Source organism: Lytechinus variegatus, chromosome 11, assembly GCF_018143015.1.
Source record: "Lytechinus variegatus isolate NC3 chromosome 11, Lvar_3.0, whole genome shotgun sequence".
NCBI lineage: Eukaryota > Metazoa > Echinodermata > Echinoidea > Temnopleuroida > Toxopneustidae > Lytechinus > Lytechinus variegatus.
Window position 1 is genome coordinate 5,713,597 of NC_054750.1, and position 114,010 is coordinate 5,827,606.

Sequence of the window (114,010 nt, forward strand, 5' to 3'; positions counted from 1 at the left end):
GTTTCCAATAAACTGGTTTAATAAAGTAGATGAGAACAGGGTCATTGTCACAACAAAATGCAGATACTGTTGATTACACTCTTAGATACAGTGTAACTCCCATTCCTTGTATCAAACACATTTATTCTCATCTAACTTTGTCAAAGTTCTGTTAACTCTGAACATTCTACAGGTCCCAATCCACAAATCCAACAGAGTTGTTTTTCTCTGACATAAACATAATGAAAAATATTGGTGAATTAGAAAGTTATAATTTTTTTTTTGGACGTCACATGCGAGAAGCTTCGCATGTGCTGTGAATTTCAGTGAAATGACATTTTCTAAAAAAAATGAAAATGGATTTTATTGTACCTTTTGTATATCAACAGAAAAATTATTTCACACCTGCTCCTGAAAGAAGAAAAATTTTAGTCATCAATATCATGAACCATTATAAATTTGAAATTTATGCATTTCATATTACATATGGGGCAGCTGCTCATATATAATGTCACAAATCTAAAACTTGAAATTCTAATAACTTTCTTAATCTTTAATGGATTTTCCTCAAACCTTCATCATTTATTTTTTAATGATTTTTTCATGCCATTTTTACAATAAACTTTTCGTCAGGTTGAACTTTCCCTTTAAATTAATTTATTTACCTAGGTCCAGATCTCTGATTCCCATGTAACTCTCAAGACAGTCATCTACTTTCCCCACTGCCAGCTGCTCATATTCACCAGGCTATAAGAAAAACAGAAAATTGAATTATTTTTCATCAAGTGACAATTCGTTTTATCAAAGTGTTTAATAGTTCTGTTAGAATTATTCTGTTTTCATTTACATGTAGACAAAAATTTAATTGAACGTGCTACAAAAGCCATACTTGAGTTGTTGTTGTTGCTAATATTCAATTCTAAAACAATTACAGGCAATTTCAATACCATTGTATATCATTTGATTATCTGTGTTTATGTTTGAACAATTTTTGAACCATAATTAGTAAACTGTTGTTTGACCTCATGGTTACGACAATTTGATTTTTATCAATAATCCATCCATCTACATGTATTTATCTATGTCTGTCTGTCTCTATCTATCTATCTATCTATCCGCCTGTCTGTCTACATCTATCTATTGAAAGGTAATAGATAATGGAAGGACTTTACATTGCCAAACAAGGAACCAAAATAGTTCAGTTGGTACATGTACATGTAGGTCATTGGTCACACAAGCCAGGGTCATTGGTTCAAATCCAAGATGGGGCAAAACAGTTTTCTCATATTTATTTCTAGCAATTTTGACATACCTCCCCCCCCCTCGCCCACATTGCCAGAAGAATTAAGAATTGTGAATATAGAAAAATGAAAACACAATTTACCAATTTTTCAACAGTAGCGGGTCCTTTGCTATGTAATCTCAATGTGGCTTTTCCTGTACCTATGTTGTTGTTGGTTGCCATTGACGACACTTTACTACCACGTGGTCCAATTTCATCTGAAAAGAAATTAACAAAATACAGATAATGTATACAATGAATCTTGCCGATCTCATGATGAGCAACATTTTACAATTTCTTAGAAATACAATTCCTACTGTACTATTTCTTAACAGTCTATTCAAGAAAATGCATGATTGGAACTTTTTTTACTAGCCTTTTGTTTTTCAAATTGGCAACAGTGTGCTCGTTTTACTGCTGAATATGTCTTATTAAACTGATGTACATAGTACATTTGCATTTCGTACCTTAAACAATCGAAAAAAGACATATCTTTAAATATGGCATTGGCATCTACATTGCCAACTTAACAATTTCTTACTGGATACAGTAATACATTGCAAAGGAAATTTCATTCTTTCTGTTCAGGTACTTCGTAAGATTTTAGCACTCTTCCTCAAAATACATGTATATTTTGCTACATGTACAAAAAAAATGTTTTCACTCTGTCTTGGATGGATATTATACACAACAACTTTTACAACCAGTCAGGGAAGAGAACTGACGAGTAGTGGCAAATTGATCTTTCCTGTACTACCATGCCCACAGAAATGGGCTGTCAGAATACATTAGGGTGATCATCTAAGTGAAACACCAAGATAAAGATTGCACTGACACATTGTATTCTTAGAGGGTGATACAGCAGCGTTGCTCAAGAGTTTTAAATAAGGACCCCACCAGAAAATGAGCATACATGTATTTAAAGTGTGCAAGTTCTGCATGTATAGGTATTCAGTTGGGAATTCAGGTGATAAAATAACAAATTCACTAGAGTCTGTTTTTCTGGGCTCGCCGGACACTGTAGTGTTATCTACATTCAATACTCAGAATGAGGGAGTGCAATTTGCAGACATGCCAACCTTCTACAAAAAAAAAGTATTCTTAGAAGGAAAAAAAGTACCGGTATATTTTGACAATTTAGTGTTTTTTAAAAATTTGTCTCAATGGAACAATCGCCGGCCTCTTGTAGTGAGATCGGAGAAAAAAAACATATGAAATAACTCTCCTTGAAAACTTAATAATTCACTATTTTATACATGTGCTCGTAGGCAAGAATTTACTTTTTCTTTTTCCTTTGTTTTTTTCAAGTTACTGAAAAGTAACAAATCATACAAAAAAAAGTATTGCCATATTCATAGTGAAAAGGAGGAACAAATACTCTAAAAAGGGAACGGATGGCGTGTCTAATTTTGTGGTGGGGTTCGCTAACTTTTGAGCACAACTGTACATGCACAGGTATGGTGAATAGAAGTTTAAACCGAAATGTAGTTGTGGTAATCTAATCCTCCAATCCAATCAAAAGATCATTTGATAAAGCAATCTAAAATCAAGGTGCATTGTAGTCTTACCAAAAAACAACAATTTTGATTTTACTAAAAACATCCCATCTTTAAAATCCAGAGGTTTCAACTTTAATTGCTAATCTGCATACTCACTAAATGCTTTATGTGGTCTGATAAGTTTCATTGTGAATTCCTCTCCTATTGGCAAGTCCTTTAGCGCCCTTGCAACTTCGTAATGCCGGCAACCAATCATTTCAGTAGAGTTTATTTTCACTATGTGATCCCCAACCTCGACGTAACCGTTCTTCTCCATCGTGGACCCCTCTTTGATTCTCTTTACAAAGGCATATCCAGCACCGTTATCTGTGATTGTCAGGCCAAGAGCCGCTTCTATTTTATTGACCGCGATTTCAAACTTCTGCCCTTTGATGTGTGCGTATATTGAATCGGAGAGACCAATCTGTCCACCTAACAATTTTTCCATGTCAATCTTGAATGTGTTGAGTGTACAAAAGAGGATCTGCATAAGGAGAAGGGATAATAATCAAGATGAAAGAAATGGTGATATTGTGATACCAGTGGAACAATTCAATTAAATTACATACTACAAACATAAGATACAACACAACTGCTCTGAGTGTATGATGAGGAACCAAAGCTATGCATTTTATATACATGTATTTTGGTCAAATTTTTAAAGTTCAACTTGTAAACAACCAGAAGTTCACTGTCCCAGAAGAAAAATTACAAAATCAACAATAGTCACTGGAACAGGAATACATGTACACCATGCTGTCAATTCCGGCTACTGATTATTTGCTACCATGTCCTGGGCTCCGTAACACAAAGGTTTCCGATGAATAACAAATATGAAAGAACACTTCTCATTGGTTCCTGGTCAGTATTTCGCGACAAATGCGCGTGTAACATTGATCTTGATTGGTCAGTTCATTTAGCGATTGATCGCTAATCTTTGTGTTACGGAGCCCAGGAGTTCATACTGTACATGTCCTGGGGGTGGGTGGCACTTCAATTGATGAGTGGATACCAGGCCCAAACAATATTAGAGTGTGATTTGAGCAAGGTGTGGGAGGTGGGGCAGTACTAAACCCAATGTAAGTAAAAGTAAAGTCAACATCCGTGACATAGTCTAACAATTAGAATATCGCTGGACTTGTTTAGGGGGGTCAATTCAGGGAATATTTGCCAAGGGTACCGTTTGTTTCCAATACTTGTTAAGGGTTGGTTTTCACATGCCAGATACTTGTTAAGGGGTGCATTTTCAGTATGGAAATACTTGTTTAGGGTGCTTTTCGAAACCCCATGGTCGCGCCTGGTATCCACTCGTCAATGGAAGTGCCCCCCCCCCATGATAATATGAGTAATTTTAATACAATACCATACACATGTATGTAATACTCGTATATTCTAATTATTCTAATTCATCAACCCCAAGCAATGTTCCACCCGTTACCCTTGCCCTTATGATTAGGCCTACATATTTTGTTTTCTGTTGTTCTTTCTTTTTCTGTTGCCAAATATTGTTTAATAGATAATCCATGTTCCCTGATGAGTGGCATGCCACTTCCAGCAGATAAAACATTGTAAATATTTGTTTTTCTGGTTAATTTTCACCAAGGTTGAATTGCTTTCAATCTACATGTACCCTTATTTACATATAGTTAAGTTATGTAGACATACAATTTTGTCAATTTTCTAACTTCTAACTTGCACAATCATAGTTGGTATGGTAATTCAGTCTTTGGCTGCAAGGAACAGTTAACAAAAGACAGTTTATGACAACAGACCTTTTATTGCAATGCCTCATGGGATAAAGTTGACATTTGTTGCACATGCTTGTACAGACAGTTAAACAAAAAGAACAAAACAAGGTGCAAGTGCACCATCACACCTGATGATATTTTTTTAGGAAACTACTTTCATTTCAGTATTTATTTCCAATCTCATCGATTCTCAAACTGAACTTCAGCCACACTTTACTTTTGTTGATATGGACTGAAGTTATCTACCCAAAACAATTTTAAAAGTGTATTTCAGGACATAATCGAAATGATGGCAAAGGCAAATACTGCCTGAGAGTTTTAATAAAGTCCAGGGCGATGCCAAAATACAACCATTCCCAATGTGGCTAAAATTCAAGTTAAGGATTATTAGATATTTAAAAATGAATTTGGAAAAAAATTGAGGTGAAATTAATATTACTACATGTATGTAGTTTGCTAACATGCATTTTGGTGCAAAAATGCAATAGCGCTCCAAACAACGCCTACATTTATGCGGCATCTGACAGTAAAAGGGGGCCCACACAGCCAGGAGAAAAGGAAATTATTCTGTTTTGGGAAAAAAAGGAAAGGAAATTAACAAGTCAATAGTAAAAACTGACTACATGTAGTTTGCCGATTCAAAATAACAGGAGGCTACTAGAGAGTAAATATAGAGGGCGGCAGATGTCTGCTGCCTCTCTATATTGTGTCTCGTAGCTTAGCTACTTAGAAAGAGAACAAGATGGCCATGTACAGTGTAAACATCAGCAAGATTTTTCCCCGTCTTCTCATAATATTTTTCTTGTTTTTACTGAATATTTCTTTGAAAATAAAAATTGACATCGTATAATTGTCAGAAATTCAGTTTTAGCCCATTTACATGTGTATGATTTAGCACGAGGTCTAATACAGGGAAAGTAGAAATATTGGGGACGAAAATTGCAATGTTGACCGTGGTTTACACACATAAATGGGGCACAATCCCTGGCTTCGTGGTAAGTAAGCACATGTTACTTAGTGAATGATTTTTACTCTCTAGGAAGCCTGGCAATGACCACATGCATGAACACCTAAAAAAATAACTTAAGATTAGACACAAATTTATATTCCACAAAAAAAGTAGAAAGTTCCTTAGTATTAATATTGTTATAAGTGTGCCAAAAACCTACAGGCTGTAATAAAAATTTGAAAGCTAGGCCTAAATATATTTTCTTGTTATTCCACAATATTTTCTTGGAAAAAACTTCACCAGTCACTTCCACATTTTTATATTGAACAAAAAAATTATGCTCCATATTCTTAAAATATTAGGCCCTACCAACATACAATTTTCATAAAAATCTATTGTAAGTTAGCACGATAAGGTAGCATTTTCAGACATGAGTGAGACTGAGACTCTGAGAGTGAGAGCTCTTTTCCTTTCAATGGGAGTTGGTATGTTTGCTTTGATTATTTGTGTTTTCTCTTTCATGTCATTGTAAATATAAATGTGAAGACGTTCAAATAAAAATTCTAGGATTTCAAAATTGATATCCCTACTTTCATAAAAATTTTTTTTACCTCTGATGCTGGCATGGAAAATCCCTCTCCTATTTTTTCATAGAGTTCTTTTACATTAGTGAATCCTTCTACTTTGGCAGGTGGGCTCCCGTGAGCTAGAAATGCACTGAAAACAAGTCGTTGAGGTTTAGGAGGAGGGGCATGAGGAGCCGGATTCGTGGTTGGCTGTCTCGAAGGTGATGACTGCTGACCAGCAGCAGCATCGGCGGGTAGCGTCGGGAGAGCTCTGGACGATGGGTCGTCAGCGTACGGTGAATACGTCGGTGTATCATCACCGGCTCCATTATAATTTTGTGGGTTTGAAACAGGGTCCGCAAAACCACCGTTCTTTTTCTTGTCCCCCTTCTTCTTACTGAAAAACGGCATCTTGTATATTCCACATAAACTAGGTATATAAATTCCAAGATAAAACGTCCTCTCGTAAACTTTACTCGCTGTCAAATCCGATTTATTTTCCGGAAATTGGTGTCTGTCAGAGTCAGGAATATTGCCGATAAGGCCGAATAAATGAAGACGTGCAAATTGCACTGCGCAAGCGCCAAAGTTCTTATGGAGTTCATTTCAAACGCCCACTCCGATTGATCAACAGGTGAAATACCATTTGTATTAGTCAACCATTCTACAAGTCTAGATCTACGCCGTCCCTTTCTCCTTAAAAAGAAAATCACTTTTCTTCTCATAAGTATTATGGGGGCCGGGTTTTCGATAGATCTCTTCTAAATTAATATACTTTCATAAACGATTTTTATTTTTGTCATTTCAATCAAAAATCAAAAGATCTATCATAAGTTTGACAATTTTATTTTGCTATATCATTTTATTGTATTAACATTTATTAAGTTAGACAAAAATAATGTTCTGGGAATTTATTCATCAATTACTTACATAAGTCCAGCAACCCAGTCTTACCCAGAACAGAGGTTAGATATTGCCAATGGATGGTACAGAGACAGAGAAGTTATTGGAGTACAGCATATGCCGACTTAAACCCAAGACACACAAGAGGCTTATCTATTTTGGGGAATGTTTACACTAACCCAATATCCTTTTTTCTCAAAACTTTTCTTTCAAAAAATCCTGTCTCATTCTTACAAATATTAAATAATCACTTGACACTCCTGAAGACGGACAGTCAACCTGCCCGAAACGTCGAGTCTCCCTACTGCTTCTGCTCATCATCTCTACTCGCCGACTCAAGCCAGCATCTCCTCATCCATCCTACTACTCAAGCTGTTTTCAACTCATCAATCTCTGGTTTATAGTCCTTTTCAGGACTACATTCAAGAAAGATTACTCTACTCTCAAATTTTAACTTTCTCGCCTATCCATTTAGTTTTTCTTCTTCCATCCACTGTTTCTATAATAATATAATGGTGTACCGTAAACCACATCAGCGAATTAAAAGAATGTTAAAATGGCCGTTTTCTACTCGCACCCTCCGGCTGCCATAGAGCAATGTGACTGGGTATTAATCTCCTCCATCATCGTCACTTCTCCTTCTCTTCATCCTGTCACCCTCCATCTATTATTTTAATTTCATGCTAAAATTGTCATCGCTAATCGTTGAAATGTTATCAAATTGCCATTAAAATAAAATACATTATTCCAGCTCCCACAAACTTTCAGTTACAATTTTCTCAATGATTTTATTGGTCTCAAGCTGTCAGAAATTGATTCTAGATGTTGGTGAATCACCCCCTGGTGGTTATCACAAAAAAATTGATAAAAGTAGTAAAAGCACACAAGGAATTGCCAAAATTATTATTTTAATACACATAAATAAATATTGCATATCGTGCAACAATTATGTACTTATTTTTCATATTTTCAACAGACAAGTTGAAAATACAAACAAAATCCAAAAATAAGAAGGAAATAATAGAAAACAATAATGAACATATATCATCTTAACAATATAATTTCAAAGATGCACACAACATTATAATTTTCAGTAATCAATAATACAAATTACAGAGAAAGAAGGGAAATAAACTTTACCAATAAAAAACAATATATTTCTGATGAAACCTCACAATATTTGGTATAAAATCACAGTCATTACATCTTCCATATCATCAGTGCATATGATTTTTCTCAGTTGTATGATAGAATTGAATCATGATTTAACTTTCTGAGAAAATACTTTGGTGTTGAAATAATTTAAGACTTGGTACCTTGAATTTTGAACAAGATCACTTCATTAATTTTCACTGTTAGATGATAGAGATATTGTTAATTTATGAAGTGCACATCTTTTGACCAATGTAGGCCTTAACTGCAATCTACTATGTATCACATAATTACCCTATATCGAAGCTGCCATATTAGCACTTAAGCATTTAACCCTAAATCTCCCGGGTATTTTGATTCTTGTAATTCCGGGGGGGGGGGGGGAGGCATTATGGCGATCTCACAACAAAAATTTGCATGATGGAAGAGAATGACGTAATCTACGCAGTTGCATTCGTAAATTTCACTGAATTCATTTTTTAAATTTTATATGAGTTAATTATGCTAATTTATTCATGAAATCATACTTTTTGCTCCGATTCACTAAATATAGCTCCTAGAGTGCTAGTTTTTGGTGAAAATATTCTTTATAGCATTCATAACAATTGTGAATGAAAAATATTCTGGTACCATGACCGATTTCTTATGTATTTTATTGTTTTTTTAATTTCTTATGTATTTCTTTGTTTTTTCACTTTTTGTTTTTTATTGTTTTTTGATGGAAATTGCTCCAGACTTAATTCTGATCATAAACAAGGCAAAATTAATTAATTTAAATTAGTAAAAATAGAAATGATACATTTATGAATTTTGGCTAAATACACAATTTTCAGGCTTATGTCGAAAGGGTGGGTGCTGTCGCGTTAGGGTGCGTCAACGCGAACGCGAAGATTCGTCCAAAGCCCCCCGGTTTGGCCGAAAGGGTGCGTTGGGAGCGCCACGTCGCGTCGCGTTCACTGGAACGCGCCCTTTCGTCCAAAGCCCCCCCGGTTTGGACGAAAGGGTGTGTTTAATAATAATGAATAATTAAATACAAATATTTATAAGAAAGCTGAATATAAGGTATTTTGTCAAACATTGCCAATTTGCACGTAAAATAGTGGATTTTCAATCATTTAAAGCATTGACAATTTGAGGAAAAGAAAGAAAAGTTCAACTAAGAATAATAAAGATAATAATAATAATAATAATAATAATGATAATAAAATCAGATACCCACCCTTGCAATAAGCCACTTGGCATGAAAATTATTATTATTATCATTATTATAAGTATTATTATTATTATTGTTATTATTTTTATTATTATAAGTATTATTATTATTATAATACAAACAACATGCACATATTATTATTATTATTATTATACACACAACACGCACACATGCACAACAGATACATCTCACAAAATATACTGAGGCAGGGTCTCAAGTGTAAAATATAGTAAGGTAGGGTCTGAAGAGTTAAACGTTGTGAATGCTGACCCGACATCAATTTTGGCCTTGCCTTTCCAGGACACATCTGCCGTAAGTTTTATAATTTGGGGAACACCAAATATCTCCAGGTATACGAATGTTTTCCTTTGTAATAAATACACACCTGCTAAATATAAAATTGAAGGTAAGTTACTTTTATTTATTTGAAAGAACCTTGAAATCAGTCATAATTTTTACATGTATCAATATTATACCATAAAACATTTCCACCGAAAAAATCCTCATGCAGCATGCCGTCATTGTTTTTTTTTACCTTAAAAAGAATGTTTGTGCCATATGATGATTTATGTTCCTATGCAAATTTCACATATCACTCGTCTTTTTTGTTTGTTCAGCTTTCTTATAAATATTTGTATTTATTTATTCATTATTATTAAACACACCCTTTCGTCCAAACCGGGGGGGCTTTGGACGAAAGGGCGCGTTCCAGTGAACGCGACGCGACGTGGCGCTCCCAACGCACCCTTTCGGCCAAACCGGGGGGCTTTGGACGAATCTTCGCGTTCGCGTTGACGCACCCTAACGCGACAGCACCCACCCTTTCGAAATAAGCCCAATTTGCATTGGATTTGTACATGAAATCACGTTTTTGAGCAATTTTGAGTCTGACATGCACTTACATAATGTTGCGTAATGTCGTAACCGCGTACCCAGGCGTCACAAATTTGGTCTCAAAATTTGCGCAAGACTTGAAACTATAATGTCAGCGAGCGGCAAGGTCAAAAAATTTTGCGCAGCGGATATATCGTGAAAATTGTTGAGGGGGCCATTATGGCCCCCCCCCCTCCCCCAGGAGAATGAGGGTTAAGGAATAAATCACAATGGGTATCAATTCACTTCACCTGGGTTGAGTGCAGCACATGGATGAATTTCTTGGTGAAGAAAATTAAGGCTTAGAATAGGATTCTAATTAACAAACCTCTGAATAGGGCCGTATGCACTAGCCAAGTTTTCAAATTAGCGTGTTATTTTTGATTTGGCAAATTATCCCGATCTCGAGATCATTTGTAATGGAGATGCAATTATCGCGCTAGTTCGCAGGATTAATCTCAAGATTGCAACTTGGGATTATTTGCAAAATAGCACGCTATTTCGCAGGTGCAGACGCACTCGGGATTATTTATTCACAGCGTCAGATCATAATATATTGATGCCTCGCTTGAGAAGGAATTGTTCTTCTTGCGATGGTGGAGACGAAGTTTCTTGAATCTCGAGATTAATCGCAAAGAGGGCTGATCGGGCTAAAATCTCAAGATTGAGCAAACTCTGGCTGGTTCAGCACCACCTAAAGAAAGACAAGATATGCAACCACTACACTATGATCAGTAATGCATCAGGCAAATGGGAGACTAATCAATTGGTTACAGTTTTATGGCAGCCATGTTTTTGTTTTACTCTCACATTGAGATGAAAAGCTTTGTCTTCCAAGCAGTGACCTGCTTCCTATTTGGACCTGCAAAATCTCACGAATTGCGAGATTTCCTTTCTCAAAGAATTTAACCACTTCATCCTTAAGTAAAATTGAATATCTTTGAACCACAGGAAAGAGTAAATTTTACTTTGTTATATTGGTAAGTCATTTTTAATGAAATATTTTGATAAATACAGTAAGTGAATCTTGCAAATTGTGCAAAACTTTTGATTTTGAGCCCAAATACTATTTATATCATCATAAAGCTCATCTGTGTTCTTTCTTACAATGTCACTCTTGATACATGTATGTGGCACCTTGGAAATGGGTAAAGATCCAGCTTTCCCCACCAAGATAAAAGACAAGATTTCAGAAATTTCTGAGTAGCATGAAATTCAGAGTTCCGATTGGCTGAATGTTTCAAAACAACAGACACGGGTAATTTGAAGAGATTACCACAAATGGGAGTGTGACCTTGGAAAGGCCCAAGCATGAAGCCTGATGGACTTTGGGTGGGTGTGTGGTCTCTTTGACCAATCAGAGTGCAGTATCCTTGTTTTCAAGCTGCTAAATGTACCTGGCATATGAAAAGATGGATCTTGACCCATGTAAAACACCTCTCCCTATAAAACCTATATCATATCAAAACTCAGACTTCAGATTTATCATAAATCATTTGGGGTTAAACAGAAATAAAGTGTAATAACAAAAACTTTTGTTGGATGAAAATAATTATTTTGTAGCATGTTTTATACCAAAAGTTTCACCTATATAACAAATTATTTTTTAAAATTTAGACACATTGCCTATAAGAATGATTCTTCTTTATTTGATCAATCGTTGGTGCAGCAATAACCGAATTAAAATATTTTTTTTGTCCACACCCAGCTCTTGTAAGTATGCAAAACCTTTCTAGTAGTAAATATCACTTGAATAGAATAAAGCTACTCTTTGAGGGCCCAGCTACTGACCAAGAAGCATAAACAAATCACACTTGTTCTTTTTTCTTACATATCCAGTTTCACATGTATGAAAATATAATCTTTTACAAAGTATCTAATCTCTAAGTTGCATATCAATGTGAGATAATTCTTAAATAAAAGATGAAAAGAGGAGATAGAACAGATTTCATTTATTTTTTGTATCTGGTTGCTGTTTCATAAAGCGTACTATAAGTGGAAAATACCAGGTATCTATTACAAAGATGTTCTTGATCAATCAAATGACAGGATACCAATAGCTTTAAACCTGCCATCGATTACAAAATTTATGAATCAGGGCCTAATAGACATTATTGCAGGAGTTTTGATTAACCACTGAGACTACAAATATATTACCCCCCTCCCCCCCCAAAAAAAATGCAAAAAACACAGCATTCAAACTAATCACTTTGGGCCCTTATTCCAAACCCTTCAAATTTAAATTTTTGGACTTTCCACATTAACATGCATTTAATAGCACATATTTAATTTTTGGATTTGTTAGACTATCAACAATATCCAGAAAAGAGCACCAATACCAACCACACCATACTGTCATGTGAGTGTAATTCTTTGTTGCACAATCTGATCATTACTTGGTACTCCTCTCATTCAACAAAATTTGACATATCACTTATTCTTGGTTGTCCAGACTCCATTCATGACCTGGGACCCGTCTTACAAAGAGTTGCAATTGATCCGATCAATCGCAACTATGGAAAGACAGCAAAGTTAACATATAAAATGCATGTTTGTTCAAAAAAAATTCTAGATATGAATGTATATCCATGAATTCATTGATTTTTTGACAATTTGGTGTTATCCTTTGTTTACAAAGGACATTTTGCAAATTTCCTGTAGACAAAACTATGGCACTGGTGGATTTCCTTAGAGTTAGGATTGATTGGATAAACCCGTCTTTGTAAGACGGGTTCTCCTTCATTCTTCACTCTCAAAATAGCTCCTTTCAATCTAACGTTTCTTGTGCGAGACCTGAACACTGAACAATTTTCAGACTGCTCTGATTTGTTCACACGATTTGTGAAATCACTACACTACAGCACCTCGTTCACTTTGTTCTCTAAACCCTTAAACTGCTATAACGCTACATAAAAGTGTGTGTACATCTGGCCCCATCTTACACAGAGTTACAATTGATCCGATCAATGGTAACTCTATGGAATTGGAAATCCATCAGTGTCATAATTTTTTGTACAAAATATTTGCACAATGTCCTCTGTATGCAAAGAGCACAGTGAATTTTCCAGAAAACAATGAATGCTTGAATATACATCACAGCTAAAAAATATTTTGAACAAGCATGCATAATATATGTTGACTTTGCTGGCCATCCAAAGTTGTGATTGATTGGATCAATCACAACTCTTTGTAAGATGGGCCCAAGGACTGTTCTAATTTGTTTATGCGACTTGTGACAGAAGATACGGTAGAAGACACGTTCTTGGATTGATTTGGTGTCCCTTGTAATCTGGTCCTAATAAAAAAGCATCTATATAAGGTTTCATAAATCATAATAAGGAGTTCTCAGACTTTGGTGCAACTTTTGTTTGAAGATTGAAGACACTTTCTTGGCTGATCTGGTGTTCTTCATTAAATTGATCCTCAGAAATATACTCCATAACATTTCCATAAACACAAATAAGCCCTCAGACTTTTCTCATCTGTTCACATGATTTGTGAGATAGGACAAAGTACACATTCTTGATGGCATAGACTCTATTCAGGACTTGGTCCTATATGCCAAGTGCCACAGTGGTCCACTCCGTTCATCTACTTTACAATATTTTACACTGCTATAATGCTGCATAAAATGTTCTGTGTTTGTGTGACTTGTGGTGGAAAATGAAAGACACATTCTTGGTTGATCTGGTGATCTTCATAATCTGATCCTTATAAATATAGTCCATATGTTTCTTTAATCAAAACAAAGAGTTCTGTTCTCGGGCTGTTCTAATCTGTTTGTATGTCTTCTGATGGAAGACATATTCTTGGTTGAACAAGCATTCTTCGTTATCTGGTCCTCATAAATATTCTCCATACAATGTACACATAGTGAGTCCTCAGACTGTTCTAATCTGTTCATGTGATTTGTGGGTGAAGACAAAGGAGACATTCTTGGTGGCCCATACCCCTTTCAGTACTTGGTCCTCTACGCCACGTTTATCCGCACAGTGGTTCCACTGTGATAGGTCACTATTGCAATCAGAGTCATCGGGTGGAGACCGAACTTGGATGTTGTTCACACAACGATTGCACTTAAATCTGTGATTCAATGAGATAAATAAATCACTTCAAATAGCCAGATCAACAATACAGTGTATATCATTACTTACAGCAAGATACTACATTACAGGTGAGTCTCTCTTCAAACCACAGAAATCTCTTATGGGCAAAATTTGACATGAACCGCCACACATTACATTGAATCCCAACCTCACCTTCCCCATCCCTTAAAGACATTTATCACCTCTTCCGTTTTCTCACGAATGCCAGAGTTCTTACTTGTCATGGGTGTCACTTATTGTGCCCTCATCAAGCTTTAATAAAGAGGTTCTTGAGTTCATCAATAGAGAAATGGAATGGAATTACCTTGGTTATATCATGTAAAATAATAAATCCCAGCCCCCTTCCCCAATCCCCTCAAGTCAAAAGTCATTCCTCTTCCGCTTCTTTAAGAATGTCAGAGTTCTTACTTGTCATGGGTGTCACTCAGTGTACCCTCATTGAGTTTGAAGAGATCCTTGAGTTCATCAACAGAGAAATGCCTCTCGACATCTTCCTCATTGTCCACTACGCAACTAGAGAGGGCCTTCTTGTGAGCCTGACGCTGGAAGATCTTCTCTTCAATTGTTCCCGTCTGAAAGTTGGAAACATTCAAGAGCAGTGATTCGACAGACTTAGGAGTAAAAGTTTCAGCAACAATTTATTTGATTCATTTTCTTTTGCATTCATACCATTCGAATGAGAATTTTTTTCCCATTACACAAAAAACATGATATATGGTTTTGATTGCCTGAGAAACACTGGCCTCTGACTCTTACTATAGTGACTGCCAGAGAAAGTGAATTTGTTAGTGCTGACAACTTTCATGAAACGGTCCCCAGTGGCCAGTTGCATAAAAAGTTATTGCTATGATAACTTTGCCATCCATCGGTAACTACCATGGAAACTATGCTCAACAACCAATCAGAATCAAGGATTCCATTGTAGTTTCCATTGGATGGCAAAGTTATCATAATATTAGCTTTTAGGCAACAGGACCCAGGTCTATGTTCTATGTTTTCATCATGATTTTATCAATCCACTGACCGCTAGAAGTCTGTAGATGTAGCACTGTTTCTTCTGCCCATCACGCCACACCCTGGCCATCGCTTGGTCATCATTGGCCGGATTCCAGTCTGGATCAAACATGACCAGACGATTGGCTCCTATCAGGTTGAGACCACACCCACCGGCCTTGCTACTCAACATGAAGATAAACTCAGGGCTCTATGGTAAGAGAGAGAGAAAAAGAGAGTGAGAAATAGACAGACAGACAGACAGAAAGGGGATGTAAAAAGAGAAAGGAATGATGGAGAAATAAAAGGGAAATGAGAGAAAGAGAGAGGAGATAGGAAAGTAGTTGAAAATGCAGTGATTGTACTGGCCATATCCATAGTACAGCCTACTACGAATCAAATTATGACAAAAGAAAAATACAAAATACCTCACTCCATGGTCATGAATTTATTGGTAATAAGAGTGTGATAGGACCTGAAATGACCATTCACCAAGTAACATATAGACTCCATTTCTAATCATTAATTCTTTTTATATTTCAGAGTGACATATGAAATAAATACAATAATGACAGGCCTTAATCATCTCAATAATTATCTATCTTTATCATTGCAAGGAATCAATCTCAATTAAAAATCTCTCATTTGATTACGAAAACAAAATCACTTGAGTGCTTATTGAAAGATATGGAGAAATTCATCATTTCACCCTCCATGGTTTTCACCAATCCCACCTCCTTTTGGACTGTGGAAGGAATTACCAATAGAATAACTCATAAATTACCAAGTAAATAGATAGTATTTCTTTCTTACATTTGGATTGTTAAAGTTGTCCACAACTTTCGCTCTCTTTTTGATGGACATGGACCCATCTAGTCTGACAAACAGATATCTGAAATAAATGCAATAAAACATGAAAATAACATGACAGTTAGAATCATGATACCATATTCTTTTAAAACTGCAATACATTTGATTAATATGTGATAAATTCATTTTGATGATCTTTGATGAGTTTATACATATGAATCAGATTTAACCCTAGTCCAAGCAGCATATACAACTTTGGATTTCATCAATTAACATTGATAAATTTCATGTTGTGTTTGATGGGAAAAGAATTAATGCCACCAATTTCCATTAAAAACAATACCCCCAAAAAATTGAAAAGAAAGATAAATACAAAAAACAAGTGGAATGCCTCTGGCCGTCTCACCTGCATCACGCGGTTCAATATAGCAGCAGTGCTCACTTTGAATACTACTCTAACTCGCACAAGATGTTCAGTGATACATGGTTACTCTTATTTCCCTTTTTTATGAACTAGACCAATAAACTTACAGAGATATGATGGTTATTCAACAAAAAACCCCAACATGGCCAAAGTTCATTGACCTTACATGACCTTTGACCTTGATCATGTGACCTGAAACTCGAACAGGATGTTCAGTGATACTTGATTACTCTTATGTACAAGTTTCATGAATCAGATCCATAAACTTTCAAAGTTATGATGGTAATTCAACAGATACACCCAATTCGGCCAAAGTTCATTGACCTTTGACCTTGGTCATGTGACCTGAAACGCGCACAGGATGTTCAGTGATACTTGATTACTCTAATGTCCAAGTTTAGTGAACTAGACCAATAAACTTTCAAAGTTATGATGGTAATTCAACAGATACCCCCGATTCGGCCAAAGTTCATTGACCCTAAATGACCTTTGACCTTAATCATGAGACCTGAAACTTGCACAAAATTTTCAGTGATGCTTGATCACTTTTATGTCCAAGTTTCATGAATCAGATCCATAAACTTTCAAAGTTATGATGGGAATTCAACAGATATCCCCAATTCAGCCAAAGTTCATTGACCCTAAATGACCTTTGACCTTGGTCATGTGACGTGAAACTCATGCAGGATGTTCAGTGATACTTGATTAACCTTATGTCCAAGTTTCATGAACTAGGTCCATATATTTTCTAAGTTATGATGACATTTCAAAAACTTAACCTCAGGTTAAGATTTCGATGTTGATTCCTCCAACATGGTCTAAGTTCATTGACCCTAAATGACCTTTGACCTTGGTCATGTGACATGAAACTCTAATAGGATGTTCAGTAATACTTGATTAACCTTATGGCCAAGTTTTATTAGCTAGGTCCATATACTTTCTAAGTTATGACGTCATTTCAAAAACTTAACCTCAGGTTAAGATTTGATGTTGACGCCGCCGCCGTCGGAAAAGCGGCGCCTATAGTCTCACTTTGCTTCGCAGGTGAGACAAAAAACCAAGCAATACATTTGGAAACATTTTGATACCACAGATTCTTTTTTATATGCATTTGACAAGAATCGCACAAAAGAGTTTCTAAACAACAAAAGCTCAAATATGCAAAGAATTGCAATCCAATTCCAATTTCATGCATAAATTGGCATTACTACTATACATATAAAATAAACAGATTTAGTCAAATTTAGCTATGCGCCCCCTCCCTTGTATTTCAACCCTTTTAACCTACAGAGCTGCTCAAAGATATCCAATGTTCGATAGTAGTTGGACACCAGGACAACCTTGTCTGATAAGGTAGTCTTGGTGATGTCAAGGATGTAATTCAACTTACCCTCTTAACCTACAGAGTTGCTCAAAGACATCTAATGTTTGAGTGTAGTTGGACACCAGGACAACCTTGTCTGATGAGGTAGTCTTGGTTATGGCAAGAATGTAGTCCAGAACCTGCATCTTTCCTGGAAATTTTAATCAAGAAATCATGTTTAGAAGAAAAGATCAGCTACTTTCCAAAACTTTTGTTTAAAGGACTTCTTTTATAAGGAAGCCATTTCTATTAGAGCTCAACTAACTCCAAACACCTACTCAATGACAATTAATTAATCACAGTATATTGTAAATCAAGTGGAACAGAAGGCTTATTGCCACAGCTAAAAGACAAATGCATTTGCTCCTTGTATCCCAGTGGTTAATTTTCTGTAATTACATACAAGTATATACAATGCTGAATGTATTTCTTTCTCTCAATCATTATGTATAATTTTCATTTACCAAATGAATAATAAAATTCTTTGAGATCATGGTGAAGAAATCAATCTTACCTGAAAGCTCTGGTCGGAGTTGTTTGTTGTTATAGCCAGGTGGGAAATACTGAAGCATATCATGGAAGCCATCTTTAGATGAAACACACTTGTCATATACCAAAGCAGGATCTGAAGAAAAATAAAAATAAAAGATTCCATATTAAGATTTTATTCAATTGATTTACGTTGTGACCCAGAGCATTAGTCTCTGGACTTTGAACAGAGGGTCGTGGGTTAAAATCCAAGCCATGATGTAACTTCATTCAGCAAGATATTGATCCACACTGTGTTGTACTCGACCGAGGTGAGGTAAACTGATAAATTGGTAGCTCGGGCTAAAGCCGGGGTAATAACAGTTGTGATTTGTATGCTCCGGCAAAAAGCGCCTTAATGAGTCCAGCTAGTAGTATTATATCATTATTAATTCCATTTGAATTTATATGATTTAATTGATTTGATTCAAATCAATCAATCAAATCTGAATTTGATTTATTGCAGTTCAAATAATTTCAATTCAACTCAATAAACATGATTTTAAGTCAATTCATATAATTTAAATTCAATTCAATTAAATATGAATATAAACTATTAGATTACATAATTCAATGAATCAATTCCATATATCCTCAAAAGTTTGAATACCATTTTGTGGGTGGGGGCATAGAGATATATTTTGAGAAAAAAGTAATGAACAGAGGCAAAAACACTGAGTTTTAATATTGCATTGGTAAACCCTTAAAAATCACATTAATTCAGTTTCAATTGCTCCTGATACGTAACATATTGGAGCAGTAATCAAATAATTATTTTCATTCAATAAATTTGCACAGTACCATTCTGACAAAAAAGAATTAACATAACATGTGTTGAGGTCAGATGTTGTTTGAAGGTTTGCATGGTGGCATGTACAATTGCTGATGTGGTTTACGGTACACCATGTGGAGTGTTATAGAAGCAGTGGATAGAAGAAGAGAGGAAGTGGATAGGCGAGAAAGTGGAGATTTGAGAATAGAGTATTCTTTCTTGAGAATAGTCCTGAAAAGGACTGTAAACCAGAAGGAATGTTGAGTGAGAACAGCTTGAGTAGTAGAGCTGATGAGGAGATGCTGGCTTGCGTCGGCGAGTAGAGATGATGAGTAGTAGAGAGACTCGACGTTTCGGACAGGTTGACTGTCTTCAGGACCGTCTTCAGGAGTCTCAAGAAAGAATACTCTATTCTCAAATCTCCACTTTCTCGCCTATCCACTTCCTCTCTTCTTCTATCCACTGCTTCTATAACACTCCACATGGTGTACCGTAAACCACATCAGCAATGTGTTGAGGTGTCCTTGATCATTTACAAAATAACCAGAATCAAAAGGGAATACGAAGTACAATCTTCAAAAAGCAAAACTGACAAGCATAAAAACAGGGTACAGTAAAGTAAAATACAGGGTAAAGTAGGCATGGGTCGGAACGGACGGAATACGTGAATCCGTCCGATGTGCGCGGGTTCCGGTTTTGTTTTTCTGTTCCGAAAAAAAAAATGTAATACATAACAAATAGCTGAACATTTTCTTTTTCTGAATATCTTATTAATCTTAACACAATTATCAATTATTCAGTCTTACAAATCATAACTCAGGTTTCTTAGTTACAATTTCAGGTGACCACCGAGAAAAAAATATGAGAAGACGGGAAAAAACTTGCTGATGTTCACGTGGCCATCTTATTCTCTTTGTTAGTAGCTAAGCTCCAAGATGCATACAGAGGGCGGCAGGCTCTATATGTGTCTAGGAGCTTAGCTAAAGGCAAATAGAACAAGATGGCCACGTAAATATCAGCAAGTTTTTTCCTGACTTCTCATCACATTTTTCTGATTTTTTAAAATGAATGTTTGTTTAAAATTGAAATCAATATTGCATAATCTGTGAGTTAATTGTACTTCCCTGCTCATAAATTCATTTATTGGGATACCAGATTCGAACCGGCACAACATCAGCGGATTCCGCGACAAAAAATTCTGACATGAATCTGACAGGAGGCGCGATAGCTCAGTCGCTAGAGCGGGGGATTCGGATTCCGGTGACCCGGGTTCGACTCTCACTTGGTGTGTCAGTGCCCTTTTAGTAAGGCATTAATCCTCATTAACAGGTCCTTCGGAGAGGACCTTAAGCCGTCGGTCCTCTGGTTGCTTGCTTACAAGCATTAATGCTTTCTTAGCAATCAGGTAAAAAATCATCACCACCAGTTAAAAAAATCAGGCCTAGGGTAAATTAAAGTAAAATCATTTATCAATAATTAGACTAAGCTGTAAAGTGAACTTTCGAACTTTAATCATGGTACATTACATTCCTCCTTGTTTACAGATTTGAGCCAAGGCATAACTCCCTGGTAGATTTCATCCTGTTATGTACATTTCTTCATACCACTGGAGTAAATATCACTCAAGATAGCTATTGCCATAAATTCTCATGATGTGAAATTCACACTGTTGGCATTTCCTGTGTAATATACAACCAGATAGTTAACTTAAAGCTGAAAGTTGAATGGCAATTACTTGCCAACATGAAAGACTGAAGATCATTTTCACTTATTTATTTATTTATTCATATATTTTATTTTTATTTTCATTTTTATTATTATTGTTTTTTTATTCATTCATTTTTTTTATTTCCAGGACAAAACCATCTTGCCTTCTTTGCATATTTATAGGATCTCACAAGGCACTGTACAGTGTGGGTGCTGAAGTAAGATTTATCTTGGGGTGCTGCGTATGTTCACCATAGACAGCACCCCCTTGGACATCTAGTACGTATGATAAATAAAAATGTAACCAAAATTACCTTGAATTTTTTGTTTGTGGTTGCCAAATTTAAACCAGTACCCCCTCATAAAAGATTATTTTCAGGGCCCTGGGTTCCCATTGTCTATTAAGTAATCAAGCTTTAATAAAACTTGATCAAGCCAAGTTGGGGAACTTTGACCATGGAGGTGTTTTCATAAGGCTGTTTGTGAAATTATACATGATTTTATTAATAACTAGAAAATATCCTTGGGCACATCATAAGATCACCAATCATTTTAATTTCCATTATCGCACAGTCACATTTCAACTATGATGGCCACACAGCGAGTCGAAAAAAGTCAGTTATATTTGTACCAGCTTCGTATAAATGGTTCATATACAAATTTGTAAAACAGCTGTTTTTGACTCACCGTGCAGACTCTATGATGAAATGCGACTGTTTTAGCTACAGCTGAAATATCTTTGAAGATCAAGCATTTGAGTGCAATTTTACTTTCATCTCAATTTTATCAAGGCTATAATGTGATTTTTCCATTTTTAAAGACCAAATTACTATTTTGGATTTTTACAGAGAACCTTTATTCGAACCGTGATTTATTGTTGGTGTTTTGAGGTAGCTGGAAACATGCATTCAATTGCAAAAATACTAGAATCCTCCTTGACGCATGGAATACATGCAGTTCAATGCAATATGCCAATAATACAGTGGTATAGTGAGCCAAACATTTTTTGGGCGGGGGTCATAAATGATGCATCGGACATAATTTATAAAAAAATGCGAGCAAAGCCAGTGAGCAAAAATTGTGACATTATATCACAAAATCAAATTTGGTGATAGATTTTGACATGATATTCATAAAATGATATATTTCACCCTTCTCTCTTTTTTTTCTTCATTTTGAAAACTTTTTTTTTGGAGGGGCAAGTTCCCCAAGGCCCCCCCCCCATCTGAATGCCACTGCAATTATGGCAGTTAATATTATGTAATTATTTATAACCTCATTATCAATTCTAAAAGTTATTTATTTAACTTACGATTGCAGAGTTTCTTGAGGTGTGTGATGGCTGAGAGCGTAGAGACAGATGACTTGCCTTGTGATTTCATCTTACATTCTTTCATCTTGATTTTCACATACTGTTGGTAGATACTGGACTGAATTGAGGTCAGTCTACAACACACCACTTGCTCCACTGTCAAAAAAAAAATCATAATCATTTTTTTTTCAAACAGATGAGGAATTAGATTGCTTATTGCAAAAAGAGAAAAAAAGCAATAAACAAAAGGTCCCTTCAGAGTAGTTTACTGCAAGCCAAGCTGAAAAAAAAATTAGAAGTCTTGGCTTATTTGTAGCGCAGTTTATTATAAAACCTTATATTCGTTTAATGACTTTTATAATCAACAGTGTTCAACATCATCAAGCAATGGTATTGTGTAGTGTTTGATACATTGAATAAATGTGTTTACCTTTCACAGGAAGATATTTAGTTAGCAGAGAAGCTGAAAGAAAAGAAAATGAAAAATCATGATTATTAAAAACAAAATATAACACATCCTATGTTAATCAGTAGCTCAGGGATTTGCAATAGATAACTTGTTTATCAAGCAGCAGCATAGTTTTGATCGGGTGATAGTTGTATATATTACACAATAATTAACTAAAACTATAATGACTGGTCATTCCCATTTTGATTGAGAGCAGAACTTTGAAGTTTTGAATGAATACAAACAGTTTACAAAGAGTGAATGGCTTAGATAATAAGCACAGCTATAACAATGGTACTAACTACTACATTATTTGTCAGAATTCAAATGCCATTTTTGTTCACACATATTAGGAGACCTTAAAAGCTAATATGAGTGTTTATAAACAAGCAGCTCACAATCTAAATGTAACTTACAAACTGCTTCATAAAATGGGTCTATTGGTTATTCATAATAAAAAGGATACAGTTCTGTCCAAAAGAAAATACACACTTCTCCACACACAAAAAAAAATTCTTCAAAGAATTTTGAATACGAATCGTACACCTACCTGTTCTTCTAATAATGCACTTGTTCACTAAAATGGCAAGCTATAAAGATTGGAGATAAGCAGAAAGAAATGAAATCAAAAGGAATTGTAAAAAATCTTTTAATAGTTTAATAGGGATTTCACAAAAAAAACAATTACATGAAACAGACAAAAAGCAAAGTTTAAATAAAAGGAACCTCATCTCTATCTAATCACAAAGGTCACACAAACACAGGCAAAAATTAAACAAAAATTATGCATGTGTGGTAAAATTTTGGAACTAGCAAGACGAAAAATTAAATTTGGTCATAAAACTTTTACCAAATCTGACATAGATATAAAAAGCCCTTCCAAACCTGTACAATCTTGATTACTGTATACCTGTTACAAAATACATACTTAAACAGTACAGTCACATTGATGGTACACAACTATTCAAATGATGGTGCGACAAGAACTTACATCTTAAACAAAAGTAGTGTTCAGTTGAGAGCAGGAACATGTCTGCCAAAATACTACATCCGAAGTGATAGTTTTAAGTTTCACATGGTGTAATAGTGGAAGATCAAGGATTTTGAAAAGGTTGGGGTGCAAATAGCAAATCTGAACATACAGCAGATGTGTAATAATTAGCTTAATTGGATGAGCCTGCGCCTATAAATGTTTTAAACAAAAATATGGCGCAGTACAAATGCTGTGGATCATCATCATCAGGGGACACAGAAGACAATTTTCTTAGATTTAATATGTATGTCATTATTCATTGGGGAATTCTCAAATTATACTATGGGGGGGGGGGTTATCACTTGCATCCCCGTCTGGATCTGACACTGTCGCGCAAAGGATCCATTTTAAAAAGAGGAAGCTGAGACGTGGACAGGATATAGTTTCGAAAAAAGTTCTTGTCATTAAAGTCAAAGGGTGATATTCCTCAAAAGATTACAAATGAACTCCTGGAACCAAGCTCTGGTAAACTTCCATTACACAAAATTCTTTTCTGCACACTTTAATGGAACAACCTTCCAGAATGTAGAGTTATCTCACCTGTTGCAGTTTCTCCTGTCCCCTCTGTTTCTCCCTATCTGTGCAACAGGAATCCCTCCCTCGCAAGATGGGGGTCTCAAAGTTCTTCTTAAACTCCTGGGCAGTACCTATCATGAAGAATCAGGATAATAATAATAGCTGGATTTATAAAGCACTTTTTGCCAGATGATACAAAGCGCTGCTATTATTACCCCAGCTTTAGCTGTGCTACCATATAAGCACTGAACCATTCAAAGAATTTCTTCCTACCGGATGCTCATTCATTCACCTGGGTTGAGTGCAGCACAATGTGGGTAAATTTCTTGAAGGAAAACACGCTATGGCTAGGTATCGAACCCACGTCCCGCAGATTGAAAGATGAGTCACAACCACTAGACCATGACGCTCCTACATTATCATTATTGATTAGGAATCTGCTTCTAACTACAGGAAGTATGATTTTATAACGATTGCAACTTGCGTTTCCTGAAACAAACCCTTAGTGAAGAAAACTAAAGAATTCTAATAATAATAATTATAATATATCTCATTTATGAGGCATTGAGAATCTAGTTGCTTAGTTACTGCGGTGTTAGCTCCAGCTGCTAAAGGCACTTGGTCCATTCAAGGAACTAATCCTATCAGGTAAGAGTTACCTCACCTAGTTTAAATGCAGCACAGTGTGGATCAATTTCTTGCCGAAGGAAATTACGCCATGGCGTGTATTTTAACCCTCGACCTTCTCATTCAAAGTCCAGAGACTTATCAACTGGGCCACAATGCTCTATTATTCTAGAATAATTCCAGAACATTATCACAAAAGCTCACCTAGAATACCCTGATTGACATAGTGAACAAGGCTGAAGTACTCTAGAAGATCGTTCTGGATAGGTGTCCCTGACAGCAGGACCCGTCTCTTTCCTGGAAGGCCATTCAGTGCTTGGTAGGTCTGGTTCTCACAGTTCTTCAGACGATGACCCTGGTTGGTCAATCAGACAACACAGAAATAATAATAGTCAGTTCTTGTATAGCGCATAACACATTATGAATAACATCTCTAAGCGCTTCCAAAGGACTTGAATATAATTACCCCGGCTGTAGCTCAAGCGGCTTTCAAGCGCTAGGCATTTCAAGGAATAAATTCCTGCCAGGTACCCATTCACCTCACCTGGGTTGAGTGCAGCACAATGTGGATTAATTTCTTGCTGAAGGAAACTAGGCCATGGCTGGGATTTGAACCCACGACCCTCTGTTTCAAAGTCCGGAGACTAATCCACTGGGCCACAACGCTCAACACGGTAGAGGACAAGCATTTGAGAAAATGAGGTATATTATTAAACAAGTATTTCTGAAGCAATTTTAAGTGCAAATTTCAATTTGATGTGCAATACTTGGTCCCTTCTATTTGCTTTGATCCCACCTATATTCTATTCTATGTCACTTTGAAGCAGGCCATTCAAATGAAAGTAATTCTAAAAACATTTCCAAAGGGAATAAACAACTGACTTCAAAGATTTATACTTTTTTGTCAGTGATACTGTTGACAGTTATTTACATGTAAAATTTCGATAAAAAAGAGATATGGGTACATCAAACCAAGAGGGGGGGGGGGGTGAAAAATAATTATATTCATATTGAACCAGATAACAATCTATAGTGACTCTTTCACAACTGATTTCTTTTTTTATATTATTTGATTACTTGCCCATTGGGGTAAGTATTTCATTCACAATGACGTACTCAGAATTGTCTTACAACTGGACAAATTATATGTCAAACCTGCCTCATAAGAGATGTGGATGATACATTAAAACTCATACATAAGATAATCAAAATAACAATTTTTAGAGGAAATTTCATGTCCACTGAACAGACATACAATTAAAAATCTTCATTTTGTATGAAGATGAAGAAGTACATCTAAAACGAAACCACCCACCTCATCACATATGATCAGTCCAACCTCGCCCTTATGAAGGACCTCAGCATGCAATCTGAATGTCTCATAGGAGATTATCAGGATGGGTGTCGGGTTCCGTCGACCCTGCTGCTGCATGAAGGCATCTTCAAGAAAAAAAGGGGGGCATTTTCAGGTTTATAATTAAATTTATCTACAAGCAGCTAACCTACTTTTCAGATCTACTATTAATTTGGTTTACAGTACACTTAGGGGGTGTTGCAAGAAAATATTTGCAATCAATTGCAAATATTCTGGTGCAATTTACAATTAATTGATCCATTTTATCTGTAGCAGATCAGATTATGCTCCTTGTTGCAAGAAGCAGTTCAGAAATAATCACAACTTTGCAATTGATTGTATTACAATCAGTCTTAAAGACATATGAATGATTTGGGGACAAAAATACATTTGGAATTGCTCGCAAGTTTCATGCAATACCCCCATACGTCTAATACTTACTTAGTCTTATTCTCATGTAGTATAATGCCCAGTTAAAGAGTAAGGCCCGAATTCACAAAGGTGGTTTTGAAAACCATCGGTTGAACTTTACGCAGATTTCATGTATAATTTATGCTTTATTTGTACCATGTATACCAGTAATAAAAAATGACCAATACTGATGCGCGCTTTTGTCACAGTGCGCCAAATTAATGCCCATTGCCATGGTTGAGTACACTATTCTATTATAAATGAGTCCTCTGTTTTAAACAGTAGACTCATTAGTTCAAAACAGTGGACTCATGAATAAAATAGTGTGGTAAACCACGGCAACAGGCGTTAATTTGGCGCACTGTGACAAAGGCGCGCATCAGTAATGGGATTTTTTTAGATATGCTGTAAATTAAGCGTGAATTGCAAAGGAAATCTGCATAAACCATGGGTTCGACTGATGGTATTCAAAACTCCCTTTGTGAAATTTGGGCCTTGGTCTAAGTGGTGTAAGACCAAGTGAATATTAGAACAACTGTGATTATAAAAAATGGTCAGCAGACGAAATTGTAGTAGATGGAGTAGATAAGATCGTGTGGGAAAAGTAATGTAAATGGCGGCATGGCTGGGGTTCAAACCCACAACCCTGTTTGTTTTTTAAAAGCGAGAGTCAGAACCGCCACACCGCAATGTTCCAAATACGACCAGCCATCCCCAAACCAACAATAAGTTGCCCAAAATCACTTCTGAGATTTCTCTTTAGTATGAAAAACTAAATTGTAAGCTTTAAAATAATTTGTTACAATTGTGCAACATCAACCCACTCAAGTACTTAATTGAATGCAGAGAAACAAAGCAATGTGCACAGTATCGAATTTCAATGAAACTACCAAGTAGTCCGCAAAATATGTGTCAGACAACTCTCGTATCTTGTTTCCTAATCAACTTTTAACTTAAAATTTTGACAGTATGAAGAAGAAATACTCTTTCAGATAAGCTAATTTTTTTAATTTGGCTTTTTAAAGTCCAACTTACTATTTTGGGCTATTTATAGAGAACCTTTCCTGGCGACTTAATGTTGGTTTTGGGGTGGCTGGTCACAAATGACATAGCATTATCTAGTGAATTACACCTTGCCTCAATCAAAGCCTTGGTGAAATATAATCCACTTGATAAATTTGAAATCCCTTATTATAGTGTATTCAATGCCAGAGAATGAACTCTAATGTGTGCTGGTAAAATGTATAACTTACCTAAATTCTTATCAATCTCATCCTTAGTACCAGAGTCAACAGCTAGAGCATTCACCTTACCACCAAGCCATTTACGAATCTCATTGTACCAATTCTAAATAGGGAAGAAAATATAGAATCAAATAAGTTATTTATCTTACTACTACAAGTAAATTTGTTACTTGAATGCCTGAGGAGGGGGCAGGGGCAAGATTTGATGACCTTTAAATTTTTGCTCGTCGGAATTTTTTTTTTTAGTTGCTTCTATACATGGCAGTGACATTTTACCCATTTTTTGTAGTTGTCAGAAAATTGTTGTCACTCCTGACAAGGTTAAATTCAAAGTGCGACACTGAAATCATGTATTTTCTAATAAACATATAAAAAAAAAATTTATTTTATTACAAGGCTAGCTTGTTAAACAAAATTAATAGATGATCCTTCAATACTACAAAGAATTAAGTGTAAAGACCATGAAATGACCTTTAAAAAAAATGGGCGATAAGGACTCAAAACAAACTTGAATAAATATTCAAGTATTTATTGAATAAATAAAGAATTCAACAAATTGCAACTTTAATTTGAAAAAAAAGCTTACTGAACTTACCTTAACCAGACTAGAAGGTGCTACAACTATTGCCTTGCTTATTTCAGGTTTACCTGAAATGAAAAATAACAGATGTGGAATATTACAAAGTGAAGATAAACTGAAGAAAACTCTCATTAGAATATTATGTATTATCTTTCCTCAAGCAATTCAGTGATCATCCTTTGCCTAATTCATATCATATGGGACCATAGAAATCTATTTGACTTAAGAAATTTTTCAGTAGGAATCCTACTCAGCGTCTTTTCCGTTCTAATACTCCCGTATTTGCATAGACAGAACAGTGGAGAGTCGGGATAGTGACTTTAAAATTCTGCATTTAACAAAATGAAGATCAATGTGACTTTTTTTAATTACATTTTTAAAGTTTACAGGCACTCTTTCTTGATTTGAAACATTTTTAATACATTATGAAACAAGTAAACAAAATATGTTGCAATAATATGAATGAGGTCTTACAATCTGGGCTCTGTCGTAATAATGTCCACATCAGCGTCACACACTGTAGTGTTTTGCCCAATCCCTACAAAGAAGATGAAATGTCTGTTTTGTTACAAATGTTGTATAAATTATAATTGCAAACCATAGTGAATTCTTACATCAACATTTTACAAGCCTTTTCGATTTCAGAGGGGGGATTTAACCTGAAATCAATATGCAATAGGTTGCAATAATGTAATGTTCGAATAAACAACTAAAAGCAATGGATACCCAAATGTGATATAAGAAACTTTCACTCCGTGGAATTTTTTAATATATGCAGTCACTAAAGCAAAATTTATACAGGAAATCTGCATAAACCATGTGTTCAATCAATGGTTCTCAAAATCAAAGTTGTTAATTCGGGCCATTATGAATCTAAGATCAAATACAGATTTGGTTAAACTGACCCACATTATTGCTTTTTTATTTCATTAATTCTAAATTAACCAGATGTCCCTCCTGATAATGTCATTCACCAATCTTGCGCACGCAAATTACGTCAAGGAGATTTATTCTTCATGTCACAGGTGCTTCAATCACTCTCCTTCGCTATACACAATGTAAATATGTTGTATCCAGAAAATACAAATGCAGATGGGATGATCAAGAGTTGCAAGCGATTCATGAATCTTTTGCTGTAGTCACTCCTCATGTAGTTAAGGCTGGAAATAAAATAGTCAAGGAGCGGAGAAACAACGGGGAAGAGAACTATTCTGAAAAATCATGAAATCTAATGAAAGTTAAGAGGGACATGATATACCTCTCTTGCGGTAACAAACAATGTCAGGTAAGAGGTCTACAATGTTGCAAGATCAATAACGACCATATGGTGGCTGTAAGAAACCAAGTCTGACACTAAAAGGGAATGGCTGGCCTGCCACCTCGTCACCACAGAAAATCGTAATTCCCAATATAGTAGGAAGAAGCGCACCATTACATACTTTATCTCCTCTCCGACCTGTGTTGGGCAGCAAGTATGTGTATGCAAACAACTATTTTTGCATACTCTTGCTATCTCTGAAAGACAAGTGGTGACAGTCTTGGAGAAATCAGCTAATCAGTATGGGATCCTAGAGAAAGAAAATGGGAGGAGCTAGAAAAATGAACCCTCAGCAAAGACAGAACATCTCAAACGCTTTCCTCGGGTTCCATCTCACTATTGCTGTGCATCATCTTCAGCCATTTAATCGGCTCCAGAAAAAAAAAAACAGATGCACAAAATATTTGTGAATGAGTTCGGAAGGTGTGCCTCACTTTCCACTTACAAAACGATAATGAAGATGCTAAAGTACAAGATCCATAGACCCAAGAAGGACATGTGTGGACTCTGTGAGAATTTCTCCACAAAATTACAAGGTGATGCCAAAGGTGAGTTGCACGATACATATTCCACACACAAAAGGGAAGAGTAAAGAGCTGGGGCAAAGGCAACCTGGAGCAAAGCACCGTTCAGCTGTGTTTGACCTCTAACAGGTACTATACCTGCCTTAAAGTACAATCGTGCAGAAATTTTTTACAAGAGGCGCCTTGCCTGTTACAATTTGATGGTGCATGACCTAGGGTCAAAGGCAGGTGTTTGTTATTTCTCTAATGAGACAGTAACAAAGAGAGGGGCAAGCAAGATTGCATCCTTTCTCCTGGATTTCCTGAGGGATGTTGATGCACAAAAGGTGTGTTGATCTGTTTAGTGATGGCTGCTTCGGGCAGAACAAGAACTCAATGCTTCCAGCCATGGGAATTGCTTTCCTCAAAGATGCTAAAAATGTCAAAGCTGTCACATTTCGATACTTTGAGACAAACCATGGCCAAGGCGAATGCGACAGCATGCATTCGGTAATTGAACTGAAGGTGTCTCGTTGTACAGAGATCTTGCACCCTGCCCCTCTTGGCAGCATTATCAAGGAGGCAAGAAATGTGTCTCATACTGGAGAGTACACCGTGAAGTGCGCCGAGACATCTGACAGACTTGATTGGAATGTATTTTCCCAATCCTTAGGGATGCTGCGGACTAGGTCATCGGATGAAGTGGTGAGCATTGACTGGCCCTCATTCAAACAGATCCAAGTGTAATCTTACTCTCCCGACAAGGTCTTTTATAAGACATCACTATGTCAAGAGGAATTCTACAAGCCGACAATAGGCCAATGCCATTGCGAGCAGTGAAGTTCCAGCTGTCACTTCCAGGACAGCTCTATGCCTCTGCACCTAAACTATCCCGTGGCAAATATGAAGACCTTGTGAGCTTGTGTGAGGGAAAAACACCAGTCATACTCCAACCAGAACTTGTTAAGTATTACCAAACCCTTCCACATTAATAGGCTATTGAATATCAAATATTTGGTGGTAAATGAGAAGAGTTTCAAGAATTTATCACATTCCCAGCATAAGAGGTCTAATTTCAGGGTTTTTTTATATACTTGTTCCCAAATAGTCATTGGTTATTTTTTGCTGACCAATTATATGAAAAAAACTCATTATCATCTGCAAATATCGTAAAAGCTTTTCTAAATTTCAAGGCAACAAAATAATACATTATTTCAATTACATTTTAATGAAGGCTGATATATGCTGCTTGCAATGTAGATTTTTTTTTATGCATAATTTGACCATGACTTCTTTTCTTTATCTACAGCCTTAAAATCAAGAAATCTTAATTAGAAAAGGTGAGCCTTTTTCAGTTATGCTCAAACTTTTATTTTCTTTTAATACTAATTGAAAGGTGTGAAGGCCATGTGGTCTAGTGGTTAAAGCATTGGATTCATGACTGAAAAATTGTGAGTTTGAATCCCAGCTCTGCCATTATGTCCACTTCAACCAAAAAGGACAGAGAGTAATTTCCGTTGTCTGACAAGTTCAGCTGCTATGACTGATTAATTTGTTACATAAGCAAGCAATATAATTGGATAATGTTTTGACACCAATTCAGGTTTTTGAAGGCCATGTGGTATAGTGGTTAGAGCATTGGATTCATGATTGAAATATTGTGAGCTTGAATCCCAGCTCTGCCATTGTGCCCACTTCAACCAAAAAGGCCAGAGAATTTTTCTGTTGTCTTTAATGGTCAGCCAATATGACTGATTAACTTAAGACTTAATATGTTGCTATCTAATTGGTTTTATACCAGTTTGGTTTTGATGTGACAGAAGGTGACTTTGCCAAATTCCTACAGCAATTACTTCAACAAAACATGTAGTTCAGCTTTTGCCTGTCTCGACTTTTCTTTTTTAAAAATCATTTGTGGCTTTGGTCCCTCTTTGTGCACTTAGTCTGTACATAAGAAAGGAGTCTTTGCCATTTTAGCTATTTTCTGCCACTTTCAACCTTTTCCATTTATGGTCATCCACACCCTTGATCAATGGGATTCATTGTATTTAAGAACTGGGAGCACCATTATATTCTAAGTATCTTTGTTATGCACATTCATCTCTAGTGTTTATAATATTTAGGGTGAACGCTATTGTATTGATGTTATGCACCATCACTCCTAATGCTTATAGTAAGTGTGAACACTGATGTATTGATGTTATGCACTTTCACCCATAATAATTGTAATATTTTAGTTTGAGCACTATTGCTGTCATGTATTCCAGTAATGTAACCCTTATTCTTGTAAACTCTGAATGTGAACACAATTGTATTGGTGTTATACACTTTCACCCTAATGCTTGTAATCTTTGAGTTTGAGCACTTTTGCGGCCATGTTTCACTCTCATGTAACCCTTATTCTTGTAAACTTTGACCCACCGACATGTATAAACAATAATTCGTCATGTCAGTGCAAGAAGGCCCTTACCTATGGAAGCAGGAGACCGTCAAAAACACGGATATACGTCGTGTCGTAATTCAATTTACTACACCACGTAAATAATTACGTAGTGTAGCAATTCGAATTACTACACGACGTAAATAATTACGTAGTGTAGTAATTCGAATTACTACACGACGTAATTCCGAATTACTGCCCAACGATTTAATGTCATGACGTTAAATGAATTAGTGTCGCTACATCAAATAATTAAGGTCGTGTAGTAATTCGAATTACTACACTACCTAAATAATTACGTAGTGTAGTAATTCCAATTACTACACTACCTAAATAATTACGTCGTGTAGTAAATAATTACTACACGACGTAATTCCGAATTACTGCTCAACGATTTAACGTCATGACGTTAAATGAATTAGTGTAGTGACGTTAAATCAACCAATGAGACCGTTCGTTATATGAGCGCAATACGAAGAGCTGAGACTACAGAGTATTGTACAGGAACGTACTGGCAGGAAGTTAGTTGGATGTTCGACATTTGATATTCAAACTGTGAAGTTGGTTTGATATTCAGGTTCGATATTCAAACGGCTGTGAAGCTGGACCAACATTCGATATTCAAATATATTCAGGGGTTTTGAAAGCTAAGGGGTTTTACAGGTGCAGCACGTCTCGGGCAACCATAACAACACTGGCGTGCCCAAGTACGAGGACATTTAGGGGACAAACGTCAGTGAATAAAAGGGCAAGAAATTTTTTTTTTTAATTTTTTTTTCGAGGGGCCCCCAGGGATACCCCGACGGCCTAGACGGGGTAACACGTATCTTTACTTGTAGAAATCGACTCGGGCAACCATATAAACACTAGTTTGACCCGGTGCATGCACATTTAGGGGGCTCAAATTAACAAAATTAAAGGAATAAAGGACTATTTATCGCATTTTGTTTATTTTTTTTTCAAGGGGCCCCCAGGAATATCCCGACGGTCTATCCGGGGTAACCACCTACCCTAACTTGTAGAACTTGACTCGGTTACCCGGCGCATGCACATTAACGGGGGGCTAAAAAAACGGAATATTTCAAGCATGGGGAACCACGTTCCTGACTAATCTCTTGGTGCCGCCAGTGGATAGAGTAAAAAAAACAAGGAAAGAGAGAATACATAATAGGAGAGAGAGAAGCGAAAGGGGGAGATTGGAAAGAAAAGGAGGGGGAACGGGAGAGAAAGAGAAGGGAGAACGGAGGGGTCATATCATTGTATGAACAGGATGTTTTATGATTGTGCCCCGAGCATTAGGCCCGGGGGGGCCACTTCCATTCACGAGTGGATACCATGCGCGACCATGGGGTCTGGAAAAGCACCCAAACCCTACCCTGAACAAGTATTGGAAACAAAACGATACTCTTGGCAAATATTCCCTGAAATGAACCCCTAAACAAGTACAGGAATGTTTTATTGTTACGGGTCCTTCGGTCGTCGGCTTTACCTTATTTGGTTTAGTACGACCCCACCTTCTACACCTCGCGCAAATCGGACTCTAAACACGAAGTGTTGGGGCAAAAAGGACATCCTTTATAAAACATTTTAATTTTGTTTTATCATCCCCGCAATTTCGACCCTAAACACGTAATTTTCCTAGTGAAATAGATACCCTTTTTTCATTATTTTTGTGTTTTTGACACCCTTATCACGTTACGTACGTAACGTGCCCTATCGTGAAAAAGACATCCTTTTTACGTGTTTTTTTGGTCGCGCATGGTATCCACTCGTCAACGTGAGTGGCCCCCCCCGGGGCATTAGGGCGAAGCTCAATGCGTGATAAGAACAAAAAGAGGGGGCACACAATGGCGCATGCAGCAAAAATTTGCTTCGTAATAAGTCTCGAGCCAGCGAGAAAAAAAAACACCTTTAACTTTGAGATTGATTTTGACATGGTATGCATAAAATAACGTATCTTTCATCTTTCTTTCCTTTCTTTCCTTTTATCAATTCCTATTGTTCTCGGTTGTAGAACATTTTTTTTTGAGGGGGGCAGTACTATGCGGATCGGGTCCGTGGCAATATTGGTCCAGCTTCACAGGCGTTTGAATATCGAACCTGAATATCAAACCAACTTCACAGTTTGAATATCAAATGTCGAACATCCAACTAACTTCCTGCCGGTACGTTCCTGTACAATACTCTGTAGTCTCAGCTCTTCGCATTGCGCTCATATATAACGAACGGTCTCATTGGTTGATTTAACGTCACTACACTAATTCATTTAACGTCATGACGTTAAATCGTTGAGCAGTAATTCGGAATTACGTCGTGTAGTAATTATTTACTACACGACGTAATTATTTAGGTAGTGTAGTAATTGGAATTACTACACTACGTAATTATTTAGGTAGTGTAGTAATTCGAATTACTACACGACCTTAATTATTTGATGTAGCGACACTAATTCATTTAACGTCATGACATTAAATCGTTGGGCAGTAATTCGGAATTACGTCGTGTAGTAATTCGAATTACTACACTACGTAATTATTTACGTCGTGTAGTAATTCGAATTGCTACACTACGTAATTATATACGTCGTGTAGTAAATTGAATTACTACACGACGTAAATCCGTGTTTTTGACGGTCTCCTGCTTCCATACTTACCACCACACTTTCGCGCATCCCATGCAAACAAAAACGCCCTCAGCGTCATATAATGGCATTGCATAAGGGCGTTCCGCACCAATGGGGTACGTGAAAATGTTTTTCTAAGGGTGTTCTTGCAACAACTAAACAAATTAATGTTTCCTTACCATCTCATCAGCCATGATGCATCCAAAACTGCCCTCTATTCTCCGTCCAGTTACACAGTCCCATAGGAACTTAACACCCTTTAAATTGTTGGAAAGAAATTGAAAGAAGTATGGAGTAAGGAATGAATGTTTGAAATGCAAACATAATAACAATCGATCATCAAATCATTGCAGCTGGGCCCTGCTACAAAGAAAATACAATCGGTCTTGTGTGACTGGAAGACTATGGAAAATCATGCACAAAGAGTTACAATTAATTGTAAATATTGATCACATTTCTTTATGACACAGGGCCCTGGACTTGTTTGAGCGAAAATATTGCAGGAGGAATCTCTTGTAATTAATTTCAAGTACATGGAAATCCCATGCAATTGTGACTGGTGGAGCATGCATTACAAATGCTGTATTCAAGTTCATTTTTATTTTGCAATTTATTTTGCTTAGAACTCTTGTAACATCACTATGAATATATTATGAAGCACAATAATAAAGCACAACTTTTCAATAGCTAATGAAACACAATCATAAGATCATTAAAGGGGAAGTTCACCCTGAAGAAAACTTTGTAGTGTAAATAGCAGAAAAAATAGTAAAAAATATTGGTGAAGGTTTGAGGAAAATCCGTCAAAGAGTAAGAAAGTTATTGGAGTTCAAAGTTTTGGATTTGTGACGTCATAAACGAGCAGCTGCCCCATGTGTTATGTAATATAAAATGTATGAATTTCAAATTTTGTATGGTTCCTGATGCCTTAATTTTGTTTTCTTTTCATGATCGGGTATGAAATGACTTGTCTATTGATATACAAAAGTTACAGTGAAAACCATTTTCAATTTTCTGAGAAAATGACATTTCATTGATTTTTTTACCATTCGCTATGTAGGAATGCTGCTCGCATATGACGTCACAAATCAAATAATTGAAATTCTAATAACTTTTTAATTATTGGATGAATTTTTCTCAAACCTTCGGCAATATTTTTTTTATTTTTTCTGCTATTTTTACAATAAACTTTTTGTCAGGGTGAACTTCCCCTTTAATAGACCTATAATAATAATCAAGTATGTATGGGCTGTGCAAAAAAAAATCCAATATATTCTTTTCAAACAAGTTTCTACCCCTTCTTCAAATGGCCCTTACATTGTTCAGGACAAGCCTTGCCTGTGACATGCAGGTAACAATTTTCGTTACCCGCAGGTTACGTACAGGTTACACGCATTGGCACTGACACCTCCAGCAGGCAAGACTCATGCAAAACTTGTGAAAGTCCTCACCCGCAAGGCTTGCACAGAACAATGTGACCAGGGCTTGTTTCTTAGAGCTGTTCATAAGGTACGGATGACTTTACGCACGACTGGTGACCAATTCTTGTGCTAAATGATATCCCTGTGTAACTGATTTAGTGCCTAAGAACAGGTTCTGGTTGTGTAAAGTCATAAAGTTACGAATAGCTTTATCTAACACCACCCTGGCCTTAACTGCTATATGCCATTATTGAACTGATGTTTGCATTAAAATAGATATTAAATCAAATCAAATTAATTGAGCAATATATACTTTGATAAAAGGAAGCAGGTGGCAAAATAACGAACACAATTTTGAATGTATTTACATTTTACACTTTAATTACTACTTCCAGGACAAATTTCACTCAAAATCACTGAACCTGCTATGAGATATCCGTGTTTACTTATAATCTTAATGATTTGGTGTTAATGTACATGATAAACACATTTTGCTATTTCACAGGAAATCACAATTTTTTTATACTTGCTTCCTTTTGTCAAAGTAGAGCATACTACACATCATACCTCTCTCTGATGGGGACGCAACACCTTACTTAGTGTGGGATCCACAACAACTGAAAAGAAAAACAGATGGATATATTGTTTCTCTCAAGGAAACCTTCCCATTTTGACAAAAAAAATCATTGAAAAGGGTCAAGATGATGTCAGCCCCCAACATCTCCCCTTGGTTATAAAATCTTTTTAAGAATTAAAGAATTTCAGATATAATTAAAATGAAAAGTTAAGTTGTGGCCGCAGTGAAAATATGATTATCACGACCAAGTTCACATTTACTGAACATGAATATTATAGTATACAGGTCAACCAATCTCTAGAGATTAATACAAAGTGTGATATCATAAGGGTCCAACTAGCGGGCAATAATTGTGAGATGTGTACATTAAGACTTCGCTTGGAGGACATATATCAAGTTTACAATTACACTATAAATATTACTAGCAAAATAATTAAGAACAGGCAGCAAAATTATTGAACAAGTTTTCAGATATGGTATGGCTGCCTTTGATATGAACAATTATCATTCTTACCATGAACAGGTTGTTTCTCTTTATCAACAGACAGCTTTTCATGAGCACTCAGTTCCGGTGGAGAATAGAGGACTAGGGCTCCCTCTTCTGTTGGGTCATGGAGAGGTTGGCGAACACCTTGTCTGCGAATGCCAAGCCCCCTTGAACCAAAGGAACTTTCTAAAGAATACAAAATGTGCAAAAAAACTTATGACAATTCATAACAGCATGTAATATCACGATCATTGTGCACTTCAATAGTCTTCATTACTGCAAAACTGCAAAGTGCAATACTCAAGAATCAGTCAAAATCATGAATCTTACAAGATGTAAAGAACATTGCTAAAATTCACAAGATTTTTTTTTTCATACTATCTCCTGTTTGCATGAATTGATTTTATTTCTGTTGAAAACACTTCCAAGATATAATAAAATGTCCACTTGTTCAGGTGTTTGGTTTATTTGATATATTTTTATTTTGTCAATTTTTTCCCATACAAATATGAATCTAAATTAAAGTTTACCTACTATATTCCTTGAGTAAAGAATGTATCGATGTCCTTAAGAATGAAATTCTAGAGTTGTTTCATGGAAGATGATGACCCCTATTCCACAGATCCACATTTATGTTAGTAATCAGTAAAAATGTTTAGAAGTCTACCCTACACAATTCAGAGCAAAGATAAGTGGAAATATTTCTCATTTACTGGTGGCTTGCAACCAAATGAAAATATGTTAAGGAATGTGGATCGTAGAGGGAATTTCATGGATATAATGGTCCATATTCTGAAGTCGGGTTTAACTTAAACTCAGGTTTAAAGTTTTGGTTTAAGTATGGGAAGCCAAAAGTATCACAAATTTTATTAAGTTGTATGTTTCTTATGTTTACTGTGCTCTTTCCCGATTCATCGATGGTGAAGACAATCATCTATTTATACTCCTTACACAATTATGAATGATTTGAGAGCCGAATGAGCTGAAAGTATGATATCTCTACTGTTAGTGATTATGTAACAATTGGCTGTCCATACTTAAACCACAACTTTAAACCTGAGTTTAAGTTAAACCCGACTTCAGAATACGGGCCAATGTCTTTAAAGTGAATTTCCAGCAATTTGGGTCAGATGATTTCGTTAGTGCTTGGAGATCCAGGTATCCATGGAAAAGTTTCATGCCTGATATCACTAAGCTTTTATTCCCAATAGAGAATCATTCTTGTTAGTCTTCTGTTTAAAAGAGCATGCTTACCTTTGTAGTTTAATATTGGTACTTTGAACGGCTTTGACAAAATCTTCTTGATCAAGGCTTCCTGTAAATATTAAATGAGTGAACTCTCATTAAATTGCATACTATGTCCTAACTACTAGTGAACGAAAAACGGCTCCTACGAACAATTTGCAAAGCTTCCAAACTTCAAGCGCATATTTTGTGCATGTTTGCTGCTAAAATTGCAAATGATGGATATTGTAATTTTGTTTGACATTCCTGTCCTTCACAAACATTCATGATCCCTGCAAATTAGGGATTATGGATGACTACAATTCAAAGTTTTATCAACCATGTCTTCAAAAGTTCTTCTTTTTTCTTTTAAAGCTCTTTTTCATATTGTACATTTGTTATTGAATGTATCATTTTCATTCTATTTTCTACTTCATATTTCATGCATATGTTGTGATATCAATTTTGTGTAGTTTCTTTATTGTGCTGCAGGGCCCCTTTGAAAAAGAGTTTGCTAACTGAAAGGGCTACCCTGTTGGAATAAAACGTGAATAAAATAAATAAAAGTTGTCATATTTCCCGGCCAAAGTTATATTTCCCAGTCAACTAGCCGTCTACACAAAAGCTCAAAAATCATATTGGACAGTGTCCGGATGATATAAAAAAAGTGTGACATGAAACACATAAACCCTGTCGCCCTCTTGTATGGCAACTTACACCTCCATGGTGATTTTCAAATTCATCAAAAGTATAATATGGACACATCAATGGTCTGAAATCTAGTGAATGAAAGAAAACAAAAGAGGATACTTCTACCTACATGATCACTCATCCTGCTCGATCTGTCACCACCATCCTGTACCGACGATGTCTTTACTGAGAGAGGTTGCCGAAACCTGCACATGCCAGGAGGAAGTTCCTTCAGGTGGCTCGTACGTTGCGGCCCTCCCGACTCGCTATGACGTGCCTTCTTGCTTCTAGAAATCTGAAAAAGCAGAGAGGATATTTGCAAGCAATCAGGAGCATTGTAGTGTTATGTGAATAATACAAATTTGTTTTAAATTACATCAATTAAGAAACAAAGCTCAGGCTGTATAACACTACTCCTGATATCCACTGAGATGTGGAGGAGCCGTGGTGGAGTGGTTCTGACTCTCACCTTGTAAACAGAGGGTCGTGTGTTCGAATCCCACCACGGTCTGGCATCCTTATGGCAAGGCATTAATCCACACTTTGCCACTCTCGACCAAGGTGCTATTGGGTACCCGGTAGGTTGTGAAAGTCATTGTAGCTTGTCCAGTATACTGTGTACGCTTCAACGGCGACTGACTGGAATACTCTGCAGGGAGTGGTGGATGTGCACACATTATGTGCGGGAATGACTGATTGAATCCGGTAAACAGGCTTATAATATATCTGTAAAGCGCTTAGACGCATCGTTCCGATGTATTAAGCGCTATGTAAAAGCGGATTATTATTATTTTAAAAAAAATGCTCTGGTGCCCCATGAAAAGCTACGGTATTTTATAAAGACTGTATGCTGTGAACCACTTTTTGTGTGTCTCAGTAAAATACATGTAACTATTTTATCATTTTGCAATGAGATATAATACCTTGCAAATTCAATTGTTGTTTATTTCAGAGCTGCCAAGTCTTATTTTACAATTTCAGTATTCTTCCACCTAAAAAATCAGTATTTTTCGTTAATAACTTGATGGTTTACGATCTTGCCGTCAATTTGGTAGCTATTATTTGAATTGGTTTTGTATAAAATTTGAATATTTTGTGAACGAATTTTAGCCTGATAAATATTAGTGAAATGTTTGGACACCCTATCATACATGTTTAGAAATAATCAATATTGAAGGGTTATGAATTATATTAGTTTCAGAAAGCTTTCAAAGCGTGAGTAGGCTCACAGACAAGAATGTGCAGAACAATTTAATTTTTTGGAGTCTGGAGACAATATATTTTTACCATCCTCACTCAATTCCTTTATTCTCATCAACATCATTTCATCACTATCATTATGAGTTTACAGTACATTGTCATTAACACCTAGGACCTGTGTTTGCTAGCCTATGTGTGAAATGTATTAGCATTCATGTCATGACTTCTTGAATTTAAATATCAGTCTTCAAAATTTGTGATCACAGCCTGATAACATGGTAATAGTGTCAAATGTGCTAAAATTTCCACTTGAAATGTTTATCATAACTGCAAATATGATAGGCATAGATATGCAATCAAATGTGCCCTAAATCTAACCCGAATCAAAAACAATATTCCGTTATTTAAAATGGTGAACCAACCAAAGGCTTCATTTCTTATTTACCTGAAGTGATCTGACATCCCTTGTTGATTCACCATCCTCTGCATCTTTTCTCTTAGCACCGGTCCCCAATGCAATCTGACTAGGAGCAAGTCGTCTCAACTGAAAAAAAAAGATAATTATTATCAGTTAATATGCAGTCAGCATGTGGTCTTATTAACCGGTGTGTTGGCTCAGTTGGTAGAGCATCCGTAACGTTGGGGAAGAACAATAGGAAACAAGATGGCGGCATAAACATCGGGCAAGGCTCTTCCGTCTTTTCATAATATTTTTCTTACTTTTTTTTATGAATTCTTGTTTAAAAGAAAAAATGCCTAGTGTAGAAGTGTCGGAAATGAAGTTGTATCCCATGTACATGATTTAGGGCTAGATCTTTTAGAAAGAAAGTATGGCAGCAAGTCCAAATTTCGCACGTGTCCATACTTCGCGGACGGTCATTATCTCACAAACTAGCCAATATCCTTAAAATCTGACATCATCAACGTGAAAAGCGACCTAAAATTACCCTTTGGTGAAAGTTTCTTTAGGAATTCAGTATTCATGAAAATATTGGCAAAAGATCGGCAAATTTGTCACCGCTAGCACTCCTTTTGAAGAAATTTGATATTCTCAACAAGCATCACGATATCACCATTTTGCAAGCAGAAATCATCAAAAATGTGAGTTAAATGTGGTACTAACCAATTCGATAGCATTTTGCCATCAATCTGATATAAATATGTCAGTTTTAAAGCTTGAGTTTTTGTTTAAATCTCCACAAAAGCTTTGGTGCATGAAGTTAGGTCAAGCTTTTTCTGAACGGTTTTCCAGCACAGCCCACAATGGCCGATCGGAATAGAATTTTTAGATCGCGATACCAGCGAAACCCCTTGACCTAGATCTCTTTACATTTTCGTCCATGATTTTATAGTTTACGATCTTGCCGTCAATGTAGTTACTATTTCTTGAATTGGTTTTGTATAAATTATATTTTTTTTTTAAATAAAGCCTGATGAATATTTTTGAAAAGTGCGCGAAGTTTGGAACCCCATCATAGAAATCTTGGGGACGAAAGTTTCAGGTTTTTTGGTGGTAGGCCCTGGCTACACGCAAATGAATAGGATTAGGAAGGAAGACCTGGCTTCGTTGAGAGTAACCTTACGCTAGTAAATGATTTTTACTCTCTAGAAGCCTCCTGGCTAGTGGTAGGTGGGTAAAGATTAGACAGCTGTCTGTTTCGAGGAGTTTTTTAACATTTTTTTTTTTATTTCTCATCGTACACAGACGGCTCGCTATCGTGCAGCCACCATAATGCAAAATCCCCCCGTCGCGTCGGGGCTCTTCAATTTTTGTCTTTAATGAATAAAAAATTGACAATTATTGCGACCAAAATGCAAATTAATATTCCCTCTTGGCATTAATTGCAAAAAAACGGAGAAAAATCAAGTTAAAAGGAACAAAAACAGTGACTTACATGTACCTCGGCTGTCACGCAAATTCACTTCCCCGTTTACAGTAGAGGCGCTGGTCAGAAAATTGGGATCGTCCCAGTTTACAGGGACTGTCTCAGTTTATAAGGATTTCTTCACACAAGAAATCTAGGAATGTTCATTCACCTGTCAAGTGCCGACACCAATCAAGTGTGCTAGTCAATGTAAACATATCAGGTTTCATAACAAGATTATTGGAAGACGGTAAGTCATGAAAAATAGACGGTGAACTGGGGGGAATTGAGGTCACTGAATCTATTTTTAGCACTCTCAATTTCCGTAATTGCTGTCTTTGTCCCGTAGGGGGAAGTGAAAAAAAAACGTCCCCATAAACAAGGACAGTCTCAATTTATCAAGACATGATTTGTCTTGGTTTATGAGGATATCCTTGTTTTCTGGGACAATCCCAATTTTTGGACCAGCGCCTCTACTGGTTTAATCTAGTAGGCTACATAAATGTAAGGCCATTGAGTCCCCTGTATGATGGGGGGACCTAAAGCTACGCACTTTGTTTACAAGCGATGTAAAATATGCCAATTTTTATATTTGAACAAATCATCTTTTAGTTTAACTAATTTGTGGCAAATATTCTAAAGATCCTTAACCAAAAAGAAAATATCACAAAACTCACTAATACGAAGTCGTGTTTTCCGAACACCTCTTGAATTCGCCGCCCGATGTAGAAGGGGTCCTAAACTAAGCTACGCACTCGATTTATCATGCAAAAAAATTGTATTTCCTGTGCCTCGATTTTTTAAATTTGCTCAAATTATGATAGGATAATATAAAATTAAATCGAATGTAACTCCAAAATTCCAAACAATTGTGGGTTTTCTCTGCATTAAGAGATCTACTACAGCCCATGTAGAAAAAAATTGAAAAGGAATCGTTCGTCACACTGCAGTCACAGTTCCACACACAGAGTGCGCATTTGCCATTAAAAACTGCATGTGCGATGAGTGGTGCGTAGCTTTAAATTTAGTTTACAAGCGATGTAAAATATGCCAATTTTTATATTTGAACAAATCATCTTTTAGTTTTACTAATTTGTGGCAAATATTCTAAAGATCCTTAACCAAAAAGAAAATATCACAAAACTCACTAATACGAAGTCGTGTTTTCCGAACACCTCTTGAATTCGCCGCCCGATGTAGAAGGGGTCCTAAATTAAGCTACGCACTCGATTTATCATGCAAAAAAATTGTATTTCCTGTGCCTCAATTTTAAAATTTGCTCAAATTATGATAGGATAATATAAATTAAATCGAATGTAACTCCAAAATTCCAAACAATTGTGGGTTTTCTCTGCATTTAGAGATTTACTGCAGCCCATGTAGAAAAAAATTGAAAAGGAATCGTTCGTCACACTGCAGTCACAGTTCCACACACAGAGTGCGCATTTGCCATTAAAAACTGCATGTGCGATGAGTGGTGCGTAGCTTTAAATTTAATAGGACCCCCGACCAGATACAGATCGCGCTAGAACTTCGGTCTCTGTATTTGGTGAGTGAAGCCAACGGAGTTCAGCTGAACAACCAACATAACAGAGACCGAAGCTTTTGGTCTAGGTAAAGATATGACTAACTTGTCCATGTGTTGAGAAACGGGGCCCCTGTTTCTCCCTGGATCCGCGGCTCCGTGCAGCACAAAGCGCGTTGCCCCCGGCTGCTCGGCGCCTGACCCTTGGCCTTGCTGCCTGCTGGTCTCGCTGACACCGTCCAGCGTCTCTAGACTCTAACTTTACAACTCACGACTTTTTAATATATTTATCATAATATGGAGAACTTACCATCTTGTCACTTCTCTAATTCTTTAGAACAGCTGAAAATACCATTTTCATCATTTAACGTCACTAATTCCAGTTTAATAAACTTTTTTGAAGCGTTTCGAAGGCGTAGGTTCAGTCAAAATTCGAACGGAGCGCGCGCAGCGGCCTATGGAAAGCTCAGTGTTTCCACAGATCTAAAACAAATATTGCTCACGACCATCGGGCAATAATACAGCGAGCCTAAATTTGGTCAAATTGACCAAAATCAGAGAATTTATCATTTGGTGGGGTTTTTTTTCTTTTTTTTTGTTTGTTCACGCTCTCTTTAAAAATAGGAACAAAATTACAAAATGCGAGCGCAGAGCGCGAGCGGAAAATTTTGAGCTATATACCGGTACGTATGTTGTTTAATTGAAATTTTCGGATTACCCGGAATTACCTGGATTTTTTTCATTACCCCACAATTACTTGAAAATGATCCGGATTTCCCAGAATTCGGGTAATTTCCTTCAAAATGGAAACACTGAAAGGTAGACGATATGAAATGACGATTTTTTTTAATAGCTTATTTTGTTTAGGCCCACATTCCACTGAACGGAGACTATTGAAAGAAACCACCGAAATTTGGTGGGGTCTTACAGCGGTCTTCAAGATCACTGAAATTTGTCATATCTGTGGAATGGCTAAGAAAGACCCCTCAAGAACTCTGAAAGACTGATGGATATTTCTCGTCTTAGAGTAGTCCTAGATCTCTCAATGGTCTTTCAGAGATCTTTTATGCAACAGGCCCAAAACGACTATTTCGGCACAATTGGTCAAAAATCATGTCTCCAGTGTTCTTGCTCATCTTTTGGAGAAACAAAGTTTTTTCCTGAATGCTTTTGTGTTTTAATGTGATGCCAAGGGACATGTAAACAAAAGTTAATTTAATTTCAAAGGCAAAATTTAAGCAATAGGGTGCCTAAAGCGATGGGGGAGGGCTGAATTTGGGCTACAGGCTAAAAAGTGCGTGTCGCCAGTAATAATTTTTCATGTTTTTTCATCTTTATTTGAATTTATAAGCACAGAGAAGAAACTTATCATAGCTTTATAAAAACAGCTAAATGTTCCATGAAATATACCAAATTTTTTAACTAACCGTTGTTCAAAAAAATACACCGCTTGAAAATAATTATGTCTCCGGATATCATGAAACCTACGTTACCATTTTTATAATCCACATTCGGCTACGTTATTACAGTGAGAAATACACCACTACATTGTAAACTGTTAAAGCTTTCTGACTTGTCAGTGTATATACTCTATACACAAGAACAATAATCCATAACCTGTGAGATGTTAAGACAAGTTGAGGCACTATACATTATGCCAATAAAGTCACGAGAGTTGGGAAAATGCTATTTGTTATTCAAGGGATAAGTATGTCATGTTTTGCGTTTGATTTCAATTGAGAAATTGGTAACGTAGATTTCACGTTAATTTTATCAGCATAATACGCTCTATATATTTCTTGGTCTTTATACACAATAAACTACTCAGCTTTTAAATCCTCCGTAGGGGTATTGTTGGGGTATGCAAGCTGATTTGTCATCAAGATATGATGTAAAATAAGAAAAAAGTCAGCCATATGACGTTATAAAGATTCGGTTAATTTCACAAAATAGTCATGCACATCCTTGTCCAGATCAGGGGTAGCGGAGTGAAGTTGAGGACGAAGACGCGTATATTTTTTAAAGTATTATCTTATATACAAAGGGCACATTTCTTTCAAAACAAAATACTTTTTCCCTATGGAATTTTTTGGAGTATCACCCTGCCCCCTCCCCTCCTCCCCCGATTCCACATGCCCCTAGAGAAAAGAAAGGAAAAGATACTATTATTATAATTAACATACTTAAAATTTCGAACAAACGAGAAAAGAGAAGGGGCATTGATCAGTAGTAAATATCATGGGCATATACAAAAGTGACACACGGAAGAAAAATTTCACTATGAAAAAAAGAGCTATTATATACGGGGGAAATAAATACATTTTGAAAATGATTATTCAATTTTAAGCTGCACTTGCAGAAGGGAACAGAACGCTAAATACGGAAGTTGACCTGATCGGGCATTGAAAGAACTGGAAGATTGCATGCAGGGGCGACGGAACCGAGGGGGGCAGGGGCACTTGTTAGGTGATTACTATAAAAACAGTCTGTATGACATTGACGCAAACATGATAATCACGTAGCGACATGCAGTCTTTCGGCGACCAAGACTTTGATCTCTTAACAATCAGTTCAAGAATGTCATTCGTAATATTCTCGAACTCGTCCTCAATTGCATACGAATCCGACCTTTAATATACCTGCCAAGATTAACGGGGTCAGCAGAACCCACACAACTGATTACTATTAATTCATAACCAATTAATTAACAACTCTTGAGAGCTCTACTGATATTGTAGACCGAAACGTAAACTTAAACAAACGGACAAGAAATTCTAAAGTAGTAATGGTCAGTCGGGCGTTGAGATTACGAGCTCAGAACATTTGCAAGTTTGATGAACACTCCTGAATTTTGCTCTAAGGAAAGGAGAAATTCGATCTAAAAATGACCGTTTCATCAAATCTGGTATTTATACTAGGCTTATTTTTTTCTGCTCAGCAGTCCTGGGCCTGGGAAGTTAGAGATTTGGGATGGTTTCTTATACGGAACCCAGCGTTTACTGCGATAGAGCCCCGGCCAGGAGGAGTCGGTGGATATGATCTTAGTATAAGCACCTTTACAGCAATCCCTAATACTCTAGATTCAAACTATATTGTACGTGATATAGAAAAACAGTTGGTGGAAGAAGGCGATGTGAGACGATTGAATACAGATGTGTTGGACGGAGGGTTGTTTTGGCCAAATGAGGTTGGACTAGTACCAGGTGAGTGAATGTAAATATATACATGTATATATATAAATAAATAAATATATATATATATATATCATTTTTCCAAGCTTTAATTCCGGCTTTATATAATTATCATATATATACATGTATATGATAACAACAGCAATAACAATATAATCACATATACATCTTCGCACTCACACCCCACATAAAATCCACACTTGTCATTTAAGGTTAAATTTGTTTTTATTGAATATATACATGTATATATGTCTATTTATGTGGACTCCTCCAAACAGGAAATAACCAACACACAGTGAGTCAACTTTGAAAACACAGGGAAAACAATACATGGGTACGGTGTGATGGGTGTATGATAGTTGCTACACAGTGAAACGATTCACACTGTTTGCTAATAATCAACTGACTTTCGAAACTAGGAACTGTGAAATTCATCTATCATAGTGTGTTCACACATCGCCCACGCAGTGAAGATTATAAAAAAAACACGCTGTGTAGAAGGTATCTACTGTGGCTGCATTTGTACGGTACAATGTTTTCACATAGTTCCACACAGTGACCACACTGTGAAGAAAATTGCCTTTCTGTTTCATTTTTCAACACAATGTCATCACAGTGTAAAGGCCTATTTTGCATATATTATTTATACACATGCAATAAACGAAATACTTCCATATTTTGAGGAATAAAAAGTAAATGGCCTCATTTGTTTTTCATTGAAAATGAAATCAAGAATACAATTTCCCTCAAAAATTAAAATAGAAAGTGGCATCCGATTGTCTTTGTTGATAATGATAAGAATAATGATTTACGCACCATAATCATAAATAACGATCAATAGACCAGTTCGTAGTTACTTCATGGACAACTTTGTTCAAATGACCTTTCATTTCTTTCATTATGATAGGCAGATTTCAAAGCAAGATATTACGTAAGCTTGCCTTACATAGCAGGATGAAGAAATTGAATAGACCAGGTGACTAGAATAGCACACCAATGAACGCTTTATGAAGGTATTTGTTGCATTCCTACTTTGAATGCATATCATAGCATGTTGCACAATGTACTCGGCAAACTGTGAAATACCAGTCGTTCGTGGACGCATTGTTGTTTTTTGTGGATGTAAATGGATACCACTATTCAAAAGAATATATGAATAATCAAGACATCAAAGTTGGTGCTTATCTCATTAGATTTTAAACCACCATGTCACTTTAGTACAAATGACCTTCCACTGATCATGCGTAGAATCTTTTGATCATGCGCAGAAAGAAAGTACGAACTGGCTTATTTGGGATAACATAATAAATCCAAGGCGTGCGGCCCCTGCCAGAAAGAAAACACAGGAAGTCAATAAAAATATATACATGTAATACACACAAAGTTTCCAAAAATGCATATAGCATTTCCATTTATTGGAATGTAGGATAAATAGCACTGGGGAGCACTGTCGAGTAAATGTAATGTATTGCTCACGGGGAAACACACATAGATGCCGTAGCCGGTGATCGCCGCCGGCACCCCGAACTTTTGTCACCCAGGCACCTTAGACCACTCGGCCACCACACCCTCCAACGTGTATCAATACTATGTACCACACTGTGTCACATCCACTTAGCCATCCACTGCCACAAATAAGGAACATGTTTTCACACTGTGGTAGGCCTACATAGTGTGTCATTACTGTGAATAATTACACATAGTGACTTAACCATAGAGTGAAACAAGTGTGATGAAACTGTATTTTCTATTAAGTCACCTATGTTAAGTCACAGTGTTGGCACACTGTATACTCATGCACAGAGTGAAAACCTGTCCGGTTAATCGCAGTGGAATGAACATGTGCAACATAGTGTATAAAACAGCGTTGCCAGACACAGTGTTGCGACTGTATTATATTTCTGACAGGGATACATCAGCTTCGATAAAAATATTGTCTCCCCTTTGAATCTATATAGAGTGTACACAAATTCAATAACTAGTACAAAATAAAAAGATAAATCGATATTTGAATGATTAAGTATATATGTAAATAAATTGATTGGTTCAGAATTCTAAATAAACGAACATATTAAATAGCCCTGCTGGAAAGAACACAGTGTCATACAGTGTGATTACAGTGTGATCACAGTGTGATCACAGTGTGGACTTTGTGAAAGTATTATTCACACTGTTAAAATGCTCATGACACTGTGACACCTCGACAGTGTGATTGTTCACAGTGTGTTCACAAGGCCTGCTGTGTGATTTAAACTGTTGAAAACTCAAATTCAATAGTGTGTAGGTGATTTCACAGTGTGTTCACTGACTGTGAACACACTATGGTACAAACTGTGAGACACTGTGTTCTTTCCAATAGGGAGAATACCTTCACAGAAGTTTCTTTGACATCTTAATGCATGCATTGTCACCAACAGCAATGTTTTTTTTAACAAATGAGTTTCCTAGCTTTGCTTGAGAGCTAACGCCTTTCATGCGATTCGACTTGATGTCTTCAGATTCCACATTACACAGACATTTACATGTATTTACAATATCAACATAAACTATAATACATAATTACAAAAATACACACTGTAGCATGTATTTTTTGTATGTACATATACTTAAAATTAGTAAAGAAAAATAGAAAGTGGAGGTATCTACTTGAAAAGCATGGTATATATGATTTTTAGTTTTATTCTTAGTTACAAAATAAAATTTTCCTTGAAACAACAAGGATATTAGAAAGAAAGGACAAGAGAAAACATAAACGTAACTACACTACAACGTTTATTCTCATGTTTACAACAAAGATGATTTCAGTTTGTTTATACTTCATTAAAAAAACATCAAAATAATTATAGTCCAGGATAGAAGAGGCATAACCTTGTTTTTTCATATATACAATATTTTATGATGATTTCTTGTCAATTCGAAGGTGCTGATTACGAATCTGAATGATGCCACTCGTGTAACCTTGAGCATTTTCCGCAAATTGGCAAAATCCAATATGGCCGCCAAAATATGCAAATTACCCATGAAAATCCTAAAATTGTTCACACATTGGCTACGAAATGCATGAAATTGTGTGGCAGGAGTGAAATACTCTCTGAAAAAATAATTTTTGACAAAATATTTATTTTCCTGATATTCAAAATGGCCGCCAAAGGCCCTTGTATATTGTATTATGTACAATATGAATAGAGTAAACTAATTTTCACAAAAATGAGCACTAAACTGCAAAAAATCGAGATGTACGAACGAAGTAATATATGCAAATCATCATTACTAACGAGATATATAATATATTATGTCATATATGGGAACATTTCTGTATTTTGATATCTAAAATAGCCGCCACTCGCCCAAACAGTATTGCGTACAATGGCAATGGGGGCCAAACAATTCAAAGAGTGATCATAAAATTCATATTATTGAGATTAAACGAGTAGAATACTGACTAAAAACATAATTATTAACGAAATATATTATTAATATGCCATGTAAGTGATGAATGTTTTATTTTGATATTCAAAATGGCTGAAAGAGGCCCTAAAAGTATTATGCACAATGAGAAAGAGAAGCAAAGAAATCACAAGAGAGAGCACTAAAATGCATATTATATGTGATAAATTGATGGGATACTTTCTAAAAACATATTTTCTAACGAAATATATCATTCAGGTTTCAAGTTTGTGTTAAATACTGTATTTTGACTTTCAAAATGGCCGCCATAGACATTAACAGTATTATGTACAATGAAAAGTGGGAAACCAATATTCACAAGAGTGAGCACCATAATAGTGATATATGAGTAAAATATTGTCTGAAAGCATAATTTCTATTAAGATATATCATTTATTCTGCCAGTTAGGTGATAAATGCTGTTTTTGGAAAGTCAAAATGGCCGCTACAGACCCTTATGGTATTATGCACAATGTGAATGGGAACAAATTATTTCAACAGAATTTGTTTTTGCTTGAACAAATGGTGATGTATGAGTGAAATATTGTCTGAAAACACGATTTATAACAAAATATATCATACCTTATGTAATTTAGGTGATAAATACTGTATTTCAACATTCAAAATGGCTGCCATATGCCCCTTTTGTGAACATTATTTGTCTCCACTCAAATTGTATACTGTATTATACGATAAGGGCTCATGGTGGCCATTTTCAATTTAAAAATGCAGCATTTATCAACTTAATTACACATGTATGATATATCTCGTAAGAAACCATGGTTAGGCAATATTTCACCCTTTCACAATTCACAATCATATGCAATATTTAGAATCAAGCAAAGCCAAATTCTGACAAAATTATATGTCCCATGTTACAATGTACACAATACGTTAGGACCTATGGCAGCTATTTTTTATTTCAAAGTACAGCATTTATTACCTCCACGAGCAATATGTGATGTATTTAGTTAGAAATCATGTTTAAGACAATATTTTTACTCGTATATCACAGTTATATGCATTTTATGATTCTCACTCTTGTGAAAATCAGTTTCTCCATTCGCATTGTACATGATAGATATAGGCTTATGGCGGCCATTTTGAATGTCAAAATACAGCATTTATCACAATGACATAAATGGCATATTAATGGCAATGATGTTTTTAGTCAGTATTCCACTCGTTTATCTTAATAATATGCATTTTAGTGCTCACTCTTGTCATTTTTTGGCCCCGGCCATTGCATTATACATAATACTCTTGGGCCAGTGGCGGCTATTTTAAATATCAAAATACAGCAATGTCCCCATATATGACATAATATTATATGTCATATATGTCCCCATATATGACATAATATATCTCGTTAGTAATGATGATTTGCATATATTACTTCCTTCATACATCGCGATTTTTTGCGGTTTATGCTAGTTTTTGTGAAAATTTGTTTTCCCTATTCATATTGTATATAATAGAGTATACAATGGTCTATGGCGGCCATTTTGAATATCAGGAAAATAAACGTTTTGTCAAAAAATATTTTTTCAGAGAGTATTTTACTCCTGCCACACGATTTTATGCATTTCATAGCCAATGTGTGGACAATTTAAGGATTTTCATGGGTAATTTGCATATTTTGGCGGCCATATTGGATTTTGCCAATTTGCGGAAAATGCTCAAAGTTACACGAGTGGCATCATCCAGATTCGTAATCAGCACCCTCGAATTGACAAGAAACCATCAAAAAATATTGTATATATAAAAAAACAAGGTTTGGTCAAGTTCCTATGGGGCCTATCCTGGACTATTATGTACATTTATACTATTAACAGCTCAGGTATATACATGTATACTAAGAAAATAAATTAAATACATAACCATAACAAAATGTTACTTAGATTAAACTGAATAGAAAAGGAACACCAGTCCTGTAGAAAGCTTTAAGGATCATAAATGACGGGTACCTAAGTAGAGCATGCTAAATACGAATATGTTAACATACAACTTGTCCCCTCCACTTCATCTCCTTTCGCTTTCTCGCTTTTTCAGTCTAGACCCAATACACTTTTAGAATCATCTGAAACATACACTACACATGTATAGTGTCGTCACTAATCGAGTGTCGCCGTTGGTTTTCGCGGTCACCTTGCCTCTTGACACCCAAAACATAACTTTGATGATTCTTTCCCCTGGGGTCTGTAATACATAGCTTAGCATATATTGTAAAACTTTTTAACGATCGATTGCATTGGCTACATTGTTACGATATATCGCGAAAATCAAGCGTAGGATTAATTTTCTTAGGTGGACTTGACCTTTAATGTGAAGCCAAGGTGAAAGATAAATTTACCTCATGAATGTAGAATACTCAAGATACATGGCATCCACGCGACGCAATACGAAACTGCAATGACCAAGACCGTCCGTATGCCTTAAATACTGACATGTCGTCTTCCTTGATCGTTGTTCTCTGGAGCTTTGTTGTCAGGATGGTTTCAGACAATTCGCTTCTGAATGGCATTTATTTTTCTGACATGTTTGGTTGATGCCTTAAGAATCTGGACACTGGTCAAAAGCACAAGGGCGAATCCGAGTATGACTGGGATATTGTTGATAATCATGAACGATAGTAGACATGGTCGAAGAGAAACTGAAGACCATTCCAAAGATATAAGTATTCGAAGAGAGGAAAACCATAACTTGAACTACGATGATCTTGTTCCTATGTCACCCAATTACGATACCTTAAGGGCTTGACGAAGACGAGATAATGACAAAGGTTCACGGTTAGCAGCGTTCCAAGGATGGGATACAAGATGACCGCCATTGCCGTCGGATTTAGATGGAGCGTGTCAGCCGAAAAAACTTCACGTGTAGTTGAAGAAAGGCGAGAAAGAAATATAGGATGTCTTCCACTGCCAGTGCTTGATAAAGAATGAAATCGATTTCGTTGAACGATTCGCAACGTTATGATGTAAATGAAAAACGAGTTCGAAAGCACAGGAAATAAGCATGCATAAGAATACCGGTGATTTGATTTACAGTGGAATTTCTAATCGGAGAGATCCAACCAATGAAGATGTGGATTTTAAACCTATAGTTCATCAGTTACATTGTACGGTGACGAGTGATTCATCATGTGACAGCTAGAGTAGCTCCTACTGGAGGGGAAAACACAATTTGATGCCAAAATGTAAATGATCTGTACTTTTTAAGAATTCATTTCTGATACATGCGTTTCGCAATAAAAAAGTGACTTTGATGATTATGGAGGGATAATCGAACTCATTCGGATTTACCGCAAACCATCCGACTGCCACAAAGTATTAGATTCTAACCACAGTAAACCTCTTGAACATTTTTCAAACATCTTCCTACGACAGACAGGTTTCTGGATCAAGCGTTCCCTTCTTAACCAAAAACAATTCGATAAAATTTTATGAGAAGATATTCCACAAAAAAAAATAAAATACCCTCTCTGCAATCTTGATATATATATTTTTCCCGCACAACCTCTTCAAGAACGGACTTTGAAAAAAAGCTGAGAAATACTTAATACTACACTGTTGGTCATAAAGGTGGAATAAAATATTTTTGAATAAAAATCGACCGTTTTGTTGGTATTCGAAAGGCTACGCGTAGACAAAGTGGTAATTGAGTGATTACATAATGTTTCCCCATTTCACAGGTGACATTATAACATGAGAAATTTGGATTACGTAATAAATTCTTTGTTGTAGACTATAAAAGCCTATGCATATGATATTCTGTCCATTTCCCTGATTTAGCACTGTGTAGAAGAAGGTTGAATTTTTTCGAGTTCTTTGTACCGTTTGAAATAAAAAAATCGGTAGAGACGTTCCCTGGACTATGCCTGGTCCAACGACAACAGCAGCACGCGAGAGAGTGGTAGCACTGCGACAGGAGGGCTACAAGCAGATCGCAGAAGTCCTAGGGATATCACAGAGTGTAGTCTCTAAGATTCTGAAACGTCAACGTGAGGCGGGGAATGTGCGGCCACGGAAATCTCCAGGACGTCCCAGATTGACCACAAGAAGAGATGATCGCCAACTGTTGATTTTCGGCCGCAGAAACCGGAAATTGCCCACGAGCCGTCTTCGTCGTTTGTGGAGGAGATATCATGGGATCAACGTTTCCCGGTCAACCGTTCATCGCAGATTGCTCCAACATGGTTACCGAGCACGATGGTTGACCAAATGTCCACGCCTGACTGTTCGCCACAGAGTAGCTCGTCTTCTTTGGGCTAGGGAGCACAGAAGGCTTCATCCAGATCATTGGCAACATGAGGTCTTCACGGACGAGAGCCGGTTCATCCTTGACCAAAAGGATGGCAGACAACGAGTTCGTCGATTAGCCGGGGAAAACCTTCGCGATGAATGTATCCACTAGACGAGTTCAGGCGGAGGCGGCTCAGTGATGATATGGGCCGGCATCCATTATGGAAGGAAAACGCCACTCTTGGTTCCGGACGGAAACGTCAACGCCGCCGCCTACAGGGATATCTTGGAGTTCCACTGTCTTCCATATGCAAGACGAGTGTATGGGCACAATTTCTGACTGCAGGATGGCAACGCCAGACCGCACAGGGCCGCTGCAGTAAGGGAATTCCTGGAGGCAGAGGGCGTCGTACAGTTGCCATGGCCAGCTTATTCGCCGGATATGAACCCCATAGAGCATGCATGGGATGCCCTAGGCCGAGCCATCAACGACAGAGAGGTCATTCCTCAAAATCTGCAGGAGTTGGCAGAAGCTCTGAGGGAAGAATGGGATGCTATGTCTGTTGACGTCATCAACAAGCTAGTGGACAGCATGCCACGACGTCTGCATTCGCTGGTTCGTGCCAGGGGTGGACATATCCGATACTAGTGACTGAGTAAGAACAATGACTCAAGTTTGATGCAAATTTGTCCATAAAATCACAAAAAAAGAAGTCATCTGGAAAACTGAGAGATTGAAATTAAATACCTCATGATCCTTTAATTTACTGTCTATTGTCGTCATTGTTGTTCTATGCTCATGACATCCATCGCTTAGGACATAAACTTGTAAAATATCACTGTCAAACGTGTGTAAAAGGCAGAATAATAAAGTAAAGTGGTTATCATGCACCATAAACGCCATAAATCATGTTGTAATAATTAAGCTGTGAAAATTTGGTGAAAAAAAAATATTCCACCTTTATGACCAACAGTGTATTTCGGTTGCTGTATTACAGATATCATTATACATACTTTTTGTCATAATGAAAATTATTCTTTTAACAACCAATAATGGAAGTTAAATATATATCAGAGAAAATTAAAATGAATGCCATAATTGTTATTCCTGTTCGCCCACACTGTAATATCCGGCTGAAATAAGGTTAAAATGAACAGCTATCGAGAGTAGAGCAAACTGTTCAATCAGTGACAAAGCTGTCAAGTTAATGATATAAGCAATCAGAGTATAGCCCTACAAACAAATCCCTTCCAATGTATTACAGGCACGGCGAATATGATCAATGTAAATCATACAACTGGTGACGGAATATGTTTTGTAGACATGCATGCATTTCTTGACGAAAGGGGAAAAATAGATTTCATTGGGATCCTATTGTGGGCTAACATGGAGACTGTAATTGAGAGACGTATTAAGAGATGAAAATCGATAACGTTGATACATTCAATAACTTTTACCTACACTGTAAAACTGCGGTGTTAAAACTGACACCAATTGGTATTGATAGAAGACCACACCCTGAGGTGTTAAACTTACACCCTAGAGATTAAAAATAACACCAAAGAGTGTAATGTAACAACACAAGGTGTTGTATTAACAACTGTAGGTGTAAAACTAACACCACCAATTTAATGCCGGTGTAAAATAACTGATGTGGTCCTCTATGTACACCGGTTAACACCACAGTTTTTGCTGTGTATGTCTTTACAGTTAATATGTCGGAAGTTTAAATCTTTTGAATAAACCTGTATATATAGCCAACTCTATTTTAAGTGAATATCAAATTATGATATCGATGCGTGCGTGCGTCACTGAAGTGACATAATAAAACACCTTCTAAATTCTCAGCTAATGACCGAATAATGTAATAACAATGGTAGAAAATAATCAAAATATATACACACACACACATATATATTATATATATATATATATATATATATATATATTAAATATTGACTTTGACTTTATACAATGATGACGAATCGTCTATGTATTCCACGGTAAGAGATATATTTTTTTTTTCAAGTTGGCTGCTATTATACTCGAGCATTTATTTTGCCTTTATAGTTTGTCACTGCATTTGTTTTTCACTACTTTCTCTTATCCTTAACTTGTATTCATGTCAAAATTTTGTCACATTGCAATGTACTTTAGTGTCATACTACGATTATGTTTATGTATTTTAAATCTATTTTGATTTCACAATAAATACAGAAACTCCTGCAAAAAAAACTTGAAATTGAATAATCTAAAGGTCAAGTCCACCCCAGAAAAATGTTGGTTCAATTAAATAGAGAAAAAAACAAACTATAACGCTGAAAATTTCATCAAAATCGGATGTAAAATCAGAAAGTTATGGCATTTTTAATTTTCGCTTATTTTTCATAAAACAATAATATGCACAACTCAGTGGCATGCAAATGAGACAGTCGATGATGTCCCTCACTCACTATTTATTTTATTTCTTATTGTTTGAATTATACAATATTTCATTATTTACAGATTTTACAATAAGGACCAACTTTACTGAACCATATAGTATTAAATAATGCTAATTTCACATGATCAAGGAGGAATAAAATTGTGTTTAACAGTCATGACAATGAGGAGAAAGTAAGAATATTCCATATTTTATAGAATAAAATACAAAAGAAATAGTGACTGGATGACGTCATCAGTCTCATTTGCATACCGACCAGAATGTGCATATAACTGTTTTGTGAAATTTAGCGAAACTTTAAAATGTCATAACTTTCTTATTTTACATCCGATTTTGATCAAATTTTCAGTGTTATGCTTGTTGGATTTTTCTCTTTTTACTCAAATCAACTATTTTTGGGGGTTGGACTTGTTCTTTAGAATTATATCTGAATTTGAAATATCAGGAAATTGTTTTTTTCAAAATGGTTCATGTTGTAAAATAAGAAAAATACATTACCAAAAACATTCTTAGTTACAACGCTCCAGGAACCTTGATTTAATTCGACTTAGCAGTTTGATAGTTTCTAGTCTGAACTGCAGATTGGTGACGTAATACAAGATCGCGTTCCAACAGGAATTGAGTAATGTCGTGAAGCCAGTCAGTACACGAAACCCGGGCGAGAGCCGTAAGTACCCACCAGCTTCTAGAATGGTTAGACCCCACGGTATCCATGCAATCGAATAGGAGAAGGTGATCAAGAGCATGGTGCGGATGCCTTTGAAACTGTTGAGAGGGCGCTGTTCAACTGCCATCTGGTTGCGGACAGCATTGATTCTGCGAGATTGTTCTAAAGATATGAACATGGTATGAATACTCGTTACGAAGAGCACAGTAAACCCTGTAATCAAGGGGATAACGAAGAGGACCAGGACGCGAGGGTTGAATTCAAGGAGGATCAAGGTATTCATCAACCCGCAATTGTATAACACCGAAACAATTGCGGCAATCACCTGAATGACCACAACCTTTCTTTTCGTTATGTAACGGAAATATTGCAATGGTCTGATGATGAGCACATAGCGACATAAATTGATCGTCATGAGAGTACAGAAGATCTTGTACAAGACGGTTGCTGCTACAACGAGTGAAGTTCCAGACCGATCAAAGGAACTACTTCCTGTCAGTATACAGTTTTGATAATCCGCCATCACAAAATATTGATTCAGAAGACCCGAAATGAAGAAAAGAATATCCTCCACTGCCAAGGTCTGATAAAGGATAGAATCTATTTCGTTGAATACATTGCTGTTTCTCATCAAAATGATGATAAACGAGTTAAGAACTACTGAAATTCCCATCATGAGCCAAGTTGAATAAATCAATATTTCGACGGTAGCAATATTATATCTCTCACAGTATCCATGGTAACGAAACGACTCATTGCTTTCCATCTTGGATTTTTAAAATGAATAGAATTACCTCTGACAATGTCCCTCGCGTTCCCTATCTGCATCTGCAGAGTCTCTGATTATTACAAAAAGATGGATAATTCTCAAGTCATGGTGTATATAAAAAAGTATAGATGCAATGTTGACTCCATTCGTCAAAACGATTCGGATGCCATTCGTTATTCAAGTCTTTCCAAATTCTTAATTTGAATGGATTTTATCCCTATATCTAACACACTATGACAAATACGAGTTGAATCCATTAGCCCATCAGACAACGATTGATACGTGACTATGATTATGAATAAGTTGATGTCCACGGTTAGGCAATTAACGGTAATAAGGCTGTCATTTTTATACCTCTAAAAGGTATTACTATCGAAGCGTACAGAATCAATGAACAACGCAGGTAGAATAAGGAAAATAACAAATTTAGATCGGTGTTCAGACATTTATTGGCCAAGGCTAAGTCACCTCATATATTTACAAAAAGCCACTTGTGATGTCACATAACTAAACAATAAATCGTATTTGTATTTAGAGTATATTCGTCCAAGAATGTCATTCAAGAATATTTATAAAACATGTTTTTGGTTTGAACATAAGATAATTACAGTTGTACTGTAATCATTTTAACCACGTAGATTAAGTCAACCATGTTTGTTCGGTGAAACCAAAAGAAAGGTTTGTCAGATTAGACTGAGCAAAATTTAACGTTGATGCAGACAAACATTACTTTTGGCTTCGTGGATCCTCGGTGTGAGATACCCACTTTGACAGGCGAATACAAAACACATTTTAATGAGACATTCAAATAAAGATCAATTACTATCCCACTGGGGCTGATTGAAACCTCTGAGAGAACTATCATGACTGTCCAGAGCTGTCTTGATCTTGGTCAAAATTCAAAGTTTCTGTAGTCCTACAGAATGATCCTCTATTAAACTTATGGCCTCTCAAGGCATCAGAAGACTTCTGATCAGATGAGGCATATCTTTAGAAGCTTCCGAGAGATCAACGCAAACCTACAAGAACCCATTAAGATGTCGTGAAGATTGTTGGAGGACGACTAAAAGACAAACCTTTAAAGAAAGTACCACTGAACGATCAATGCATTTTAAAGCGTTAAGAAATTATGGAAATCCGAAAGATCACCTAAACGATCAGAGGAATGATCACTGAGGGAGATTGTACACCTCGATAGTCATTTAAAAAAAATCCGTAAAGTAGCGGTGGTCCTTGATAATAATTTCCACATTTATATTGCGTCTTTTATAAAAAAAAAATGCAAAGCTCATTACAATTTGAGGAACAAAGTAGTAGCGATGTAAGAAACATAAACGTTAAAACATAATTATTAAAGTTCAAACCAAGCCGGCAATCTGGCGTTCAAGGGATAGAGTTTGGTAGATTGTTCGTTGTATTTTGAGGGGCAGTGGCTAAACAATTCTCACTAGCCAGCACTGGTTTGATGTGTCCAAAAATGGATTGCTGTGCTGGTTTCTGTCGGGTATGACGGGGAAACAAGATTAGCAGTCTCAAACCTGCACCTTTGGTGTACAGGGGCCAGTGCTCTGTCTTTCAATCTTATGCTCCTCCGTAGAATAGGGAAGTAGGGAGTTCTCAGCGACGTGTGGATGATTTGAAAATAGAATTAAAGTAATTTCAAATGCAAATCGAAGGACAAAGTACAATGAAGAAGTCTTTGTCGAAAATTTGTGAAGCAGAACAGCATTTTTTCTTTTTAATTTGTTTCAGTGCTGACGCCAAAATTGCAAATATGTCATTTGTCCAGAGTCAAAGACCGAACTGCTATTTTTATTCGACAAAGACCTCTTTGTTGCTCTTTGTCATGTCGGGCAATACATTTACTCTGGTCTTGAATCATCCGTGCGTCGCTGAGTGAAAATGCATATAGGAACTAGCCTACAACAAGGAAAGAATGACTACCTGAGGGTAACGGATGTTCATTTATCATTAAACGTTCTGAAGCAATACGATTTACTTCACAACAACCGCTTATTTCTTTGCTTGGTAATATTGGAATTACCATTTACACCATTACATTTTTATGTAGTCCACTGGTGTCGATCCTTGACGTCATACTATTCAAGTGGGGGGTGATACAATAGATCATTCCACCTTGAACAATATATTCACAACACAAATCGACACCCATGTTATGGACAGTATTGTCCTGGGCCTAAATGGTCAGATAAGATATAATAGGTGTTGCACAATTATTGTAAACTGAGTTCATGGTGCAAAAACTTTGTTAGATGAGCTGGAATGGTTTTCTGGTCACTTGGCTTCTAAGATTTAAGCTAGGTTTTTTAAATACTCATTTCCCATGGGTTATACTTGGAAGTAAGCGTTCAGTGGGTAAGGATGTTTAAGCCAGGGATTGTCTCCTGTTTGAACGATCTTTCCAATATATGGTTTCATTTTACAAACGCAGTGGCATGCTCAGATCTTGACATAGGGCATCTGTGCTCTTATCAGAACCATCGGAGTTTGTAAAGATTATAAATTCTCTATGCCAAGACGGTGCAACGAATTCACAAGATAAAAAAACTTCACGCAAGATGTTATGACTTTATAACTTTTCATCACGCTCTTACGAATCTTTGGTAGAAACGAACCATGTCCTTTGGAGGGATATCTGTTGCTATAACGTATTTGTTTGATATCTTTTTCACATTGCCAGTCAGGAGTTTAGTATAATTACCCCAGAAGAAAAAACCTTTTTCATGATGTAGCTTTAAATTGAGCTTTCGAAGGCACAAACCGAAGAAGACATCCTCCCAAGGGAATAATGGAATAGTGACAGCGACGTTGAAAGCGGCTTCGACCACGTCAGTTGTCATGACATACCCATGGCCAACGGGGTAGGGAGGAAAGTGATCATCGGGATAGTATTCTTTGGACAAGAAGAATTTGTTCTTTTTGTCACGCATCACAACCGGTTCCTTGAAGATGTGCCCCAATGTAAAATTAGTGTGGTTTGCATTGCGTATGATCGTGAGAAGGCGTGGTTGAATGACTGAAGTGTCATCATCAATCTTCATGACGAACTTTGCGTGTCTGCAGTGGTTCTTGACCCATTTCAGTCCCATGATTGTCTTACGCGTCAGGTTCAGGTACGAATCAACAAAGGTTTCTTGTACGATGTCCCCATGGTTAGTGGACTCTGTGTCGATATTTTCCTGCAGCTCTGGTTTGCTGGTGAAAGCCAGCAAAAATACCGTCACGACTTGCCCACCGCCAGTGCTTGGCCATGTATCTCTCTTACCGAAGGACCTCCGGATGGCATCACGTTGCTCAAAATTGCTTGGTGCTGATAAGACAAAAAATACAAGAAAGACTTCCATTTTAGTGCCATTCTTGTGAAAACACATCTTCTTTGGATTATGGGTATAGTTGAAGTGATGTTTGTCTATCGGTTCTTGAAAATAATTCAAGGTACTGGCGTTTCTTGTTGGTATTCCTGGTATTCCATGTTTTCCGATGTAACCCATATAACACGAGCAATTGTGTAATTGGTGATTTGTAATGTCAGGGCTGTAAGTCCGTTGTGGATCTCTTTCACAATAACTTAGAAATGATGAGTTCCTTAGATACAAAATTATAAGTGAAGCAGTAACTGCCACGAGTCCGCAAAAAAGACGTCTGATTCTTAAGCGCATGGTAAAAAGATGCCAACGTTAACCTGCCAATATTTCAATGTGATATTCTAATGCCAGTCGTCTACCACGTTAACTTCTCCAACTCCATCACCATCCAGGAAATCGATATCTGCCGTCAGACTGCCGATCACCACAGCAAAGCATTGAAATGTCGGTTCGTTACTTAAATCCAATCTGAATGGATGAAGTCGACGCTTCTCCTTTAATCACCTCACCCTCTTTCGTAACAGCTATACGATTCGTTTTTAATATCATTTTGCACATCGTCTTGCTTTTATAGCTTTATTTTATGTTTTTCCTCATTAAATTTCTTTTAAGATACAAAGTACAGTTTAACATTAATATTAGATAAAATTACAGCCATCATATCAGAATTTCACATCGTGATACTTGATCTTTGTTTGAGGGTGATAAGATTGAGATAACAATAATAATGATAAACGCCTTTATGTATACGGCAGTATATATATATATATATATATATATATATATATATATATATATATATGTATATATATATATGTATATATATATATATATGTAGATATATATATATATACATATGTACACCGTTAACAATGAAAGAAATGAAAATGAGAGAATAATAGATGCGTAGCTTCACCCAAGAGCTGTCATCCATTCTGAATCAAATTCAGAATGGATGACAGGTTCGAGGGAGGTTGAGTGAAGCTACGCATCTATTATTCTCTCATTTTTCGCTTCTTCTATTGTTCATTGTCTAGAGTTGCCACAGGTTGTTTGCATTTGTACAAAAGAGTTGGCAACTCTTGTATTTAAATATGTTGTGAAAGAAATGAATCAAGAGAACAATGGTAGGCGTAGCTTAAATCAAGGTTCCACAGAGCTATACATGTATATATATTACATTCCGCATGTCGGATACAGATGAGACAAAAGAGACAAAGATATAATGCATTGCAGCTCTAACAAAGTTTATTTCCAAGTACTATCCAAATTTTCTACGCAAACCTCGCGTCTTCGTCAGGGATACAAAACTCATAAATGTGAGTTATATTTATGTGAGTTACATAACTTATGTGAGTTCCAAGTACAAGTAGTACATGAATTTTCATTTCTGAAAGCATTTTCTTGCCTTTTAAAAAATGGAATGCTCTAATTACATTTTAAGATACTATATTTTGAATTATTTATTCTGTCATCAGACCTAAAAACACAATTAAGTTAATCTTTAATTCTCTTAGTTAATATTTAATAATCAACACTTGAAAATCTGCAATTAGGCGCACAGCTGCAACATCTGCGTTTCGCTATTCCTATATTGTTACCCTACTCTTTATCCTCCTATACAGTGCGTATCAAAAAAAAGTTTACACTTTGAAAAAATCCTGTAAAATTATGCATTTGTAATATCCTGAAGATTTGTCCACATTTTAACATTGGTACATGTCCATTAAAGCAAATGACGATATAACTGTCGAAAAATATTTCCGCTTGAGTGAGCATCACTTACTTTTGAAAAGTTAGTGAAAAATTATTTGCGCAGAACTTTGAAATAGTTTTGTGAATAAAAGTAGACCTTAATCATAAAGAACACATGGAATGTAGCTAGTAAAATTGATTTGAAGATATCTTCTACCTTGTTTGACTTGTTTCCCTGCCCAAAACACTTCGAAGAGTGCATTTCGCCCCACCCCACTCCCTACACACGGAGGCCATCGTGACGATATTTGCCTTACAATGAGCTGTGATTTACATGGAATGGCTAAAGCTTGATTTACATTTTGTTAATCATTGCTAAGCTTGGGAAAAGTTCTGAGAAACAAGTATTAAATGAAAATGAAATGTAAACCCACTTTCAATGATAAAAATTTAGTGAAAAAATGCAGGAGATGTCTGAAATAAACTTTTGTTCAGGTTCAGTTATGTCTTCAGATCCAGCTGGCACAAATAAGGTAAAAGTGGTGCTTAATAAGTTTAGAAATTTCAATTTGGGTAGCAAAATTGTTACAAAATGCTTGAATGTATCCGTTTTAGTTCAATTAACTAAAAGTGCAAGGGAAATGTATGATAAATCTTTCGCAGGATAAGTTTGATTTCGCCCTTTCCCCGCCCTGCAGCGTGAAAACGAGCATTTCTGCGCAAACAGATTTCTGCGAGCTTTACAGAAATGGACAATGCTCACTCAATTTTAACATTCTGACAAAACTTTTATTTTCATTGGATAGATGAGACCAAAACCAAAGATTATATGTGAAAAAATTACTCACATGTTGTATATTTTTTTATTCCCAGGGCTTTTTCAAAGTGTAAACTTTTTTTTGATACGCACTGTATAATCCATCCTTCATTTCTCCCTCTTTCCTCCTTCCCGCTCTTACCCCCTGCCCCGTTTCTTGCTCCCCCTCTTTCTCATTCTCTTTCTCACTTCATTTTTCTCCCTCTATCTATCCACCTGTTCTCTACTTTCAAATTTCTTCTCACATACCTTTGTTACACAGTAAGAATACTACTTTTCATGCAACGCTATGGACTTTTTTGAACAGCGATTTTACTGTGTAACTTCACTTTAATCTCCCGTTTTCGTATTTCTTTGGTTTTGCTCCTGTTTTTTTTTTGTTTCTGGTATTCTTTGGAGTTTTAAAGTTAACACTTCAATCGACAAGCTTCCTCGACGAAATATTCCTCACATTAGTCAATGCATCTTATTATTTTTTAGTATTTTTTAAAACAACTTTGGAATTAATTCAATAACATGCCCCGTTGGGGTTCCACAATAACTTTCAGTCCTGATTATATTCTTAAACATCTCAATTATAATTCGAACCCAGGGTCCCTGTTTCTGAACACCTTAACCACTAGAGCGCGGGCCAGCCGTGAGGCGAGACCGAGAATAGATGACAGCTCTGAGGGACCTTGAGTGAAGCTACGCATCTATTACTTATTCTCTCATTTTCATTCCTTTCACTATATACATGTATATATACATGTATATATTTGTTTATTTATTTATTCATTCATCATTCATTTTTGCATCAGTATGCGACAAATAGGAATTCACACTCTATAACACAGCATTATTTTTTTACATACACACGCAAAAATAAATCTAAAATATTTATGCTTCATGAACATAGAGAAGATAGGAAAATGTCTTTAAAAATATCAACACAGGAAGGGAGAGGGATAGAAAGGTACAAAGAGAGAGAAAAAGGGACAGAGAGGGGACAGAGAAAGAAAGAGAAAAGGGGAGATTAAAAGGGTCTACACGTCAAGAAACGTTACTATGAAACACATATATTGATACAAACAAACAGGTTTATCATAACCTTTAAGGGCATTTATTATCCCATCTTATAGTAAACCACACTGACCATCGCATTACAATTCTAGTTCCATACATTAAATATCTGTATCCAATGGAACAGGAAAAGGCCATCAAACCTAGGAGATAAAGTCAGGTGGTATACGGAGTAGGGTCTTTTGTTCCACCGATTGATGAATCGGACGGTATACTGATGTGACTCCATTAATATTTTATCAAGCTTTCAGACATCAAATGACTTTATCGTTTATGAGCACTTTTGTTCATATTTACGACATAACAGTCTGTCAATTGCGGGGCAAGAGGGGATACAGTGGATATTGAAGAGCCCCCCCCCCCCTGGCCCCCACCCTTCTCCCTTCAATTATCAGATAGACTACTGGCCAAAAAAAATGAAGAAACCCTTGGTTTTCCGCCTGTAGTAAGGAGAGGGTATAAGCCACATTGGGTATCCTACTGAATGTCAGTGGCCAAGATCAAAATCCAATCTACTTCCAGGAATCATTAATGATCGACATTTTAAAATCAAATGAAGGTCGTTTGAAAAGAAACCCTTTCTCACATCGTATAAGTTGTTCTTGCGCCTCTATCAAAATGAATATCGTAGTTTCGTGGCTATCTCCGTCACAAAAAAGTAAAACCACAACAGCAGTTATAAAAGTGGTATTTTTGTCAGTCATTGAATTTTACATCATAATTTCCATTGAATTTCCATGAGCATAGGCCTGGTCAGATTTTTACATTATCCAGAACTGTTACAAAATTAATAATTCAAGTATATCGATTTGGGGATTTGGGGACCATTTTAACAAAATATTGCAACGTATGCACACTTTAGCCCCCAAAGTTTAGCAAGAAACTGATATTTGCATAGCATTTTATACCATGTATAATTTATTCTTCACTTAATAAAACATTATACTGTACCATATAACTATTTCATATTTTTATAATCAATAAATTAGAAGCAACCTTTGATATTTCTTCTAATTGAGGATCGCTCTTGCTTTATATATATATATATATATATATATATATATATATATACATATACATATGTATATATTATACAGTGGTGCTCAAAAGTTAGTGAACCCCACAAAAAAAATGAACATTATTTAAAGTGTTCTCAAGTTCTGACATGTGTTAGATATTTAATTGTGAAGTCAGGTGATAAAATACCACTTTAATTAGTTTGTTTCTCTGGGCTCGCCGAACATAGTAGTGTTGTTTTCTACATGACTTCATCCAACACTCAGCATGAAGGAGTGCATTTTGTGGTGGGGTTTACCAACTTTTGAGCACAGTTACTGTATATACGCTCAAATTGCTATGTGTAATTCTTGTCTTACAATGTTGAAACTTATTTTTCGCGTTTTCGTTTACTAGAAAGATATACTCCGCCTTTTCCTAACACAAAAATTATTTGGAGGTAGCCGCCCCGTACATCTTATCCATGAATATTAATTCCTTTATTTCATAACAAATACATGGGTTTAAATTTCTCAAAACATCCCTTGCAGATAAAATATTTGAAGATTCCTGGCAATATCAGATCAGATTCAAATGTTCAAAATCTTCCATGACTTTGAGGACTTAAGGAGCGATGTCTTGTTTGATATGAACGTAGATTCCCGGGTAGCGTTTCATGAAAGGACTTGTCAGACGTTTTATCCGACAAGTCATGTTTTATCCGACAGTTACTATAGTAACAGTGCTTCTCAACCAATCAGAATCCAGGAAAGTTGTCAGATCTGACAACTTGTCGGACGAAAATATTGATGAAACACCCCCCGGACTAGAGGGCATAATTGCAAAGTGAGAAAACCTGCATGTAGGTCCAGGAAGAGACAAATGTCAATCTCTGTCCGGAGTGTGAACAGCTTTAAGAATCAATTTGAGAAACACTGGAGATTATATCCACTTATAAGTACAACCCTTACAATCCCCATCTAACCAAGTAACGAGGGGCACATTAACAGAAGCTTCAAGCCTCAACACCAAAGTAAACCAAAGTAAGTAATGTGGTTGTTGTTACAACAAGTAATATGGCATAAGTTACGTGAAATGCTCGTATCCACACTTGGAACATCTCTGTTCGAATGAGAAACATCGGGTTTTAGACACTGCAACGAATTCACAAACTGAATTAAATCTCTACACAGGGTCTTATGCCTTCATTTTCTTTTTCATCACGTCATCACGAATCTTTGGTAGAAACGAACCATGTCCTTTGGAGGGATATCTGTTGCTATAACGTGTTTGTTTGATATCGTTTTCACATTGCCAGTCAGAAGTGCAGTGTATTTTCCCCAGAAGAAGAAATCTGTATCGTGATTCAGCTGTATATTGAGCTTTTGAAGACATGTACCGAAGAAGACATCCTCCCAAGGGAACATGGGAATAGTGACAGCGACGTTGAAAGCGGCTTCGACCACGTCTGTCGTCATGACATACCCATGGCCAACGGGGTAGGGAGGGAAGTGATCATCGGGATAGTATTCCTTGGACAAGTAGAATTTATTCTTTTTGTTACGCATCACAATTGGTTCCTTGAAGACGTGCCCCAATGTATAATTAGTGTGGTTTGCATTGCGTAGGATTGTGAGAAGGCGTGGTTGGATGACTGAAGTGTCATCATCAATCTTCATGACGAACTTTGCGTGTCTACAGTGGTTCTTGACCCATTTCAGTCCCATGAATGTCTTACGCGTCAGGTTCAGGTACGAATCAACAAAGGTTTCTTGTACGATGTCTCCATTGTTAGTGGACTCGGTGTCGATCTTTTCCTGCAGCTCTGGTTTGCTGGTGGAAGCCAGCAAAAATACCGTCACGACTTGCCCACCGCCAGTGCTTGGCCATGTATCTCTCATACCGTAGGACCTCCGGATGGCATCACGTTGCTCGAAATTGTTTGGTGCTGATAAGACAAAGAATACAAGAAAGACATCCATTTCAGTGCCATTCTCGTGAAAACAAGTTCTCTCTGGATTATGGATGTAATTAAAAAGATGTTTATCTATCGGTTCTTGCAAATAAGTTTTAGGGGACTCAACCGTTGGAGATGCAATATTTTCATTACTAGGCCTACTCGGTGAAAACTGCGTTGAGATTGTCTTGACACTACTTTTATCGTCAACTTTTAACTCTGGTCCTCCGATACTTCCACCATGGCTCCTGATGTAGTTCATATAGCATGAGCAATTGTGTAAGGGATGGTCAGTGATGGCTCGATGGTCGATTTGTTGTCGATCTCTTCCAGTCCGACTGAAAACCGAATAGTGTCTTTGGAAGGCAAGAAACACGGTGATTAATGAAGGGATCGTTACCGCCATCAGTCCAACAACTCGGCGTTTTATTCCTAGGCGTATCGCCATTTTTGGTATCCAAATGCTCTCCTTCCAGCAACACCTATCTCTTTCTCATTAAAGTAAGTACACTGAGAAAGTAAAATGGAGTTTCTGTGTAAAAGCTTCCTTGAACACCATCAGAGAGGCAATGCCCGAGGCAATGTCCGTTGCAGATCTTCGAAACCAGCTGTGAAAACTGTGTTATCCATTAATATTCATGAATGCTTTTCGTCCAATCCGGTGCCAATCGACGACAACTGTTCAATGATAATCAACACAAAAATCACTTGTTTTTCACCTTTCTTCAAACATAAAATTTGATCGATGGTAACTCCTTGTAAGCTGACATTTACAAGAGACACATTCTATGCTATTAGTTTTTGTTGTATATACGGTCCTATTTGTAGAGTTAATATACTTGTCATCGGATTCGATCGTGGGATCAATTTGACCGCTACTTCAACATGAAAGCTCAGCTCAGGCGTTCTTTGGCCACCACTGTTTCCACGTTAACACCATTTTAACCATAAGCGAATCAGCTAACTTCCTATGGAGATTCCATCTCTTGTGCTTAAACGAAGGAGCTGCATGCATGGTTTTGATTTAATTAAAAACTAAAATCTCATCACAAAATCACTGCGTTCCAGCTTTGCTGGCCATCAACACAATCGATGGCGATGAAGGTGATCGCTTCGGTGATTCCACCCCTGAAGAAAGAAGACAGTAAATGGGTACTTAAAACTCATCCTTGGAGAATGATTACGTAACGTCGATGGTTTGGCGATGGTTACTGTCCAGCGAGCGAGACAAGAGAATAAGCTTAGTGTCTTTGTTCCATATTGCCTCAATCACGCTCCATTGTCTGCATAGATTCATTTCTCACGTGTCTACAAAACCCTGATGTCGTATGCACATGAGGAAATGATCTTTTGAAAACCTCAGACATCGCAGCCAAATCTCTTCGCTATTATATATTTTGTTTTGGTGTTGAGGCACTCGATTTAAAAAAAAGAATCTTTGATGAGTCATTTTGTAGCAACAAAGATGAAAAATCGATTAGAGAATTTTCGGAAGACACTATTCGTACTGAATCTTAATTCATTTTGATTTAACACTAAAATACAGAATAGGTAGAGATGACGTTATCTGCTCGATAATGAAGACACGCATAGAATTATAATGCAAAACTTTAAATCTGCAAAAAACCCGTATACCTCTTCATTAGATAAAATTTACAGTGGTTTGTCTGATATTACTTGTTAATATACAATTTTCAACCTTTTAAATGCTGTTTCTTCGGGGGTTTTCTTTTTCCTAAAAAACATCATAATACGAATTGCTCGACAGCAGTCAACATCAACTTATCTTATCGATCACTGAGATATTATGCAGGCCCCAATGGTAGAGCAGTTTCATAACTGAAGTGACTACCCTGGGTAAAAAAAACTTATTGTTATTATTGGTTTCTATTGGCAACCCGAGGTGACGGTTTTAGATGATAGTCATCGGATAATACTGGAATTGTAGAATTGAACGTCTGACAAGTCCTTTCATGAAACTCTCCACTGCATTTAATATCTCCATCCTTTCTTTTTCTCCGCAAAATTAATGTCTGCCGTTCACTCCATCGGATCGTTTCATCAACATTTTTGTTCGTTTCGGCTAAGAACCACTGTTCCTATGGTAACTGTCTTATAAAACAGACTTTGTTGAACGAAAATAATGTCTGACAAATCCATCCACGGAACGCTTTAGGAATCTCAAGTACAGTGAAGAGATCACATTAGTGAGAGAGGGGTACAGCATAAGGGGTAGACAGATGTTTTTAATGTTTTAAGGACATGATTTGTTTTAATTAAAAGAATTCCTAATAATTCAACATGACCTAATTTCTAAATAGGCTTATTCAATTTTGTCTACTGATTCTTACTCTAATAATTTTGCTCTGTTCACCTTTCATTAATTGCCTTCCTATTATCTTTACAGATATTGAATGATGGCATCTCTGTTATATTAAATGCCCCCTTATGCATAGAACTGTTTTCGTTCGCGTGAAACATGAAATAAAATGAACTGAAACTTTTCATGTCTAATTGCCCCTCCCCTACAATTCACATTTTGGTAAATGGCGTTACCCCCAAAGTTTCCAAAAACCTGGGGGCAAAGATCATTTGTTTACTCATCCTCTAAGTTATGGAATAGCCTCCCTTAAAACATCAAACAGTGCTTGACCTTTGAAACTTTAAAACATTACCTTAAAACATTTCTCTTCAATTCTTCTTAATTTCTTTTATTATAATTTCCTTAAAAGCGCCTTGAGCACTCTACAGAATGGATTTGGCGCGATATAAGTCTTCTTATTATTATTATAGATATCGACACTTTTGACACAAAGTACATCATATCGGCGTTAGTTACGACAATCCTACTTGACAGCAATAGAACACATTTAATCAGTAGGCTGTTAGTTTGATGGGCATCAAATATCATCACATTGCACACTGATAAACAAATATTGAGTCCATTAGGGTCACAGAGATTGCACTAGTTAAATTGGGATGGACAAACAATAGATCTGATATTGCAGTCCATGCGCGGCATCCACGGCGGCCTCGACTGTTAATTGATCTGAGCGGATGAACATTTCGACATCGGAAATTCAGGGCTGAAAAAAGTTCTCGTACAAATCAAGACCTCGTAATATCAAATTTTCCATTTAGGTATCTTTTTTACCCAAAAAACATGCATGTTCCCCTTTTAACCAATATTGGGTAAACTTTTGATTTTAAGAGTATACTGTCGTCATGATTATTCCTTTTTGTGTCTATAATCACAGTATTTAAGCTTATTTGCTAATTAAGCAAATTCTGGGTGTCATTTATCTACAAAAATGTGTTACTTTAATCGGAAGCTACATGCAAAAAACCTTTGCCCTTCCCCCATTTTCAATTATTGTTTTCATGAACATGATCCATTCAGATTTTTCTTCGTGGATGAAAAGGAAAATTTCAAAGTAATAGGAAACATACTGAACACATAATTATTAAATAGATATTCGGATAAAATATTTTAAACTATTGCTGTTTTCCTTTTCTGCAGAGGATGTATTTGGGAAAGATGGAATTCGCTGGTCCGCAACTGGGTTTATTCTCCCATCTAAAAGACGTGGGAACATCGTTCTTATGGATGACTCGAAAGGCGAAGGAGTCGGTAAGTTCATTGCGCAATTGTGTGACTTGGGCAATTCCATCTACATACCAGTGTTATAATGGGTCAGATGCATAAAAGTAGCAATTGATTTTGCTTGGCTTTTGCTTGATTCCGTATGAATAAAAATGAGCAAGCAAATGCTTTTGCTAGTAAGTTCAAGCAATTGCTAGCTGACCGCTAGCATTTCCTTGACGATTAAGCTAATGCTAAAGAGAGTATAAATAAAGCGATAATTTTGCTTGTCATGCTTGTGCGTTAGCACAATCCCTGTCAGAGCAGCTTGAGCGTTTGCTTGTCTGATCAGGGCGTTCGCAGTTTTTCGGTTTATGCACCTGAGAGAGAGACCCATAAGGTGTACAGTAGCCTAAAGCGTGCACGTGTTTTCTTCCTAGTAAGTGCAAACCAAATGCCAAATATACAGTATATATGATAATTTTTTTCAAGAAACAAATTTATTTGACACCACGTCTTAGAAAAAGATGTCATGTGAAAGAAGCGGTAATTTGCACTGCCACACCTTTCTTTTTGAATCCTGTCTTTTCTGTGAATCAGTTCGCACCAGCGTGCATGGCGTCGCTATTTTTCAAACGATAGCAATTGCTTTCTGAAGACAAGGGTTCAAGCACTAGCAGAGTGTTATGCATACATATTAGTTATATATCTCTATGTATGCACATGACATAAAGCATTTGCTGAGACATGATTGTTTGCTTGGCTAGTAATTGCTTACCAGTAATTGCCTGACCCAGTGCCTCGATGCTCGGCCTTGGCCTTAAGACTCCATGAGACTTGTCCTTGAGGATTTCCTGCCTTGACCTTGGTCTTGGCCTTAAGGGTTTGGAACTTGACTACAACACTGCAAGATACACAGTAAAATGCTGTTTAAATTTTGTATACAACCGGCCTGAACTTTACAAAAGTTGTGTAAGAGTTTAGACAAGTTTTTTTTTAAATCTTAAACAACAGTGTTTAAATTCTGATTATATTCAATCTGCAATAAAGTAATCATTGTTGTTAACAACTTTAGACACGTGTCTTAATTGTTAAACTACCTGTAAAACATATAGCTTTGTATTTAAATTTTGGACAGCATTTTTACTGGGCGTTGTGGCGTGCGCCTGTAATCCAAGCTATGTGGGGAAGTTACAAATTGATGCAGAGGTTCGAGGTTCGAGCCCTGGTCACGTCTTTCGGATGGTGACGTTAAAGGTCGGTCCCTAACGTAAATAATCATATCTGATTGATACACTTCTGACAAAACTCATACTGTGTAAATCCCAAAGACTTTCAGGACAACGTATCAAGGTCTGAAAATAGAGTCGTAAGTGAATTTTTACTCAGTAATTAATTAACTGCATGAAATTGAAATTTAATTTAAATTTAAAATAACTTTGACTATGTATCAATGAAATTTATATTTACATTGTAATCTTTATTTGTATCAGTCTCTCGACTGTTTTAACAAGGAAGTATTTTGTATACAATAAACCGAAATGAATGAATGAATCAAGAGACTTTCCGATGTACATTTCTCAGAGTTCAAAGAACACATTTTGATACAGATTAGCCTTTGCTTCTTTTATTATTCCCTAAAGACGTTTATATTAAGAATTAAAAAAAGGGAAACGCATTAATCTATTTCAAAGTGATTAGTGATGCATAAAAAGTAGCAATTGCTTTTTGCTAGGCTTTTGCTGAACAATAGCGAACAATGGCGACGTCACACTGCAGCGTGACGTCGCTATCATTGTTCAAAACGCCATCATATGCTTTCTGAAGGCAAGAAAAGGGTTTAAGCACGAGCAAAGGGTATTTGCATATGAAATAAAGCAATTGTTGAAGCATGGTCTTTTGCTTGGTTCTGGCTATTGCTTGTGCTTGAAGCAATTGCTACTATTTATGCATCTGACCCATTCCATGTGACAGTTTGTAGATGGCTTGTTTGGTTTGTGTGAGGTGTCGGGGTGTGTGTTGCTTTTGAGAGAGTGTGGGTGTGTGTTGGATTCCCCGGTGATGGGTGGAGGTGGGTGTGTTAGGGTATATTTGCAGTGTTTGGTTATCATTTGTGTGAGTAAGGGAGGGTGTAGGTGTGTGGGTGTTGACCGTTGACGGTGCGCGCGAGCATGATTTTGTAGCTATGCTTTGTAGTGAGATAGGGAGGGTTGGTGTATGTGGGTGCATGTGTCTGCGTGCGAAACGAACAGTGTGCTAAATGAAATTGTGTCATTATGGGGGTTTTATTCAAAATTTATATTCGGAAAATATCAATGGTATCCCCCCCCCCCGAATACAAACTTTAGCGTCGATGCTGATTACATTTAACGGCGAAAGGCAATGCACAATAAACACAGAACTTACATAAAACTAATGTGAAGGATGTTCAATGATATCACTTTTTTCACACATTTTCTTAACCCTTTGTTCGATTTATTTGTAGACACATTGGCTGAGTCATCATTGGAACACCTCCCCCACCCCCGTTCATCGATGAGAAATTAAACACATCAAGTGTGCTTCGCATAAAATGTACATCTTATAATTAAGAGCGCGAAGGATTTTTTTTTAGTCATTACTCCAGAGGATTCACCGGATTCACAATCATACTCTAGTGGATGGACTTTAATCATTGATTTAAGATTCAGCAGAACTTTGATTAAAAAAGAAACTGTTTAATTCACTTTTAATAAAAAAAACACTAAATTCCCTGTTCTGATAATGTTTTGTCCAAAGTTTGATCAACGTCATTTTAGTATATCTTTCTCTCTGTCTTCTTTTATTTTCTGTCTGTATGTGTCTCGATCTACCCCTTTCCAATCCCCTTCACCTTCCTTCCTCTACTCTTTACTCCCTCCCTCTTTCCACATCTCCCTCTATCTCGTCCTTTCTCTCACTTTCTCTCACTCCAATATCGCAGGCAAGTCGTATGATATCACAACGTCGAAATGCAACATGGGAGTATGGTCCTACCACCGTGTTCGCTGGCACGATGTCAACGGTGACGGTCGTAAAGACGCACTCACGTCCAGACTGCGTTTCGATTTCACAAGTAAGCCTTGTTCTTGATAGTTGATTTAGATTTCATTTTGATTGAATTGTCCTTTCCAAATTAGAGGCCTAAAAAATAAAATGTTGATGGTTAAGTTCCGATTTTTATGCCACCCAGTGTTGTACATGACAACTAGCTCTCAAGTAAGATTTCGGTCATCGTTATTAGATTTTTCAAAATTATTTTCGGTAGAATAATCTCAGATGGACAAACCCTTAAAACGTTTAAACAAATTTTAACGTGGAATATTTCTGGGCAGTAATTTCCCCAATGCGGGAAGCTTATTGTCCAGTTAAGGTTAAAAAATAAGCAGCAATTACTTTAGAATGGGCAAAGTTTTCATCACACTGGATAAATAAAAATGCCCCAAAGAAATGCCGGATGTTGGTTGGACACTATTAACATTTGAAAGTTTGGAGGAGTGACAACCTTTTCCAAATGTTACATCCAACCTTGTATAAAGCTGAATCCAACATTTTAAGTGTTGGTTAGAACCATTTAAAGTGCTAAATGCAACATTTAGAAAATGGTGTCACTCCTCCAACCTTTCAAATGTTAACATTTCTTTTTTTACAGTGTAGTGATTGCACAATATAAATGTACAATTATCGTTATTCATGAAGATGGTTTAGAGAAGGCTGAGATGGTTTGGTTGGAACATCCTGAAGATCCGTTCAATGGTGAACCATGGAACATCAACTACATGTACGACGGGCCGGATGCATTCTTCACACTGGTCAATCTCACGACACCAGACGGCACATTTGAGGTAATTCTCTACCCAATATTACTGACAAAAATTCTATATATTTCTTCATTGTCACATAATTTAAAGTATGTGTTTTATTGGCATTATAATCACAAACGCAGTCATAATATTTACCTATCTTTGATTTTCGTTATCTTTTTCTTTAAATATATCATTCTTCTCTTCCATCCTAAACACCTACATCTTTTCTAAAACTTTCCTCTGTACTAAATATAATCAGTTTGATTTGTCCTCATATCAGGAAATTACGGTAGCTAATTTCCGCCACTATTTTTTTTTCTAGATTACGGCGTTGTAACGTCCTACATTTAGTACGGCTTTAACATCGCCCTATTACGGCGTTATAATGCCCTAAGTAAAATACGGCGTTATTATGCCCTATTACGGCAATATAACCCCCTAAATTACGGCGCTATACATGTTTATATTTAATGCATAATGAAAATTTTCACAATGTAATATGTGCTCGTAGAAAAAAAATCAACATAATATTTTTTTCTTGTTTTCTTTTTTCCCTCTAGGCTATTATATCTCCTGGGTATTTCTTACAGACATTGTTTGTGCATTGGATTGAAGGTAAAAATGATAGATTTACGTTTTTTAGTTATTGAAGACCAGTAAATATCTTAGCAAACGCTTATCAAATTTGTCGATTGATCATTTTGTTTGATATTTTCCTTATTGAATGGTTGATTGATTGAAAACATGATTGGTTGAATTATTAGTTAGTGATCGATTTATTCTAGATTTTCCGAATGATGTGAAGATTGTGAGGTGAATAAATTGAAATCATTGTTTACACTTTAAATTGAATAAAAACAAATCAAATCAAATATTCCTTTTTAACCTTATAGGTCCTGCCACTGATTGGTCAAAGCCTGATCGGATCTACTCTCGAATTATCGATGCCGTTGTTGGAGAATCCTACTTTGATGCATACGTAAGCCTGTGACCTGCCGCTGCCACCAGTAGCGGCCATTTGTGTTCTTGAAGTTCATTCAAACCCCAAGATCAAAGCAGATAGTTAATCATAATAAAACTAATTTAAGATTATCGGCAAGATCTTTTAAGGTGTGAATCCTCTGTGAATACAGGGGTGGCGTCAACTGAAAAGGGCGGCCGTCCTCATGAATTTTTAAGTAGGAATTAAAAAAATAAAAATAAAAAACACCGCTATCCTTGTTGGGAATACCACAGCGTCGCAGTCTATCAAACGGTGTGGAATCATCATCTCAATAAAATGGGACATTTTCAAGGCCTAATGCTACTGTAGAGTGTGAATCACATCTGTGAACTCGATCTATGTCCACACTCTAAACACACATGCTCTGTCAAACCACTCTGAACAAACTCTTAATAAACTGTGAACACACTAAACCAGGGGCGGATCCAGCCTTCGCCAATAGGGGGGGCCCGGATTTTTTTTCAGCCATATTTTCTCCGATTGGCCACGCGAATATGATATTTGCCGGGATTTTTGGTTTCTTCTTCTTCTTCTGGAAACAGTCTTTAAAAGGGTAGTCCTATTAGTCACTTCTTAGCTTTATTCTTATAAATAAACATATATAATACCATAATCCTTATTTATATAAGGCGAGCGCGAAGCGCGAGCTATTTTTTTGGGGGAAATCTTATGTACTTTTTCCTAATGTTTTGAACATTCTGGGCAATGTTTGTTATCCTGAAAAAAGATGTGTATGCAAGTAAATACTTATTACGAACGTGAAGCGCGAGCAGAAATGAACTGATGGAAAAAGGTACTGTTATGGACTTGCTTGCAGTTAGCCATGAAGACGTAACATATTTAAAAAAATCAAATAATGCAAGCGCAAAGCGCGAGCTGAAATTTTTTGACATTTTTACCTAAGGAATGGAAATTCTAAGCACTTTTTGTAACTTAACAGAATAGGTATATAACTAAACGATTGGTGCGAGCGGGAAGCGTGAGCAAAAAAATCGAGATTTAGACCTACTGAACGAGACACTCTATATTTATGTTATGTAAATCATGAAAAGGGTGAGGAAGTAGGGATCTTCCTTACATTAATAATGCGAGCGCAGAGCGCGAGCGGAAAATTTTTATATACGTTTTGAGCTGATCGAAAACGTACCTGTTATGGACTGCTTGAACTTAGCCATGAAGACGTTACATATTTCAACATTCAAACATTGCGAGCGCGAAGCGCGAGCTGAAAATTTTTGACATTTCTACCTGGAATAATGGAAATTTTAATCACTTTTTGTAATCGTGGAAAGGATAAGACAAAAACTTACTAACTTTATTACTGATGCGAGAGCAAAGCGCGAGCGGAAAAATTCTGGACACTCTATTCGTGTTTTGTAAATCATGAAAAGGTTAAGTTATTGGAAATTTTCATACATTAATAATAATAATAATAATAATAATAAAGGTATATTTACCCAGGGTAGCCACTTCAGTTCCGAAAACTGTTCCAGCGGGCCCTGCTATTATTACCCGGCTAAGCTAGGCTACCTTCTCGGTGCACACAGCTTTTTGAGGAATTACTTCCTGCCGGTACCCATTTACCTCACCTGGGTCGAGTGCAGCACAATGTGGATGAATTCCTTTGCTGAAGGAAATTACGCGAGCACAAAGCGCGAGCAGACAATTTTTTATATTGTGATCTAAAACTGGATAATTATTTAAATGGAGAAGAAGCTGCGTATTTGAATAAATGTGTGTTTCAGATTTCGACCTAGAATTTGGGTTATTTAATACCTTTTTTTATCATGAAAATCAATAAAGCGAGCGCAAAAATACATGATATTCCGATCTAAAAAGGGGTCACTTTAAGCTCTGTATTGCAAGCACTTTGTGGAAAAACTGTGAGGTGAACAGAGCTGATATTTTTCATCATTGTTACTTTGAGTTTTGACATAGGACCGGGATATTCTATAAGGACATTATGTCATAAGAAAATGATGAATATCTTCCTATTTCTCTTCCTAAGCATGAGAGCGCGAAATCTATTAATATTATGGCCTGAAAACTGGACATTTAAAGCACTTTTGTAATTATGCATAGGATGCATGAGTTTAATATCTATCAATGCGAGCGCAAATCGCGAGCAGAAATTTATGATTAATTGTCATCAAATGGTGATTTTAAGTAGTTTGTTTTAGAATTAATATTGAGATATACATAACTCACTAATCAAAATGCGAGCGTGCTGATACGTTTTGAAAATCTGACCTAAATAGGGATATTTTGAGAACTTTATGAAATACAGGAAAATAATAGGTACCTGACAAATCAAATTTTGCGAGCGCGCAGCGCAAGCAGAAATTGTTAATATTCAGACCATAAAACAGAAATTTTTACACTTTTAAAAAATCAATTTGTAAATAAAACAAAATAATGAAAGTTCAATTTCCCAGCTGAAATATGTTTATATTGACTTCAAAATTTGATATTTTAAGGTCCATATTGAGCAAGATATCACCTAAAAGGCAATGCGAGCGCGAAGCGCGAGCGAAAATTTTATATCCCAACATGAAAGATTTTGTTAAAAATTATTTTCCAAGTCTTCCCCTCATCGTATTTTATTCACTCATCTTCCTCCTCTTATGCTTGCCTTCCTTCTTTTCTCCTCTCTTTTCCTTTCGTTTTTTTTCTTTTTTTTTGCTCCGCCAATAGGGGGGGCCCGGGCCCCTCGGGCCCCCCCCCTGGATCCGCCTATGCACTAAACACACTGCGAACACTCTGAACAGACTCTAAACAGACTCTAAATACTCTGTGAAGTTCACAGAGCATTTTGGGTGTGTTTAGAGTCTGTGTGAACACACTGAACTCTCTGTGAACACACTCTGAACATTCTTTGAACACACTCTGAACATACTGTGAACACACTCTAAACATGTTGGCCCGTATTCTGAAGTCGGGTTTAACTTAAACTCAGGTTTAAAGTTGTGGTTTAAGTATGGAGAGCCAATTGTTACATAAATCACTAACAGTAGAGATATCATACTTCAGCTCATTTGGCTCTCAAATCATACATAATTGTCTAGGAAGTATAAAAAGATTATTGTCTTCACCATCGATGAATCAGGAACGAGCACAGTAAACATAAGAAACATACAACTTAATAAAAAAATTGATACTTTTGGCTTCCCATACTTAAACCGCAACTTTAAACCTGAGTTTAAGTAAAACCCGACTTCAGAATACGGGCCATTGTGAACGCACTCTAAATAAACTGTGAACATACTGTGAACACACTCTAAACATAAAGTGAACACATTCTAAATACACTGTGAACACACTGTGATCATATTGTGAGCAGTGTGAATACACTGTGGAAACAGAGTGAACACACTATGAACATAATGTATAAACACTCTAAATATATATACTGTGAACACACTCTGAACAGACTCTAAATACATTATATTACTCTGTTGAGTTCATAGAGCATTTTGAGTGTTTAGAGTCAGTGTGAACACACTGTGAACATTCTGTGAACACACTCTGAACATTCTGTGAACACACTCTGAACATACTGTGAACACACTCTAAACATATTGTGAACACACTCTAAATACACTGTGAACATACTGTGAACAGACTCTAAATACACTGTGATCATATTGTGAGCAGTGTGAATACACTGTGAACACAGTTTGAACACACTCTGAAATACTGTGATAACACATATGAACATAATGTAGAAACACTACAAATATACTGTGAACACACTTTGAACAGTCTCTGAACACGCTTTAAATAAACTGTTAACATACTGTGAACAAACTCTAAACATACTGTGAACACACCCTAACACTCTTTGTACACACTCCGAACATACTGTGAACACACAATGCGACATACAGTTTTCTTTCCATCAAGGATTATTTGATTGAGAAATAATGACGTCACATCTAACGCATCTTGCCTCCCCCATCCCTCCCCCTTATCAAACTATGCTAACGCCACACTTGTGTAATAAGCAAACGTTTGAAATATTAAATTTCAAGAAATTCTCTGATACACCTCAAGCTTCTTTTGATTTTCTCTAGAAACTATTTAACATACTTGTTGAACTTTTTAACGTGTGCAAATTGGTCCATGTATTCAAACGTTGAATAGCTTTTGTACTTTGATAAAGTTGGAGTGAAAATCTTACATACACATGAGGATAATACATACAAATGTTCAATTTGCCAAATCGTAAAATCTCTTTACATCCTTGCAAATTTGGTATCAATCAAAAGAGCTATAATCATGCTGTTTTGTTTGATCTGTCGGAAGCTGATTCAATTCATTCATCTTATTGATTTCAATTGCTTATTCAATATTCTATCATCTTTTTAGGTAGCGGATGCAAACCGTGATGGGCGAACGGATGTACTAGTGACTGCAAGCAGGTATGAAACAATTCACATAATTTCTTTTTTTATTATTGATGGAAGTGATGTTGAAACTACGGATGAACCCCCCCCCCTTCCATCCAGGTTTGCGAAGGGGTCAAAATTTGATGCTGAAATAATGTTTCAATCTAACTTTCGGAGCTGACGAAACATTGCAAATGGGTCGTTTTTCCAGAGTCCAGGATGAAACTGCTGTATGATTAACCAATTTTCGACAGACTTCTTATTTTTTCTCTGTCATGAAGGGCACTTGACAATATAATTTCTATGTTCTTGAAAACTCTCTACTGGTGTCAGAAGGGGGTCAATGCATCCAAGTTATGGTAACTTTGCCTTTTATTTCCTGTTTTAATAGAATCCGAGTTTTTCTTATCGCAGGCTGATGAGCATCGATCGCTGTATCATAGGATATATTTACGGCTGTTAAAAATACTTTATTAAAATTAATTAAACAGAAACGGCTTGTGAACATATTCACCAAAAATAAAAATAATAGTAAACAAAAAATTATTGGAAAGTGCATATCACAATTATGAGTATAACATCTCTATGCGCTTCAAAAGGACTTAGATATTATCACTTCGGCTTCGGCTTTAATTTTGAGACCATGCAACATATATAATTATTTACTCATCAAATCCCCAAATCTTGCCATTTTTATGAAAATGGGTTCCAGATAATAAAAACTGGGTTTGAAATTGATTTTCCATAGTGTATATCCATTATTAGCTATTATCACAATGATTTTTTTATTCCCCTTTTTATTTGTAATTTCATTTATTATTGTTATTATTTATTTTTTTTATATATATATGTTTTTTTGGGGAGGGTTTTTTTTATGGGTTTTAATAAAGTAACAATTACAAGCAGTATAGACAGATATCACGATTATTATTGTTCTCTATAGCGAAGTCAACGGGAAACTGCTTGCCTTTGAAATTCCTGATGATTTCCGTACCGAAGAATGGACTCGTCACCTGATCGCTGATGGTTTTATCCCCATCTTATCCCAGGAGGGCCAGGGCTCGCCAGGCATCGTGCTCCCCATCTACGAGAAAACTACGGAAACAGAGTAAGAGACAACTGAAATCATTGACGTACGGGGGGGGGGGGAGTGGACCCGCAAAAAGTTTCACGACTATTCAGGCAGGGGGGGGGGTTTACAGGGGTTCAATCCCCCCCCCTCCCTCAGATATTTTGAAAACTTTTTTCTTCAATTTTCATCGGGTGTAAACCCCTATTTTTCATTCAACTCTAAATTGAACTCCCCCTTTCGAAAATCCTGTGAACGCTAAGTACTGTGACTATTATGCAAAAAATTAAGAGTAAAAGAAAGAGTGAAATGTGATATTAATTTATGAATTTTATGTCCAAATCTAGCCCCCCAAAAAATTATTTAGAATTTTGTTTCCTAAATGTCGAACATGTTACTCGCTTTGGTTGAATTTTTTAAAACAGAAATTCTTCCCAATACGCCATGTTTCCCCCTTAAATTTTTGACCCATTACACCACTGACTGAAATAATAATTACGCAATTCTCCAGCTTCAAGCAGATAGGAAGGGTATACAAGACTTTTCCTCCCCCCCCAAAAAAAAATTGTTTCAGGACCGAGAAAAATTTGAAAGGGTCGAGTATTAAATTGCGAAATAATATTCTAGATATAATCATTTAAAAAGGTCACCCCCAGTATGCCATGTCCTGCCCATTAAAATGATTTACTCCTATACATGCCATTGACTTCAAGAACATATTACCTCAAATCACTTGCATTCTATTTTCAGTAACATCTTATAAAAACTTTAAGACGTTTAAACATGAATCATAAAAATATGGAAGTTATCAATTTATTATCTGTATGGTATTCTTTTCAAAATGTCATCAAAATACAAATGTCTACTTTGGTACCTTACAGTAGACATCAAAACCCACATCTCCAATGTGTTAAACATACCTGAAACACAAGATTAAATACAGGATAAACGTATCTAAGCGTTTATGTGAAGTGCTCCCATGGGCTGTCTAAACGAGGGTTATCTATATATCATACGAGCAATAATAACTCTAATAGGATGTTGTTTGAAGGTTTATATGGTGGCATGTACAATTGCTGATGTGGTTTACGGTACACCATGTGGAGTGTTATAGAAACAGTGGATAGAAGATGAGTCTCACTACTACTCATCATCTCCATACTCGCCGACTCAAGCCAGCATTTACTCATCAGCTCTACTACTCAAGCTGTTCTCACTCACCATTCCTTCTGGTTAACAGTCCTTTTCAGGACTATTTTCAAGAAAGAATACTCTACTCTCAAATCTCCACTTTCTCACCTATCCACTTCTTCTCTTCTTCTATCCAATGTTTCTATAACACTCCACATGGTGTACTGTAAACCACATCAGCAAAAATTCTAATTAGTAGTGCGCTGTTTAAGTGTGTATGTACTAAAACAAATTTGACAGAGCATTCAATGCGTGAAAAGTTTTATAGTTTGACTGTTTGCGCGCAACATCGAAAGACCAACAGAAACAGGTTTTTTCCTTCATAATGCCTTTTAATAACCTCTCTCCCTCTCTCTCTCTCGTCTTTTTATCCCATGCAGCAAAAAGCCCCTCCTTCTCCTCACAGGCGATGATGACGGCAAGATCTACATCTTTGAGAGCGAGGACTACAATGACGTCACCAATTGGAACTACACCGAGAATATCATCTTCAGCGTGCCTGGAACAGTCGGCGCGATGTCCGTTCAAGACATCAACGGCGATGGATACAATGAGATCTTCATCCCCGGTTATTCCGTCAGTAGATTCCACATTTATACCTTTGCGCCCTAATGACGTCACAATGCTAAATGACGATGTCATATAGTCAGTGCTTTGACCGGGATCCCTTTTCATAAAAAAACTTTAAGACTGCTAATTAATTAACATCCCCAAATAAAATCTCAAAATAATTATTACAGAAAAAATTACCATAATTCTTAAAAAAAAAAAACGGGCTCCTGAATATAATGTTGAAACCATGTATTACTCATAAAAAAGCATTTTTAAAGAGAGATTGTGATGAAATTAAAGAATACCTCATTTTAAACCGCATACTGATATTTTATTTATCACAGATAATCAGCACCATTTACCAGTCTCCATTAATATTTTATAGGTTGTTTTTATAACTGGGTTTGAGTGCAAACTTTTATGATTAAGCTTTCGTTCAGGGCACAGATATTGTAATATTAAATGGACCGTTTCCTCAATCTCAATCTAATACAGAATGGTTAATACTGACAAGATTGAAATTAAAAATGCAAATACTCTCTCGTCCATTTCTTCCCTGGCCTTTTTCAAGCGCTTCTTCCTATTTGATATTGTAACTGTGTTATATATGAGTCCAGCCACAAGCTTATACTTTCAGGGATTTACTCATTCTTTTGGTATTTTCATTCTTTTATGACAAATTAATTTTGTAATGATTAACTGTTGAAAATATTGTGAAAATGGAATAAATCAAAGTTTTACATGAATTAATTAAGATTAAATTTACTTGATATATGATGTAACAATAAGATATTTAAGTTAAGAGATGCTGAAAATTAAGTGATTATCTTGGATGCCTTTTTCCGAATTGATTATCATATATTGTTTTTGTTTTCTGATGAAAACAATATTATTAATATTCTTTTGACTTAGACACTGTTCTCTATTTATTGGTGCTTTTGTAACCAAAATGACATAGGAATAAATAAAATCAACTCCTACAAAAAGATGTTTATGAATATATATATATCAGATTCTGTTTATTTGACTGTATGAAATAATGCATTTCAACATATAAATAGAAAAGGAAGATATTCAACCAGCTTCAACCCATCTTCAACATGGTGATAATAAATACACTTTTTTTTCAATTACGTTCTTCAACATCAACATAAAACTAAACAAAATCATATATTAACAAAGATACTGTGTATGAATTAATAAATTAGTAATTAATCAAATTTGAGGCATAACTAATTTAGATCATAATTATAGAAAAAAAAGTGCTAGTGCACTAAGATCAACATGATACAAATTGCTTAAACTAAAAAAATAACTTAATTAATATAGTTCCAAGATTCCAAGATCACTAATAACAAAAGAGAAAACAAAGCATAAAATATTTTTTTTCTTATATATATTGACCCTAAATCTATGAATTTTAGACATCAATGAAAATTTTGCCGTATTTCATTATGTTAGCAAAGGAGCTGTGAACCCAAAACAATTAGAGGTTTTCTAAAAGTACAAATGAATCAGGAAATATTTAGTTTTTCTTTGTCATGATTACATTGAAGAAAAAAAATATGATGAAAGAACTCCCCTATCTAGCATTGGTTCATCAACCAACATATCTTTTTTGTCTTTGCTATTTGATGGACAAAATGTTTTTTTCAGGAAAGAGTTGGGGGTGATATTGCATTGATAGTATATCAATAATAAAATTCAGGATAATGCACATAATCTACAAGTTAGAAAAACACATTTCCTTAATTCGTCCTTTGCTATTTAATTTCTCTTATAATACAGTTATTAATCACCGCATTCGTTGTGTAGGCCTACTAAGTATGCGATGCATTTGTAGTATGTGATTAAGAAAGTGTAGAACCGAAGTGATGAAGATTTCTTTTCGGTTTTTTCAATGCATCGTTACTCAATCACATAAGTTTATGAAATGAAACCTGAGGCCCATAACAAAGCTTAGCAATCTTTGTAAAGTAATTTTTGGTAAAATTGATTGCATTGACTACAATGTACAATCAATCGTGAAAATCAAGCATACGATCAATCACCAATGTTTGTGTTACCAGACCCAGGTCATGCCCATTCCATTCTGCTTCTCACATATCTAGTGCAAATATGAACCGATGGCCCCCCAAAAATTAATGTTGCACATTTTTATCATCATGACATTTGAATTAACAAATATAATCAACTCATAAATCATTTACAGCGTACAAAGTAAATGCCTACTGGCTTTATATGACAAAGGCAAGTATCACCTGACTGAGAGTTCATAAGAGCAGGTGGGTGCTTCATAAAGCTGTTAGGAAGTTAAGAGTGACTTAAAGAATGACTGGTGATCCTTTCTTGTGGTAAATGGGAGATTCTGAATTAAATGAGTTATACTAGTTCAGAATATGGGTCAATGAGTTTTAGCAGACACAGAGCAAGAACATGCATATCCTCACAAATCACAATCTTACATGTAGTATTACATTATCCAAAATATTTTAATTTTCGTTATCACAAATAACTCATAATTATATCCTCCAAAATATGGGGAGGGGCTCTGCAATGAATTAGTTCATATTCAATAGGTCTACAAGCAGACGGTCTAAATCTCAGACCGTCTAATGCCATCATGGCTAGACCCACTTTGTCTACTTCAATATGGTCTAATTACCATTCGGTCTAACCATGGACCTACTACACGTGTAGTAGGTCCATGGTCTAACCATCTCTTTCTTTGTCATTTAGTCTGATGGCCAGATAGGCCAGTTCATCTAATCGTATAGACTAAGTGGTATTGGACCAAGTGGACATTAGACAAAATGGGTATAGCCAAACTGGAAATTGGACACAATGGTAAGGGGGTAAATGGCAATAAGACCAAATGGTTAGTAGATTAACTTGATGAAGACAAACTAGGATTAAACCATGCGGGATGAGACCAAACGAAAAATAAACAATATTCCTGAGGAAATCGATTTTTTAAGAAAATACAAAAATAAATGTCATAATCTTCCCCTAAAACGGAAGTGCACAGGCAAAGTGAAGATTAGTAGTACTGCGATTATTACAATAACAAATCAGTCCCATTCATATATATTTCTGTCAAGTTTTTATCTGTGACCCCAAAAGAATGTAGGAAAAGTGGGTCTCGATGTCATGACAGATTACTTTTTCCATGGCAAGTACATTGGAGGCATGATAGAAATGAGTCATTTTTTTCATGAGAGAAGACATGTACAATATGGTGACAATTAAATATCAATAAGACTGAAAATTCATGACCACGTTTCAAAAAGTCAAATTTACTTGATAGTGTAAAAATATAATGTGACCATAAATATCTGTGATGACATTAATTCTGCATATATTTTTTTCATATGACATACAATGTACATGTATGCATATCCTACAGAACACTCGGTGCTCATAATATAACATTATAATAAAGTGTATAGCATAGCCATACAGCCTTACTCTGACAAAAGGTATCATGTGACATATTAACCAAAATTGAATTTTTTACTGTAGTAATCCGAGTTATTTGCATACTTTATATGTAATGACATAACTGACATTACAATGAATATGCACTATGCGCTCACGTGTGATTATGACTGTCCCGGCTAAGCCAACATTGTTACTGGTATCATGAGCATGGAAAAGTTGCAAGAGAATCATAGAAAAAATGAGTCAGAGTTTAATCAGCAAGATTTGCAACTTTTCCACTGGCTGGTCATCTAAACAAACCTGCACAGAGATACACCCCTTCAAAACTTTGTTTTAATTGGGAGTTTAAATATAATTTTTGAATATAATACAATTTATAACCCACAACTTGTGTTAGTTCTTAAATTAGTACCATATGTATACATTAAAATTAGTGATGTTAAACATCTTCAAATATGGATTTATTAACTACATGTGCATAGATCTGTACAAAAAGTTTAAAGAAATAATGTAAATTTTATCAGACTTGCTCATCAATAATTCCAGAAAAAATGCATATTTAGAATATAATGTAACATGTCTGTCATAAATAGCCTGTTATGAATACCGGGTAAGTAGAAATATATGGAGGAATTTTAAAGAAATTTCAGCTGTGTAATTGATATCAAAATGAGGTCATACAGTACCCAATAAATGTTCACCCGCGTTTTATTCTTTGTCAAATGATTTGGGTAGAGAATGCATAATTGCTGTGAAATGAGCAAAATAAGCATGGAATTTTAGCCCAGAGATAGGTCTTTATCAAAGCAGTAATACCTGGTTTTAGCATGGCTAAAGCCAGGGTAATTTTGCTGCAGCTATTGTAGAGCACTAAAGGACTTCTCATAAAGAGATATCAGATGCTTAAGTATAATTATCATTATTCATAAAACTCTGTCCCACATGTGCCTATCAGTTTAAACAATCATTAGTAAGCTGGCTTCCAGCGTAAGATGATTAAATTAAATCCGAGTTCGGGCCCTGGACATCTAAGGGAGTTTCATCAGCATCCCAACCTGTCATATCTGACAACTATCCATGGTTTTGATTGGCTGAGAAGCAAAGGGGATGATCATGAGACATAGAGTCTGATTGTTACTATGGTGACTGACAGATAACATCTTGTCTATCCTGACAACTTCAATGAAACAATCCTCTGGGTTCCCCCAATGTCATAAGATTTACATCATCACGTTCTTGAAGCGAATGAACCAACAGCCACTGTAAAGTCATTCAAAGGCATAAGATTGATCCTTAGACATCTCCAAAAGAGACAAGGCCCCTGAGTAAAGCATTCAGTCTTGAAGATTCTCTCCTAGCAATCACAGGTACCACCTGTCGAACTGCTACGCGATTGTGGCCGGTAAACAATCCTGCAACTTTGCGTTCTCTTTCAGGAGTACCTAGGTAAATGGAAGAGGAGTTTATGGTTTGATGACGCAGAAGGTGATTAATGGCTTTTTGTAACTATGGTGATTGTCAGATAACAACCTTGCCAATACTTTCTTTTCTCATGAACCTGTCCCCTGGATTCAGACCACCAGATTCTTGAAGAAAGGTCATTCAAAGGCTCAAAATGGGACTGATCCAAAGTCATCCTCCACAAGAGAGGAGAGCACCGAGTCAATCATCCAGACTTGAGGATTCTCTCCTTGCAATCACAGGATAAGAAAGATGATCAATGACTGTTTTTATAACTTGGTTACTTTCCTCCCATGTACAAGCAGGGTTGATTACCGGTATCTAAGAACCTGGGGATTCCCCGTATTGACATCATGTGATCATATCCTCATCGCTGTTGTATGAGTTACATCTAGGAAGAGAGTGAGAGATATACATGTAGAATGAGTAATGGGATTAATAATAATCATGGTTAATAATACATTCTTGGTAAATATACAAAACTATTTACACGTATATTAAAAGAACAGTTAGCAAGCAAGAGAAAAGGTGTGAAAATTCAAATGCAAATAATCTTACACCAAGTGTCCATTCTATAAAGCTTGTTATAATAACAAATTTGCAATTTACAGTTTTAAGCTACTGAAATCAGTGAATTTGATTGGCTGATGGTAAACTTGTTATAGATATGTTGCATTTGTTATTATAACAATTCTATATGAAACGGGACCCAGGTGTAAATGTTTGGCAACAACTGTAAATCTGACCCCCTAATTCTAGGAATTTCAAGAAATGATTCCTTTTGATTTTCATATTCAAATAAAAGGCAATAGTGTTCTCTAATTATCATGGCTTGAATAGTTCATGAAGTTAAGTAAGAATGCAGAAAAATGTGTGTCAGACATACAAAAAGGGTTGCTTATTTTATGGAATAGCCCCAATATATGACATCTATTTGATCTTTGAACCCCGACCTTACCTTCTACAGCAGAAAGTGCCTCTTAGTTTTTGGTGCCATCTCCACCTTTCCATCATACTAGATTGGGTGTGGAATGAACCCCGCCCTGGAATGGATTCATCGCAAGTCTCCGCCATGAAACAATGAAGCCTGCCCTCTACATGACCCGTTCTTTGGTATTCCTGTTATGTATGAGAGCAATCGATGAACAACGTTAATAACTTGGACTGGATGGGTAGTTGCAGCAAACAATTATTTCATGAGAAAGTCTTTAAAATCAAGATTAATTGTCACATTATCATAGATTCAGATCTGGGGCCCATAACACATAGCTTAGCAATGATCGTAGAACATTTTTCTATGATTGATTGCATTTTGACTACAATGTTTAATCAACTGTGAAAATCAAGCATACGATTAATTGCTAACCTTTGTGTTACGGGACCCAGGTATACTGAAATAAACGTATCTTTGTGAAACCATGAAATTTTAGCTGAATATGTAAAAACTCAATCATATTTCAAGCTAAAGTCATAGTTTTTGCACAGCGCAAAGTCTGCATCCATAATTTTGCCAAAGACACTCACTATCGATCTCGGGCAAAATTATTTTGTTGTAAAGCAGTACTTCATAGCTTCACCACTTCATATTTTACCTGGCATTTAAATTGATCCTAGAAAGAAACCTGCATTGGAGTGACACTACAATAAATGCATTTCTTGCACTATCTTTTATGAAACTGGCTGGAATACTCCCCAGGGAGTGGAGGATGTGCATACATTGTGTGTGGGAATGACTGATTGAATCTGATGGCCAGGGTGATAATAAATCTGTGACTGCTTTAGATAAGTACAATGCAGGGAAGTGGGAGTTACGACTCACACTTCCCTGTACAATGTGTGTCCTAAGCACATTATAAATAACCATATTATTACTATATTTATGAAACGCACAAATTGCATTTTGCTTTTTTTACCTTCATTGTTTCATAGGTGTCCATGATGACGGCAATGATCAAACTGAGTACCACATAAATAAAGAGACTGATGAATGTGTAGAGATAGATCCTACTGAAGACATAGATAGTTGTGTTGTTAGTAGACATCTCACGAAACGTTGCGTACATGTCGTCTCCATTGATGAGTGAGAACATACACTCTACTGAGATGCTCAGTGTTTTAAACTGTGAGAGAGAAGAGATATATTAGTATTATATATATATAAAAAAAATCATTATAATATCCTATAGTTATTATCATAGCTTTGATTATAATATATGTATATTATTACAACTATCATAATAATAACCTGGACTTGTACTGAGCCAAATCCACTCTGTAGAATGCTCAAGGCACTTTTCTTTTCAGAACTGAACAGAAAAATTTTAGGTGTGTTTTAAAAGTTTCAGAAGTTAAACATGTTTAATAACACATAAAATAAACACATTTCAGTCAAATAAAAAGCAAATTCAAATGACAAGTAAGTCCTAGTTGTATCACTATATTAGAATACAGATCAGCTGAAAAATTAAGTAGAGAAGATTCTGATATAAATAATAATAATATTCCGCATTTATATAGCGCTTAATACATCGAAACAATGTCTCTAAGCGCTTTACAGACATATTATTACACTGATCATCGGATCCTTGCATGCCCGCATACAATGTATGCACCTTCTCCACTCCCTGGGGAACATTCCAACAAGAGTTCCAAGCACTGCACCGGAGCAGGGAGGGGTTTTCTTTTTGAGCTGAATTGAGAAAAGAGATTAATAACTTACCAAAGGACAAAAGTACTGTGGTACGATTTGAACCCAAGACCTTGTGGCTCAAAGTCTAGAGACTTATCTACTGAGCCACAACATCTTTAGAAGTTAGAAAACTGTCATAATTTTTGTATTTACTATACCTTTGGATGGTATGGTCCGAGCACTATCCAACCGAAAAATGCATATGCAGCGTATATAATACTAGCACAGATGAGGAACCTTAGTACATTGGGCATGGCATTCTTTAGAGTTACAATTAGGATCTGGGTGATAAAAGAAAGCAAAACAAAAAGAAGCACATTACATAACATATATCTTTATAGAGGACATCTGAAAATATGATATGATCAAACGTTAATATCAGCAATTTAATGTCCTTATCAAAGGCCTAGAGGAGAAATGACTAAAACTTTGACCTAACAGCCAGACTTGAACTTACCTACTTCATCTAAAATTCATTCAGAAAACCCTTGAAATATCAGAGAATCAAATTAGTAATATTTTTTCCTTTTCAATTAATTTCAAACTAAACAACAGTGTTTTCTTTCATCCAAGCAATAAACATTCTGTAAGTCTTATGATCAAATCTATTTTGCAATAAAATCTTACTGCATTAAAATCTGTAATGCAGTTAAACATGTATTTCAATAAAATTTGTTTGCATATAATATCATCTGTTATGCAGTAAAATCTGTCTTTCAGTTAAAACTTTATTACAATAGAATACATTAAATCTGTTTTGCAATAAAATCTTGGTTGAAATAAAACTCTGTATTGCAATAAAATCTGCATAAGCAGTCAAAACTGTTTCACAGTTTTTCTGTTTTGCAATAATTAGTATTGCAGTTAAATGTGTTTTGTTATAAAATCTGATATAACAATCAATCTATCATGCACTCGTATTGATTTTAAAATCAAAATCTGTCTGGCAATCAAAGTTTGCATGCAGTCTTTTTGTTTTACTACAGGGCAATTCCATAAAATATGTACGTCTGACCCCCTATATGTGAGACCTTCATGAAATTTTCTGTCTCTGATTTCTTGCTCTTTTAACAGTCTGTAATGCTCTCAAATGACCATGACTTGGTCAGTTTATTAAGTGAAGTAAGATTTGAGAAAAATGGGGTCGGGCGTACAAAAAGGCTGATTATTTAATGGAATTACCCTACATATCAATGTTTTAGGACAATAATCAATGACTTACATTATATTTGTTGAAGAATCCGAGGTACCTTAGAACACCAAACCAGATCAGGAAACATCCTAGTCCAAGCAAGAGACTGCATGGATCATAGTTTGTGTTATCCTATATAAGGTAAAGATACAAACATCATTTTCACTTTAACCTGTTGGAGACTAAATGATTTCGCTATAACACATGTATTCCATAGACTCCGGCTCTCACATATACAGGCTCAGTCTTCAATGGGTTAATAGTTGGTACATAGGAAAATTGCTGCGTGCCAGAGCTTCCCCGATGCATATCAGACATGGTATAAGATGCTCTTTCAAGAGGATTTTTTAAATTCATTTTTCCCCAATACTTTTATACTATTTGATAACATTGAGTGAGAAAACATCATATAAAATTATGGCATTTCAATATGAACACTTTCCAACATGCTTTTATATCATGTATGATCATGCAGCTTGTATTTCAAAGTTGCCTCATCCACATGCAAGATCAGAATCCTGTAACACAAAGGTTAGCGATTGATCATACGCTTGATTTTCATGATTGATTGTACATTGTAGTCAATGCAATCAATCGTAGGAAAATGTTCTACGATCATTGCTAAGTTTTGTGTTATGGGCACCAGGGCTAAAATGAATCCAAGACCATTAAGGTCATAATGTAGAATGCCCTTGGTTCAAGGTTCAATGTTCAAGGTTTATTCACATCTATATTTCATATTTTTACACACTGAAAACTGAATTAAGAAATAATGACTTAACAGAGATTTTCATAGACATGTTAAGTGTAAACAAAAGTTCCGTGCAGACTGAAAAACATGAAAAGGATACAGAATTACAAGTCAGAGTTAATGATTATAGAGATTACTTGTAGTTTCTTCTAAAATAATGACTGAGAAAAAGGGAAATGTGGCTATGATTAAGCCCAAAGTAAAGGCATTAATTTGCCTTAATGTCTAGCTCATTGGCCTTGGATATGTTTTGTGGCCTTAAAATTTTTGTTGTGTGTTGAAATATATAAATGTGCCAAATGGAAAGATGGCCCAAATATTGACATATAAGGCCTGAATTTTTTTTTTTCTCAAGCTCATCAACTTATCAGTGGGTTACATTGAACACTGAAACTTCATACTCACCGATATTTCAATCAGGATCTTAATAACACTCCCAGTGATGGTGCATATATCACTGACAACGATGATCACATACCAAAGGTTTAAGAACTCCATCCTATCAGAGGTACTTAGTTTGCAGTTATAATGCACCTTGAAAAACTTCATGGTTTTCTGTATGAAGAAATGTCAAGAAAATGGATAAGTAAATTACTAGGGAATACATATACATATGTGACAGGGTAGTTATTCACTTACAGTTGCACCAATGGAGATTACACATATAGCTCTTGCAGCAATTTGAATGACATGTATTATATAAAAACATGCTCAGATAAAACTTAATTATTACATTACGAATGTTCAGCAATCTTTGGAGAATGATATTAAAGGGATGAAAATAAATGACGGTAGTTGATATGATGAGTATGATGAAAATAATGATCCTGAAGATGATGATGGTGGTGGTGGTGGTGATGAGAGTAATGATGATGATGATGATGGTGGTGGTGATGATGATGGTGATGATGTTATGGTGGTGATGGAAGTAATTATGATGATGATGATGGTGATGATGATGGAGATGATGGTGATAGTGGTGGTGGTGGTGATGATGATATAAATAAGACAATATGGTGGATAATTAATGCTGTGTTTGTCATTATGTTTAAATTCATACAAAACACATACAAAAATACAAATGTAGCACTGTTTTATTTCAGCTACTATTTCTTTGCATTAAATCAACATTCTTGCCTGACTCTACAGTCAGCTTTTCAAACAAAAGCCAAATGTAATTGTAAATCTAAAAATCCTGATAATTACTTACAAATTTCAGTTGCTGTGCTTTAACGATAGATCTTAGGCACAGTATCATTGAGATAAGACACAGTAAAAGAACTAGAATATCCAGTGTAAATATAATCCTTGCAGCTGATTTCTCCAATTCATCTGTACAGAAAAACAAAGCAGGAAAAATAATATTTCTTAAGCAACTTTGATGAATTAATCATAAACTTCATACCTGAAAGCTACTGACAAAGACATACATCATAAACCATAAAAAAGATATACATAAAAGAAATAATGATAATACGATATAATGAATAAGACAAATATCATTCTGTTTTCAGTACAAAGATAAACATTAAGTAAAAAAAATGTAAAAACAAATTATACAACTTGAAAAATATGCACAGTATAATTTTGGTAGCAAAAATGCAGTACACATAGTCCATAATTTTGGATAATCATTTACTTCATTTTTCTCATTCAATTAAAAACATTTCATAAACATGACAGCCAAAGATTTTTATTAAGAAATATCTGCCATCTCAATTACTGATAAGAGTGACTTATTGTTTTCAATTTCAAGAATGCATGCACTTGATTCATCCAGACACAAAACTTCTGGGTGGAAGGTTTCACAAGAGAAAACCAGACCTACCATCATCATATTTGTTCGAGCAGTTGGTGAAGAAGTTGTGCTCAACACCGAGTGAAACTGGCATCCTCCCACTATGTACTGTATTATCATAATTAATCTATTGGAAAACAAATAATAAACACAGAAAATATTATGACATAGATTGGTATTTCTTTCGGAGACTTGTATGTGCTTCAAATATCTCATTTTAACTATGAAATAGAGAAACATACAAATGGAATAAACAAATATGAATTGTCCTTCCTCCTCTTATCCTGTACATTCATCTACATACGTGTAGTTGCATATGAAATACAGTTTACATCATAAACAAATATAAAAGATGGATATCTTTACCATTTCCAATCTCCACCCTTATGTATTTGGATTACTGCAACTGCTTGCATGTAATTCATGCATTATTATTAGCTTAATGAATTATTTATAAAAAAAAGAAGTAAAGAAGGTACATGGAGCTCAAGCATTTGAATACACCCGGGCTCCATAACACAAAGATTAGCGATCAATCGCTGAATGAACAGACCAATCAATATCAATGTTACAAACTGTGCATTAGGTTTAAAATACTGACCAGGGACCAATCAGTGCGGTTCTTTCATCTTTGCAAATCATCGCAAACCTTTGCTATTATGGAGCCCTGGACAATCCAAGGAAGAACTTTGTGGAAGCATCATGGTGAAGTGGTTCTGACTTTCATCTCTTAATCAGAGGGTCGTGGGTTTGAACCCTACCCCAGGCATTAATTAACTTCAGCAAACAATGTAGCCACACTGTTCTGCCCTCAAACCAGGGAAAGGTATTAAATGTCACCCGACCCGACAGGAATTTATTCTTCAGAAAGCCAGGGTCATGTACATTCTTGTGGAGCGTCAGAGACTACTGATAAAGTAAACATTAAGCGCTATGTATAAAAGCAATTAATTTTCACTTTATTTGGCAAGTTACCAGAACATATATACAGTAGCATTAAAAAAAAAACAGGCTTGCACAGGATGACTCACTAAAGCTCGAGAGCTTATTTCCAGTGGGGTAATCAACATAATTAAGATAATAAAATGGTAAAATTATACTGTTTACATGTTAAAAAAATGAAGAAAAAAAAATCAGAATTTATTATTAGCAATAAATAAGATATAGAGATGATATATACAAGAATATAAAGAAGAAGTAGAAGAAGAACAGAAGAAGAAGAAGAAAAGAAGAAGGAGAAGAAGAAGAAAAGAAGGAGAAGAGGGAGGAGGAATAGAAGATAATTTCAAATGCACAATTCATTCAAAATTACTCACAGTGATATTAAACTTGATACAATCTGGAATGGTGAACGTCTTTGAATCCTTGAGATGAACGCTGCTTATCACAAAGTTCATTTTGAATAATCTCAATCTATTAGAAAATAACAAAACAAAAGACAAAGACAAGACATGAGATTGAAAACATGAACACTTTACACACATACATTGATGGCATTCACCCTCACAATAAGATTTTACGGGAGATACTTGGGGGAGGGGGGAGATTATGAACTGAGATTGAGATGAACCTTACTTCTTGTATACAATCAAACTGAATTGTAAAAAAAACATTTTCCAACCCCTCCTACATAATCACACAACATGGATAACAATGACAAATATGGGGGCAAAATGAAGTTGCTGCAAAATGTTCCTATTATAAGCCCTGATTTTGAAAATCCCTTAAAGTATTCCAATAACTAATATTGCAAGGTCAACAAGAGATAAATAATAAATCTTTTTTTTAACCAAATTGAAATTACAATAAATTGGTATTTAATAGAAAACCATCTTGTAATTTTTTTTCATAGACATTCCTCACAAGGAAAAAATTATATGGAATCTTTTCATGCAGTAACACAAGACTAAGGTCACAGAATAGAGGTTAATCATGTTTCATAACAAAAATGAAATTTGCTATTATCGGAAAGTTACAGAAAATCCTCTTGTAAATACATGTACTTATTCTTCTACTTTACTACTTGTACCTATGTTACAGAATTTATGATATTCCGCTCTTATACAGCGCTTAATACATCAGAACTACTTTTCTTTATAGCACATTACAGATTACTATTTCCTCATGCAGTTAAAAGTACCAAACTATAAATAAAGCTATTTCTCATTTCCAGTCTGATTCCAGTCTAATGTCTTATTTCCAAACTGAAACTATTGGCAAATGAGAGAGAGAGAAAAATCCTCTTTTAAAGAGTTATTCCTCTGTCAAAATATCAATGGTATAGAATCTCCTTATGAAGTCTCACCAATTTAAAGGTAAATTCCAGTTTTGGTAACGATATCAAAATGAGTTTGTACAGAATCCAATTAAATGAACACCAAAGTGTCTCTTTGTATAATAAAACATATGTGCCAAAGGATTCTGGAAGAAATTGTGTAATTGCTGAGAAATCAGCAAATAAGCACAAGATGCAGGTCAAGCGTCGGGCCCGACATTCAAAGCAATAATTATACACTGTCCCACATGCGCTTATCTGTGTTGGGATCTTCAGTGTGAACATTTTTCAGCGTAGATTTCAAGATTTCACAAAGTTCAGTTTATGTAACTGTACCAGATCTAGATCCTCGATGATACACTGACAATTAAGCCCTGTTTTACAGACTTTCTCATGAAATCAGTGTTTACTGCAACTACTGGTATGAAAGTTCAAAGGTCAACAAGAAATATATTAATTGATAATAAATTGAAATTAGCTTTTTAATTGATAAGAGAACCTTCATATACATGGCAATCCCTCAACCAGGGTCGGTAAAAGGCAAAAAAATATATATTTTTTTAATTTCAGGGGCTACTTTTCACCCTCTTGTTGCCTAAATCTGCAATATTGGATAAGCTTAATCATTGTAGTGAATGGGGGTCTCTGTTTAATTTTTTTGAGGGCTCTTTGGAGCATTATAGTGGTGAAATTGCCTTGAACCCCTGTTTTTGTAAATTTTTCCTTAATTACCAAACTTAGGTACCAAACTATAAATAAGGCTATTTCCTTTCTGATATCACTCTCCAAAATTAAATCAGCTTAAATTAGTACAGGACAGAAGACAATCTTGTAAATACTAAGTCCTATAGCATTATAGTGGTGAAATCACCCTGAACCTCTGTCTTTGTAAATTTTTCCTTGATTGGTACCAAACTATAAATAAGGCTATTTCCTTTCTGATATCACTCTCCAAAATTAAATCAGCTTAAATTAGTACAGGACAGAAGACAATCTTGTAAATACTAAGTCCTATAGCATTATAGTGGTGAAATCGCCCTGAACCTCTGTCTTTGTAAATTTTTCCTTAATTGGTACCAAACTATAAGGCTATTTCCTTTCTGATATCACTCTCCAAAATTAAATTAGCTTAAATTAGTACAGGACAGAACACAATCTTGTAAATACAAATTCCTATACCAGACAACCAATGATGTGAACTCGCCTCATGGCATCCTTTCAAACTACAAATAAAGCTATTTCCTACATGTATTTCCTCCATGATTTCCCTTGTCTATGGTTTCCTGACTTTATCAACAAGGTGAGATGCTCAAATAATAGTTGAGTAATTTATAAGTCACATGATCAGCATTGTTGTGTTTCTATCTATGGAGATCCATGGTCAAGTTCCTTCTGGATATAATAATTTTTTTCAGGGCCATTCTTGGTAATGTGTGCGACCAAAATTATGACAAATCTTGACTTTAATTAGTTAAAAATCGTAACAATTTGAATTCTAAAATCATGCTTTCGTGTGAAGTCACACAGGTGACCCACTCCTTGTGACTTCTGACCTTGAACCGGCATATTGGAGACAGCAAAAAAATATTTCCAGATCATAGCTTGCTAAACATGTTGCTTTTAAATGACTAAATATCAAAAAAAAAATTACAGCTAATGAAAGTCAAGATTTGTCCTAATATGGCCCTTCAATGCCTCTTTTGTCATCATATCAACAAACTAATCGGCGATATACTGTACAGGAGTATGAGTCATCAAAAGTGCAAAATTGTCCATGATAATGGCATTCTAATAATATGATGCATAATCATTTTACCAAATGATTTCTACCACATAAGAAAGGTAGACAAATATTTTGCTTATTAAAAAATATGCTTTTGTGATTTATTTTTTCAAGAATGATGTCTTGGTCACAGTGACACACTCTCAATTCACAAGGCCTACTTGACAACCACACAATGTAATCCTTTCTTTATTATGCTGGATAAGATGGACTGCACTTTAAATCAAAATCTGTGTTTTAATGACTAATTAAGAAAGACAGGAAAGGCACTTTATCTTTATAAGCCAGTGGTCCAAGAACAGTCCTTTATTAACAAGAAACGATCTTCAGGGAGAACAAAAGAGGCAGCCTTTATTGCTGGATGTGTGACTGACATTTGAGAGTTCACATTCTAAAACTGATTAATATGGCTGCAGGCTCTACTAAATCTAGAAAAGTAATTTCACAAATTATTTTTTCGTGTATAACTAAATAAAGCACATACTTACGTATCAAGACACAGTGTCTGGTTGTGAAGCTCTAAATAATCTTTGACCGATATATTTTGAGATGTGTTCACTGGAATGACTATAAAACCTGCAAAATGAAGAAAAAATATATACATGTATATATATATCAGATCATTAAAGATTATAGCTTTAAGAATACAACTTAGGATTAAAGCGTTGCCTTTCTGAAGAATTCAAGTCTTAAAGATGCCAGTCTCTCATTACATAATATGAACACTACTAACCCAATGGACGTTCTTTAAAGGTTTCTAGCCAAAATGAAAAGTGAGAAAGAAGATGGCAGAGAAAAACAGATATATATATATATATATATATAGAAAGAGTGGAGGGAGAGTAAGAGACAACAGGACATTGTGTGAGAAAAAAGGGAGACAGAGAAAAAGGAAATAAGATTTTGAATTTTATTTCTTCTCCATTCGTGGGCTGGATGGCCCTCTTCAGCCACAGGCTGAAAGGAAGAGGGCAGAATAAGATTGAGAGGGAGATAGAAAGTACGATAGAAACCCTATTTACAAAGCACTGCAGAGTCAAAGTTATGTTTACATGAAAAGTCAAGTCTATCTCAAGGGGTGGGCAAAAACGTGGACATTTTTGACCTAGCATTTGACTTAACGAGCATTTACAGTGATTTTCTCCACGGCAAACAGGGTGGGAGAGAGATGGGGGGGGGGGGGGTGGGAGGCGGTAAGAGAATTATGGTACACTTTAAACACAATTACAGAAATGCCAAAAAAGGTTTTATGCAAGAGGGATGAGGACAGGCACTGAAATGGCACACAAAATGGTGTTATCATAATCCAATCCTCCATTACATGTACATGCTCAATGAAGAACAACAAAATTGTAACTCACTTTCGTGAATATCCTCATTAATTACAAACTGTCCATCGTCTGTTATCTTGATCTCTTTATAATTCTCCTGATATACATGAAGAGCGCGGGCTTCTCCTTCTTCTCTGTGATCATAGCCATATGTCCCAATGGCATTTGTCTTCAGGTTTGAAAACTAGAAATCATGAAACAAAATACAGAGAAATTACTTATTATTATATCCAAGCCAAACAAAAATGTTCAAGTTGAAATGCAATACAACGGTCCTTGAAAAAGCAATTCAAACCCAGAATATCTTACACTGTAACAGTATACATGTACATGTATCTTTACTGGGACATCACTGAAACTATTCATACAAAACCAAAGAAAAATTTTAAGACATTAAAACAAAGATACATGTATAAGGAAGTCTAATTGTACATTGAACTACTAAAACAGATGTTTGTACTATCTAATGACCTGTGCTGGCCAAAAGAAAGTACATGTTGCATAGACATTGTATTAATGATCATGCTATTGTCTCCATGCTGTATCATACACACATCTGGCTTGGAGGCCATTGAAAGCAACAAGATACAAAGATTGACTCTTAAGACAAAGGTTGATGTTACATTAGGCGGTTTCAGACCGCCTCGAAGTTCGCCAGTTCCAGGTATTCTCTGATCGGGAAATTTACCCCGATCAGAAAATACCAGGTATTTTGGTAATGTGAAAGCAAACTACGCGTAATTTCCCCGAAAGAAAATACCCGCTAAATAGTAGGTACTTGGCGAAATTACGAGAACTTTCGTGGGGATTTTTCCAAGGTTGCAGGTATTTTGGCGATGTGAAAGCAAATTACGGGAACTTTTATCCCAGCGTGTCGTTGGGCGCGGCGGCGTGGGTGGCTGCTGGGCTAGTGATTTTGAATCTCCCGCCTTGCCTGCTTATCAGACCACACTGCGCATGCTCGTAACTTCGGGAACTTATCCCGAAGGATGTGTTTCGGGGCGGTGTGAATGCAGGAATAATTAACGGGTATTTTTTAGCCTTAACAAGTTCTCGTAATTTAACGGGGATTCTTGTGATCGAGGCGGTTTGAAACCACCTATAGTGATAATCTAGTAATGCAAGGGCATGTAGAAGTCACTGCTTATTTATCTGATATTTTCCTTTTATTCAAGCCATACATGTACATGTAGGACAGAGATATTGCATTGTACAGACATGAACTTTGTTTTTAAATGAACTCAAGATAAAGGTTGAACTGAACTTTACCTAAATATTTTTAAAATACACACAAGTAGCTAATGAACTATTAGCACCAAGACAATCAAAACATTTATCTAAACAATTTACTCTGAAAGTATCAATATATTTACAAACATGAAATGTAATAATAAGCTACAGCTCCAAGCATGTGTCAATTTAATATAAACAAGAGATAAATCATGAGGTGGGCAAACTGACAAGGGAACACCTTTGCTCTCACAATTGTCATACTTTGATCCAGGAAGGCGGAATTGACAATTAATTTGTCACATGATAAGAATATGTACATCAGGTGATTATGGTTTATGAAGCCTACTACAAACAAACTTTCAAATTGTAAGGTCGTTAGCATGATGACTCAATGCAATTCAAACTAATGAGTACATGTACAATTTGACTGAAATTAGCAAAACAAGAAAACTGTAGTATATCCAAACAACAAAAATATATGACATGGTTTAATTTAATATATATTCAATTGGAACGATTACAAATCTGGGAGAGTATTCAATTCAGTTTTAAAGTACATATTTCATCATGATTTTAACTTTGTTTTGAAACAAAATTTACTCCAAAAGGAATATAATTTTACTTTCATTTAGAGCAACTCAAAACTTCCATCAAAATCCTTGAGAAGCATTGTGAAGCCATACTTTCATTGCAAAAGCACTACAATGTACAGCTTATACTACATGTAGGAATCCTCCAATAAATGCTTTAAAGATGTTTTAACTGAAGGTGTATCTTCACATGTGATCATCAACTATTAAAGGTCCCGGTTTTAAGCCAACTTTAATTTAAAAATGTATTGGTAAGGAAATTATTGAGGGAAAGAGACTACATGTATTCCAATCCTCAGCTCTTTGAAAAAAAATTGTATACAGAGCTGTCCTGGGTTTCATAACTTCATAACACAAAGTTTTGCAATCAATCACTAAATCAAATAACCAATACAGATCATCGTTGCATGCGCGCTCTGTTTAAAATACTGACCGGGAACAAATCAGTGCGGTTATTTCATATTTGCAATTCATCGCAAAAATTTGTGTTACAGAGCCCTGACCCCATTGATTAAAAAATGTAGAATATGGCCCAATCTTGATCGATTCTTATGGATCAATATAAATTTTTATGTAAGTGCACACAGTACAGGGTTCAATTTAATAGTAAAGAATTCAAATTCTCCTGGTTTTATTGAGGATTGGCAGAAGTTCGTTTCAAGATGTTATTACACTGTACATGTACATGAACCTTTTAGCTTTACTTTTCAGATATTTGACCCGCTTATTCCATCTCATCTAATTCTGCAATATTAACTGCATATAAAAAGCTACAGTGTATATGTAAACTGGACCTGTTCATCAAGAACAAAAGGAGTCATAAATTTCAAATATTTGACAAATCTGAATTTCATAGTTGGCAGACTTCCAAGTTTAAATAAGCCAGGAAAATCATCAGCTCTTGAAGAAATATTTGTATAATTGCTGATTGGGAGCATTTCACTTCCTCATAATTATTCACTCGTATCTATATCCATGGCTCGAAAGCAAAACTAGCCATTTGCTATTTATGTAACATACACATCAGAGAATAGAAATTTTAATGGCATTTTGGTACAGTTCTATGTTAAAATATGCTATACATGTACAAAAGAATTTATGAACAGCAGTGTTTCAAAATTATCTAGAGCAAATTACGATACCAGGAAAATCATTCCCTGCACACATGCAGACCTGATTTAGTTCCTTTTAAAAAATCAACTGAATACCATGTGAGCAACATGTGGAATTTTGAAAGTTAACTACTCTCAGTCTCCTGGTTTAATTCAGAATATTTTCAAAATACTACTACATGTATATCAAAACATGCAATACTATCAGATTCAAATGTTTAGATGAATAATAATCTGTAGTGTATTGTGAACATTTTTCTTGTCATTGTGTTTCATGGTACATTTGAGTGCATTATCGGTATATCAGCAGATAATCAACAAATGACTTTATTCAACAATGGTTGAAAATCAGACACCTTCTAATATCGCAAAGAGCTTGGCAAATTGTTGTTCCTGTGGCATATGATATATAGTCATTGCTTCATATAAGAATTTGAAACAAAATGTGAATATAACATATGGATGGGGTGGATTATTATTGTTTGGTATCAGCTCTGCCTGGGAGGCAAAAAAGTGAACTTAATCTCTATGATCCGCAGGTTTCTCCTCCCGATTATAAACCATCCCTAATTTGGCTCGTACATTCAAGGGTAACCTATTAAACCAAATTTGAAATGGATTACCTGATAAGCAACGTAGTCAAGGTGTTTGAAGAAGCTTTCTTGTTCATAGATGGCATAGAGTTCATCGCTCTTGGGGTATGCCTTGGAGTCAAAACCGGAACTCCAGCTCTTCAAAAACAAATGTTCAAATGCTTCTTGGTTTCCTTCATAGAACTTGTTCAGTGAAAACTGGCTCGTTCCAAAGGCAACAAGCTGTAACGAAAAAAATTGGACATGCCAAAAAAATAGAAGAAAAAATTGAATAAAGATTGTAATAAACAGTAAAGCAATGTTGTATGAAATAAAGACAGGCCTTTATAATTCGGGAATTTAAAACTTTATTTGTTTAGGGACACATAGCAGTAATCCCACGATGCAGGCTTCGTACAAAGTCTCTTCACATGGATCACGTTTCAATTTTCATGCATTATTCATTGTTTGCTTGTGGTGAAATATGAAGCATTGAAAAGAAGCTTGCAAGAATCCTTTAGAAAATAATGATATAATAACTAAAACAATAACAATAATGATAATAAAAATGATGATGATGATAATATGGACATTTGCACCAGTATCCATCACAAAAATATGCTCATGGTGCAGTAATGAATAAAAAATCAATGGAAATTTATAGATAAACGGGGGAAAGATTTAAATTTACATAAAAATATGTGACCCTTAAAGCCTGTGTATAGCTTTGGTAAAGGGTCAATAATGTGATTGATAATCGAATATCATCTAATATGACAGTCTTACGGAAGCGTAGTGACCGTTAAATATTTTTCCAACTGCACTTCTCTGAGAAAATTTCAAATATTCAAATCTTGGATATATAGCGCCCTCTCTCGGCGATGCTTGTTTTAAATTTAAAAAATGGGCATTCAAGCACTTATCTTATAAATTTAGTGATTAGATATCCAAAAGTTACAGAGAAAGAACATGTCTTGAAAGTTTCAGCCCATTCCATGATTTGGAATAGGATTTAATTGAAAGACAAAAACACACAGATATTTTAATTTGATCGGGTGACCCGATCAAGTTAAATTTCCATGTAAAATCGCAAAATTTATCCTGTAAAACACATTTTCATTTCATATCCTCCACATCATAACTGTTATAGGGCATATCCATTCATATTAGCTAGCAATGAATTGGAATAGTGATAAGTGCATTTTGGTGGATTTACCAAAACTATACACAAGCTTTAAAACCTCATGAAACCTATCCACTTCTAATGTACAACATACGCATTTGCAATCAAAACCAACTGTGTTTCGATCAAAGTTTGAAAGTTTTCAATTGATAGGACAATATTAACAGAAAGAGCACTTTCTAGCGCAAGAAACAGACAGCAATCAATAAAAAGATGGACTTAATTACAATAATCATGATTAACTTTAGGACCTGAACCTGATTACAATTAATTGCAATTTCTTCAGTCCAATATCATGTGAGATTCAGAACAAATGAAAGTTTTAATAAAAAATGGAAAATGTTCTGTTTCATCATATTTATTCTTTATCACTCAATTTTCTTTTGCACTTTCAATGACCCATTTCTTGATCGCTTTCATTCTTTTGTTTACACATTTTATGGAATTCCCAGATCCTAAAATAGGAAATCATGTGTTTTGATATCTATCTTTGGCTGTAAAACAATTTCCTTTGCCAAGCACATACACGTAGAATTGTCTGAAATGTCAAAAGTCTTCCGCATATCTCAATACAGGGATATAAAATGATAACATTTCACATTTGAACTGAAAATGTTTGATTTGTTTCAAAGCAATTTCGGATATTTAATGCAATAACAATATAAATCTTGGTCAGAACATTGTCACATATATACCATGATTTACAATTTTACATTGATTGTAATTTTGAGGATGATTTGCCATTGACTTACAGTTAACCCATATAAAGTGTTTATTCTAGATTGAAACTTTCTACAAAATTGAGACCACTTAATACAATTACCTATCATACACTGCAGAGAGTACCAGGCATTAAAGTATTTAAAATATTTTAAATACATATTTTCAGCCCATCAACTGTTTCCCTTTCATATTACAAACAAAACTAGCACTCAGAGACCCAAGGCCTGTAACACAAAGCTTAGCAATCATTGCAGAACATTTTTTTATGACTGATTGCATTGACTACAATGTACAATCAAACGTGAAAATCAAGCGTAGGATTAATCGTTAACATTTGTGTTGAGGGGCCCTGACCTTGCTCATTAGTAAGTGGTACATAAAAATCTCATCTTGATTACAAAGCTGAGAGCACTCATTATGAACAAATGAAGGACAAATGATGAAGAGAGAGAGAGGATACATTTAGATCTCAACATTTCATTTCAATTATGAGCTTTTCTGTGCATTAACAAATAGCTTTCAAAACAGGGTGTACTTAGAACTGTATAATGACCTTATTAGTGACTAAGTATCAATTGCATGAAGAAACAAAAAAAAAATACAATATAGAAAGTGGAAATATTTTCCAAGGTTCTTCGAACCATGAATTTTAATATTTCAGGGCAAGATAAATATTCTACAAGGTATTCCTACATGAAAAAATGAAAATGGGTACATGTATACATGTACCTTGGTGTAATTTTACATGTATCTTGAGTATCAAGAAATTGCTCAATATTATGAAACAAAAAGCCTTTGTCGAACCCAAATACTGAGATGTTTTCTCTACAAATGTATGCCTGTTTAATGTAACATTAATAGATAAAAGAACAAACAAATAGCCTACTTTTAGTTTAAGACCCCTTTTTTCAAGTGCACAAATGTTCGGGCAGCAAAAATGACAAATTGTTGCCCAAAAGTTCTGAGAATAAAAGTGGGGATAGTAACAGTGCAGGGCGCGACAAATCCGCTTGCCCGCTTGCCCGGGGCAAGTGAAAATGACGTGCGGGCAAGCACCTCTCAAAGTCAATTGCCCGATCGGGCAAGTGGTTGTTGCGTCTTTTTTTTCTGTACCGTACCTCGTTTTTCCATAAATCATCCAAAATCCACACTCAAAATCATGAATCAGCCTTAAAAAATAGCGAGTAGCGCAGTTTCAAATTCCGAAATTGCGTTATTTTTTCTGTACCACGTATTTCCATACATGGTACCAGGTATGAAAAAAATCAACGCAATGGCCGGGAAACAGTTGAATGTAGTAGGGTCCATTATGACTACCACCATGTGCAATTTCTAATGCACATTTTCCCCCTTCCGATATCACAATTCTGTGATAAAATAATTAGAATTACACAGGAAATAAATCACAGAGTCTAGTAACCTCGCATTGGTGAGTTGTCATGTCATTCGGCCTTACTTTTCAAAAAGGCCTATTAACATCCAAAATAACTTGCCGTATTTGTTACTTATAACTTAAAATTCATTTGTTTCCCTTTTTGAGGGGATGAGGTAAATATCAGACAATAAATCATCAAACAAAGCTCCATCTATTTTACAAGGCCGGCGGGAGGCTCACACACGTGCGCATACTAGCTAGCCAGTCTGAGCTCTGTCTCTCTGCCAGAGCTCTGGGGGACAATTCGCTCAGTAAAGGCCTCAATGATGGTGATTTTCTGTTTCAGACAGAGTTTACATTTCGGGTATATTATTCAAAACTTCCAATAAAGTTTGATGATTTCTTCATTGTCATGTATATTTAAGTTATTAATGAATACATTCTCACCAAATTTAGACTCCCCCATAGAGAAATGCAATTTTCGTAGAAGTCTGCGTTTTCAAAGAACTTCAGGAAAAGTTAGGGTATGTGGGCCTTTATTACATGGCCGAGTACAGGTTATTGTACTGGAATAGGCGAAGTAGAAATTAGATATTGAATTCATTTATATCAAAGTTCAACTCACAGTCACACCCACACGCACACACACACACCCAAGATTCTAAGCATAGTGAAAAAAATTACTTAAAAATCATACAATATTAAACAATGTTACTAATAATTCATTAATAAGTGAACAGGTATTCCTCAAAATAGAAAAAAAAGTAGCATGTGAAAACATGTAGATAAAATTATTGACCGAGTGGAACATAAAATGATGAAGAAAAGACTTGATGGTTTCCAAATAATTTTTTTTTAATCAAGGAAATATGGAAAATAAATGACCATTTCATGGATTTAAAGATGCAAAATGTGAAATTTTAGCCACTCCACTTTTGATGATAAAATAATTTTTTCCGAGTCAATAAAGAGCTGAACATTTTTCACTGGCTTTCTTTATAGTTTCCAACTATGGTAAATGAAAGCAATTCTAAGGAAATATGTTACGCAGGTAGCCATTTCATGGATTTAAAGATGCAAAATATGAAATTTTAGCAACTTTTGTTGAAGGGTTTTTTAAAACCTTAAATAGCCATAAAATATTGATTTTTTTTCTCCAAAATAAACGTAAAGACTCAGGCCTACGTTGCTGAAAATATCCTTTTCAATGTGTGTTCTTTTATACTGGACATGATTCTCAATTGTTCAATGTGTGTTCTTTTATACTGGACATGATTCTCAATTGTTATTTAGTATACCTTAATAAAAATAAGAGTAGTGCCGTCATAATGAAAAAATTATTGAAAAAATTGGGCAAGCAGTTTTTTCTATCGGGCAAGCAAATTTTTTCATCACTTGCCCAACAGGGCAAGTGACAAAAAAAAATTTTGTAGAGGCCTGTAACAGTGCTTCTCAGTCAATCGGAATTAAGAAAAGTTATCAGATCTGACAAGTTGTTGGACAAAAAATGTTGACAAAATAATGATCCCCAGAACTTCATAATTTTTAAGTGTTCAAGTGACTGTACATCTTACGTATTTGTTATGAATAACAATCAAAATTATGATCCAACATTACTTTGCTGCAGAACTGTATTAACTATCCTGTGAAAGTATTGCACAATTGTATTGTCTTAACTTTCATATTTTACTTCCAATTTAGTAATTTTTTATTATGATAATTGTTTGATTTTTCTCAATTATGAAAGGGTGGGAGTATCACTTGAAAAGTAAAAGAGCACACATATTTCGACTACCAGTAACTTTAAGAAAGAGTGAAAAATGTTCCATATTTCTCATTGTGGCAGTAGTCTAAGGGAAAATTTTCTTCACACCCACCCCCCCCCCCCATCTCTCTCTCTCTACCTCCCTCTATTTATATCCCTTCCTTTCTTACCTGAATAGTAACAAAGATGATCTTGAGGAGCTGAACCCCTAGCTTCCATGGTTTGCGGCCTCTCTTCTTGTACTTGAGGTACGGGTTCATGAAGAAGTACCTTAGCTCCCAGCGCATCTCCTGCCTGCTCCTAAGCGTTCCTGTAGAAGCTCCAAAGACATCGTCCTCCTCCAGACAAGAAGTTGGCGTGCTCTCGACATGACATTCATTCTGGATGCTAGAATCGTTGTTGATGTTGCCATAGTTGTCATGGTTACACTCACAATGTCCAATCTTGTTGAGGGATCTGGAGCTGCCCCCTCCACAGGCAGTCTGGGCTGCCAGTGTGTTCATGGTTGGTACTGCAATCAAGACAACAAGATTTATATCATAATATAACAATATGCAAAAATCATAAAAAGCCTTCTTATTCAACAGATCACTCTCATCAAAGCCTGTTCAAAACTTGGATGGCGATTGGTGACAGCATTTGAGCATTTTAATGAGCTTGTTACCTAGTCCATCATAAATAATCTATCAAAAATCGATTCTAATTTAACGTATCATACTAACATACATATAAAAAGGAAACATGAAATTCAAATTACTTTGAAATTTCATGGGCTAATTTTGGCCACATTGGGGCAATTGCTAAATTTCATTTCTTTCATTTCAAGGGCTCCTTTTTGGCTCAACCATTACAGATGATTGCATACAAACATGTAGGAAACAGATTGCATGTGTGTATTTCTTTGCGCCTCTTGGCAGCAGAGCACAAAAGAAGGGAAACCCCCATCCCAACTCCATGCATATACGTAAACAAAAAAAACTTTCTTTCATGCGCATGTGCCTGATGTGCATCTACATTATATCTACATGTAGGCCCCCTAAACAAAGGTTAGCGAGTAATCGCTAAATGAAACATTTGGCCTATCAACGAAAAGGAAAGGGTCCCTGCAAAATGGTATAATCTCTACCCTTGAAAGATTAGATTTGATTAAAAACAATTTAGCGACAGTACATGTATATGAAATTGCGGACGTTTCATCAAATGCAGATCTTATATCTCTACCAAATCGGCTCTAATTCACTTGATTTTCTAATCGGATAATTGAACTTCATTACAAGGAAAATAGAGCCCCAAAATGTTGAAAATTCTGTGATATACTGAAATTATTTATAAAAAAGATGATGTATTATTTCTTTGACTCATCCTGGAGCGCTTATTTTAAATGATTAAGAAAATGAAGTGTCATTAAAAATTTCAAACTGAGGGTGCAAAACGAGACAGGAGATGAATGTGCAGGGAAATCACATGAAGTTTCATAGAATTTGATAGAAATATTGTACTTTTTTTATTTAATACAACACAAATTTGATACATTCCTCTTTTAAAATGAGGGCCAGTTTACCACCTAATTATGGCTGTTTAGTAATGAGCTTAACAGCGGGAGCAGTGGTCTAAACGGGGGTGACGGCAGAAATTGATATAAAGATTTTACCTGCCCGGGCCGACCTGACCAGAAGTGTGGAAATGTTGTGTGATCAATTTGAAAAAAACGATATACTTCGGAATCATTTTTTCAAATTGATCACACAACATTTCCACACTTCTGGTCAGGTTGGCCCTGGCAGGTAAAATCTTTATATCAATTTCTGCCGTCACCCCCGTTTAGACCACTGCTCCCGCTGTTAAGCTCGTCTTCGGCCTATTAAACCTTACTCTAATTCAATGCCCTAAAAGTATACATTTAAATTGTAACTGGCAAGAAACACAGAAGTCCTGTACATGTAGTCGAGGTAGAAAAACAGGGTTAGAGAAAAGGTTGAGGGAAACAAATGAGAACTAAAATATTGTCATTACTCATTTAACCACACAAAGCATGGAAACAAAATTTGTAAATATAAATTTAGAACGAGTTATTACAGTAGTTTCGTAACTTAAAGGAGAATGAAACCATTGGAACAAGATAGCTTGTGTGAAAACAGAAAAATCAAAGAAACAGATCAACAAAAGTTTGAGAAAAATCGGACAATAAATGAGAAAGTTATGAGCATTTAAATATTGCAATCACTAATGCTATGGAGATCCTCCCATTGGCAATGCGACAAGGATGTGTGATGTCACTGATGAACAACTCTCCCCATTACTTTAGTATATATTTCACTGGAATTGCCTCTTTTATCACATCTATCCATAGATCATGTGTTCTTTCTACATGAGGGCATGTAATACATATTTTTTTAAAATACATCATGGATAAAGAGTTTGTATCATCATAAGAAAAAGCAAAAAGAGACATTTTGAGGGTATTTTATAGTCCACCAAAAGGAAAGTTGTTCATCAGTGACATCACACATCCTTGTTGCATTGCCAATGGGAGGATCTCCATAGCATTAGTGATTGCAATATTTAAATGCTCATAACTTTCTCATTTATTGTCCGATTTTTCTCAAACTTTCTTTATTCTTATTCTTTGATTTTTCTGTTTCTACACAAGCCTATTTGTTCCAAAGGTTTCATTCCCCTTTACTAAACTACCAATTAAATCTTTTGAGAAAAATACAAAAGGATTAGAAGAAAAACCCACAAAGCTACCTTTCTTGTGTCATATCTCTTTTTTTTTCTTTTTGAAGACATTTTTGGGGGACGGCCCCCCCCCCCCCGCGCCAGATTTGTTGACACCAAAATCCAAATCAGACATTCATATTTCATGATTCAATGAATAAATATTACATTACGCCCTAGACCAAAAGCTTCAGTCTCTGTATTTTGGTTGTTCTACTGAACTGCTCACTCACCAATAGTGGGGATATACATGTAGTATAAAATGTCAGAAATTGTTGAATAATTCCCCAGTAACGGTTATTCTTGTCTAATTAAACACAGATTAGCAAGAAGGCCAAAGATAAAATCTGATGATTGATTTAACAACTTACTTGGTACAAAACAGTCCTGAATACTCTTCATATTTGTTTACCTTTATTATGTCCACAAGATGGGGTTATGACAACGGATGGCGAACATGCAGAGTACGCCCCCGTATCAGGGGAATCCGCCTCCAAAACAAGCCGCTCCTGCCGGCGCAGAGGACGACCAAGATCCGGAGATTTCTCGGCCTGGCTGTTTTCGGAATGTGTAACAGGTTTCCTTCGTCTTTCTGCCTCCCTCACCGAACTCGCACGGGACGCCCTCATTTACCTTGGATTTCCACAAATAAACGATTTTAGGAGATTAAAATGAAAAAGACACGGAAGCTTCTTGCACTTGCTTGCACTTAAAATCAAGACTCCGCAGCTCAGTCATCATCATCGCACATCCACACAATTCTGTTGACGTTTTTTTATCATGTGATTTCTGATAATTCATTGTCGCCTTACATTCGATAGAGGGCAGTATATAATTTGCGGCGAGCAGTTTCATGCAGGGGCCCGTCTTACAAATAGAGTTAGGATTGTTCCGAACCTCCACTGTATGGAATATCACCGAGGAATTTCATAAACAATTTATTCATTTTATTCCCCGTTAATTCAATTGAATTTATAATTAGTTTCGCTAATGTTTAAAGTAGGTCTGCTTCACCATAATTCATCAGTACATGACTACATGTGATTCTATCATGTTTATTGCTAGAGCAACAAAAAGGTGAATTGAATAAAATTATAATATAAAAATGAAATAAAATTACAAAAAAAAAAGATGAAACAGACATGACGCTGAAAATTTCAGTGAAATCAGATTAAGAAAAGAAAGTTTAAGAATTTTCAGGATTTCGATTATCTATTTTTTAACGAAACAATTATATTTACAAGACCACGAAATGCAAATGAGAGTAAATAATCTCACTATTTAATTTGTATCTTACTGTGCAAAGTACAATATTTCTTTCTATGCAGATTCAAAAATAAGAAGACTTAATATATCACAATAGGTTACAACAGGAAAAAAATTAAACATTCATGTATATAGAATACAAAATGAATATTATTAGTGATGACTT

General features: G+C 35.8%; 6 protein-coding genes across 6 annotated transcripts in view; 1 reads left to right on the plus strand and 5 right to left on the minus strand.

The window, feature by feature from the left end:
* LOC121423943 (PDZ domain-containing protein GIPC1-like) overlaps positions 1-6,612 on the minus strand; it is an 8,874-nt gene extending 2,262 nt beyond the window's left edge. Inside the window, exons 1-4 of the mRNA XM_041619493.1 lie at positions 6,108-6,612; positions 2,917-3,283; positions 1,364-1,479; positions 645-726 (exon numbers count right to left, since the gene is read on the minus strand). Of these exons, the coding sequence (XP_041475427.1) occupies positions 645-726; positions 1,364-1,479; positions 2,917-3,283; positions 6,108-6,473 (931 nt within the window). The 5' untranslated portion in view covers positions 6,474-6,612. The remainder of the gene's footprint in view (positions 1-644; positions 727-1,363; positions 1,480-2,916; positions 3,284-6,107) is intronic.
* Positions 6,613-13,335: 6,723 nt separating this feature from the next.
* On the minus strand, positions 13,336-44,768 carry LOC121424112 (DNA repair and recombination protein RAD54-like). Its single transcript, XM_041619711.1, has 22 exons — positions 44,615-44,768; positions 41,360-41,458; positions 39,845-40,009; positions 39,055-39,115; positions 37,828-37,986; positions 37,304-37,353; positions 35,495-35,572; positions 28,906-28,969; positions 28,447-28,499; positions 27,861-27,954; positions 26,158-26,282; positions 25,047-25,197; positions 24,240-24,346; positions 23,217-23,256; positions 22,649-22,681; positions 22,219-22,374; positions 18,414-18,524; positions 17,927-18,050; positions 16,116-16,194; positions 15,334-15,513; positions 14,718-14,881; positions 13,336-14,286 (listed from the first exon to the last, which is right to left on the minus strand). Exons 1-22 carry the CDS (start codon positions 44,615-44,617, stop codon positions 14,085-14,087), a joined length of 2,298 nt encoding a protein of 765 aa, XP_041475645.1. The 5' UTR covers positions 44,618-44,768; the 3' UTR covers positions 13,336-14,084.
* Positions 44,769-47,009: 2,241 nt separating this feature from the next.
* On the plus strand, positions 47,010-84,700 carry LOC121423942. The gene is made up of 9 exons (XM_041619492.1): positions 47,010-47,507; positions 72,497-72,607; positions 75,522-75,653; positions 76,277-76,422; positions 76,944-76,998; positions 77,277-77,362; positions 81,755-81,807; positions 82,718-82,882; positions 84,415-84,700. Exons 1-9 carry the CDS (start codon positions 47,189-47,191, stop codon positions 84,644-84,646), a joined length of 1,299 nt encoding a protein of 432 aa, XP_041475426.1. The 5' UTR covers positions 47,010-47,188; the 3' UTR covers positions 84,647-84,700.
* On the minus strand, positions 59,498-62,979 carry LOC121423941 (beta-1,3-galactosyltransferase 5-like). The gene has a single exon (XM_041619491.1). The coding sequence runs from the start codon at positions 62,741-62,743 to the stop codon at positions 61,667-61,669; it is 1,077 nt and encodes a 358-aa protein (XP_041475425.1). The 5' UTR covers positions 62,744-62,979; the 3' UTR covers positions 59,498-61,666.
* On the minus strand, positions 67,765-70,130 carry LOC121423940 (beta-1,3-galactosyltransferase 5-like). Its single transcript, XM_041619490.1, has one exon. The coding sequence runs from the start codon at positions 69,422-69,424 to the stop codon at positions 68,240-68,242; it is 1,185 nt and encodes a 394-aa protein (XP_041475424.1). The 5' UTR covers positions 69,425-70,130; the 3' UTR covers positions 67,765-68,239.
* Positions 84,701-88,887: 4,187 nt separating the features above from the next.
* LOC121423939 (mucolipin-3-like) lies at positions 88,888-113,362 on the minus strand. Its single transcript, XM_041619489.1, has 14 exons — positions 112,991-113,362; positions 110,031-110,371; positions 104,866-105,057; positions 101,338-101,491; positions 100,465-100,552; positions 97,235-97,331; positions 95,949-96,045; positions 95,331-95,452; positions 94,526-94,675; positions 93,400-93,501; positions 92,336-92,458; positions 91,402-91,608; positions 90,447-90,607; positions 88,888-89,879 (listed from the first exon to the last, which is right to left on the minus strand). Exons 1-14 carry the CDS (start codon positions 113,205-113,207, stop codon positions 89,840-89,842), a joined length of 2,091 nt encoding a protein of 696 aa, XP_041475423.1. The 5' UTR covers positions 113,208-113,362; the 3' UTR covers positions 88,888-89,839.
* Positions 113,363-114,010: the final 648 nt, after the last annotated feature.

Excerpts from the sequence above, each read along its gene's own strand:
- LOC121424112 (XM_041619711.1), bottom strand. Across the intron at positions 28,500-28,905 it reads ATTACGACAGAGCCCAGATT|GTAAACCTGAAATAAGCAAG; the intron begins GTAAGACCTCAT and ends TTTTCATTTCAG. Across the intron at positions 14,287-14,717 it reads CTGAGTGACACCCATGACAA|ATTTAAGTGCAATCGTTGTG; the intron begins GTAAGAACTCTG and ends ATTGAATCACAG.
- LOC121423942 (XM_041619492.1), top strand. The coding sequence starts at position 47,189 with ATGACCGTTTCATCAAATCTGGTATTTATACTAGGCTTATTTTTTTCT. Across the intron at positions 72,608-75,521 it reads CTCGAAAGGCGAAGGAGTCG|GCAAGTCGTATGATATCACA; the intron begins GTAAGTTCATTG and ends CCAATATCGCAG. Across the intron at positions 81,808-82,717 it reads GTACTAGTGACTGCAAGCAG|CGAAGTCAACGGGAAACTGC; the intron begins GTATGAAACAAT and ends TGTTCTCTATAG.
- LOC121423941 (XM_041619491.1), bottom strand. The coding sequence starts at position 62,743 with ATGCGCTTAAGAATCAGACGTCTTTTTTGCGGACTCGTGGCAGTTACT.
- LOC121423940 (XM_041619490.1), bottom strand. The coding sequence starts at position 69,424 with ATGGCGATACGCCTAGGAATAAAACGCCGAGTTGTTGGACTGATGGCG.
- LOC121423939 (XM_041619489.1), bottom strand. The coding sequence starts at position 113,207 with ATGAGGGCGTCCCGTGCGAGTTCGGTGAGGGAGGCAGAAAGACGAAGG. Across the intron at positions 94,676-95,330 it reads AAGCACAGCAACTGAAATTT|AAAACCATGAAGTTTTTCAA; the intron begins GTAAGTAATTAT and ends TTCTTCATACAG. Across the intron at positions 93,502-94,525 it reads AGATCCTGATTGAAATATCG|GATAACACAAACTATGATCC; the intron begins GTGAGTATGAAG and ends TACCTTATATAG.